The sequence below is a fragment of the Eschrichtius robustus genome, chromosome 16 (genome assembly GCF_028021215.1).
Source record: "Eschrichtius robustus isolate mEscRob2 chromosome 16, mEscRob2.pri, whole genome shotgun sequence".
NCBI lineage: Eukaryota > Metazoa > Chordata > Mammalia > Artiodactyla > Eschrichtiidae > Eschrichtius > Eschrichtius robustus.
In genome coordinates, this window is record NC_090839.1 from 30,137,891 (window position 1) to 30,252,466 (window position 114,576).

Genomic DNA, 114,576 nt, shown 5'->3' on the forward strand with positions numbered 1-114,576 from the left:
TAGATGCCTATAGATAAATCAGGTCCCCTGGAAGCAGAGCCTGAGATGGGGATTCTTGTGCATGTGATTTATTGAAGGCAGCTCTCAGGAGACAAGGAGTAAGGGAAGCAGGACAGATCAAGGGAAGGAGCTGAGCAAAGCTGTGTGTTCAGCTGGGGTCTAGCCTCTGCCTGATCCCATGGGGAGCTCTGGAGAGTGAATGAACCACAGACTTGCTCTGCCTGTAGGCCAGAGGACTGGACTTTTTGTACCCCATATCAGCTAGCTATTGGCTGTCAGCTGACTTGAGGAGAGGGGAGGGATGTAAACTCCCAGACATTTCCCAAGATGGTTTCCATCAACCATGGGCTCCCTTGGGAAAGGAGAAGCTGTGAACTGTAAGAGCCAACATGCATAGCAGCTAAGGGACAATGCCACAGCCAGATAATGGAGATCTGGGTAGACCACCAACAGCATACTCACGAGAAAACTGACTCAGAGAGAACAAGAAACCCGCCCAGTGTTACCGAGGTAATAACCAGCAGAACAAGGTTTCAGGCCCAAATATCCAGACTCTGAATCCCCAGCTTACTCTGCCCAAATCCACCAGTGACCAGTTTTGGTTGCTGTTTCACGGGGTGGCTTGCTTCTCAGAATGTAAAGCTCAAGGGTCAAGGAGCAGCGAGGAAAACCCTCTGTGGCTGCTACATTGCATGCACAACCTTGAGAGGCTGGAAAAGGAGTGGACAGAGGCAAGAATTTGAGAACCTGGGACTCCTTGTCCTGGACTCCATCACTGATGGGACTGCTGCTGGGAATGCTGGGTGACGAAACTCCACTCTGCCCTGCCCTGCCCAAAGTTGGGGCTCTCACAGCTCTGTTGGGAAAATCTCCCTAGTCATGGCAGAAAAGCCTGGATGGGGAGCCACTGTGAAAAGTGAGAACCTGTGCTCTGCAGCCAGATCAGGTTCCAGGTGATGCCCACATAGAGCACAAAAATGGCAAGGCAGGCTGGAGGCGGGAGGGAAGGAGGAGGGCCTTTGTTGAGTACCTCTCATGAGTCAGACCCTTTATTCCTGTTTTAAATTAACCTAACTATGTAGGGAAATAGTGGCTACTAGAGCCATTTTACAGGTGAGGAAACTGAGGTGCAGAAAAGTTAAGTAATTTATCTGTGATCACAGAGATAAGTAAATGATAGAACTGATATTTTCAGGCAGACTGGCCTAGCTCCAAACCTGTGTTCTTTATACAAGTAAAAAGATCTTATTTCTGGATAAGAATATCAGAGTAATGACGTCCGTTCTCAGAAGTCAGTCACTGTGTCATGTTCATTAACAAGCTGATGGAGTAGTAACATCCCCATGTTAGAGATGAGCTGAGACTCAGAGAGGTTAAGTGACTGGCTCAAAGACACCCTGCTAGTAAGTGGTGGAGAGGTTGCTTATGAATACCAGAACCTCATTACAATTTTTCCTGCATTTAATGTGTAACTGCCCAGATGGGATAGTTGTGCTTATTACACTAGGTGTTGGGCAAGCTGTTGGGGAAAGTTCACACTGTAGAGTAGATTCTGCTCAGCCGGGCCATTTGCCAGTGCTATAAAGTCATCTTTTAAAATAACAGCAACAACGTGGGAGCAGCGCTGAGGCACAGGATGGGAACCGACTCTGCTGCTCTCACCACCGCCCCCACCCCGCCCCATCCCTTCCCTCATGCCAGGTGGGGCACATGAGGGGACAGCCCTTGGAGAATGGAGCCAGCAGGCCCTCCGCGTCTCAGTCTTCCAGCCTTACCAAACAGAGGCTCACGCTTGGCCTCGGCCCTGGGCGTCAGGAGAGGACTGAGCTCTGACCCAAGGGACTGCACCCCCAAGCAGAGGAAGGCATGTGTCTGGGTCTCTAGCTGAGGTTTAGGTGAGAGTGTGGGAGTGCCAGCCGGTCAGAGGAGGGAGACATTAGCTCTCAGCCGAGACCAGAGGCTCTGTCTGAAAGAGGTGGCTTTTGGAACCAATAAGCTCCAGGAAGCATCTTGAACATCTGATTTCTCACAGCTGGGGGCACTTTCCTGGGGTCGAGGCCCGTGAGGCCAGAACTGTTCATTCCCTGCCCCTGCAGGTGACAGGTCCGGGAGGAGACCCTCGAGGAAGCGGACTTACAAAGCCAAGAACGTGCCGGGCAGGCGCCAAGCCCCACCTGGCCAGAAGGAGCAGGCCGGGGGCAGCCCGGGGTCGGGGTCTCCCCGGAGGAAGCAGGCAGAGCGCAGGGGACGACACAGAGAGCAGCTGGGGGAACGGGAGCGAGGCTCGGCAGAGAAGACCTGCGGAGGGAGGAGGAAGAGGGACGGGAGAGCTTCCCTCAGGGAGCACCAAGCACCTCCAAAGAAGGAAAAGGAGGTGCCGAGGAAGGAGGAGATGTGGAAGCAGCTGAAGAAACACAGGTATGTTGTGACCAGGCTTCAGGCGCGTTTCAATCCTCGCTCTCCCTCTCCTTCCAGCCCTGCTTCCTCCCTTGATACGGGCCAGGTGTCGTCTTCCCCCCTCATTCTCTCCCATAAACGGGCGGCCCCTGCTCTCTTTTCTTTGTCCCTGCCTTTGCCCCTGCCAAGCTCTTCGCGGCTGGGGGCGGAACCGGGATGAGGATCACAGACATCTCAGGTTGAGTGGCCACTGCACACTCTCCGACTCAAACCCCTCCTGGAGCGCAAGTACAAGTGGAGCTCTGAGTGGGGAGGTGACATGGCAGCAGGGTGAGAAAAGATCCCAATTCTCCTCAATTTCAGCTGGTGACTCACCACAGCTCTTGATGAGGAGCTGAGAGAAATGAACAAAATTGGATTTAGGAGTCATTCCAGGGCTTAAGCACACCATTTCCTAAGCTGACCTGTGTCCTCTTCTGTGAAATGTGGCTTTGATCTAGAAGAACTTCAAAAGTTCTACCAGCTCTGAAATTCTAGGATTTGGGGGTTTGATTTACTTGCTGTGTTTCCTTTGTTCCGTTAGCATCTGCATACAGGGGTTAGTAGATAGAGCCAGTTTATGGAATCAGCAAGTTGGGATTTTAGTTTCATTTTTTGCTACCAATTTTGATGGGACATCTCCCTCTCTTTGCCTCCCTCTTCCACTTTACTTTGCATCACTTCTCAGGATGTTTTAAGAATCCCCATTGGTAATGGGCTGGGAGGCTTTGGAAACAGAGATACCAGGACTATGGCAAAGAGCTGATGCTCCTTCCCATGGTTTCTAATAAACCTTCCTTGTCCACACCCTCACTCAGGTGTTCCACTGTACATCTCCAACTTTACAGAGAGGAAATTAAGGCCCACAAAAGGGGCCACTGATTTCTTCTGTCACCCCTGCCAGCCATCCCTGGCTCAGTTAGGGCTTTTGTCTACTGTCTTGTTGTCCCTAGACCTGAGCTAACAGGGTAAAGGGTGCATGGTGTCCTTAGCAACTTAGAGAGGACTTGAATGCATTATTGACAGGCCCCAGAGTGTCCGGAACTTTAGAAGGAGGTGGTCCCAATCCTGTCTGGATGGCAGATGCAAAGTAAGGGATGCAGACAAGGACTCATTTGTACCATTTTCAGCTGAGTGCCATGGCAGGGCATAGAGAGATGAAAAATATCCAGTCCTGTTCCTCAGAAACTGACAGTCTAGCAGGGGAGGTAGGACATGGGCATCAGCTATCACAACACAAAGCAGAAGGCAATATGTATGCAAGAAAGGATTTGATGAAGAGCATGTTGCTGGGAGGCTGGGGTTCCTCCACGAAGAAGGTAAATATTTCAATAAGACTTTGAAGCCCAGGTGGAATTTGAACAAGCAATGACTGAATGTCCCACCCCCCTACCACCACCCAAACTGAGGGAACAACTTATGCAAAGACTCAAAGGCAGATATCCTGGGGTGTTGGGGATGGTGAGATATGGCAAAAAATCCCCGTGCTCTAGGCTTTCGAGCATTTAAGAGCTAGGGTTCCCCCCCCTTCTCCACCTCACTCCTGTGACCTCTCCTTGCTCCTCAGGAGTTGATCAGAAGCTAAACTCACAGAGGCAAACTGGTCTCTAAAACCTGTGGTAACCCAAGCCCACATCCTGATATTTCCATTTATCAAACGTGCTAAAAAAGCTGCCCAGGCCCTTCTCCAGCCCCTCCCTCACCCCCTGTCAGCTGCTGCCATCTCAGCTGAGAGTCAAGCCTTTTTATGAGCGAAGGAGGCTGTGAGTAGCACAGACAAGAACTTGGATGTTGTGGCAGGCGAGCACACAGTCTTGTCTGGGAGATGGTGAGGGTCATCATACCCTGCAGCTGGAAGGTCTCTGCAGCTGTGCTGTTCCATACAATAGCCACTAGCCACATGCTAGGCATTTGAAATGTGGCTGGTGTGACTGAGGAACTGAATTTTTAATTCAATTTAATTTTAATCTGATGTTAATACCACTGAGTTAAAAATTTTACTTAACTTGGACAGACAGATGTAGTTTTGAAGTTGATTTAACTTTGAAGCCAAAGCATTTCTTCTGGGGAAAAAAAAAAAAAAGACAAACTAGTTTTGTCAGTGCAGATGTGAACATGAAAGGAAAATTATATTCTGTTACTTTATTCATTTACAAGGAAACTTTTAAGTATGTCTAAAACAATTTGGATATGTAAATCTACTTTTTCAACTAAATTTTATGAAATCCAAGTACAGATTAAATATGTTCAATGAAAATTTTGTGCCTGAATTGACATCCACGGTGAGTACAAGATGAACACTGGGTTTTGAAGACAGTACAAAAAGACTGTAAAATGTCTCATTAATAATTTTTACACCGATTACATTACTGTAATTATAAATTATAAATTTTTCATATACTGGGTTAAATGAAATGTATTATTAAAATTAATATGTCCATGTCCTTTTACCCTATTAATATAGCGACTAGAAAATTTAAAATTACGATACATGGCTCACATTATATTTCCACTGGTCAGCCCTGCACGAGCGAGGGTGTGCAGCGCGGGGAGGACTCAGAGGCGTGGAGTTTGAGGAGGCAGCCCTAGAGGGGCCCTGGGTTCCAGCAAGAGGAGTGGCCTCCTCTGCCAGGTGGGGGGAGTCGCGGAGGGCTCTGAGCGGCACAGGCCTGTGTGGGCGGGAGGTGGGAGCGTCTTGCGGTGGGCTCCTCACATCCCACAGTGCCCCCGAGGACCCCCGCCGCCTCCTCACTCCCCTCTGCTCCACCCCGCCTCTGCTCCAGGTCATCCTCCTCGGCCTCCAGCACCTCCGGTGGGGAGCCTCTGTCTGAGGAGGAACTGGCCCGGATTCTGGAGCAGGTGGAAGACAAGAAGAAGCTCATCGCCACCATGCGGACCAAGCCCTGGCCCATGGCGACGAAGCTGGCGGAGCTCAGGTGAGCAGTGGTGGTCGGCCAGGGCCCTCCCCGTCCAGAAGGCTCAGCTCCTCTGATGGGCGCGGGAGTCCCTTCCTCCTCTCCACTCCAAGGGGGCTCAACAAGAAGGGGGGTTCACCCTCCCACCCTGCTTTGGTCACCTCATCCCCAGCACGCAACTGGCCATCGGGCCCTGCCGTTGGCCAGCACCGAGCAGGGCCTGGCGGAAGACAAGGAGGATCGTGGCCCTCCGGCTACGCACCCCCCTCCACTGCCAGGCCACCTCTCTGTCCCGCGCCCCATCTGGTGGCTTCCGCACCTCCCTCACAACCAAAAAGACATGCCTTCCTTGGGGGCGGTGGGGGGGGACTTTCCATGACCCCCATCTCAACAAGTTCAGACCTCTTTTGTGTTCTCTAAGCACTAGAATCTCTCCCCGTGTCATACACTCACCCTTGCAGTGTGGAGAGCAGGCGGAGGGGCTGTCTTAGCTACACTTGTGTCCCAAATGCCTAACACAGGGCCAGGCTTGCAGTGAGGTTCCATGAATATTGCCTGGCCTGGTGCCCACGCCCCTGACTCCTATTTGCAACTCAGCTATATCCCTGGTTTCCATATCATGTGCCAGCCCACCATGCATTTTATGGCTCTTGACTCTCTGCTGCAGTTTTGAGAGAAGAGCAGGACGTTTTTCCTAAAAAAGTCCCATTCAGTGTTACCATCTTCCCCCAAGTCCCACCTCAGTCTTTCTGCCACAGGATTGGAATGGCTCCCTTCCTCCTTCCCTCTGTATAAGAAGCCATTTTCCCTGGTTCCTCTCACACCTGATTTTCCTCATTGCTCAAGTCAAATGCCTCGCCCTTTATCACATAGAACAATTTGGCAGACATATATATATATATTTTTTTTATAAATTTATTTATTCATTTATATTTATTTTTGGTTGTGTTGGGTCTTCGTTTCTGTGCGAGGGCTTTCTCCAGTTGCGGAGAGCGGGGGCCACTCTTCATCGCGGTGCGCAGGCCTCTCACCGTCGCGGCCTCTCCCGCTGCGGAGCACAGGCTCCAGACGCACAGGCTCAGTAGCCGTGGCTCACCGGCTTAGTCGCTCCGCGGCATGTGGGATCTTCCCAGACCAGGGCTCGAAGCCGTGTCCCCTGCACTGGCAGGCAGACTCCCAACCACTGCGCCACCAGGGAAGCCCTTGGCAGACATATTTTGACGTTCAGCCTCACTGTGTCTCGGAGGCACAGCAAAGATGCTGGCTGTGCAAACCCTGACTAGGAAGGAGCCTGGTAAACAGAGCTTACTCCACTGTCTTGCAAATTATTACTTTGTCTCCAACTCAGCTGCAGGAAGAAATGCCTCCCTTCGGTGCCTCCAGGCCAGTGCTGACCAACAGAACTTTCTGGGATGATGGAAATGTTCTAAATCTGCGCTAATAGAGTAGCCTCCAGTCACATGAAACTAGTGAGCACTTGAAAAGTAGTCAGTGCAATTGAGAAACTGAATTTCTGTTTTATTTCATTTATTTAAATTTAAGTCATCACAGGTGAATGGTGGCGACAGTTTGGGCAGTAGGTACAGCTTCAGGCAGCAGGCTGTCTGCCTTCCCAGCTCCCTTTTTCTGAGTCTCTTCTCCCTGCTCCCCCAGAGCCGAGTTCTTCCTCCTTCCATCTGTCGGTCTAACAGAACCTCACCCCCACTCAGGTGTCACCGGAACACATCTTTTATTAACAGTGGAAAAAGAGCAACCTTGATGCTTATGGAAATGAGATCTCCAGCTGGCTGGAAGTCTCTGGGACCATGAAAATCCCTGAGGGCCATTCAGCTGCCCTGAGGAGAAGTCTGCATCTCCTCCAGACCTGGGGGCAGGGTTCCTGCTCTTGGTGGGGGTGGGAAGTGGCTAAGGCCCTAGAAGCTGAAAAGACTCTTGTCTCTCCCAGTGGAGCAGGTCTCCCCTCCTTTTCCCTCTTGCAAGACTCCTTATCCCAGACTCAGGCTCTCCAGCCTCTGGGTCTCAGCTCCACTGGTGCCTCTGCCCTCCCACCTGGCTAGTTCCTACCCTCTGAGACTCAGGCCAGGTGTCCCCTCTGCAGGGAAGTCCCCATTGCCCCTCCCTGCATTCAGGCTGAGTTAGTTACTGCCTCTTTGACCCCTAAGGCCCTCACTTGACTGGATGCTCTTGTTTGCAGAGCTGTTTCTTATTCATCTTTTAATATTCTTTCTTTTTTTATATATTGCCAACATTTGCTGAGTGCTCCCTATGTGCCAGGCACTGTTCTGAGTGCTGGGTGTGTAACAATTCATTTAATCCTCATAATCGCCCTTTGATGTAAGTACCATTATTATTGCCCCCATTTTACTGATGAGCAAACTGAGACACAGAGCAATCTAGTAATTTGTCCAAGGCTAAACAGTGAGTTTAGTGGTCTGGCCAGAATTTGAACTCAGGAATTCTGGCTCCAGAACTTGCACTCTTAAATTGTAACTGCTTCTCTAGGATTACTAGACATTCTAGAATACACCCCTTTGCCTCCTGTATGATTTCCTCTTCTGGCAGTAAAGTCTTCAGTTGCAGATCTGCAGATAGCATCCCCAGACTACATCTTTTTTTAGAAGCAGTGGTGTGGGGACCCCAGTCTCTGACCCACTCAGGCAGCTGGCACAGTTGTTGTAGACAATCAAAGAAGGATGGCAAGGCATAAAGAGCAACAGCAGGGAATTGGGGCAAGCCTGTCTTCACACCTCTACCATACCTGGTGGTTTGACTAGCTCTATTCAATCCCCTTCAGGCTGGTTTCCTTCCCTTAACCTCTCTGAGCCTCACAGCTGTCTTTTGTAAAGTAGGAATAATAATATCTACCTGCAGAGTTGTTCTGACAAATAAAAAATATTTAAGTACCCAGCATATAATATGCAATTAATAGATAGTAGTTATTGCTATTAAACCTTGAACATCTTGTTCCAGACACTGTGCTGAACCCTGAGAGATGAGGATGGGGAACAAAGATGAATCAGAGAAGACATTATTAATGTACATCATTAATAATGACACGAGGCAGGCTGTGATGTTGGCAAAAGAGTTTCTAGTGCCCGTGAGTCAGGGATGTTTGCTCTAATCATAGAATTAATCAGGTATGTCACTCAGCTTTGTCAGAAACCTAATGTGTTAGAAAATTACCCAAAGTGAGATCTGAAGAATTCCACTTCTAGGAAGATGGAGTAGATATACTTCTCCATAGTCTTCCCACTAAGTACAACTGAAACCCTGGATATTATGTGTAAAGCAAACATAAGAGACTCAGAAAGGTGGAGAGAAGAAAGGCAGACTGGCTAAGGACCTCGGGGTCAAATGAATGACAGAGTATTGAGTTCCAATTTTCCTGTTTGCCTGTATATCCAGACTGGATATTGGAGAAGCTGGCTGCCCCCAAACACTAACAGACACACACAAAAGCACCTCAAGAAAAGTCTGCTGTCTCTAGCCAAAGGACCAGAAAAGGGACAGCCTGGGAAGACAGAAGACCTGCAAACAATAACAACCCTACTCCGGCCAAACACCATAAACAAATGAGCAGCTGTAGCCCCAGCCTGGCAGCAAAAGCCAAGTGGAGAAGCCTACATTTCCTCCCTTGCCAGGCTGTAGCATGGTGCCCCTAACACCCCCATCAAATGTCAGAGAAGGCCGAGTGAGGAGCAGGGACTCTCATCCCCACTGGGCAGTAATGAGCCCTCCCTCTCCCTGTGGTGTCAGTGGAGACTACATGGGGAGTCTGAACTTTCATCACCACCTGACAGTAACAAGGTATCTCTTCAAGCCAGGAGGATATGAGTGGAAGGCTTGTGGGAGCCTGAACTCCCATCCCTGCTCAGCAGTAACAAGGAGCTCCAGCCCAGCCCCAGGTACCAAAGGAGGCCAAGTGAATAATCTGGACTTCCACCTAGAAGTAAGCAGGCAGCATCCCCCTTCACCTACTGGAGCAGTGTCAGAGGAGGCCTGCTCAAACACAATATTTAAATAAGATCCAGATTCTCATAACATAATATCTCAAATTCCAGGCTTCAGTTGAAAACTCACTCATCATACCAAGAACGAGGAAGATCTCAAGCTTGAATGATAAAAGATAATCAACAGATGCTAACATCAAGAGGACATATATGTTAGAATTATCTGACAAAGATTTTAAAGAAACCATCATAAAAATGTTTCAGTGAGCAGTTATGAACACATGAAACAAATGAAGAAATAGAAAGTCTCAGAAAATGAATAGAGGGTATAAAGAAGAACAACTGGAAATTTTAGAAGTAGAAAATATAGCAACTAAAACTTTTTAAAGCTCAATGAATGGGCTCAACAGCAGAATGGAGAGAACTGAGTAGACAATCAATGAAAGTGAAGGCAGAACAAGACAAATCAATCTGAACAACAGAGAGAAAATAGTCTGGGGAAAATAGTGAACAGAGCCTCAGGGACACGTAGGATTATTATAAATGATCTAACTTTAGTGTCTCCTCCAAATCCCTAGATGATGAAAGAAAAAAATGGAGTCTCAAAATAAGAGAAAGAGGGTGGGACTGAAAAAGCCTTCAAAGATATAATGACTGAAAATTTCTCAAATTTGGCAAAACTTACAGATTCAAAAAGCTAAACAAAACCCCAACAGGATAAATCCAAAGTAATCCATGCCAATACACATCATGGTCAAACTTCTGAATACTTATAAGAGTCAGAGAGAAACAATGCATTACTATAAAGGAAAAACAATTAGAATGACAGCAAATTTCTCATCAGAAACCATGGAGGACAGAGGAGGTGACATAAAGATTCTTCAAGTGCTAAATGAAAAGAATTGTCAGTCCAGAATTCTATATCCAGCAGAAACATCCTTCAGGAATAAAGGAGAAATCAAGACATTCTGAGATGAAGGAAAACTAAAAGAATATGTCACCAGCAGACCTACCATAAAGTATAACTAAAGGAAGTTCTCTAAACATAAAGGAAATGGTAAAAGAAGGAATCTTGGAACATCAGGAAGGAAGAACATGGTGAGAGCAAAAATCTTGGAAAATACCATGGATTTACCTTCTCCTCTTGATTTTTAAAATTATGTTTGACAGTTGAAGCAAAAATTAAAACACCACCTAATGTGGTTCTCAATAATGCAGATGAAATAGTTAAGACAATTATAAATGGGGAGAATAAAGGGACATAAAGAGAAATAAGATTCTACACTTCATTCTAAATAGTAAAATGCACCAGTGGATTTTGATAATACATAGAGATAGCTGGCTAGCTAGCTAGCTAGGTAGACAGATAACAGATAGATGGATGGCAGATAGAGATAGACATATAGTAATACCTAGAGCAACTATTGAAAAGGCTATACAAATCGATATACTCGAAAACACTGTAGGTAAAACAACATGGAATCCTAAAAAATATTCAGGAAGACAGGGAAAAAGGAAAGCAGAAATGAAAAACAGAACAAACAGAAAACAAGAAATAAAATGACGTGTTTAAACTGTAACATATAAATAATTACATTACATGTTAGTGGTCTAAATACATCACTTAAAAGACAGAGATTGGCAGACTGGATTTAAAAGATGACCCAGGGCTTCCCTGGTGGCACAGTGTTAAGAATCCTCCTGCCAATGCAGGGGACAAGGGTTCGAGCCCTGATCTGGGAAGATCCCAGATGCCGCAGAGCAACTAGGCCCATGTGCCACAACTACTGAGCCTGTGCTCTAGAGCCTGTGAGCCATAACTGCTGAGCCTGCGTGCCACAACTACCGAAGCCCGCATGCCTAGAGCCCCTGCTCCACAACAAGAGAAGCCGCTGCAATGAGAAGCCCACGCACCGCAACAAACAGTAGCCCCCACTCGCCACAACTAGAGAAAGCCCACGCACAGCAACGAAGACCCAACACAGCCAAAAACAAAAATAAATAAAATAAATAAATTTATTTAAATTAATTAATTAATTAAAAAAAATAAAAGATGACCCAACTAAATGCAGTCTATAAGAAACTCACTTTAAATATATCATATGTTGGGAGTAAAGGGTGGAAGAAAATATACCATGCAAACGTTAACCAAAAGATAGCAGGAGAAGCTATGTAAATATCAGACAAAGTCAATTTCAGAGTAAAGAAAATTACCAAGGACATAGAGAGACACTACATAATGATAAAAGGGTCAATCCACCAAGCAAACAGGACAATCCTAAATGTACATGCACCAAAGAGATCAGTGGTTTGGATTCTACAGAGTATTAATTTTCCAGTGCTACGTAACAAATTACCCCAAAACTTAGTAGTTTAAAACAATAATAAACACTTATTATCTTCTGTTGGTCAGAAATTCCAAAGCAGCTTAGCTGGGCAGTTCTGACTTGGAGTCTCTCATAAGGTTGAGTCAAGGTGTTGGTCAGGGCTTCAGGCTTCAGATGACTGGGGCTGGTGAATCCACTTCCAAGGTTGCTCACACAAATGGATGACAAGTTGGTTCTGTTTGTTAGTAAGGGCCTCAGTTTCTCTCCATACAGGCCTCTCCACAGGCTGCTTGAGTGTCCTCATAACATGGCAGCTGGCTTCCCCCAGAAGAGGGGGATTTCAAGGGGGAAGTCACAATACCTTTTATGTCCTAGTCTCAGAAGTCATAAACTGTCACTTCTACCACTTTCTATTCATTGGAAGCACATCGCTAAGTCTGCCCTGCATTCAAGTGGAGGAGAATTCAATTCTTTTTTTTTTTGGCTGCGCCACTTGGCTTGTGGGATCTTAGTTCCCCGACCAGGTATTGAACCCAGGCCCTCAGCAGTGAACACGCAGAGTCCTAACCACTGAACAGCCAGGGAATTCCCCAGTTCTACATTTTAAAGGGAGCAATGTCAAATAAGTTGCTGACATAGTTTAAAACCACCACATATGGGAAGCCAGGCATGCTTGGTTAAACTCAACTGCCCTTAAATTGATTCAGTGACTCCTCTAGAACAGATGCCATCACCTGGCTCTTCTGAATTTCCACTTAGAGTGAGCTCAGCCTCTGTTTGATCTTTGTCTCCACAACTGAAAAATAAAAACTGCTTCGGGACAGAGGGATACACCAAACCAACACAGCCCAGATCACCTTCAACCTCTGACCACCTCCAACCTCTAGCCACCTCGCTTTGGCCACCTGTATTCCCTACCTTTGTCTGGTTGTCTTCTGGATTTCAGGCTGGCTGATACATTCTCCCAACGTTCTGCATGGGACAGCAAAGCTCTGTGAGGATGCCATCAAATGCAGGCTGCCCTGTGTCTATTTATACCTCTGCATCTCAAAATTAAGTGTAATTTTGAATCTGATCTCCTTCACCAGGGGGTAGTTTTTGGAGGTATGTAGTCTCTCTGAGAGATGCTTTGGATCAACTTCAGAGTATTCTCATTGTGGAAGGCTGCATTGCTGAGCCCCTTGTCCAGACCCCTGGGGAGCAGAAGTCTCCTCACAGCAGCCCCCTGGGCTAGGAAAGAATCCTATCAGCTGCCCACTCCAGGAGCTGCTGTTTCCCCAGAAGGAGAAGGGTGACTGCCTGATAAATGAAATTGCTGTGCTGACATGGCATGCATCCACACGTTTAAGTCTCGTAACATTGTCCCCATTTCTAGATGAGAACTGACACCCTGAGAGGCACAGAATCCTGCCTGGCTCTCTCTGGCACTAAAGCCACACAATACTCCCCTTCTCTCCCAGCAGTAATTGCTGGCCACCCTGACTGTGTCTTCCAAACTGTTATTTGGGCCCCTTTATCAACAAGGAGGGTCTTTCTAGGGCAATGTGAGGGGCTGCTGAAGTGCTGTCTGTGGATGGCTGCCCAGGAAAGCCTTGCCTCAATGGCTTCCTCCTCTCCTGAGTGTTGGAGGGACCTGAGGGGTTGCTAATCACCTGCCAAAAGTGACCTTGAGATCCAGGCCCCTAGAAGTTTCCACAAAGCAAAGGATCTCTCTTCTTTTGCCTTTTTACTTCATTTACCACACACCATCTGGTTTGAGGAAGAGGAGAGATGAGCTTGAAGGAAGTTCCCCATTTGGAAGGAGGGGACAAGGAGGGGACAGAAGCACCCTACAGAAGTAAGATTTGCAGAACTGTTTGCGGAAAAAAAAGAAGAAGTAAGATTTGCAGGGAATTAATTCCCTGGCGGTCCAGTGGTTAGGCCTCCACACTTTCACTGCCGAGGGTGCGGGTTCAATCCCTGGTTGGGGAACTAAGATCCCGCAAGCCATGTGGCACAGCCAAAAAAAAAAGTAAGATGTGCAAAACTGTTGGAGGGGAGGGAAAGAAGTAAGATTTGCAACAGTTGGGACGTGCAGTGCAAGAGCCAGTATTTCCATAAACCAACTACTATCTCTAGTAAGAAGAACACTGATCACGTATGACATGTTTAAAGGGGTTTGCTGTAAAAATGTTAGTTGTGATTATTTATATACTTTCAGTGGACCCAAAAAAGCTTGCTGTGTCCATCATAACTGTTAGATCAGTTGTTCTCTTTGCAGTGAATGGTCCTCAGAATTTGCACCCAGCGTTGGGCAGGGCCCTCTGTTCTCCTAAGGGCTCTCTGGGCATCTGGACACAGTCTGGACATTGAGAAGAGAAGCATTTGGTGCCAGGCTCAATGGCTCAGGCATAAGAGCTGGCCCTTACTTTTTTTTTTTTTTTTTTTTTAAATTTATTTTTGGCTGTGTTGGGTCTTCGTTTCTGTGCGAGGGCTTTCTCCAGTTGCGGCAAGCGGGGGCCACCCTTCATCGCAGTGCGCGGGCCTCTCACCATCGCGGCCTCTCCCGTTGCGGAGCACAGGCTCCAGACGCGCAGGCTCAGTAGTTGTGGCTCACGGGCCTAGCCGCTCCGCGGCATGTGGGATCTTCCCGGACTGGGGCACGAACCCGTGTCCCCTGCATTGGCAGACAGATTCCTAACCACTGCGCCGCCAGGGAAGCCCTACTTTTGAGAAGTTTTATCAGAAGTCTTCAAATATTAAAAGTTGTCACATTTAAATTCACAAACCTCAAATGCTTAGCAGTCTCTACCCACTCATAAGATATAGGAAGAGGACAAAAATATGAATTTCATGAAAGCATTCTTTGGTGTCTTGGAGTCGTTGGTAGTCACAGATAACTCACTGCCAGAATGAGTGCTGCCTAGGGGGAAAACAGGGGCTGACCCCACAAAGGAGTCTTAATCCCATACAATCCAGCTTTTGACCCTGGACTCAGAAGCTAGACAGTTGGCCTTATTAACATTAGGACATCATTGAGACATCCTAATAAAACCAACCTTGGGGTTAACCCCAGGTTAGAATGTAACTTTGACAGTTGTCAACTACCTGCGTTTGCACTTTGGAGGTGGTGTAGGTTGTTTTGCCAGCAGGGGGCGCTGTAACAACAGCAGCCAGACACACAGGACCCAATGTCTTCTTCCACCCACCCTGAGGACTTCATTCTTCATCTACTTGTGTGGGTTTATCCAGTGGTTCCTGATAAACTGTTTCTGTGGGGGGATGGATGGGGGAACCCTGATTTGGAGCACTTGCTGAATCCCATAGTCTAAATACTCCCACCATGGCCGATTTCAAGCTACCAAAAGTTTAATAATTTGTTGGCCAAGTTCCAGAATATTTAACAATCGGTTCTCAGAAGCCAGCCCTCACCAGCTCCAGCACACCACCCAGAATATTTAACAGACAAACCCATCCATGTGTTTCTCGTGCAGTCTTCTTCCTTGGATGTTCACTCACTCATCCAGCGTTCATGCACTCCACAAATACCTACTGACTGCTGTACTGGTTTTTTTATTGCTGCTCTAACAAATTACTACAAGCTTAATAGTTTAAGACAATACTCATTTATTAGCTCACAATTCTGTTGGTCAGAAGTCCAGCATGGTGTGGCTGGATTCTCTGCTCAGGGTTTCACCAGGTTAAAATCAAGGTATCAGCAGGGCTGTGGTTCCCTCCCACCTGGGACTTGAGGTCCTCTTCCAGGTTCCCTGACTTTTGATAGAAATTCATTTTCTTCTCTTGCTTTCCAATGTGGCATCCTCCAGAGGGGCCCCAGCAACAGAGGGTGGAGAATTCTCTTCTAATTTCTCTGATTTCCGCTTTTGCTGCATCTCTCTCTGACTCTTCTGCCTTCCTCTTCTTTTTCTAAGGGCTCACATGATTACACTGGGCCCTTCCAGATATCCAAGGTAATCTCCCTGGTTTCAAGTCAGTAATCTTAATTACATCTGCAGAATCCTTTGTGCCATTCACCAAGGGGCAAAGGTCATGGGAGCCAAAATTCTGCCTACTGGTGCCTACCATGTTCCAATCACTATTCTTGGCATTTGGGAAACTTCAGTGGACAAAACAGACAAAATGCCCTGCCTTCGTGGAACTTACATTCTAACCAGGGATATAAAACACTTAAGGCTTTCAGCCACATATACACCCTCATAGTTCAGATTTCTTTTGCTTGGGTGTTAATTGAATTTCTGCCTTTTTCCCCCCCGCTAACCAGGGAGGCCCAAGAATTTGTGGAGAAGTATGAAGGAGCCTTGGGAAAGGGGAAAGGCAAGCGACTCTACGCCTATAGGATGCTGATGGCTAAGGTGTGTGGTGCAGAGGCCGCAAACCTGTGGGAGGACTTGCTCAACTCCTGAATCTGGGTGACCATCACAATGCCTGCCCAGCTGCACCATTTGTGTCCACCTCCCCCAGAATCCTGAGCGTGAGGTCCAGTCAACCATTCCAATTTATCCAGGAATGGAAACCAACGGTATCCTGTCCATTTCTCTCTACTTATCTGTGAGGGCTTCAGTATACTTGAGACTTGTTTCCTCTCCAGTGAAGAACTAAACTCACAGAATTAATGATGTTGAATCCACTGGGATCTTATTTTCCAAACCCCCAAATCAAGACTTTGATTTGATGGAGACCCAGAGGGCCATGGTGTAATCAGGGTCATACAGAAGGATAACAGTAGTGTTGACGGGGCATTGGGGGCAGCTCTGGTTTATTGAGTTATGCCATAACCTGAGCTTCTGATTCAGGCCAGGGTAATGATCTCTAATTGGATATTTAATGTGGAACTTATGGAAGTATCCTTCCTTTACCTACTGATCTGAAAAACTATCATTTTCATTCACTTAATTCTTATATAAGGCCTTTTGTTTTGTTTGTATATAATGCATTTTGTTTTGTTTTGTTTGCATTCTTTTTTTCCACATGCATTTTTAAAATCACTTTGCCAAGTTCCAGTATAGCCCATTGAGATTTTGATTGGAAATTTTTTAAAATCCTTGATTTAATTTGGGAAGACTTATTCTGTACAATATTTAGTCTTTACATCTAAGAATACCATATACTTCTCGAACCTTATTTTTATATCCTTCAGCAAAGTTTGTCATTTTCTTCATATAGATCTTTTCCATGTCATATGTTATTTCTACAAAATTTATGTTTTGGTTGCTTTTGTGAATGGAATCATTTTTCCATTTATTTAATAACTAGAGATTCCTGTCTGGTTCCCCTATTGTACTCCCTTATTAGTTCTAATCATTTTCATCTGATTGTGTATGTAAAGGTGTTCTTCTTGGGTTCTTCTAAATCATTCCTGTTCTAAAGTGTGGGTTAGCAATCCTAGAATAGTTTCAATTGATGTTGATGATAATAGGTCTCTTTGCTTTTCCATTACTTTAATGAAAATGGCTCTACTGTTTCACACTAAGTTGATGGGAGTTGTTGCCTTGAAATAGATTTTCTTTCTCACAATAAGAAATTATCCTTCTATTTCTAGTTTAATGACTTCCATTTTATTGGAAATAGATGTTAGATTTTATTAAATACCTTTCCCTTCTGTTCATAAACTTACTTTTATCAGGCACATCTGATTTTTCAAGTATTTTATTTACAATTTTTACATAAATTTTCATAAGATTGATTTGAATTTATGTGTGTACATACATGCACACACACTATCTTGGCATATTTTAATATTAGGGGTGCACTTGCTTTATAATATTAAACGAATAGCATCACCTCCTTTTTATGCTGTAAATCAGTTTGTAGAGCATGATTTTCATTTTTTTGGAAATTTGAAAGATGACACCCTTAAAACTATACAGATCAGGAAGCATTTTATAGAATATCTTGATAATTTTTTTTTTTTTTTTTTAGAAATTCACGTTCTTTTATTTATTTAATTTATTTATTTATGACTGTATTGAGTCTTCGTTTCTGTGCGAGGGCTTTCTCTAGTTGCGGCAAGTGGGGACCACTCTTCATCGCGGTGCGCAGGCCTCTCACCATCGCGGCCTCTCTTGTTGCGGAGCACAGGCTCCAGACGCGCAGGCTCAGTAATTGTGGCTCACGGGCCCAGTTGCTCCGTGGCATGTGGGATCTTCCCAGACCAGGGCTCGAACCTGTGTCCCCTGCATTGGCAGGCAGATTCTCAACCACTGCGCCACCAGGGAAGCCCTTGATAATTTTTTAATGTTTTTCCAATTGGTGTAGTCAAGTTTTAACTTTTTCTTGGGGCCATTTTGATATTTTATATTCTTCCCCAAACTTGATCATTTCATTAAGATTTTCATATGTATTAACAGAAAGCTTCATATAGGTAGTCCCATAATTACATTTTACATATGTTGAGTTTTAATCTTTTTTATTTTTTCTTCCTTTTCAGTTATAGTTGCCTGACAACTATCTATGGGTTATTTATTAATTTTATCTAAAAACCATTTACCACTTAACAACTGCACACTCAGAACTTTTTTCCCAACTAAGGAATGTGTTCTTCAAATATACCTGATAAATGGTCTATTCAATCGTGTTTCTATTCTAACAGTTCTAGCTTCTTTGTTAGCAGAAGGATGGCTGCCAACTATCCATTCTTTGTATTTACTTTCCTTCATGGTTTTTAATTCTTTGCTTTCTCTGTCTTTGCATTCTCAAAACTTTCTCAGGTTTATTCTCAATATCATTGGATCAATTTTCTTCCGTCTCAAAGTGTAATGTTCATTTTCATTTTATTACTGAACTTTTAGCAACCTTGTAATCAATCCTTCCATACTTCACCTGTAACTTTTTTTTTTTCCTCCCCCGGCCACGCCATGCAGCTTGCAGGATCTTAGTTCCCCGACCAAATGCGGAGTCCTAACCACTGGACCGCCAGGGATTTCCCCTTCCGTATTCTTTTTTAACTCTCTAAGTGCTAACCTGTACTCTAGAAGCCATATTTTTTGTATCCTACTAAGAATATTGAGCCATCTCTCAAAATTTAATTATGTATCCTGGAGGAAATGCTTTCCAAAAATGTCAAAGAATGACATCACTTCTTCCTTGTTTTGCCGTACTATTTCTCAGGCATCACTGGGTGTTTTTATTTATTCAGATCCAGATTTCATCCATGGACAGGATGTGCCTGTGTCTTGTTCAACCACTGTTTGAAATCTTTTTTCCTATATACAGCTGACTAGCAAGATGACACGCACAGCTAGTAACCCAGTCTGAGGACGGCAGCTACCATCTCACACAGCTCTGAGGAGCTGTTGGGGTCTTCTCCCGCACACGCCCAAGCTCAGTTTTCTGATTCTCTAAACCAATGAAGGAAAGAGCTTCAATGCAGAGCTTCTCCCAGGCCCCTCTCTGCCTCTGCCCCCTGCCCCCAGGCATCACCTTTTCAGGCCAAGATGCCCACAGCCTTGAGGGGCTGTCAGGTGGTTGCCAAGTGACCAACTGGCAGGCTATGTCTCCAGGGGCCTCACTTGACAACATTCATTACTCCATTGGTCCTCAGCCTTGCAAGGCTATATTTTATACTGATTTTATCAGCACCCTGACAGGGGATCTGTCTCTCGGGGGAGGACTCACATTAATAAAGCTTATGAGACTGATATATAAAACCAGATACCGGATTACTAATCTACAAGGAGGAATAACTGGTGCAAGAACTGAAAAATTTGAAGTCCACATTAACAGTGCCTTTTATTTTTGGTAGTACAGTTAGTTATATGGGAAACTAAGCCATAATCCCAATTCCAATCTATTAATTTGCAATGAAAAAAATTACTGCCATAGAAATCAAAATATTCACAGCCCAGGTGATGGGCAAATGCTTTCCTTATAGACAGACCTAGATAAGAAGCCAAATAAGTCAAGGATGGTTTTTGAGCACAGAATCAGAACTAGGGAAGGGAGAGGAAGCAATGGGGTTGGGGTGTCCATGCCCACCATCTGCCATTCCCCACATCCCTTCCTGTCTTTGGGAGATCTTTGCTGTTATTATCAACCTGTCTTTTGCTTATGAACCCCTCTTCTCCTTGGCATCTGTGACCATTTCCCTCTTCTGACAGGTGGTTTCCTTCCTTATACAGTAATTATCCAATCATGATATAGTCAAGGGCTTCAGGTTTGGAAGCTCGTCTGATTCCTTCAGACAAAATTTCCCTTTTATCCTTTAGCGAATTTACAAAGGAAAATCTCATTTCCTTCATGAATAAGTTCTTTTGAGACCGTTGTAATAATAGAAACTGATCTTAGGATTTTCTCCTTACTTCCTCTTTGCCTGCTGTTTTCTATGAGGTGTTTTTTTTTTTTTTTTTCATTCCAAATGGATTTATTTCCAGGGGGTGGGGATGTTGGAGAGAAGCCCCTTGAAGAGTTGACAAATTTTCACGCAGCCAGAAGACAGACAGCTATTCAAGTTTCTGATTGGTACAAAGTGTCGGAGCTGGAATAGACCATGGAAAGGGGCATAATGCCTTCCTAACTACTTTTAGGAAAAAAAAAAAAAGACAGGCTGCTGTTTCACTAGGAGAAGAATGGGAAACCATGGGCTGAGATCTCTTTACCACTTCCACCAGCCTTGTAGTTTAGCAACAGTTCCTATCAGATTAAGGCACTTGGCTGTCTGCCAAATGTAGGTATGAGAGTTGTGAGATTTCTTTTTTCCATTGAATTTTTGGTTTAAGATGAAGGAAGTTGTATCAGAGTTTGCTAAGCCAATTTGATTCCCCAAATCAGAAATTATACACAGACTTTCTAAGTTCATATGTAAAGTGTCCAAACCTGAAATTTTATCAGCACTATAGACAAATGCAAAGTATTGTGTTGCCCTTGCTTCTCTCTGACTCACACCTGACTTTGGAAAGTGAAGATGTGCGCATCCACCTCTGACAGCCTAGGCTCAACAGCTCCAACATGGCAGCCTCACCCACGTGTCAACATGTCAACATCCACATGCACCTCCATCCTCCCCTCCAGGCCCCAAGGCAACGTGTTAATGAACTGAGGGTGTTGCCTGTTTAATTTCAGAAATGGGTCAAGTTTAAAAGAGACTTTGATAATTTCAAGACTCAATGTATTCCCTGGGAAATGAAGATCAAGGACATTGAAAGTGAGTATTTTGGTGTCACTGTTTTTAGTTCGTTTGCTGAAGGGCGTTCTTGACTAACTGATTAGGTTATGTTATAGGTTCTGTTGTACTAGAAAAAAGATGAAAGCAGAAACTAACACACCATTGTAAAGCAATTATACTCCAATAAAGATGTTAAAAAAAAAAAAGAAAAGAAAAAAGATGAACTTTGGACTAGTCAGACCAAAATTTAAAATGTGCTTCTTCACTTCCTGATTGTAGGAACTTAGGCACATCGGTTAAGCCCTTTTATTTATCTAGAAAAAAAAAAGGGATGTATATTCCACAGACTGACATGAAAATTGAATCTATCACACATATAAAGTCCTCCTTTATGATAATGTCCTTCTGCAACACTTACATCCACCATCTTTCTCTCCTCAGGTCACTTTGGTTCTTCAGTGGCATCATATTTCATCTTTCTCCGATGGATGTATGGAGTTAACCTCGTCCTTTTTGGCTTAATATTTGGTCTAGTCATAATCCCAGAGGTAAGAAAAGAACTGCTTACAACTTCAGATAGTGTTGAGGCTTATCATGACAGCCATCTTCATTTATATAAATCAAATACTCTGTTTTACAAAGAATCCGTCATTCATTTTAAATTCTGTGCTCACATCATTTGCCCAGATAGCCGAGTACAAAGAATGGAACCAAAATATTTCCATTTCTGAATTAACAGGTGGACCCTACATTCTTCTACCTTTCCTTTTACTTTAAAATTAGTGGAGAATTAATATCTCAGTGAGGTTTTTTCTCTTTCACCTTGAAAAAAAAAGAGATAGAATGCATTATATAATTTATTACCCCAAAGAAACCCTGCATTTGAATAGCACTCCTCACTGTTCTCCCAGATACAGTCTTATTATGGGTGTAGGCAGATCCTTACCTATAGCTTAGTAATTGAGAGACAAAAAAGGAACAAGTGACCTGTACAAATTTACGCAGTAAATTTGTAGTGAATGAGATTCCAGGTTTGTGGAGTGTTGGCCTGGGGCCTTTTCCAGGGCTGCCTGTGGTCCATTAGCGCTTAGCACAGTAATTGCTACAGTCCTGCCTGAGCCATTTGGTGCTTGTGCTGGGTACACAAGTGAATTTACCTTTACAGCTTACAGGGTAATGGTATTTATGCATTTAGTATTTTTTCCTTTCAGGTTTATTAATTGGCTCTATGATAGGTTACTGATTCCTACTTTATTACAAATGATTCCATGAGAATATTAGAGTCAACTCTATCTGTAGTCACATCTTTGGGAAACTTTCCTGAACATCTATTTTTCACAAAATTAAAAGACTTCCATGGAATGTGAATTAAATCAGATTAGTTAGAAGAAGTTGAGGGCTTATTATAATAGTACTTGGTAGCAAAGGAGTGTTATATTATTGATAAAACCATTGAATTCTTTTCTACATTACCCAAAGAGTGTACTTACAATTTTGTTTATGTCATTAACTAACCTTTATACTCTTATGTGCACACCTGGAAATCAAGGATTATGAGTCAGTCCACTTTGTCCTATATATATATTCTTAAGCCATTGTCACTCTCCAATACAGAGATAAGGATTTTATTTTATTTTATTAAATGATTCCATATTAACATTTTTTTTAATTTTTATTTATTTTTGGCTGTGTTGGGTCTTCGCTGCTGGGCGCGGGCTTTCTCTAGTTGCAGCGAGCAGGGGCTACTCTTCGTTGCGGTGCGCGGGCTTCTCATTGTGGTGGCTTCTCTTGTTGTGGAGCACGCGGGCTTCAGTAGTTGCAGCACACAGGCCCTAGAGTGCACGGGCTTCAGTAGTTGCAGGCTGTGGGCTCAGTAGTTGTGGTGCACAGGGTCTAGGGTGCGCAATCTTCAGTAGTTGTGGCTTGCGGGCTCTAGAGTGCAGGCTCAGTAGTTGTGGCGCGTGGGCTTAGTTGCTCCACTGCATGTAGGATCTTCCCGGATCAGGGATTGAACCTGTGTCCCCTGCACCAGCAGGCGGATTCTTAACCACTGCACCACCAGGGAAGTCCCCAGAGATAAGGATTTTAAACCTTCTGGCAAATGTGTACAAATGCTCTTGAAACAAATCTGGTTCTCCCCAGTATTGTCAGAAGTTAAATAGAAGTTTTACTTCTCCCCTCCATAACCAAGGAGGAGAGAGTTTTCCCCAGTAGTCACTGGGGAAATTTACTCTCACAGACTCTTTACTTTCTTCCTGGGAGTTTTTGATTCCAAATGGATTTATTTCCATGAGAAGAGATTACATTTAAATGCTGTAAGCATATAAGACATCACTAGAATTTTGCTATACAGTGGTCCAGAAAGGCAGTGTTTTGGGGAAGGTGAATAATTTTAAAAACACTGAGGGTTTTTTTTTCTCAAAGAAAACATTACATTTTATATAATTTATATATATTGATATAATTTGTAAATATTTCCTATCAAGGGGACATTTGTTTGAAACAATGAAAATTTAGTGATTGGTGCATTCCAATGAAGCAGCCAAGACCTGAACTGTCCAGGAAAGGACACCTTGATTTGATTGGCAGGTGTTTGGGAAGCTGTCTTGGAGTAGGATGGGAGAAAGAAGAGAAAGAGAGAGACAGGGAAAGAGTAGAACAGACAAGACTTGATGATAGGTTGGATAACAGCAGTTGAGAATGTGGGGTATCCCAAGATGCCCTCTTAATTAGGATAGTGGGAAATTGGCTTCGTGGGAATCTGACACATCCAAATTCACTGCAGGTAGAGTAGAGGAGATGACCTGTTGTTCAAGGACACGGCTAACTTCAGGGCCCAAAGGTTTTAAGCCTAAACCTAACGATCAGATATTCCTATGGCTCATGGCTGTTTTAAGGCTAACCATGGTGACTCAGAGGGTCTAGGAATAAGAATGTTAGAAGTGCTCAAATGTTAGACAACTCTAACAGAATTTTTCCTCATACTCATCTTCTTTTGCCACAAATCCTTGATACATTTCAATGGAATCAAACTGCTCTGAATGCTTGAGTGAATCTTGTTCAGCTTTAATGACAACTGCCTGCAGATCCCAGAATGCCTTCATGGTCCCAGGAGAGCCCTCAGTTATGCTGCAGGAGCTCGCTATCAAGGCCTTGCTACATGATGAGCTCATGTATTTCTTGTCTTAACACGGGCTGCATATGAAAATCACTTGGGGAGTTTTTTTTAAATACGAAGTCCAATCAATTGAATCTGAATCTCTGAGAATGTGGCTCTGGCATCCCTATATTAAAAGCTCCTATGGTAGGCAGGCATCTGAGATTGCCCTCAGTGATCCTCCTCTCCTGGTAGCATGCCCTTGTATAATCAATCCCCTCCACCTGAGTAAAGCCTAGACCTTGTGGCTTGCTTTTAACAAATAGAATATAACCAAAGTGACAGGCTGTCACTTACATGATTAGGTTATAAACGACTGTGACTTCCATCTGGCATTTTCTCTTGGTTCCCTTCTTGGCTCACATGCTTTGATGAAGCAACCTGCCAGACTGGAGAGGCCCGCTGGCATGGAACTGATTGTGGCTTTGGACAAGAGCCAGCAAGGAACTGAGGCCCTCAGTCCAACAGCCCATGAGGAACTAAATCTTGCCAACAACCAAGGGAGTGCATCTGGAATCAGATCCTGCCCCACCAGGCCTTCAGATGAGACCAAAGCCCTGGCAGACACCTTGACTAAAGCCTGTGAAAGACCCTGAAGCAAAGGACCCAGCTAAGCCCAACCCAGGTTCCTGACCTGCAGAAACGAGGAGATAGTTTTAGGATAATTTGATATACAAAAATAGATGACAAATACAGCTCCCCAGGTTATCCTAATATGCAGCCAAGGTGTACACTGCTAGTGTACATTAATTAATTTAATTAAATAATTCTTTAAAATATCTTGTAAGTTCTGCTCTAGGGTTCACATAGGCAGCACTCAGTAAGCCTCATATTGGTACTTCCTCTAAAAATAACTATTAAAACTTTCAGATATATGGAAAGGTATAAAGAATGAGCCCATTTGCCTGCCACTAAGTTTAAAAATAAAAAATTACACACACACTAGAGTCCTCCATCTACTTCTCCCCAATTATGTTACCCACGTAACTCTCACAAGTGATCACTCTCCTGAACTTTCCATTTCAACTTAACATTTTAAAATGTATTGGCTTAAAGTTAAATAACATAGTTTCTTGTTTTTTAAAATCACTCATGTATCTGAAGTTATATTCCCTTTTGCTTGATAGTGTAATTTTTTCCTCATTTACATTGAAGGTTTGTCTCTTTTAGTTATTTTATTAAAGAAACAACTTTGGCTTTGTTTATTCTCTGACATGTCGCATCCCGCAGCTAGGGATCCCGCATGCTGCAACTATAAGATCCCACACGTGGCAATGAAGATCCCGCATGCCACAGCTAACACCCAGAGCAGCCAAATAAATAAATATTTTAAAAAATATATATGACTGAATAAACAGGAGGGCACATTCGTGGAAGGGAAAACTTACTATCATAAAAAAGATCAATCCTTCCTAAATCAATATGTAAATTTAATACAATCCTTATTTTTTAAATAATTAAGGATGTGAATCAAGTCATATATATAAAAGGGTATTAATAACAGAATTATGTACACATGAAGAACTAGTAATACTCTAATTAGTCCAACAGTAGGGGATGTTGTAAGTAAGTTTATGGTACATACATGTGATTAGATATTTTAAAGTCATTTTATTTTGAAAAATACCATACACCATAGGGAATTGGTCATAAAATAATATTAAGCTAGATAATCAAGCTAAAACATATACAAAACTCAGAAACTTTGAAAGGAAATACATGAATATCTAACAGTCATTATCTTTAGGATGTAAAGGTGACAGGTAATTTTTTAAACACTCTTCTATACTTTTACACATTTTCTACAATGAGTATGTAATACTTTTAAAATCAGGAAAGTGATTAATGTTATTTAAAGGAAAAAAAATGGATGTTCCTGCTCTGAGAAGAGATTTAACCCACTATGTGCACATCTCCATGTGTTTGTATCTTCTCCACGTGTAATTGTGTCGTTCTGTCCCAACACAAGGTGCTGATGGGCATGCCCTATGGAAGTATACCCAGAAAGACGGTGCCTCGGGCTGAGGAAGAAAAAGCCATGGATTTTTCCGTCCTTTGGGATTTTGAGGTACCATTGCCAACATGCCAATGCACTTCCATTTTGTGATTGTGGATAAGTGTGAAGTGTTTAATTATTGGAAAGCCAGTGCTTTAACCAAATGGGATCCTAGCACTGTGCAAAATGAGCTAGCCAACCATGTCTTCCTAGGCCCCCTTCGTGGGTCCTTTTATCACACACTCTGATAAACGTGACCTCCCCATGAGGCCACAGCTCCCCGCATTCTGCCAGATCTATGTAAGGCGATATTACAGGATGGTTTTATCTCAGCATAACCACAGTAAGACCCCAGGGCTATTGCCAGTCCAGCCTTTCCCCAAGCTTCACATGACATCTTCAACTGAATATCCTACCTGCTTCTCAAATCCAACAACTATGCACCCAAACCTACATCACTTTTTCCCATCTCCTTTATTGGAACCACCGTTCACCCAGTCATTCAAGTCTGAAACCTGAAAGTCATCCCACATTTCCTCTCCTCACCACCACCCCTCACATCCAATCAATCACTAAATCTGAGCCTATCTACTAAACGTTTCTTAAACCAGTCTCCTTTTCTCCATCCCTCACAACTCTCCTCGAACCTCACTGTACCAGGACCACCGTCAGAATCTTCTACCTCTCCTCCCTGCCTTGGCTTGTCTCCTCAAATCTCCATTCCCTCTGCTGCCAGGTGACCTTTCTAAAATGTAAACCTGACCCTGTCACTCCCCACCTCCGATATTCCTTTATTCCCACTCCCAGATGGAATAAAGCCCAGTGTTCTGAACTGGGTTTACAAAAGAATTGTTCATGACCTGGCTGCCTTCTACCTCTCCAGTCCCAGTCCCATGTCTGTCTAAGACCTCACACTTTATGCCCCAACATTATCAACTTTCAGGGAAGTCCAGTGCCTCCCTGCCTTTGCTCATGATCCTCTGCCTGGAACATCCCTCCCTCTTTTTGGAATCCTCATACCCCCGTGCCTCTGGGGGCCTTGGTCTGCAGCTCCAAGGAGATCCAGAGGCAGGAGGCCTGGCTGTGGTGGTTCAAGCAACACATCTTGCTGCTGCCATCCTTCACTCTCATAGTCAGATTCAAGACCCCTCAGAAATGTGTGAAAATGAGCTGGAGTATTTTTCTAAGTCATTTGGAACAGGAGTGTTCCAAATAACTACTATACCACTAAGAATTACATACTACTACCACTACATGCTACTACTAAGAATTTCCTTTATTCTTTATTTCACCCAAGGACCCCTGTTGAAATGTCCTATCCACTCAAAACCAACAATTTATTCAGCAATAATCCCATGTTGTACTTGTTATTGTTGCCAAGGATAAATTTTTATTTTTCAAGTAAAAATTAAAATTTTGGAAAACTTATATCCATCACCATGACAGTGGCAGTTTCTCAGTAGTTAAATACTTTTCTGATGAGATCAATGGAGATATTAACAGTGTGATTGTTTTAATATTGTATAAGAAATGTGTCAACATTTGGCATACGTTCGTAACTCAGTGAACCATTACTTTCCAGATGACCAATACATGATGTTACAAAATCATGTGTGAGTAAAAGATCCCACATCTTGATAGTAAAAGATAGAGCAATAGAGTTTTAAAAACTATATTTTGAGATAATTTTAGACTTACAGAACAGTTGCATAAATAGTACAGAGAGTTCCCATATACCCTTCACCCATTCACCTTATGATAACATCTCATATACCCATAGAACAATTATCAAAACTAAGAAATTAATCTTGATACAATATTATTAACTAAAATATAGTATTTATTTGGATTTCACCAGTTTTTCCACTAATGCTCTTTTTCTATCCCAGGACCCAACTCACAATCTCACATTGATTTAATTGTCACATCTCCTTACTCTCCTCCAATCTGTGACTGTTCTCTGTCTTTCAGTGACCTTGACACTTTTGAATAGTGCTGGTCAGTTGTTTGCCCCTGAATTTGGGTTTGTCTGATGTTCTCTCGTGATTGTATTAAGGTTATGAATTGTTGGGGAGGTAATGTGCCTTTCTCAGAGTGTCAAATCAGGGTTACATTATGTTGACCACTTGGTTAAAGTGATATCTGCCAGAATTCTCTGCTGTAAAGTTAGTATTTTTCCCTTTTTAATTACTTAGTATTTGGGGGAGAGCAATGGATCTTAAGGTATGAAAAAGTTCATTATGTGATTCATATTCCACATTGCAACTAACCTTTAAGAAATAACTATTTAGTTATTGGGTTGAGGTATGATATCAAAGAAGAAATAGCCACAAGTATATGAAAAAGAACTATTAAAATTTGGCTCCCCTGTCCAACTACATATCTTTGTGAGGTCAGAATAATCCCCTGTTTTATATTCAGCAAAGACATAAAAGAAGTGCTAAAATTATCAGTTAATTTTACACCTAAATTATTATACCTAAAAAGTGCGCTAATTACACCTAAAGCCAATTATACCAAAAAACAAAGCCAAAATGAAACTCGAAGCTCAGGTTAGATTGTGAGCCTTATCACATAGTTTTCTTTAGAAGTTGTGAAATACTGAGAAAGTTCACGGACTCCCTTCTAGTTCCAGAGTGTTAAATTAAGACCCTGGGCACGGGGTGGGGAGTGGAGGGGGAATTTGGAGCCGTGTGTGCATGTGCACACAGACGCACACACAGACACAGACACACACACACACACCTTATCCCTAATTTGTCCCAAATGTTAACAACACTCTCCTCCCCGTGCTGTGTCTCCGTGCACTCTGTATAATGGAGAAATAGACAGGAGAAAGAAGAGGGCAGATGTGGAGACGGGCATAGACTCTGGAGCAACTGGGGGAGTGAAGGGAAGAACAGGAACATCGAGAGCCCTTCCTTCCTCCCCTCCGGCTCCCATCACACTCCTGAGAAAGATACCCCAGGTCGATGGAATCGTCCGATGACTGTCACGTTGAGCTTACAAACCCAGAGCATTTGGCTTTGCTGCCCCACAGGGCTACATCAAGTATTCCGCTCTCTTCTACGGCTACTACAACAACCAGAGGACCATCGGGTGGCTGAGGTACAGGTTACCCATGGCTTACTTCATGGTGGGGGTCAGCGTGTTCAGCTACAGCCTGATGATCATCATTAGATCGTAAGTATGACCGTCTCATTTACAGGCTTTTAATTTTCTTCCCACAGACACCCCACTCCTGTGGCCACACTGTGCCTACTTACCTTCTTGTTGGGGATTTAGAGAGAAAACAAGGAAACAAATAAAGCAAATGCAGATTGTCATATGGGGTATAAAAGACACAGACAGGGTAATGTGGGAAGTTCTGGGAAATGGGATAGACAGTCCTTTAGAGGAGGCTGGGCACAGCACTTTAGACAAAGCAAGAGCATGTGCAAAGGCCCTGAGGCAGCAAATATCCTACTGAGTCCCCAAAACTGTCAAAAAAAACAGTGTGGCTTGAAAGGGAACATGGTACCCATTAAGGAAAGGCTGAAGAAGTTTGCAAGGTCTGTTTCTGTTTTCCCCAGAGCCCAGCTTCCTCAGAAAAACCCTCTGCTTCTCTGTCTAGCTGGCATGTGAGAACTGAGCTGGTGCCTACAAAGACACAATGAGGCTAAATCAGTGTGCATGGCAGTGAGTAACCTTGGTGTCCTCTCCAGCCCCAACTCTACTTGTTTCTGTGGTCAGAAATGGCTTTTTAATATGTCTGTGCCTCTTAATTCATGTTCTCTGAAGAAAAACTTTGGCCCAGCCCACAAACTGCCTTCTTCTAAGTCAGAGGACCCCAGTCAGCACAGGCTGTGCAGGGTGGGGACACAGTCTGTGCACAGACCTGACCACCAGGCCCACTCACCCTTCAGCAGAGCCACAAGAGAAGAACAGGGCCGCTGTGTGTGCACAAGAAACAGAGCGCCCTTGAAGCCCGGCTAGAACCCCCGGAAAGCGATGGGCGGGCCCAGCTGGGTTTTCTATCTCATCATCTCAGGGGAAAATGCTGCTGTTTACAAGAGCCTGCCTGGCACTAGACAGTGACCACTAGGTGACATGTGGCTGCCCAGCTCTATCAAACAAAAGGAAAAAAAACAAGGAGATGGGAGAGACAGGCTTGGTTTTATTCTTAGCCTTCACATTGCTATGTTTTTCCCTGCCAAATTTAAGGATATGGAATGTTTCTCTGTTGAACCAAAAAATTAACTAAGGCAACCAGGCCCCTGGAACAGCAAATCCCAAAAGCCAACAGGTCAGATAGTGTCAGAGAGGGGCAACCCCACCCCCGTTGTATCTGATGGAGCCCCTGCCTGGGATTCCATGGTTCCCATGGGACTGATCTCCAGGAAGCACAAAGAGAGTGATACCAACCAGGGTTCTTGGCTTCCTTAATCAATAGAAATTGACTAGAGGCCAGATGAGAAATTCAGGCAAGGCTTTACTGGGGCCGCTGCTGCAGCAGCGGGGGAGCAAGAACAAACAGCACATTCCCTTGCTTGCTCACCGACGGGGGGGTGGGGGGGGGAAGCTTGTTTCTTATATGGGGTGAAGGTAGGGGCATGTCCAGGGGTCAGGCCAGAGGTGTGGTTTAGGTGTTTTGCCCATCCCTTAGGTGGTGTGTGCAGGCATGCTCAGTACCCTGCTTTTGCTCCCAATACCCTGCTTTTGCTCCTGGCTCTTTAGAAATGGCAGTTGGGATTTTTTTTTTTTTTTTGTCTTTTTGTATCTTTTGCGTACAGAATTTGCCCCAACTGCGCATGCACACAGTTATTTTTAGTCCCATATAGTTTCTTTGTATTTTGTAGCTCAAGGAGAGGTGTGTCCAGCACTGCAGCAAAGGGTCCCAGGTCCCAGGCCTGTCTCAAGAGGATGAGGACAGGTAGGATGAAATAGGGGGCTATCAAGGCAGGTCCAAGGTACTTTCCTCTGAGCTTGCTTAAGAAAAAGATGTGCGTATTATCTGGTTGTAGTACTAACTGCCTCAGGGCTTATTGAATTTTACATCAGAAATATATGATTTTTATCCAAAAAAACAGATGAATTAGAAGGGGATATTCTCTGTGAGAATGAAGAGTTCTAAAACATTTGCAGGTGAGTCAAGCCACAAGAAATCAGACGTCAGGGTAGAAAACATGGTTAGTGTTTTCTGTACCCTGCAGACTCCTTGTTACACAGTTGACACCATGTGTGCACGCAGGGGACTCTGAATTTGGGGGGAAGGTGCTCTGGCTATCGGTAGCCAGATTCAAATCCATCTTGGCTCTTTCCCTTCACTGGATGTCTGCCACCTGTTTCCCTTGGGCTGACACAGTAGACACAGGGGCAGACATAACAACAGCAGTGTGCACCCTACAGGATGGCCGGCAACACCCAGGGCAGCACGAACGACGGGGAGAGCGATAACTTCACATTCAGCTTCAAGATGTTCACCAGCTGGGACTACCTGATCGGGAATTCAGAGACAGCCGACAACAAATACGCCTCCATCACCATCAGCTTCAAGGTAGTCACTTCAGGGCCATTCCCACTTCCCGGGGGAACTTTGGGTCCCTCCTGTCATTGGGAGACTTCTCCCAGCTGGGGCATGGGAAATAAGATCCCCGATTAATTTGTGGTAAGACCTTTACCAGAAGTGGGAGCCTAGCTCTCAAGCCTTCAAGAAAGAATGCTCATGGCTGGTACCCACCATCTGTTTCTTAACATGGCAGAGAATCATGGAGTTGGCCCCTGGTTCTGCCTCTTTCCTCGTAGAACTGCTTTCTGCTGGAGGAAGTGAAAGGACACACTTGGGGCAGCCGTTCTCAACGTTTACACATATTTGTATGATCTAAGGAGCATTAAAAATCTTCTGGGCCCCACCCCCAGAGATTCTGGTGTAATTGGTCTGGGGTGGGGTCCTGGCATTGGTTTTTTGAAAACTCCCCCAAGAACACCCACAAAGAGTTGAGAACCCTGGTTTGGGGGTGTGGGAATAAAGGAATCAATTAAGTGTACAACTCCACACTTAATTATCTTATTAATTTGTTCACAAGAGAGATATGAGGTGGCCTACAGAATATAGAACGAAAGCAAGCCTGAGGGTGAGCAGATGAATGAAGGCAGTAGCACTGCACATCTCACTTTTCCCTCCATGACTGTAAAAACCATTCAAAGTTCTTTTTTATTTATTTATTTAGTTAGTTAGTTAGTTTTAACATCTTTATTGGAGTATAATTGCTTTACAGTGGTGTGTTAGTTTCTGCTCTATAACAAGGTGAATCAGCTATATATATACATATATCCCCATATCTCCTTCCTCTTGCCTCTCCCTCCCACCCTCCCTATCCCACCCCTCTAGGTGGTCACAAAGCACCGAGCTGATCTTGTGCTATGTGGCTGCTTCCCACTAGCTATCTATTTTACATTTGGTAGTGTATATATGTCCATGCCACTCTCTCACTTCGTCTCAGCGTACCCTTCCCACTCTCCGTGTCCTCAAGTCCATTCTCTACGTCTGCATCTTTATTCCTGTCCTACCCCTAGGTTCATTAGAACCTTTTTTTTTTTTTAGATTCCATGTATATGTGTTAACATACGGTATTTGTTTTTCTCCTTGTGACTTACTTCACTCTGTATGACAGACTCTAGGTCCATCCACCTCACTACAAATAGAGCTCTTTTTTTTTTTACTTGAAGTATATTTGATTTACAATGTTGTGTTAGTTTCTGTTGTATAGCAAAGTGATTCAGTTATACATATATATTCATTTTCATATCCTTTTCCTCTATAGGTTACTACAAGATATTGAATATAGTTCCCTGTGCTATATACAGTAGGACCTTGTTGTTTGTCTATTTTGTATATAGTAGTTTGTATCTGCTAATCCCAAACTCCTAATTTATCCCCGCCTTTCTCCTTTAGTAACCATAAGTTTGTTTCCTATGTCTATGAGTCTGTTTTGTTTTGTAAATAAGTTCATTTGTAGCATATTTTAGATACCACATATAAGTGATATCATATGGTATTTGTCTTTCTCTTTCTGACTTACCTCACTTAGTATGATGAGCTCTAGGTCCATCCATTATTTCATTCTTTTTTATGGCTGGGTAATATTCCATTGTGTGTGTGTGTGTGTGTGTGTGTGTGTGTGTGTGTGTGTGTACGCCACATCTTCTTTATCCATTCGTCTGTCAATGGACCCTTAGGTTGCTTCCATGTCTTGGTGCTTATAAATAGTGTTGCAATGAACATTGGGGGTGCATATATCTTTTCAAATTAGAATTTTTGTCTTTTCCAGATATATGCCCAGGAGTGGGATTGCTGGATCATGTGGTAACTCTATTTTTAGTTTTACTATTCTCCACAGTGGCTGCAGTTCCCACCAACAGCATAGGAGGGTTCCCTTTTCTCCACAGCCTCTCCAGCATTTATTATTTGTAGACCTTTTAATGATGGCCATTCTGACAGGTGTGAGGTGACACCTCATTGTAGTTTTGATTTGCATTTCTCTGATAATTAGCATGTTGAGCATCTTTTCATGTGCCTGGTGGCCATCTGTATGTCTTCTTAAAAACCATTCAAAGTTCTTGATAGTCCAGTGCTTCTCCTGTCTGATCAGTCAGACTTTCTTACCCCAGGACCTTGCAGAGGTCAGATCTACACCACCACGGTGCTTGGTTGTCTTGCCTTCTTCTCTCTCTTCTCTCCTGGCCCTTCTGGGAGGAGAAGTGGGCTGCTGCCCACTGATACCAATCGTTGCCTACAGAAGGCAGGTACACCCACCAGGGACAGGGCTTGGGCTCAGCAACTCACTACATGGGTTTCATGAGCCCCAGAGTCAGCTTGGCAGTGGGTAGAGCAGGGAGCGGGCTCAGTTCTCCTTCTCCTTCTCCTTCTTCTCCTTCTCAGCAATGGGAAGCCTGTGGTGCAGCATCCAAGGGCAGGGTAGAGGTCAACAAAGGCTTTGACCCTTCCTTCAGGACTACTAGAGAGAGACAAAGAAGGTCAATGCCTGTGAAGCACTTTGAACATATGGGAAGGAGAAGCCTTCTCCTCTGAGTCTGTTAAAAACCACTTATATAACAGGGCACATGTTGCGAGAACTGTGTGCATTAATGTATACTAACTGCCTGATGAGTTAGTTGAAACTGAACCCGAACACAATAACTGTTAATTGATTGAAAAATCTCCTTCCTTCTCCCAAGGCAATGGAAGTGAAAACAAAAATAAACAAATGGGACCTAATCAAACTTACAAGCTTTTGCAAAGCAATGAAAACCATAAACAAAACAAAAAGGCAACCTACAAAATGGGAGAAAATATTTGCAAATGATGCAACCGACAAGGGCTAAATTTCCAAAATATACAAACAGCGCATACAACTCAACAGCAAAAAAACAAACAACCCTATCCAAAAATGGGCAGAAGACCTAAATAGACATTTCTCCAAAGAAGACATACAGGCGGCCACGAAGCACATGAAAAGATGCTCAACATCACTAATTATTAGAGAAATGCAAATCAAAACAACAATGAAGTACCACCTCACATGAGTCAGAATGGCCATCATTAAAAAGTCTACAAATAACAAATGCGGGAGAGGGTGCGGAGAAAAGGGAACCTTCCTACACTGTTACTGGGAGTGTAAGTTGGTGCAGCCACTATGAAAACAGTATGGAGGTTCCTCAGAAAACTAAAAATAGAATTACCATATGATCCAGCAATCCCACTCCTGGGCATATATCCAGACAAAACTAGAATTCAAAAAAGATACATGCACCCCTATGTTCATAGCAGCACTATTCACAGTAGCCAAGACATGGAAACAACCTAAATGTCCATCGATAGATGAATGGATAAAGAAGATGTGGTACAGTGGAATACTACTCATTCATTAAAAAGAACAAAATAATGCCATTTGCAGCAACATGAATGCAACTAGAGATTATCATACTAAGTGAAATAAGTCAGAAAGAGAAAGACAAACACCATATGATATCACTTGTATGTGGAAGCTAAAAAATGACACAAATGAACCTATCTAGGAAACAGAATGAGACTCATGGACATAGAGAACAGACTTGTGGTTGCCAAGCGGGAGGGAGGTGGGGGAGGAATGGAGTGGGAGGTCGGGATTAGCAGATGGACGCTTTTATATATAGAATGGATAAACAACAAGGTCTTACCATATAGCTCAGAGAACTATATTCAATATCCTATGATAAACCATAATGCAAAAGAATATTTTTTAAAAAGAATGTATATATATATATATATATATATGTATGTATGTATAACTGAATCACTTTGCTGTACAGTAGTAATTAACACAACATTATAAATGAACTATACTTCAATTTAAAAAAAAAATCTCCCAGGTACTTTGGTGTCCGGGAGACCTCATTTTCCATCCTGGCTCTGCCATATACTAATTGTGTCTTTCTATGAAAAACTTACTAATGCAGGATACAAGGTTAATAGTAAAAAATCTATTGTATTTTTATACACTAGCAGCAAATAATTAGAAAATAATTTATTTCCAGTTTCAATAAAATGACATAAAGTACAAAAAATTCCAAGGAATAGATTTAACCAAAAAAAAAAAAAAAAAAAAATGTGTGAGACTGCCTACACCAAAAAGTACAAAACATTGCTGAAAGGAATTAAGAAACTCTAAATAAATGGAAAAATATACCATGCCCATGGATTAGAACAGGGGTCAGCAAACTATGGCCCAGGGTCCAAATCCAGCCTGCTGCCTATTTTTGTAAATAAGATTTTATTGAGACAAAGTCATGCTCATTTATTTATATATTATCTATAGTTGCTTTCATGCTACAGTGACAAAGTTGAGTAGCTATGAGAGAGACCACACGGCTTGCAAAACCAAAAATATTTGCTATCTGGTTTTTTAATAGAAAAAAACTTGGCCAGAACTTTTTTATTAAAAAAGCCAGCCGCGGGCTTCCCTGGTGGCGCAGTGGTTGAGAATCTGCCTGCCAATGCAGGGCACACGGGTTCGAGCCCTGGTCTGGGAAGATCCCACGTGCCGCGGAGCGACTGGGCCCGTGAGCCACAATTGCTGAGCCTGCGCGTCTGGAGCCTGTGCTCCGCAACGGGAGAGGCCGCGATGGTGAGAGGCCCGCGCGCTGCGATGAAGGGTGGCCCCCGCTTGCCGCAACTGGAGAAAGCCCTCGCACAGAAACGAAGACCCAACACAGCCATAAATTAATTAATTAATTTAAAAAAAAAAAAAAAAAAGCCAGCCCCTGTCTTAGAAGACTTGATATTGGCCGAGTCGGGTGGCATATGGGATCTTAGTTCCCCGACCAGGGATCAAACCTGCAGTGCCTGCCGTGAAAGTGCGGGGAAGTCCCAGAAGACTCAGTATTTTTCAGATTCAATTCTAAATTACTTGATCTATAGATTTAAAACAGTCCCCATTGGATACTGAGATCTCTCTGGGCATTAGTAGCTGTAACTGGTTTTTTGTTGGGATTAAGGATAATGGATGGTGAGTGTTCAGCACCACATCTAACACACAGTAAGTATCCAGTAAATCGAAGCTTTGTCACTACATGTACCAAAGTAGAAGTAACAAGAAAAAATGTAATTTTTTAAGATTCCTTTTTTTCTTCCAGTTTTATTGAGATATAATTGACATACAGCACTGTATAAGTTTAAGGTGCACAGCATAATGCTTTGACTTACATACATCATGAAATTATTACCACAATAAGTTTCACGAACATCCATCATCTCGTATAGATACAAAATTAAAGAAATAGAAAAAAATATATTTTTCCTTGTGATGAGAACGCGGGACTTACTCTAACAACTTTCATATATAACATACAGCAGTGTTAATTATATTTAACATGTACCTTACATCCCTAGTACTTATTTATCTTATAACTAGAAGTTTGTATCTTTTGACTGCCTTCCTCCAGTTCCCCCTCCATCCACCCCATCCCCCACCTCTGGTAACCACAAATCTGATCTCTTTTTCTATAAGTTTGTTTGTTTGTCTGTTTGTTGAGTATAATTGACTTTCAACACTATGTTAGTTCCTGTTATACGGCAGAGTGATATTTCTCTACAATTAAAAATGACCACCATCGTAAGTCTAGTTATGTCACCATACAAAGATATTACATAGTCATTAATTATATTCCCCACTTTGTACATTTTGTACTCGTGACATTTATTTTTCACCTGGAAGTTTGTACCTCTTAATCTCCCTCACCTATTCAAAATGTATTTTCTTAAAGAAAAGCATTATCCATATACCACCCCCTCTGAATTCTTTCATTTCTGGAAATATAGAAAGTAGTAATCTCAAGGAACCCAACAACAATGGTTTCTTGTTATTATTCACATCTCATTTTCACACATCAAGGAATCAATAGTGGATGAACAAGAGAGTAACAAAGAAGAAAATGTCCATCTGACAAGATTTCTCCGTGTCCTGGCCAACTTTCTCATCATCTGCTGTTTGTGTGGAAGTGGGTACCTCATTTACTTTGTGGTGAAACGATCCCAAGAATTCTCCAAAATGCAGAACGTCAGCTGGTATGAAAGAAATGAGGTGAGGAGGGCATCTCTGCTGAAGTGAATATTTCAGGAAAATACTGACATTACCCTGGTTCCCACGCCATTAAGCTGAATTATTGAATTCTGGACTATAGGACTAATTTTAAAAAGTGAAATTACATCGCTTATAAATCAATTGTCTAGTAATGCATGCGTGTGATTCTGGGCTTCCTTTTCTATTCCATTGGTGTATTTGTTTATTCTTACACTAATAACACACTGATAAACTATGGCTTTATTGTATGTCTTGATATCTGATAGAGTGAGTTCTCTCATCAAGATCCACAATAACACACATTAAGTTTTTATTGCGCTTGCATTGAATCCATAAATCTCTCTTGGGAATTTGACATCTGTGGTAGTTGGCAAATTCTTCCCATCCTTGTATCCACATTTTTTTGCAATGTGATTTTCTAGCTCCTCCCATGAAGAGGTGGAATCTGTTTCCCATCCCTTGCCTTAGTCAGTGAAACAGTAGCAACGACGATACAAGCAGACTTGAAAAGTGCTTGTATTTTGGAACTTGTTCTTTTGGGAACCTGAGACCTCCACCATGTGAATGATGCCCAGCTAGGCTCCTAAATGATGAGCGGCACATGGCCCAATTATCTCATCACCTTAGGTGACAGCAAATCCACCACCAGATGTGTGAATGAAGCTGACCCCAAAGGCCACACCCTGCACCACATCCCTCTACTGTTGTTTCTGTTCTGTGATCTGAGTTTCTGGTCTTCCATGCTCCTGAGAGGAGGTGATTCTTACCTAGCTCACAACTTTTACAGAACACAAAGCACTGTCCCATATGTTAATTCATTTACTTCTCAAAGATAGTTTGCTATTTTTATCAATGCTAATAGCAGCAATCGTGATGACAACCAGTCACAGAGCAATTAGGACCTGTGGAACACACACTGACTGCTCAGGGCTTATTAGTGCCTTCGCCAGGGTCATACAGCAAGTTGTGGAGACCCCGGGGCATTTCCAGAGGCAGGGGAGGGGGCAAAAAGGAGATGGAGATGCATGGCCCTGGGGGTGCAGAGATGGTGGAGAAGCAAGTGATATTGATGACAAAACTAACCCAGCTCTCCCAATTTCCCAGGTAGAAATTGTGATGTCCCTGCTTGGGATGTTTTGTCCCCCTCTGTTTGAAACCATTGCTGCCCTGGAGAATTACCACCCACGCATTGGACTGAAGTGGCAGCTGGGGCGCATCTTTGCACTCTTCCTGGGAAACCTCTACACATTTCTTTTGGCCCTGATGGATGACGTCCACCTGAAGGTAAAGACCACAAACATTCCCCCAATTCCTAGTGCCCACCAAATTTCTTTTTTAAATATAATAATTTCCTTGTGCATAATTTATATTAATTTAAAATTTTTTGGAAAGGTCAGAAAAGTAAAATGAAGAAAAATATCACCAGATTCCTATGACCCAATTGTTAACATTTTGCTTCAGTTCTTTACTGTCTTTTTCTTAGGCTTTTTCACATCATCTGCATCTCATTTGGTACCCTTAATATTTTATCTGCAGGCTTTCCCGTATTGTTTCTTAGCTGCCATAAATGTTTACCGGCCCAGTATGCGTCCACTGAGATGATAAGTCATGGTTGAGTTAACCTTTCATCACTGCTCACCAGATGGTTATGGCGTACCCACCAAGCCAGGCCCTGGGGGTACAGCAGAGAGCAAGACACGCTCCTGTTCCAGGGGAGACAGATTCATTCATCGAAGCATGCTGGGGCAGGTGCTTCAGTGGGAGCAAGCCCAGGGCAGCGTGGCAGTGCACAGGAGGGGCTGCAAACCCCGCCGTGGGGGATCTTAGCGGACCTTGGAGAAAGCAGAGGGAACAGCTCATGCACACAGGGAACTATGAGTTAGCTGAACGATAGAGTGCAGGGGAAGAAGTGGAAAATGAAATTGGGGGACGGGCCAGATTATGATGCTCCTCTTCCCCACACCTCCCTCCTCATGAACTTTTTCCAGGAAAAAGGAAAACAGGAACAGGAAGCTAACTGCAAGTTAGCCAACAGGAACTTAACAGGAAGCTACTGGAAGTTTCTCAGCATGGAAGTGACTGGATCTGACCCTTACCTACTCTCCACCTTCATTTCTTGCTTCCCTCCTACCCTAGTAAACTCCTTCACCCTCCTGAGCTTCACATTTCCTCCACGGGGCAAAATTCTCTCTTGCCTCTCTCTCCACCCTTCTCCCCTTGTTTGACTAGTTGACTAATCCTCCTGGGGTTTGGCTCAGATGTCACTGCCTCCAGGAAGGCCCTGTTGTCTGATGTGGATTTCCTCAGTCCCCAAAGAAAATTTCCCACAGCTCTTATCACTCTGTTCTGTAATTGTCTGTTCGTCTCTGTCACTTACTAGACAGTGAACTTTCTGAGGAAAGCTCCGTTCACTCCTGTGTCGCTCCTGTTCACTCTTGTGTCACCATTGCCTTATATGCCCAGAATAGACCCTGAATAAATTAATCTCTGCCTTATATGCCCAGAATAGACCCTGAATAAATTAATCTCTGCCTTATATGCCCAGAATAGACCCTGAATAAATTAATCTCTGCCTTATATGCCCAGAATAGACCCTGAATAAATTAATCTCTGCCTTATATGCCCAGAATAGACCCTGAATAAATTAATCTCTGCCTTATATGCCCAGAATAGACCCTGAATAAATTAATCTCAAAAGAAGAATGAATAACTGAATGGATGGATGGATGGACAAATGGATAAATGGACAGATGAATAATAACAGAGAAGAAAACTTCCTGGAAAAGACCCAAGGACTTTAGCCAGTTGCCCCCCTCTCCTCTATAGATTGAAAGGCTGGGGAGGGCATTTCGGGAGAGACCTGTTGAGGGGTAGGGCAGGGGCTAGATGGTAGGGTTGTGGCATATGCTGGCTCTATTTGTTGTTCCTGTGGAAACATTGGACCTTCCCTGGCTCCTTCCAACCCCACATCTCCATCTTCCATTCTAGCTTTCTAACGAAGAGACAATAAAGAACATCACCCACTGGACTCTGTTTCACTACTACAACTCCTCGGGTTGGAACGAGAGCGTCCCCCGGCCACCCCTGCGCCCTGCAGATGTGCCCCGGGGTTCTTGCTGGGAGACAGCTGTGGGCATTGTGAGTAGTTACGCTCTCCTGAAAAGGTGACCCCTGTTCTCAGTTCTTCGTTATCCCTTCTTGATGTTTCCATTTTTAAGCCACCAAAATGTCAAGCTAGCATTTCTTAGGAAAGTTCCACATTTTCACGTTACCTTTTTTTCAGTGTCCCACATATTTCTCTCTGTGCTTCATCTAGTAGTCTAATACCGCTTGGATTTATTTAGAGTTTTCTGCAGATTTCACTGAAAGCCTGAGGTTCTCCACCTGGAAATCATGAATACAACTCCTAAAAGTTGTATACAAGATTTTGTGTGTATATGCATCTGTGCATTTTTCTGTAAAGAGAATTAAAGCTTTTCATTAGAATGTCAAAAATTAACAACTACCATTTCCCCTTATCCACTTTCGCCACTGTTCCTGTAGCTTACACAGTGTGGACTTCAAAGGCTAGTGTTCTTTGCCTTCCTAGGCAGAAACTTGAAGTATTCACAGGTAACACAGGAATCAGCTGCCTTCTCTTCCTCAACTCCGTCTTTTTGCATGGGGTTTCTATTCATCTGCCACCCCTGAAGAATCCATGCCCACAGAGCATTGGACAACAGTGTTTTTAACTGAGGTTAATGAAGTCCCATAGAGGAGAGGATTATATCACACACTTCATCAAACACTGCCTACAAGTCCACCAGCAGATATTTTCCTGAGGCAGGGTTTCCTTTCCACGGGGTCCTGGGGGCTTTTTCTCCCTGCTTCCTTCACAGAAGGCTCAGACTCATGACTTCTCATCTCCTCTAGTCTAAATTCCCCCATTCTCTTCAAATCGTCCTCATCTTTAATGTGTAGAGCAACTCACATTTCTAAACCCATCACAGTGTGTAACAGAGAAAGCCTTCAAGTCAGTAAAACCTACCCTCTTTAGAAGACAAAAGAGAGTTCATTACCTACATGATTCCTTTGGAATATTCTGCTATAGAATTTCTCTTTTCCTTCCTCACATCCTTGGAAGGCATCTCTCTTGCCCTCCTCCCTGAATGCCTATCACTGATTAAAACTTGTTTCCTTCTGAGTTTGTTGGTAATGATGGGTTTGAGGCGTTATGTCCTGCTCACCTATGTCCACCACCACCTTCACCCCAGGCCCCAGAGCATCACCTTGCATAGACGTGGAGACCTGATACAAGTCAGTTTGTGTTTTACTTAAGAGTAATAGTCTGAATTCTTGTTAAGGAAAAACCCTGAAAACTCATCAGCCGTTCATCCAGCAAGCATTTATTAATCATCTTGGAAGATACAAAAATGAATAGAGCAGACCCTGTGTCCCCTGGGAACTCCAAGTCTATTAGATGTCTTAAAGATTGTGACGAAGTCAGGTAGATCTTTCCAACTTTTCAAAAAAAATTAATAAATTATATGTACTCTACACATCAAAGAAAACTTTGTTCCTTTGCTTTTGGCTCTTCTTCTGTGTGCCTCTGTGAAAAACCTACATTATTTTCTCTACATACCCCCCCCCCAAAAAAAATCCAATTAGCAAGGGGTGAAGAAAACCAGCTGCTGTCCCCAGGGACAATGGTCAGATTCAGTCTTAGCTGGGGCAGCTGGCACTTCAGAGCAGGTGGGGGAAGCAAGGAGTGAGCCTTCAGATCCCACATCTATGCAATAGTGCTGATAACTACCAAATACTGGGTATTGCCAACTGCCAGGCAATTTGCATACATAATCACTAATTTTCCCAGTAACCCTGCAAGGTTAATGTTATCAACTTCAAAAGGTTCAGAGACTATCCCAAAGCAATAAATTAGTAACTTGTAGAGCTGGAACCTATAGTAAGCATTTTTCAAAGCATGGGGTCTTTTATCTGCACCACCATTCTGCCACCATTAATCAGAGGGTCACAGAGAAGAATACGAGTGGGTGGGGGAGCATTGGCATGGCTGCAGTCAGTTGGGAGAAGCAGGCATGGTCAAACCCTGACCATCCCCTTTCTCTATGTTCCTCCTTGCAGGAATTCATGAGGCTGATAGTGTCGGACATGCTGGTAACGTGTATCACCATCCTGCTGGGGGACTTCCTGCGGGCTTGTTTTGTCCGGTTCATGAACTACTGCTGGTGCTGGGACCTAGAGGCTGGATTTGTAGGTCACCACTTCATGGGCGTTGTGCAGAAAGGCGTTCCAATCATCCTCTCTGATATAGTCAGATGCATTCTGTGCATTTCTTTAGACGCTTAATGACAGTCTCTAGTCTGTGAAGTAATATTTAATTTTTTCTAAGCAGGACACAAAATCCAATAGATAAAAAGTTTTTTTAATATTTTCAAATGTTAAATTTTAAATTCCCAAGATTTAACCCTCCTATACTTGGATTCTGCATGTTTCTTCCTTTAATCCACGCTCACCTGACTTTCCTTCTCTCTCTCCTCACTTTGTTTTCCTCCTTCTCTCATTCTTGTCACTTTTTATCTCCATTTCCGTAAGACAAATTGGGAAGCAGGTTTAAGCTGGCCTCACAAAGACCCCGACTCCCTAATGCTCACAACACTTTATGTTCTTTCAAACAGTTGACAAATTTCCAAAACTCTGAAAATCAGAGTCAGGTTGAAAATCTGCATCTGGCTGAGGTGGTTCCTTTCCATGAAGAAGAAGATGAGAGCGGGGCTTCCCTGCTGGCGCAGTGGTTAAGAATCCACCTACCAATGCAGGGGATACGGGTTCGATCCTGGTCCGGGAAGATCCCACATGCCACGGAGCAACTAAGCCCGTGCACCACAACTACTGAGCCTGCGCTCTAGAGCCCGCGAGCCACAACTACTGAAGCTTGTGCGCCTAGAGCCCGTGCTCCGTAACAAGAGAAGCCACCACAGTGAGAAGCCCGCGCACTGCAACGAAGAGTAGCCCCTGCTTGCCACAACTAGTGAGAAAGCCCACGTGCAGCAACAAAGACCCAACGCAGCCAAAAATTAATTAATTAATTAATTTTTAAAAATGATGAGAAGGAGAAAGATTGGAGGAGAGATGTATTTATTTTGTTTTTAAAGCTTTCTTTACATTTGACTCATTTAATTATTTGCATTTTGTTATTTATTTCATTTACTCCTTGCTTATAATTTCAAGTTACATTTCTGATTAGAACATTGATAAAACGTTCTCTTGGGGCCTCCCAAGGACACACTGTCAGCCTGCAGGCCATAAAAAGTAAAAATCTCTCTCTGTTTTTTTTTTTTTTAGTTTGGCTATGCTGCACAGCTTGCGGGATCTTTATTTCCCGACCAGGGATTGAACCCAGACCCCTGCGGTGGAAGTGTGGAGTCCTAACCACTGCACTGCCATGGAATTCCCAAAAAATTCTCATTATTTTAATTGGAGAAGACATTGAAGAAAGTTTCAAGTTTGAGAACTTCAAAACTCTTTTTTTAAAAGTTGAAAACATGTTAAAGAAATAGAACTCCGAATCTAAGTTTCCTCTCTGGTCACCAGAGCAGGCTCTTTGGGGTGGAGTGGCTTGGTCAGTTGACTGGCAGTGGGGTCTGGCGGACACGACCTAATAGACTTTCTCTCCTCTCCCTCTCTCTCCCTCCAGCCCTCATATGCTGAGTTTGATATTAGTGGAAATGTGCTTGGTTTGATCTTCAACCAAGGAATGATCTGGTGAGTTATCCATTTCCTCTGGTGATCACCTCATCTGGGGAGTCAAAAAAGCTGGAGTCCCAGACTTTGCCTCAACCAGCTAGAGAGAGGCTGGACAAATCATCTGGCCTCTCTGAGCTCCCTTCTTTCACTTGAGCAGGACTAGAGGAGAACCAGGACAGTGTCTGGCCTACCCACTTGCTACCATGTACGTAGAGAGGGGAGAGAAGAGCTAGGGAGAGAGAAGGAGAAAAGGAAGAGGGAGGAAAGAGGGAGGAGAGAGGGAAGAAGGAAAAAAGGAAAAAGTAGGGTGGGAAAGAAAGAAGAGAAGGAAAGGGAGGGAGGGAGAAGGAAGGGGAGGAAAGGAAAGAGAGCAGGAGCGAGGGAGATAAATGAACTGAGGAACTTCCCTCTGAGAAGGAGTTAGAGGAGGCTGCCTGACTTCAGCCAAAGGCTTTCAAAGGCTCATAGCAAGCCAATATCCAATTCTTTTAATTTAAGGACTTCAAATACTTTTCTGAGCAGCAATGCTGTTTAATGGAGACCATGGAGAAACAGACAAGAGACCATGTAATTTGCTCCGTGCCTGGCGGTGGGGCAGTGGTAAAATCCTGGCCAGAACCCAAGCCAGGAATGCTCAGGGAGTCCCTGTCCTGAGGAATGGATGGCTATGGCTTGGTGATAAATGTCCTGGTTAAATGGGAGGCCCCTTCCCTTGGGACCTACAGAGAAAGCAACAAGGCCTCCTGCCCCTAGCCCATCAGTCCCGTTTCCTTCTGCCGTCCTTCCCCGGCCTCTCCTGCTGTTGAGCCAACCAGGTGTGCGGTCTCTGCCCTTCCAGGATGGGCTCCTTCTATGCCCCAGGACTGGTGGGCATCAACGTGCTGCGCCTGCTGACCTCCATGTACTTCCAGTGCTGGGCAGTGATGAGCAGCAACGTCCCCCACGAACGTGTGTTCAAAGCCTCCCGATCCAACAACTTCTACATGGGCCTCTTGCTGCTGGTGCTCTTCCTCAGCCTCCTGCCGGTGGCCTACACCGTCATGTCCCTTCCACCCTCCTTTGACTGCGGGCCATTCAGGTGCACAGTCTCAGTTGCAGGGGAGCACCTCCTCTCCCAGGGCAGTCTGCTCAGAGATCTCAGGCTCAGAATTCCAGTTCTGGTGTCACTTCAGCCTGCAAAAGGCCATGGAGCTTTGGGAAAATCATTAATGCTGTTCTACAGAGTTTTCTGCAGGATGGAGATGTTCTATGTCTGTGCTATCCAATATGGTAGCCACCAGCCACATGTGGCTGTTGAGCACTTGAAATGAGGACCAAGAAATTGAATTTCTAATTTTATTTCATTTAAATTAATTTTAATTTAAATAACCACCAGTGGCTAATGGCTACCATATTGGACAGCACAGCTCTAACCTTTTAACATATGGATAATCTACTGCCCTGGATTACCTTGCCATGGGATGAGTAACAGGGCATTCTGAAAATGAAATGACCATACATTTACAAGTCCCATTCAAATGTGAAGCCGCTACTGAGACTCTGGACAGGGTCCTCATGCTCTACAGGGCACTGTAGGCTCAAGGTATAAGCCAGACTAGTTTCAGAGACTGGACATTGTATATAAAGAGCTAAATAATTATGTAAGGAGGTAGATGGAGACAGAATGTGCATCTACTGCTCAATTTCCAAATGTGACACCCTCTGAAAACAAAGCCCTTTCTTTTCTGCATAAAAAGGGATTCTGTGGTTCAAGAGTTTGGGACATGCTACCCCTTTCATCTACCACCTCCTCACTTAGAAATGCACAATGCACACTCCTTTATTCAAGGCTCTGAAGAAACGTGCAGTGAGAGACCGTGTGCAAGCCGGTGCTTCCATCCCTACTGACCACAGACCCTTGCTCCATGGAAGAGCATCTAGGGCAGGGAGGAGGGTGAGGCTAGTAAGGTGCCCACCCTGCACTTGCACAACCCCGAGGGCAGTACCTCCTTAAACTGTGCACCCCAGGGCCTCACCCACCTCACTCCAGTCCCGACCCTGCCTACTAATGTGGATCAACATGCTTTGGGAAATGCTGAACTGACACTTCTCAGTTTATAACGGACTGACCTTGATAAAGCCCTGTGCTTGGTGCCCCACAGCAAGGGCTGTGGGAGCTCAGAGGAGTCGTTAGCAGGAGAGCTCACAGCAGAGTGTGATGGGGCTGAACGGGGGTCCAGACAGAAGGAAAGGGGGGCTGGATCCAGAGTGGAGGACCATGCCGAGCGGCAGGAGGCCTGGGCACCAGGCTGAGGGACAACCACGTGGCAGAAGTGGCAGAAGCTTCTTTAGCCTTCTTCCTGAGCAAGGTTTGGAGGGCTGGGCTCTGGGTGCAAATGCCGGTGCCCCTTTGCCCAGACCACCCACCTGTTCCAGGCAGGAGGCCAGTGAGTAGGCCCGTGCCATGTCTGGCCCTCGCCACCTGCCCCGCTCTTGCTTCATCTGCTCCCTGAGGCCCTGACAGCTGACACCCAGATAGCAGAGGAAGGGACCCACGAGTGGAGCCCAGGAGGACACATGGCTGCCACCTCCTTCCTGTCACTCTTCTGATCAAAACCCACCAACAGCTAGAACATTCATCCCGCAAGCATTTTCACAGCTGTCCTCTCACTTGCTTCCGAGCTTTACTCAATGGTCACCTTTTCAGTGAGGCCTTCCCTGGAGACCCTAACTGAAATCACACACACACACACACACGTCATTACTTCTGTTTATCACATCTCTTTACCAACATCTAGCATGCCATTCTTTTTGCTTTTTTATCTTGTTTGTTGTCTGTCTCCCCCACCAGACCATAAGCTCCATGCAGGTGTGATTTTTTTTTTTCTTTCTTTCTCCCTGCTTTACACCCAGTGTCTAGGAGAAAATTTATGGTCAGTGCTTGAACCAGACCCTTCACCTGGCAGAAATTCACTTTTAGGGTTTGGACCAGATCCAGGCAGGCAAGATAAATGAGTGAGATGGGCAGCATTGCAGAGCCCCATGGACCAAATCCAGACCACCTGTTTTTGTAAATAAAGTTTTATTAGGACACAACCTCACTCATTTGCTTACATATAATCTATGGCTGCTTTCTAACTACAACAGCAGAATTTGAGTAGTTCCAACAGAGGCCATCTGGCTCACAAAGCCTAAAATCTTTTTTGGAGAAAAATTGCCACCACTCCTGATTTAGAGCATAGACTCTAGAGCTGGCTCTGTCGTTTGCCAGCTGGGTCATCTTGAGCAAGTTACACAGCAGATTCATTGCCTCTGAGATGGAAAATTTCACAAGCTTTGTTAAGTTGTTCAGCTATGCCACCTTCTCCTCTGTATATAGTTTGACCATTATCAGTTGTAGCACGTCACAGCAGATTCCACTTTATTTCAGTTGTTGCTATGAGGATTTAGTGTGCTGTTATCTGTAGAGTAGTTGAAGGAGTGTGCTAATCCATAGTAGGGCATATATACAAATTTGTTAAGCTTGAGCCCTGCCCGAATTCGGGGTAGCTGGTACTCATAACAATGCTATGAGGTGGGAAGCACTATCTACACCAGGGGTCAGCTAACTTTTCTTTTTTAGAACCTGATAGTACATATTTTAGGCTTTGGGGATCAAGAGACAAAATCAAGACTATTATGTAGGTACTTACATAACAGGAGAGAAACAAATGCCCACAAAGTTTTTACTGGCAAAATTCAAAATATGATAATAATAGAGTATAATTTTTTGTAATACAGGACTACCAATGAGAAGAATGGAATTCTTTTGAGGGGGGAGGAGGTGATATTTCACATAATAGAGGTTCAGAGTTACTATTCTCTATCATCAAAAATCAGTTGTCCAGATAGCCATCTTTGCTGCCAGATCCATTTTTGTACGAGACATGGCAACACATCTACCACCATAGGAAAAAAATTTGCCATAAAACTTTATTACAGCCAAGCCATCGGACTGCTGTGCAGTAGGGCAAGTCAGGATATTCAGTTTCTATTTTTGATAAAAATTCACAGATATGAAAATGATTAAGTCATGAGAGCAAATGAAGTTTACCATTGACACTATTGACTCAATTGTACATGATAGATTCAAATATTTTCTACAAATTACTTACTGATGAATAAGAAAATGAATAACCATAGTGTGCACACACTGAAAATTTCACAAGCTTTGTTAATTTGTTCAGCTCTGACTTCTGCTCTACATATAGTTTGACCATTATCAGTTGTAGCACATCATAGCAGATTCCACTTCATTTCAGTTGTACTGAATTCCATTCCATTCAGTTGTACTAAATTAGTGTTTTCTCAATTTCTTTGAGAAAATTTCACCCATATATGTCCTGCACAGAATATTCATAGGAGTTAATTCTTCAGTCACTTCAGACTTGGCATTAACTCCTCAAATAAACTAAGCAGTATCAGTAACATCTATTGACTCATTAAGAGCCAAGGAAAACCACCTGAGATCACTTGCCTTGTGTTTGAATGTCCTCAGCTCTTCAAGCAACTGCTCTTGCTGGAAAATCTAAAAGTCTTAAGTATATTTTCTCTGAATACATTCCTTCAGCTCCTACAATTTAATTACTTCATCACTGGTAAATGAGGACCGTGATTTTGGAAACTAGAGGAAAGGGTATCCTTGTTATATAGAGACAGAAAGCTTAGATAAACTATGTCCTTCAGTTGTATGGAAAGCTGAATTTGTAAATGATAAACTTGTATATTTAGCTGAGGATATTTTTTTTTTCTTTTTCTTTTTCTTTTTCTTTTTTTTTTTTTTTTTGGTTGCACCGCGTGGCATGTGGGATCTTAATTCCCTGACCAGGGATCGAACCCACGCCCCCTACAGTGGAAGCACAGAGTCTTAACCACTAGACCGCCACAGCTGAGGATATTTCTTTTTTTTTTTTTTGAAGATCAATCTTAGTAAAAACTTTTTTCTCTGTTTTTTTTATTGAAGTATAGTTGATTTACAATATTGTGCTAATTTCTGCTGTACAGCAAAGTGATTTAGTTATACACATATATACATTTTTTTATATTCTTTTCCATTATGGTTTTTTTCCAGGAGATTGGATATAGTTCCCTGTGCTATACAGTAGGACCTTGTTGTTTATCCATCCCATATATAATAGTTTGCATCTACTAATCCCAAACTCCCAGTCCATCCCTCCCCCTCCCTCCCTCCCCCTTGGCAACCACAAGTCTGTTCTCTATATCTGTGAGTCTGTTTCTGTTTTGTAGATAAATTCATTTGTGCCATATTTTAGATTCCACATATAAGTGATATCATATGATATTTGTCTTTCGCTTTCTGACTTACTTCACTTAATATGATAATCTCTGGTTGTATCCATGTTGCTGCAAATGTCATTGTTTTGTTCTTTTTAATGGATGAGGAATATTCCATTGTATATATGTACCACATCTTCTTTATCCATTCATCTGTCGATGGACCTTTAGGTTGTTTCCACGTCTTGGCTATTGTGAATAGTGCTTCTATGAACATAGGGGTGCATGTATCTTTTTGAATTATAGTTTTGTCCAGGTATATGCCCAGGAGTGGGATTGCTGGATCATATGGTAATTCTATTTTTAGTTTTCTGAGGAACCTCCATACTGTTCTCCATAGTGGCTGCACCAACTTACATTCCCACCAACAGTGTAAGAGAGTTCCCTTTTCTCCACACTCTCTCCAGCATTTGTTATTTGTAGACTTTTTAATGATGGCCATTGTGACCAGTGTTAGGTGGTACCTCATTGTAGTTTTGATTTGCATTTCTCTAATAATTGGTGATATTGAGCATCTTTTCATGTGCCTACTGGCCATTTTTATGTCTTCTTTGGAGAAGTGTCTGTTAAGGTTTTCTGCCCATTTTTCAATTGGGTTGTTTGTTTTTTTGTTGTAGAGTTATATGATCTGTTTGTATATTTTGGAGATTATAGCTGAGGATATTTCTAAGTAAAGTGTTGAAGGTGCAGCCTAGATTCTTCTTGCTGTTTATACTAAAACTGTGAGAAGAAAGAGATAAATTGAGGAAAGAACTGATAAGCAAAAAGGAACCAGGACTTGATGATTTGGGAAATTCTCAGACTGTCCAGTTTGCAGAAGACTCTAAAAACAGATCCACTGTTAGGAAAGCATGCTCTAAGGAGAAAGCCAAGGAGGAGGCTGGACAACCTTTTGCTAGTGCTTCTGAAGGATCTGAATATTCATTCACACAGATGATTCTTTAAGCATGTAGCTCGGATCCTCTCAACCATCTCAGCAGAGGCCAGAAATAGAAGTGGAATTATCTGGGAAAGATCTGTGTAGGACGCTCTTGTGTAATGGACTGAATTCCCACAACATACTTGGAAGACCCACCAGGTATTTGAGATTGTTGTATGAGCAGTATCACAGCTTGGACTGAAAGGGGCAGAGAAGAGACAAAATGAAGGAAAGCTGTTGGACTCCAAATATTCTATAGTCAGTAAACAGGCTGATCAAATCTACTCAGCTGAAACCTGTGCTACTCTTCAAGAAAAAGGAAGGGTGACTCCGAGGCCAGAGTCTTGGGCCTGGAGGGCAGAGCTGCAGGCAGGCACAGAGGGTTGAGCCAAGAGAAAATTATTCTCAGACCTTTGAAATCTAATGGAATTTGGCTGATTGGACTTCAAAATTGCTGGGAACTGGTGATTCCTTTCTTCCTTCCATTTTCTTCCTTTTGGAATTGGAATATCTATAACTGTTATCCTATGGCTGACCCACCATTGTATTTTGGGAGTAAATAACTTGCTTTCTAGTTTCACAGCTCCACAGATAGAGAGGAATTTTGCCCCAAAATGGATCATACCCAAAGTCTCACCTACACCTGATTTAGATGAGATTTGGGACTTTTGAGTCCATGATATTTAGATGAGATTTTTGGACTCTGAGTTGATGCTGTAATAGGTTGAGACTTTGGGACATGTAGGGATGGTGGTGAATATATTTTGCAGGTGGAATGAGTATGAATGTTTGGAGGCCAGAGAGCAGACTAGTGGGCTGAATAATGGCTCCCAAAGATATCCAGGTCCTAATCCCTGGAACATGTGGATGTTACCTTATATATCAAAATGGTCTTTGCTTATCTGATTAAGGATGTTGAGATGGGGAGATTGTCTGAATTACCCAGATGGGCCCTAAATCACGTGTCCTTATTAGAGGGGGGCAAAGAGATATATGACTGTAGAAGAGCAGTTAAGTGATGTGACCGTGAAAGCAGAAAGAGATTTGAAGATTCTATGCTGCTAGCTTTGAAGATAGAGGAAGGGGCCATGAGCCAAGGAATGCAGGGAATGAAGCTCTAAAAGTTGAGAAAAAGAAACAGATTCTTCCCTAGGGCCTCCCTCTGAAAGGAGAGCAGCCCTGCTGACACCTTGGTTTCAGTCCAGTGAAACCATTTCAGACTTTTTGACCTCCAGAACTGTAAGAAAATAATTTGTATTGTTTTAAGCCTCCAGTGTGGTAATTGGTTACACAGTAGTCACTGAAAACTAATGCATCATCTAATACGTCATAATTCAATGACAAAATAATCCACATTCTATTGTGACTTAAGCGTCACATTTGAAGTCCACTTTTCTTGTTTTTACAAAATGGGTATGCAGTAGTAATTAAAAAAATAATAGGGATTTCCTGGGTCCAGTGGTTAGGACTCTGCGCTTTCACTGGCGAGGGTGCGGGTTCAATTCCTGGTCGAGGAACTAAGATCCCGCAAGCTGCAGGGCACAGCCAAATAATACTACTAATAATAAATTAAATGTTATAATATGGTGATATGCATGGCACTTGAAATGCTGTCATGTTATAACTACATCATTGCAATTTGTAGTGCGCTGTGCAACAGTACTAAGCATCGAGATGGCCACAGATGTTTGCTAACACTCATCTCTGCTATTATAGCACAAAAACAACCAGAGACTATACATAAACAAATGAGCATGGCTGTGTTCCAATAAAACATTTACAGACACTGAAGTTTGAATTTCATACTTCAATTTTTATGTGTCACAAAATATTATTCTTCTTTTGATATTTTTCCAATTATTTAAAAATGTAAAAGCCATTCTTAGCCCACAGGCCTTATAAAAACAGGTAACAAGCCAAATTTGGTCCATGGGCCATTGTTTGCTAACCCCTGATTGACACATAAGAGAAAAATGAAGCTTCTAGATGCAACATTTTGGAGGGCACTTATAATTTGACAGCCCCATACTCAATGTTTTATATGAATTCATGTCTATGTCCTCTAAACAATCTGAGACAAATGCTGTTATTATATTTATAATACCATATTGTATATACTATTTTATTATTGTACTATATTATACGGATGAGGAAACCAGGGCAGAGAAATTTTCAGTATCTTGCCCAAAGATATCAAACCTCTGCAGCACTAACCAACAGAGTTTTCTATATGAGGGAAAAAAATCCACATCTGCTCCTCAAATACAGTAGCTATTAGTCACATGACTCCTTGAAATGTGTGACTAAGAAACTGAATTTTTAATTTAATTTAATTTAATTTTAATAACCACATTGAAAAGTACAGCTCTAGTGGGGAGAGTGAGAGTATGAATACAGGCAGAAAGTGAGTAAGTAAATTGTCCATGGTGTCCCACAGCTAATAAATGGAAGAGAGAGGATTTAAATCGGGAATTTCAAACCATAAATTACAGTTCTTGGCACCAAAGCTACCAACCAAAAGCCAGGAGCAGACAGTAGTCTGTGGGCAGGTATTTGTGGAAGGCAGTCTGCATAATGGTTCTTAGGTATTCGAAGAAAATCAAAATTACTGTTGTGAACTGTCCAAGAGCCTGCCCTAGGCAATACTGGAATTCTCATCTGAAGACTAATTGTAGGTACTTTTGAGTCACCATGAGGCTGTCCATCACATCAGTATCTGGAGAGCTGCCTCCAGGCCCAGGGACCCAGAGGAAGCTCCATGTTGGTCTCGTAGCTACATCACAGGCCATTTTCTCCCATGAGAGTATAGGAGAAAACCCATTTTCATCTTGCCGAGGAAGGTGCCGGGCACAGGAGACCAAGGTAGTCTGAGAGGTTGTGAGCCGCCGATGACTTGAAGCTGGGGAGCCAGGGTGCTGAGGCAGCTCTAAGCCCTCGCCTACAGGGCAGCCCCGCGTGGGGGCTTTTTCCACTGCAGTCCCTGTGGAGAAGAGCTCTGTTCTTCCAGGAGAGTAGTTGTGAGTGGTGGCCTGGACCCTCCAGGGTATGTACACAGTTGTTTATGCCATATGAGCTTCACAGCACGCTATAATGTATTCTCTCCTCTTTCCAGTGGGAAAAACAGAATGTATGACGTCATCCAAGAGACAGTCGAAAACGATTTCCCAACCTTCCTGGGCAAGATTTTTGCTTTCCTCGCCAATCCAGGCCTGATCATTCCAGCCATCCTGCTGATGTTGTAAGTTAGCCAGGGGCCATGGCTCTGCCCCGTGGAAACCTCCCCGAGACTTCCTTGGCAGGTCCTTCTTTCTTGCCCTCTCAATCTGGATTTCCCAGAAGCAGATCCTCAGACAAAGACTTAAACGCAATCTAAATTGCAACTGGAGGGGGCAGTGTGTGTAGGGAAGTAAGACAGAGAAGGGACAGGAAGGTGCGTTCTAACTACTGGGGTGACTTTAATCCTGCTGGGAGTTCTGGGAAAGTGTGCCTCTGAGTTATCCTGCTCAAGGGTGAGGGATCCGGGGCATCTGTAGACCAGTTCCCATCCATCACTGGTTGAGTGCTGCTGGGAGATGTGGAAGGGAAGAGGCGTTGGTTAATTGCCTGGCAGTTTGGGCCAGCTGCCTTCATGGACAGAATGGTTTCCGAGTGTGGGGCGGGGCTTCAGGCACTGGCAGCTGTATGTCTTTCAGTGAGCACACTGAAGATAGAGCCCAAAGCATAAGGTGAGTACTGGCATTGTCTGCAGCACCCTCCAAAACATCCACTGGAAATATCAAAGACCCCTTCCCCAAGAAAGCTGTCCCTGGCTGGGCCCGCAGGACCTCTCTACAGAGCACCCCATGCACTAGAGTGTTCGGTGCATTTGTCACCATCCCTCTCACAGACTGAAGATGTGGGTGGGCTTGGCGATCTCTGTATCCCCAACACCAGCCCCATGCCTGGGGCGTAGGAGGCAAACAATGAACGCTCAAGGAAGGAACAGGGCAGGAAATTGTGAAATATTCCTAACGTACAGAAACATACAGACAAGCATGTACAGGATCACAAGATTAAACAGATGTTAACATTTAGCAATATTTGCTTCAGATCAGTCTCTCTTTTTAAAAGAAATAAATGTTACACTTCAAGCCCCACCCAGTCTTTCTCTCTCCCTCCTTCTCCAAAGGTGAACCACTATTTGGATTAGTTTTCATCATTTCCAATCTGGACCATTTAATCACGTGTATGTACTATTGTTTTCTGAGTTCAAAAATTTTTCATGACTCGTTCAGACTACACAGCTTTCCTCACTCACATTATGTTTGGGGGACTTTTTCATGTGGATCCATGAGCACACATTTTCATGGCTCCACTGTATTCCATTGTGTCACAAACATAATCAATAAACAATCTATAATAGGAATAGAAAAGAGTTTTATCTGAGCCAAACTGAGGACTACAGCCCAGAAGACAGCTTCTTAGATAACTCTGAGAAGTTGCGCCAGAGAAGCATGGTTTTCAGCACAATTTTATATCTTGACAGAACAAAGAACATTAAACAAATCAGGGATACATTCCTTCAAGGTTTCAAAAAAAAAACAACAGATCAGCACATACACAGTGAGTCAGTACGGCCTTGGCATCTGGGAAGGGAATCTTATCATCAAAGGAGGACCAGCATTGGAATCCTAGGAAAGGAGACATTTAATCTTTATTTTTCACATGGACATTCTTTACTTCTGGTCAATGTGCCCTTTTCTTTCATAATTAAAACAGATATAGGAGGTCCCTGATGGCCTAGTGGTTAGGAATCTGGACTTTTACTGCCGTGGCTCGGGTTCAATCCCTGGTCAGAGAACTGAGATCCCGCAAGTTGCAAGGTCACCAAAAAAAAAAAAAAAGCATATGTACAATGTATGCTTGATAGGTCACAAGCAGGCTACTTTAGTTAGCATAAAATTCAAGTTAGCTCATGTATAAACCAGAATGACTTCCCCATACCTCAATATGTGAAAATTTCTTTTATCAGTTGTGTGATCAAACCACAATTTGACCATTTCTCTGCATAGAGATAGGTTGTTTCCACTTTTTTGCTATTGCAAATGTGCTCCTTATATGTCTCCTCGTGCGCATATGACAGTTTTCTCTAAGATAGACTTCTAGACGTGGTATTGCTGGGTCATAGGTATGTGTTTCTTCAATCTTTGAAGACAGTGCTGAATTGTCTCCCAAATAGGTGTATTTCCTTACATCCTTGACTTCAGACATCCTCTGCTTCTAGTCCCGGCATGAAGGAGGGCTGACATGGTAGTGACAACCACCTGAGGAAATTCTGGAACCCAGACACCAAACCTGACCTTACGGGGCGGCACAGGGAAATACTAAGCTTGGAAACAGCCTCAGGAGGAACACAGCCACCCAGGAGCATTTTATCTTCTCTGATCTCTGGCTCCTCCCTAACAAATGGGCTGTGAATTAGGAGAGAGGGCGAGGCCTCGTGGGCGCCTTCCCAACAGATGGTGGTCCCTTGCCTGTCCTCCTTCTGGCCTCTTGTCGCCCACGGTCCTCTGAGTCTTTGCTTCAGGAAGCTCACGGGACAGCCTCTGACCCACACTCTGCCAAAGGCAGCGTGGTTCCTCCCTTCTGCCTGTAAGAGAGCTCGAGGATTCAGCTGAAGTGGCTCAGGGCAGCCCCACCCTGAGGGCAAGGATCAGAAGACCCCAGCTGGAGCAGCCAGGGCTTGAAATGCAGGAAGAAAAGTGACAGATAAGGACAGGCTGTCGGAGCACCCAGTCCAGGAGGCATCCGGGGCTTTTGCGGCCCCTCCTTCTCAGGTGGTACATCCAGGACAAGCCCCAAATCCTAGATCCTGTGAAAGGGAAGCCCAGGCTATAGCCTCAAAGAACACCCAGCCACCCAGTCAGCCAGTGGGGGCTGGACTCTGAAAACCACAAGCCCAGGACAGACATTCCCATTAGTGCACCCTGGGTAGAGGGCCTTTGGGGTCTATGCAGTTGTGTTTCTACGCAAGTTTGGAGCAGGTCACTTAGCACCTCTCTCTCCTCTCTCAGCACTTGAAGACTTTGGCGTCAAATGTGGTCTCCGACAAGTGCAAATAGATAGGGTGGCCTTGGGCAAGTGACTTAACCTCTCTGCATTCCAGGATGCTGACCTGTAAAGACGGGAGTCATCCTTTCTTCTTCACAGGGTTTCATCAAAACCAGTGAGACGTGGAGTGGGATGCACATGGCTCAGAGCCTGGCACAGGGCAGGTATCCAGGAAACACAAGCAGCTGCTTCTGCAGACAAGAAACCCTGCCTCTCCCCTGCCTCTTCAGGTTTCCCAGAAGAGGACTGATTCCTTTAGCTAAGCTTTATTAAACACTCTGAGAACTAGAAATGTGTTCAATAAAATAAAGAGAGAACAGGGATGTCCAAGACCTTGTCAATGTTAAGTGGAGAACTTAGGATGGTAAGACCTCCCTCCACCCTGCCCAGAGGCAAAGCCTGGTCACCTATTCCAGAAAGCCTGCTGTGATTCCTCAGGAAGGGTGTCCAGCTCTTGCCATTTTCCAAGATCACAGTACCCCCGGAGCATGCTTTTCTCTTGCAGCCTGGCCATTTACTACCTGAACTCAGTTTCCAAAAGCCTTTCCCGAGCTAATGCCCAGCTGAGAAAGAAAATCCAAGCGGTGAGTCTGTTGGGAGTTTTCATTCAAAAAGATGTTATGTTTTTGGTTTTTGCTAATTTGCTCTTTGAGCCCAGTTGTATTCTTTAAATGGCTTTCTTCTAAACCAAACCCCAAATTATCTGCATGGTAGGAAGCAGCCTTGAGAAACTCAATGACATGCATTTATATTCTGAGGGTATTTGGGAATACATAACAGTAATGACTTAAATTTTGAGCAGTTACTAAAGAACAGGAGACACTCAATAGATTAAACCAATGTTCATACACAATAAAACCAGTACCCACAGTAATTCCTACCTATTAAAACTAAAACTAGAAATACTAAAGAAAACAGCATTGTCAGAACAACATAGTGTTTGTGCCCCATGACCTAAGGAGTCTCTTAAGTCCCCTCCACACTGGGGCAGCCTCTCTCAACATCCGCTGACACACTGACTGCCTCTTCTGCTCTCCTAGCCCCCAACCCCACCTTCTTCACGTGGTAAAGGCTCTACACCAATCCTCCCTAAGCCCTGTCTTCCTTGCTTCCTCACCCCCTCTTCTGGAACTAATCTCATCAGCCTCACTGCCAGTTCCCCACCCACACTTCCTTCTGTTGCTCTCACTGTCCTCCTGCCCAGGTATAGAAAACCACTGAAATACAGGATTGGCAGAGGTTCTGTCCTCCCCTGGCCAGATGTTCCTTCAAATGCCATGCAAACCTGAGTCCCAGGTGCCCTCTCCAACCAGCGGTGAGGACAAGAACCGGCTACTTAAGGTGGCTGCCCTCTAGATCTCGCCATCCTGGGCTCCGAAACTCAAACACTCATTTCCCTGGCCAGGATCAACCTTTCATTTTTTTCCTGCAGCTACGTGAAGTTGAAAAGAGCCACAAATCTTTCAAAGGCAGAGCCACAGCCAGAGATTCAGAGGACACAGCTAAAGGCAACTCCAAAAATGCCACCCAGCTCACCAAAGAAGGTAAATTCTATTTCATGATGATTACTTTTACAAGGTCACGTGGGAAAGTGTAAAGAGCAAATGCTGTGAAATCAGATACATCTGGGATTGAAATCAGATTTCTGGCAATTATTAGCTATATGAAGTTGGGCAAAATAAAACAAGAGTGAATCACAGGCAACCTCGCGGGTGGTACAAATGAGGTGGGATTATGCGTGTGAAGTGCTACACAGACTTCCTGGCACAGAGAACCAATGAACGTGAGCTGGTAGGAGGAGGAGGAATGTCTGTAAAATGGGGAAATACCAGGGTTGTTTCCCTCATTTCTATCCCGAGTCTCTCACCACATTTTCTGTGGTGATGGTTCTTCGTCATTTCGTCTTCGTTTCTGAAATGACTTTGTCTTCTTCACTCTCACTCCTGAGTCTGTCATTTCCCGTGTCACATTCTCTTAACATCTGGCTATTTAACCCAACGAAGGAGCACGATTTGTGTCCCATCCAGATCCCTTTAAGATGCTCTGAGGTTGGCTGACAGGAATCACTGCTGCCAGGGTTGGAGGAAGTATTTGTTTTGTGTGCTGTTTTAAGCATTTTCTTTAGGAGGAGAAATAGGGAGATTTGCATCTAGCAGCTGCTACTCCCACCAGAACCAGTTTGTATTCTCTTAGAAAAAAGAGCAGCACTGGAATAGCTAGAATAACAGGGTGAGAAAAAGCCACACATATTCCAAAAAAGGTGCCACGGAGCTTCAAAGGGAAATAATCACAGACCATCTCTACCTTGGGAGTGAGGAAAGGTCAAATTGAAAGAGACCATCTCTGAGCTGATCTCATTTTCCAAGGATTGTCCCTGTGTCAAAATTAAAGTATCAATATGCGGTAATTTTGACCTTCGATGTGGAAATTGAATGAGATGCACAAGAAATGGCTGAGAGTTTAGGAGTTAGAATTTTTAGTGCAGAAATTACTTATCATTTATTTGATGCCTTTGTAACATATAGGCAAGACTCTAGGAGAAGAATTTAAGCACATAGCAGTATTTCCCTGAAGATGAAAATCCTCAGTTCTTGAGCTCCAGTAGTGCAGAGAGTGACTGTAGAAGCGGATCAGGAGCAAAAACGGGCACCTGTGTGTATCCCTAGCAAACACTTGTTGATATTGGAATAGCAACAAGTATTGAAATAAGCCATAAACAAGTGGATGTTACAAAAAGAGGACAAGAGGTCTGTGTCAATGTAGAACCTATTCCTGGTGAGTCTCCAAAATATATGGAAGGCATTTCAAACCTACAGACATTCTTGTCAGCAAGATCAGCTGCAGTCCATCGATAGCTTGGAAGCCTCGTTCAGAGATGGAATGCAGAAGAACGAATAGCTGGCACTTATTGTGGAGCTGAAGAAAGTGTTTTTTGTGGGGTTTTTTGTCTGTCTTTTTATTATTTATTTATTTTTTTTTTTTATTTTTTTAAAACTCCCCATTTAATTTATTTTTATTTATTTATTTTTGGCTGTGTTGGGTCTTCGTTTCTATGCGAGGGCTTTCTCTAGCTGTGGCAAGTGGGAGCCACTCTTCACCGCTGTGCGTGGGCCTCTCAGTATCGCGGCCTCTCTTGTTGCAGAGCACAGGCTCCAGACACGCAAGCTCAGTAGTTGTGGCTCACGGGCCAGTTGCTCCGCGGCACGTGGGATCCTCCCAGACCAGGGCTCGAACCCGTGTCCCGTGCATTAGCAGGCAGACTCCCAACCACTGCACCACCAGGGAAGCCCTATTTATTTATTATTTTGGCTGCGCTGGGTCTTCATTGTGGCATGCAGGATCTTTAGTTGCAGCATGCAGACTCTTAGTTGTGGCATGTGAACTCTTACTTGCAGCATGCATGCAGGATCTAGTTCCCAGACCAGGGATTGAACACTGGCCCCCTGCATTTGGAGCGTGGAGTCTTACCCACAGGACCACCAGGGAAGTCCCTGAAGAAAGTGTTTGAATTCACCTAATTTTTCCACACAGGGCAGGAAATGGAGTAAATGTGATACTATGTTGTCATATCACCAACAAAAACAAGACAAAAAAATGGAATGGACGTATTTGGACACCGATGGAAGGAAAAAATAGGTTTATAAAACATTTCACATGAGAAAGCAAGAAACTTACATTGGTTTGACAGTGTCCATTCATGTCCCCATGATCGTGGGAGGCCTCGGCCTGCAGCAGCTTTAAGCAAGGTTTTGGTTCCTGGCCAGAGATTAAGGTCGGGTTGCAGCAGTGAAAGCGCAGAATCCTAGCCACTAGACAAATGGTCAGTGATAAGGCCCTGGCCCTTCAGCTTTGCAGAAAAGAATTCCCACAAAGAAGGAAAGTAGTGAAACAAGTAAAGTGTTTATTAGGAGGAAAAAGAGTACAGTACTTGTGGATAGACACACGGGCAGGCTCAGAGAGAGTCACGCCCTTGTGGTAATTTAAATCACTTATATGGGGCATTTCTTCTGGGTTTCCTTTGGCCTATCATTTTGATTTGCCTGGTTCTGAGTCTGTATTTGGTATATCTCTGGGTCCTCCCCTGTGTGTGCATGAGCATCTTTCAGCCAAGATGGATTCCGGCAAAGAGGCCTATGGGTGGCCTCGACATCACTCCCCTTTTGACCTCCAAAGAGCTTTCTAGTCAGGAAGGTCTCCTCGACTTCAAGAATGAGAAATATGTGGTCTTTTATCTCTTATCTGGGCAGGGCCCAGCCTCCTCTCTTGATCATCCTGCTATTGATATTTTGGAGTTTCTGTCCTTGGGGAATGAACTCTAGCTGCTTACCCCTGGGGGGGCCCCATCTATCTCCTACCTCACCTACAGTCCCAATGTTCCTGTCCACCTTACCCACTCCCTTCCCCTCTTTTCTCTACTGGCTGCTGATCTAAAGTTTGCCCCTCTCCAAATTTGAATTTTTTATTACAGATCTAAAGCTCTTTCTTTCCATTTTATGCTGATTAAGTCAATATTACAGTATATGAAAGGGTTATCTGAACACATCAGTGGGACTAGGGTGTGGGGGAGAGCTGAGGAAGATGGTTATTCTTTCCCTGGAAAACTCCAGTAGCCTCTGTTGCTGCCCTCATTTAGCTTCTCTTTCTTGAAGTAAGCACTAGAATGACACTGATGTAACAAACAGGCCAAAAACAGCTAATGGCTCAAACACAATAAAACTTTATTTCTCACTCCATAAAGTCCAAATTGGGTGTTTCCACTTGATGGCCACTTTCTTCCCAAGTGGTAATGTTAGCGCAAGTTCGTGTGCCTGATGCCAAAATATTGGCTCTCTGTGCACTGATGCCAAAAGGAAATACAAAGACAGAGTTTTGGAGGAACGAGAAAGAGTACCTTTATTCTTTGCCAGGCAAAGAGGGAACACAGGGGGCTAGGGCCTCAAGAACTGTGCTCCCCTCCCTGGGGAATAGAGAGAGAGAGAGAGAGAGAGAGAGAGAGAGAGAGAGAGAGAGGTTTATATCCCAGGGCTTGTGGCCTGGGGTAGGTGATAAGGCTCAAAGTAATGAAGGTCTTGCATGTTTTTCTTTTCTTCTGCAAATATACAGCCAATGCTGGCCTCAGGTGGCTCAGCAACCAGATCTAGTGTCCCTGAATTTATCGTGACCTTCTTTTTGAAATGCAGAATGCTACAAGGGAGTATAGGGGGAGAAGAATGCCAGGTGCAGAGAACAATTCCTATGGAGTCAGAGAGTAATTAGCTTTGTTTAACTTTGTGATGGACAAGTCTAGCTACAAGTGTTTGTTAGTAGTAACTGCCAAAGAATAACCAGGATTGCTTAACTCTTTCAGGCCTGTTCATGCTGTTTCCCCAGCCTGTTCATTGTTTCCTTATTTTCCTCGTTTATCAGAAAAGAAAAGTCTCATTTCTATTTAAGAAAAGTCTCATTTCTATTTTTGCTGCAACAAATTCCCCACTGCTAGTTCATTCCCTCCATATCAATGGAGGAAGGGAAATGGGCATCGTTCTTACCTGGCTGAGGACAAAACTTCAGTTTTGCTCCATTTGACAAACATCAGCTGTCCAGCCCAGGGGCCCATCTATCTCCTACTTAAATCCCCCCTGAGATACATGAACCCCAAGAAATCTTTATTGATAGGATGAGAGATGACGGTCTGTCTTCTGTAGCTTCTTCAGACTGGCAAGGGGCTCATATCATAGACCTTACCTAGTTGGGGTCATGGAGCTCTCGCCTTGTCTCATTAAGGGGCCCCAGGGTGACTTCTGTTGTTATTTTGGCAGGATCTGTTCCGAGGAGTGGCTGGAATCTCTGTATCATGATTATCTTGATGTGAACCTGTTGTACTCTGGAAGAGACAAAACTTAACAAGCAGTTTTAAAAAAGGCAGAGGCCAAAGATCAGGAAAAGAATGACTGTAACCAGGGGCCAAAGCAGGAATAAGAACCAAGTTACATTTGATAACAATTTTAATTGTGATCCAGATAGAGTCAGTGTTTGGGTTATCCTGTCCGAAGGAATGGAGCCATTTGGCATGGTCATATATAGTTTTGATGTCTTTTCTATCAGCCCAGTGTGACTGATGTAGGTTTAACAGACTCAGAAGTAGTTGGAGGAGTGACCACCTGAATATTAATAGACAGAATAGATCTTAATTCTTTTTAGGAGAATGAGGCTGAATCCTAATCTAGACTTGGCACTTTGAGGAGACTTGTAGCCAGGTAGCCAGTTGTCTAATTTTAGCCAAGTAGGTTTTAACCTTTTATGTGGTATTAACATATAATAAACTTATAAACCAAAGCAGTTGCCACTGTTAGTAATTTTAGTGTTTTTCTAGGTATGAGAAAACTCAAGAACTTGGGTTTATGAAAATCCTTACCTGAAAATATCTTAACTATCTGAAGGCCTGTTCTGTCAGTTTTTCCCAGAGCACAGAATGCCTCATTTCTGATCTCCCCCCTGAACAGAGTTCAGGGGGTGTTGAAGCAGGGGGTGTTGAAGGTCAGCAGCTGTAGCAGCTCATGATTTAATCCTTGTAGAGGTAGACTGCAAGTGTCAGTTTCCAGTCATCAGGGCCCCTTCATGGTCATAAGTTTGACCACAGTTTGGGGGGGCATTTTATGACCATTTCATCCCATGGTGCTAGGAATGCTCATTCCTAAGTCTGGCAAAGATTTTGTTGATAGGCTACTCAATGTGCTATTACTGAATTAGGCTTTACTAGTAGCAAAAAGTCTCTGGACCACCTGGCTTACTAGTCTCTTATGGTCCAGGAAAATATTCGCTCTTGTTGTTTCTTTCCATATATAGAGTTACACTATTACAATCATTGATCTCATATGGAACTATATATCATCATTTTATCAGAGGCTCAGTCACACATTTGGTAATGCAGGAAACAACAATCTTGTAAATAGACAAAATACAAATAACATAGCTAGCAGTATTAGTAAAGTCATAAGTACGAATTAAGCCAAGAACTTCCATGAGGTGTGGCCCAGTATATCCCAGGTCATCTGACTTAGTCTGTTCTGTACCAATCCTTATCTTTCAGGGAAATTGTATATTGGCATTGTCAATATACAATTAGGTGTATATACACCTAATATTGTATACACCTATCTTGTATATATACAATATACAATAAGGCACCCAGCCCAATTTTCTAGTGTTACTAGACTGATTATCCTCAGTATAGTCTGACTGTTTCTTTAAATTTAAATGACCATAGGCTGGTGTTAATCTCCTGGTTGTAGATCATGGAGCATCTGATCTTCATCTAAAGACTGATTTTTGAAGTTAGGCTTCAGAGACACACTTAGAATGTCCTTCTGACAGTTTAATTAACTTTTGTAACAATACAACATAACAGCAGGGAACTATCTGAGAAATGAGTCTTAGTAAACACAGACCTTAATTAACAAAGCTAGAATCTAATATTTAGGGAAACATAATTTTTTCTAAAATTATCCCAATTTCTATTCAACATAGCCAAGACTAATTTGTTTTTAAAATTAGTGTGGTCCATTGACCACATAGGTTTCTTTACATTGACTCTGGCATAATTCCTCAGAAGGAGTCTCAGACTAAATTCCCAAAGTCCTCTCAAGGCCAAGAAAGCCATGCCAAAGGCCCGCCGTCCTAGCTGGATTTTTCTCTTCTAGAGGTTTTTAAAATACTTTGAGATTTTTGTATCTGTCAGGAGACTGTCTTCTTTATTTACCTGATAAGGCTGTTCATTACCCAACGGTCTCCAATTTTTTTCTGCGGGACCAGGCAGAGAGAAAAGAAAATTGTTTTAATTTTACCCACAGGTATAAATTACCAAATTGTTGTAAACCATAAGTAGCTTGAGGAGAAGAGCTTCTTTATATCTGAAAAACAAAGATTAAAAGCCAGTAATATGTCAGACAAAAAGTCATAAAAATTATCATCATATTTAGCAGTTCATTTGATCCCATGTAATTAATTTTTGTTCTGTTTGAGTCCGGTTTTTCCATTAGTTCTGTTGTCCTTACCTGATGATTGAGGATGATAGTGACCGTGATAATTCTTAAGAAGTTTGTGAAGTTTTTGTTAAGGCTTGTGTGATTTGTCCACTGAAGTGGGTGCCTTGATCACTGGCGATTGTAGAAAGTATACCCCAAGTGGAAAACACATTTTAACCTTTTTTTTTTTTTTCATTTTGAGGGCATTAACCCTGTAGCCAGGGGAAGGCTTTAACCCATTAAATAAAAATGAGGTTTGTCAGGGAGCCGGGTAAAGCCAAGCAGCTGTCTTGGATTTTCCATAGCCCTGACTGTTTAATTTACAGCTATTGTTGACCCATTTTGAATTCTCTGACTTAGGAGTAGACTGTTGCCATGCTACAAGGACATCAGGATAGCAAAAGTCTGACAACAAGGGGTTAATTTTTGTAGTAGCAGAATGAACTTTATCTACGTGGGTCATAATCTTCATAGGTCATTGTGAAATAATACTTATTTACTTTATCAAAGTAACAAAATATTTTAAAAACAAATATAAATCACTTAAAGGCAAAGAAATGTACACAGTCTGTTATCAAAAGCAGCATTCCAAGAAAACTTTGTTCTCTTAACAGAGAACCAAATTCCAGTCTGGTACCAGCTTACTGTTAATCACAAAATTTATTTGCCTAATTAATCTTTAATTTAATCTTAGAAAGTCCTTTCTATAAATCTTGAAGAGGTAGCACTTTTGCAAATGCATTCGAGTGAAAGCGAAAGTGTCTATAATGACAAAAGATTTAAGAAGGCATGTTTAAAATCTGATTACAATGCAATTGACAAAGTAACTTGGTTACTGCTGTGACGTACAACACTTTAAGATGATAACTAGAATTATGACTGATAACATTTTACCCGGACATATCAGAAATTTAGGAATCCCATATAATTTCTAGAGTATCTATATTAGTAACATTTACCATGCAATATAACCTAAGAAGATTTGTTGCTCATTTGACAATATTTCGCATGTAATTTAACATACCAAATCAACCTAATTAGTTTAATATCTCTCCTTGGGATGTTTTAGTATCTTATTTTATTTGGCAGTGGCCTAGTTATTCAATAAACTTCCATCATTTAACTTAATTTAGCACAACTCTGAATTTTCAAGTCGTCAAATATCTGGAGAGATTATTCTTAAGTAGACTTTCCTAAACATAATTATTCCTAAAAAGTTTACCCAAAGCTCTTATCTCATTTGTTTTTTCTTTTTAATTTAGTAGATAGAGATTTATTAGACAGAGATCTAACTTGTTCTTTTTAAGAACTAGGGAAAATGTCATGGTATGGATTATACTACTATTTATTCAACCATTCCTCTGTTAGACAGTCATGCTGTCTCTGAGTAAGAGTGATGCTAGCAAGGCAGTCTCCTTTAGCAAAGCAAACATTTGGACAAGGCATGGGGATAAATTGAAAGACTTTGGGGAGGCATGGATTTCAGAGTTTGGAAGACTTTCAGGAGTAGAAGTGGGTTGAAGTCAGCTGTAGAAGCATGGTTTCTTGGGTCAGACTGCTTGGCTGACTCTCAGAAATTTATTCACAGAGGGAAGTTATCTTTTTTTTTAAATGTCTTCAACATTTTATTCCAATAAGTATAGCTTGTATTAAAAACTGCTTTGAAAGATGTTACTATTTAAAGAAACTGGGTAAAGGGTTCACAGGATCCCTTTGTATTATTTCTTTTTTTTTTTAATTGGGGTATAGTTGCTTTACAATGCTGTGTTAATTTCTGCTCTACAGTCTTATTTGTATTTTCTTTTTTTAAAAGTTTCTTCACATCGAGTTACTTTCCTTGTTGACAAATTTGCAACAGATATAATAAGATCTTATTTAGCTTATATTAAACCTAGGCACAATAAAAGTATACTTAATGTTGATGACTCTAAAGACATGTCTATATTAATTAGATCAACAAACTTAAACATTAATACCAGTATTAATTTAATATTGAATATTTCCCAGTTCACGTGAACCTGAAATTCATTTAGCTTAATTTCTCTTGTATTTAGAATTGTTTGATTTGTAAGCACTTACTTTTCTTTTAAGCCAATTAAATAGAGCTCATTTACAAATTAACCTCAGCAATATAATCCAAAGACAAGAACACATACTGAGACATACACAAGTATCCAGACAGACAGAGATCTCATAGCTTCTGCTTGAGATTTAAAATGTCTCTTTGCCCCCACCCCTTTTTTTCTTGGCTTGAAGTTCTACTAATTAACCCAAGGCTGAAGTCTCAGGCAAAGTGGGCCGTGTTTGTATCTCAAGGACATGATAAGTGTTAACTTCAAGCTTTCTCCTAGGCATATTTTTATTCTCTCAGGGTCAGAATTCTGAAAAAAAGTACTTCAGCAAGCTAGCTTTTTCTAATTGCACATGTAAAAAAGAATTAGTTTGGCAATTTCAAAAAAAGTTTTATTTTAACCAATTTTCTCCAGAGTCTGAAGAATATTATGGCCATACTGTCAAAAGAAAATCATCTTTCCTTTCTGTAGTCATAGTTTCATAGCTAAAATATAGACCAAATCGTGCTTGAATTGGCCCTAATAACAGGGGGAGACGCTGATAAAATGTTGTCCTAGCAGGGATTGTTTCTCTGGGGAGGTGGGGTCTTAGTTTGATCAGAAGAATCTGGAACAGTAAGGGAACTTGCAGGAGTGGGGAAAGCTTGGTTCCCCCCTGAGAGTTGGGAGGAGTTAAGAGGGGATCATTTATAATGTTAGGAGAGATTTTCTGATTCCTCAGGCTTTTGATTACGGAGTCACATAGAGCAGGATTATGATAAAAGGGGCATAAAGTCCTGAACATAAGGGAACCTCAGTCCATTCTCCCATCCTGTGGCATTAAAGATCTAATTGTAAGAGATCCATTTTCAGGCCATTTTTTTTTGTCACTGGATGATAGCTATAGGTCGACCAGTCATTTAAAATTTTCCCCAAGGGGTTCCCAGGTGAGGGTGGAACCTTAGAGGAAGCGCTTCCCATTTTAGCTCAAGCAGTTAGTACCAGATGTCTGCATGCTCAAACCAAACCTCGTTAGTGGAAAGTCACACTCAAAGTAAAACAAGCGGCAAAGAGATGCACAGATATCAAAAAGCCAAACATCAGAAATGCCCAAACGTGACTTCCAAGTCCCGCTAAGCCTGTGATGTTTGTCCAAAACGGCACCTTACAAACAGAATTCCCCTTTACAGGGAGAATTCCCCAAATTGGAACTGAAGTTCCCCAAACAGACAAAGTCAAAAGACCTCAGTTGTGCACCCCAGAGGACTTACCAAAATGCTGGCGGGTGTGTCATGACGTACCAAACACCCTCTTTCTGATATTCCAAGAGTTAATGTCTTCTCAGAGTAGAAGTCCGAGCTGGCACAGGGAAGGGAAAAAGAAGGTGTCCTCAAGGCAAAAAAAAGCTTCAGCAGCTTCTAGGTCAACCTCTCCCCCATTCTCCACCGCAGCCTCAGAGTTCTGCAGCCGAGAAGGTGGGTCAGGTGTGATCGGGGCACGGCCCTGCGGCAGGGAGTCCCTGGTGATCTGGCCTCAGAGAAATCCCCCAACCCTCATCTCTCCTGAAGGAGGCTGGTGTGGAGAGAGATTCCCAAGCCTCCGATCAAGCCAAGGGGCCCTGCAGGGCCACCTGCCCATGAGAAGATCCTGGACGAGCCCCTAAAATTTGATTCCAAAATATTGACTCTCTGTGCACTGATGCCAAAAAAGAAATATGGAAACGAGAAAGAGTAGCTTTATTCTTTGCCAGGCAAAGAGGAAACACAGGGGGCTAGGGCCTCAAGAACTGTGCCCCACTCCCTGGGGAATAGAGAGAGAGGTTTATATCCCAGGGCTTGTGGCCTGGGAAGGTGATAAGGCTCAAAGTAATGAAGGTCTTACATGTTTTTCTTTTCTTCTGCAAATATACAGCCAAAGCTGGCCTCAGGCAGCTCAGCAACCAGATCTGATGTCCCTGAAGTTATTGTGACCTTCTTTTTGAAATGCAGGATGCTACAAGGGAGTATAAGGGGAGAAGAATGCCAGGTGCAGAGAACAATTCCTATGGAGTCAGAGAGTAATTAGCTTTGTTTAGCTTTGTGAAGGACAAGTCTAGCTACAAGTGTTTGTTAGTAGTAACTGCTAAAGAATAACCAAGATTGCTTAACTCTTTCAGGCCTGTTTATGCTGTTTCCCCAGCCTGTTCATTGTTTCCTTATTTTCCTTGTTTATCAGAAAAGAAAAGTCTCATTTCTATTTAAGTCTCATTTCTATTTTTGCTGCAACATGCCCAACGCACAGTGAGGCCAAACAAACTGAAACGTCAGAGTTTGGAGCAGAGAAAGGTTTATTGCAGTGTCATGCAAGGAGACAGGTGGCTCATGCCCTAAAAGTCCCAAGCTCCCCAGAGGGTTTCGACAAAGCATTTTTAAAAGCCAGGTGAGGGAAGGGGGTCATAGGGTGTGTGATCAGCTCATGCACAATTCTCTGATTGGCTGATGGTGAGGGAACAGGGTGGTGTCACTGGGGTTAACATTATCAGTCCTTAGGCTCCAGGAGGCCTGGGGCTATGTTCTCATGGTCATCAAGTAGTTAACCTCTTCCATTTGGTGGGGTGTTTTCACATCTGTAAAACAACTCAGGAAATGTGCATCAAATACTGTTATCTAGGTACTTCAGAGAAGAGCTAAAGCAGAGGATATGGGGGAAAGCCTGTCCCAGGAAGGCCCCATAGGGTCCTGCTCGGTTACAGTGATGCGGGGAACCCTGGCTCTGTCCGTCCTGTGATTCTACGTGCATCAAGCTGGGACGGGGAGGAGCCTGGAGGTCACACATGGACATGGTGCCCATCAAAGCCTGGACTTCAGCCACAGGCCATACCATCCACGATGGAAACCTAGTCTATTTCTATGTCCCTGGAACTGGATTTGGTGAAGAACAAGCCAGTAATTGCCCCCAACAAAGAGCTGAAGGAGAGAAACAAGTAAGCGAAAGAGCTGGAAATGGATCTGATTAGCAGGAGCACCATTCTGGGGCTGATCCAAACAGTTTCCACAACCCTATCATCATATTTGACCCTGGTAGCCACCTGTGAGGCTGTTATTATGCTCCAGTTTTATTCTCAAGAAAACCAGGCTCACAGAGTCTAGCCTAAGGCCAGCCTTCAAAATCTAGTTCTCCAGACAGCTCCTCTTACATGGCTGTTTATGCCAAGACTAGGCCAAGGTGCACCTAGATGCCTGAGGGTGATCCGACCATTCTCACATCACTAAATAGGACTGAAAGCTAATGACAGCACAGGGCAGCTCCAGAAAGCTCCAGTTCCACACCAGGAAACTGTAGGGAAATCTCCCACATCCTCATTCTTGTCTTGTTCATTTTGCAGGGACCGCACATCACCCTGCTAGCCCAAGCCAGACCCTGGACCAGAAGGCGCAGGGCTCTAGGGCCTCCAGTTCTGCTGGCAGGACTGTGTCACCTGCCTCCCAGCACCCCCTGGCGTCAGACCAGACTCTGGCCAAGCGCAGCCTCAGGCTCGTCCTTGGAGGTCAGCCTCTGGAAGGAGTGCTCAGAAACCTCCCCACTGACAGCTGGGACTAACGGAGCATGGTCCTGGGGCTGATCCTTGGGCCCCCACCGGCTCACCTCACCCCCAAAATCGTTCTCTCTTCCTCTCTCTTCTCACACACATGCACATTCTCCCTCTTCTCAGTGAACATGGAAACCTTGATTACTCAGTCTCAAGCCCTTGTTAGCTACCAAAACAGGAGGACAATGGCTTTATCCACCTTTTAGAAGAGTTGAGCCTTCCCCTCACTAACTGCCCTTCCCTGTATCTTGGCTCAGGCAGCTCTAGACCTTGCACTCACAGCGGTTTCCCTCGGCTCCAGACTTGGGAAGAGGGGGCAGGACCATGACCACCATCATAGACTTTTTGCAAGGAGCCCATGTTGGGACAGGTTTCTGCCAGCCCCATCAACTGGGAGGAGGTTGCAGAGGGACCCACATTCCTGATCACCACCTCTATCCAAAGGAGGTGAGTCAGTGTAAACAAAAGGTTGAAGAAGCCGATGAAAATAAAAGTAAATGAACTGAAGTCCAGCCTTGGTGAGTGGGAAGATGGTGATTCCCCAGAAACTAGCCGGAGGGGAGCTGATGCCATCAAGCACCAAAAATGCACTGGAGCCTCCAGGGCAGCAAGGCAAGGAGAGAGAGCAGTGTGGTTCTCCTTATCTAATTGAAGTAAACAAAATATTTCTCAGGGCATAAAAATCTTTCTCATGGACAAAATTCTAAAAGCAATTTGATTGTTTATTGTAAAGGGACACGGAAGATGGTTTTGGGGGGAGTTTCGCAAAGGGTGCAGTGCAGAGCCTTGTCTCCGGCAATGCTGTGTGTCACATACTGGTTCTGTGCCGAAGTCTCGTGGGGGCATTAGCCCTGGAGGCCAGACCGCTGAAGGGGCCTTGCCAGCAAGGGCAAGTATCAGCAGGGTGCCAGTAACAACCCAGGACTTCCAGTGGTTACCCTCAGGCTTCCAAGGTTAACCAATATCCCTACACACCCACCACAAACACAGACAAATTATCCTGTTCTGATGACGCACAATTTTATGTGAAGGAATGTATTTGTTATCCGTTGTTGCATAACAAATTATCCCCCAAACTTAACAGCTTAAAACAATAAACATTTATTATCTTGCACAGTTTCTGTGGGTCAAGAACTTGGGATTGGCTTCACTGGGCAGTTCTGGTTCCGCATATTGCAGTCAAGACCTGAGGCAGGGCTATAGTCATCAGAAGATTTGACAGGGCTAGAAGATATGTTTGCAAATGGCTCACTCACAGCTGCTGGCAGGAGCCTTCGGTTCTTTGCTGGCTATCCACAGACTTGATTACTCCCCACGTGGACCTCTTCATAGGGCTGCTTGGGTGTCCTCACAACACAGCAGCTGATTTCCCCCCAGAGCCAGTGATCCAAGACAAAGCAAGGAGGAAGCCACAATGCCTCTTATAACCTGTTCTAAGAAGTTACACTATCAATTCCACCAGTTTCTATTCATTAGAATGGAGTCACTAAGTCTAGCTTACACTCAAAGAGAAGGAAATTTGGCTTCATCTCTCGAATAATTTTTGGACATATTTTAACAGGAGATTTCCTAATTCGAATAGTTACCAGATCTCTATCAAGAAAACGCTAAAGCTTTTTTGAAAGACATCCATCAGAGGATTTGTTAATGGCGGCTCCTGTGACTGTCAAGCACAACAGGAAACTAGGTAAGCTAGGGAGTTGGGTAGAGAAAGAAGGCAAGCGTAAGAGAGGAGGGATGTTCATGTGGTGTGGCTTTACAGCTGGGACATGTCGTTAGAAAACTGTCTAAAGTGTGCTTTCATCTCTGCGTTCTCAGGTTTGATCTTCCAGCTAATTCCATCTTAAAGCTTCGCTACTCAGCCTATCCAGGGGTCATCAAGCATGAAGACCGCTCTTCCCTCCTTCCCTCTTTCCTTCCCTTCCTTCCTTCTTTCCTCTCTTTCTTTCTTTCCTCAGCTCACCTAAGAATGATTTGAACTAGAAAGTCTATTTAATAACTCATCCGTAGGAATATAACTGGTATCTTACTGATATTACCTTAGTTTGTCTGTGAATTTGTCTTACTGGAGGGAAATGAAAGAGACACTGAATTTTTCTGTCAGACACTATTTCTACAGTGATCCTTTCATTTCTAATAATATACATGCTCAATGTCCATAAAGAGCTCCATTATACACAGAACCACATAAGTAGGAACACACTTTTGCTGAAGATCAAGGGGGACACCTGATCACCCTGTGACTCACACACTCACAGAAACTGGGAGTGATGCACCAGCCAGTAGGCATCTGGGCAGGGTACCAACAGCATCCAGTACACTGGTGATCCTCAATTCAGATATGCTTTGTAGAGCCCTACCCAAAGCTGGGGCACCAAAGTTCCACATGCCGTATAAGAGACAATAAGGAATAAACCTGCCAGGCAAAAGGGACATTTGACTCTTTACCTCAGCAGAAAGTGGTGGACAAAAAGTCTCCTTTGAGAATTTATATCCACAAGGCAACCCTCACACAGAGAATCAAAATCCCCATACCAGCTGCGTGTTCAAAAAAAAAAAAAACACACAAATGGAAAATTTAATTTAAAGTGATCTTAGATTATTTACCATCACATCAAAAAGAATAAAATACTTAGGAATAAACCTACCTAAAGAGGCAAAAAACCTGTACTCCAAAAACTATAAGACGCTGATGAAAGAAATTAAAGACTATGCAAACAAATGAAAAGATATACAGTGTTCTTGGATTGGAAGAATCAATATTGTTAAAAAAGACCATACTACCCAAGGCAGTCTACACATTCAGTGCAGTCCCTATCAAATTACCAGTGGCATTTTTCACAGAACTAGAACAAAACATTTTTTAATTTGTATGGAAAAAACAAAAGACCCTGAATAGCCAAAACAATCTTGAGAAAGAAGAACAGGGGCTTCCCTGGTGGCGCAGCGGTTGAGAATCTGCCTGCCAATGCAGGGGACATGGGTTCAAGCCCTGGTCTGGGAAGATCCCACATGCCGCAGAGCAACTAGGCCCGTGAGCCACAATTACTGAGCCTGCGCGTCTGGAGCCTGTGCTCCGCAACAAGAGAGGCCGCGATAGTGAGAGGCCCGTGCACCACGATGAAGAGTGGCCCCCGCTTGCCGCAACTGGAGAAAGCCCTCGCACAGAAACGAAGACCCAACACAGCCATAAATAAATAAATAAATAATAAAAATTAAAAAAAAAAAAAAGAAGAACAGAGCTAGAAAAACCATGCTCCCTGAATTCAGACTATACTACAAAGCTACAATAATCAAAATAGTACAGTACTGGCACAAAAACAGACACATAGATCAATGGAACAGGATAGAAAGCCCAGAAATAAACCAACGCTCTTATGGTCAATTAGTCTATGATAAAGATGACAAGAATATACAATGGAGAGAATACAGTCTCTTCAATAAGTGCTGCTGGGAAAACTGGACAGCTACATGTAAAAGAATGAAATTAGAACACTTCCTAACACCATACACAAAAATAAACTCAAAATGGATTAAAGACCTAAATATAAGACCAGATACTATAAAACTCCTAGAGAAAAACATAGGCAGAACGCTCTTCGACATAAATCACAGCAATAGTTTTTTGGATTCATCTCCTAGAGTAATGTAAACAAAAGCAGAAATAAACAAATGGGACCAAATTAAACTTAAAAGCTTTTGCACAGCAGAGGAAGTCATAAACAAAATGAAAAGACAACCTATGGAATGGGAGAAAATATTTGCAAACAATGCAGCCAACAAGGGATTAATTTCCAAAATACACAAATGGTTCATACAGCTCAATATCAAAAAAACAACCCAATCATAAAAATGGGCAGAAGACCTAAATAGACAATTCTCCAAAGAAGACATACAGATGACCAACAGCACATGAAAAGATGCTAAACTTCACTAATTACTAGAGAAATGCAAATCAAAATTATGAGGTATCACCTCACACCTGTCAGAATGGCCATCATCAAAAAGTCTAAAAATAATAAATGCTGGAGAGGGTATGGAGAAAAGGGAACCCTCCTAAACTATTTGTGGGAATGTAAATTGGTGCAGCCACTATGGAAAATAGTATGGAATTTCCTTAAAAAACTGAAAATAGAGTTACCATATGATCCAGTAATCCCACTCCTGGGCATATATTTGGAAAAGACAAAAACTCTAATTCTAAAAGGTACATGCACCCCAATGTTCATAGCAGTACTATTTTCAGTCACCAAGACATGGAAGCAACCTAAGTGTCCATCAACAGATAAATGGATAAAGAGGACGTGGAATATATATATATATATATATATATATATATATACACACACACATATATACACACACAATGGAATATTACTCAACCATAAAAAAATGAAATAATGCCATTTGCAGCAACATGGATGGACCTAGAGATTATCACACTAAGACAGACAGAGAAAGACAAGTATATGATATCACTTATGTGTGAAATCTTAAAAAAATGATACAAATCAACTTATTTACAAAACAAAAATAGATTCACAGACATAGAAAACAAACTTATGGTTACCAAAGGGGAAGGGAGGATGAATTAGGAGTTTGCAATTAACAGATACACATTACTATATATAAAATAGATAAACAACAAGGATCTACTGTATAGCACAGGGAACTGTATTCAATATCTTCCTAGATATTTATTTACAAAACAGAAACAGACTCACAGACTTAGAGAACAAACTTATGGTTACCAGGGGAAAAGGGTGGGTGGGAGGGTTAGTTAGGGAGTTTGGGACTGACATGTACACAGTGCTATATTTAAAATGGATAACCAACAAGACCTACTGTATAGCACAAGGAACTCTGCTCAGTATTATGTAGCAACCTAAATGTGAAAAGAATTTGAAAAAGAATAGATACATGTATATACATAACTGAATCACTTTGCTGTACACCTGAAACTAACACAACATTGTAAATCAACTACACTTCAATAAAAATTTTAATTAAAAAAATAGAAAAATAATAAAGAACATTAGCTACTAAAAAAATAAAAAATAAAAAAATAAAGTGATCTTAGGTTACTAGTGCCTCCAAGAAAAAGGGGGGGAGGGAGGAGCAAAGAAACAAAAACAGCACAAAAAATACAAAGTATATACGATGCTAGAAATAAATCAAAATATATCAGGAATCAAAATAAATGCAAACGGACTAAACCCTCCAGACAGCAGACAAAGATCATCAGATGGATATTTTAAAATCTCATGTGCTGTTTCCAAGGGACACCTTTAAAACCTAAGGACAGGTGCATATGGATTTTATCCTTTTTGGTTCCTAGGGAACAAAAACTGAAATTCAATCTTCAAGGGCAAAATCACCGGGTGTGTGAGTGCCATCCAATTCTGTAAATTGGGATTGGTTTTGAGTGCTGAAGATTTCTATTAAAGACAGCTGTCTGTAGTATTGTGCCACATAATTTATTCTTCAATGCAGTATTAGTTTGGAAAATGTAAAGAAAGGCCCAGGATCATAGTCAGGCAGATGAGGTATGTAGATCATACAGATCTCTCTATCACTGACTGTGTCTGGAGAATGAACCATATAAACCCAACTTCCAAACTCTGTTGTGAAGATTCAACAAGCAGACACATGTAAGACTAAGTGCCAAGCATTAGGCTAAGCGCTCAATAAATAACAGATATAATCACAGGCCTGGATAAGATCAAACATCCTCAGGCTCAGGTTATGAACACAAGCAGCATTGACTGATCAAAACTTTTACCCTGTACTCCTAAATGATTGTCCTAGAAGCCTTCCCATTCTTCTGTGTCTCTGTGAAGAAATGTTGCATATATGTGTAACTCATTACCAAAGAATGTTGCAGGGTTTCTTTGGCCTAGGAATTGCTAGAAGCCTTTGAAATTTGACGTGAAAAATTCACGAAATGAGTGTGAAGTGCCGCCATCCTGTGGTTGTTTCATGCAATGTCCTTTCCTGAAACTCTCCCTGGTCCCTGGAACTTAAATAGCACATTCAGTTCCATAGGTCCCCATTAGTGTTGCCCAGAGTAAAAACTTTGGGTTACTTTACACCAAAATGACACAGTGAGCCAAAGCCTGGGCAAAATAAAAGAGGAAGAGATGCTATAGTGTATTATCCTTCCCAGTGGGTGAACACAGAGAAAAGAAAGACCCACATGGCTTTTTAAAGCTGAGCCTGGAGCACCCTTCAGACCTGCTGCCCATGCAGGACATTTTCTCAGCTGGAACTTGGTGAGAAATCTGTCTTGTACATCACCTCCAAACTAATCTCCAATCAAACACTGCTTTATGGAGAGTAAGAGTCTCATCAGACCCAAGCCACTCATCCTGGCCTTCATTCAAGGCTTCTTACATCCTGGATCTTACATGCTAGATCCTTTAGTCTTTTGTCCAACTACTGACCAGGATGGATCTTACACCTCTTGCCTCCACTCTCTTTCCACCCTCCATCTCTAAATGACCTACACATTCTTCTGTGAATACCTAAATTCCCTCCTGACCCTGAAATCTTCCTCAGGAACCCTGGTCAGCCTCCCACGGTGCTACATCTTAGCACTTGAAGATGAAGTCTTCAGTGAAGTCTCTGAAGGAGGAGGTCATGGGTTAGTACTACTACCGCTTTTGTTATCCTCCCAGATCTCTGCATGGTTTATCCCCTTAAGATCTCTACTCAAAATGTCGCCTCTTCACCGATGGCCTCTATAAAATAATGCAACATTCCTTAACATGTACCAAAATCTCATGTACTACGTATTTACTTGATTTTCTGTCTCCCTTAGGGTGTAAACTCCATGGTGGCAGGGACTTGGTTTTGTTTAGTACTGTACCCCCAGCACCTAGAAATATAGTTGGTGTGCAATTGGCACACAAAACCTCTTTTTTCTTTAAGTACACTTACAGTACCTTCACACTCACTTTTTTTCTAATATTTATTTGTCTGCGTAGCGTTTTAGTTGTGGCACGCAGGACCTCTGTTGCTGTGTGCAGGATCTTCCTTGTGGCATGTGGGATCTTTTAGTTGCAGTATGCGGGATCCTCAGCTGTGGTATGCGGGATCCTCAGCTGCGGCATGCAAACTCCTAGTCGCATCATGTGGGATCTAGTTCCCTGACCAGTGATCAAACCAGGGCCCCCTGCATTGGGAGTGTGGAGTCTTAGCCACTGGACCACCAGGGAAGTCCACCCCCCCTTTTTTTTAGTGAATGGAAAAATTGATTCTGTAGCTTCTTTTTTTTCTTTTTTTTTTTTTAAACATGTTAATATCTTTCTTTATTTATTTATTTTTGGCTGTGTTGGGTCTTCGTTTCTGTGCGAGAGCTTTCTCTAGTTGCAGCAAGTGGGGGCCACTCTTCATCGCGGTGCGCGGGCCTCTCACTATCGCGGCCTCTCTCGTTGCAGAGCACAGGCTCCAGACGCGCAGGCTCAGTAGTTGTGGCTCACGGGCCTAGTCGCTCCGCGGCATATGGGATCTTCCCAGACCAGGGCTCGAACCCGTGTCCCCTGCATTGGCAGGGGGATTCTCAACCACTGCGCCACCAGGGAAGCCCGATTCTGTAGCTTCTTGAACATCAACAGTTATAGCTGATTCCTCATCCACAAAAGAAGATGTTAGATCATATGGTCTCCAAGGTGCCCGCTAGCTCAAAACTTACCTATGTTCTCAGGGGCCCAAAAAAGACCAGCTGAATTACATTGCTTAGTTTGGGTACTGAGAAGATGAATAGATGCAGCTTTGGGCTCATTTCTCTGCTCACCCTCCCACCACCCCCACCAGTTCAATCTTCCTGTCTGTGAGGTGCCGGCAGACTAAAATCAGTCCCCTGGGCCTCACACACATAGAATGATGCCAGCTGTCAGGGCGCCACACTGGCACTTAAAGAACTAGGCTGACATTGACAGAAGCTGGAACAATGCAATCAGGATAGTAAATCTGAGGTGAAGAAATGCAACAGCTTGTGGCACCCCAAAACTGTTTTGATCAATAGCATCTTGCCTCCTCATCCAAAGAGTAAGTAAGTAATGTCCTTTCCTGTGCAAAATTGGATGCTACCAGGCAGTGATGGGTGGCTGGGGTTTTTCTAAGAGAAAGAGGAGGAAAAAATGCTTAGAAAGCAGCAATGGAAAGCAAGGCAGACTTCAACCTTTAACACCCATCTGAACAATGTGTGGGTCATAAAAGCTATCATAATGGAAACTAGAATAAATTTGGAATTGAATTATAATGAAAGTATTGCATGCCAAAATTTGCAGAATACAGCTAAAGAAGTACTTAGAGGGAAATGCATATTGAAGGAGAAAAGTTTAAACCAATGAACCAACATTCATATTAAGAAATGAAATAGAGAACAGCAAAATAAAGCCAAACAAGTAGAAGAAAGGAAATAATAAATATAAGAGCAAAAACTAATTTAAAAGAAAATAAACAGACAATAGAGAGAATCAACAAAATCAAAAGTTCATTGTTTGAAATGGTATATAAGATTAAAAACTTTCTGACAAGACTGATGAAAAGAAAGTAAAAATAAATATTAAGGATAAAAAAAGATCACAACTACAGATGATGCAGAAAACATAAAAAATTCTCCAATTCAAATCTATACTACAAAATGTGAAAGCACAGATGAAATGAACAAATTCCCAGAAAACTATAACAAAAATGGTCCAAGAAAGTAGAAATCCTGAATAATCTGTGGCCATTATAAATTTGAATTAATAATTTAAAATATGCTTTCAAGATCTCTTTGTTCTTGGTGTTTTGCTGGTTTATTACAATGGGTGAAAGCCTGGATTTCTTTTTATTTATCCTGCTTGAGATGCATTCCTGCACCTTTGGATCCATGCTTTTCATCAGTTCTGGGGAAACTGCATCCACCAGCTCTTCAAATATTGTTCTTCCTGGTGATGGTTAATTTTATGTTGTATACTTGAGTGGGCTGAGGGATGCCCAGATAGCTGGTAAAACACTATATCTGGGTGTGTTTATGAGGGTGGTCCTGGAAGAGATTAGCATCTGAATTGAACTGAGTAAAGCAGATGGCCCTCCCAAACGTGGGTGGTCATCCTCCAATCCACTGAGCACCAGAACAGAACCAAAAGGTGAAGGAAGGGCAAATTAGTTCCTTCTCTGCTTGAGCTGAGACATCCATTTCCTCCTCCCCTTAAACATTGGCACTCTGGGTTCTCAGGCTTTCAATATCAGACCTGGGCCTATAACATCAGCGGCCTCCACCCCCATTCTCAGGCCTTCTGGCTCAAACTGAATTACATCATCCAGCTCGCAGCCTGCAGACCAAGGAACTTCTTGGCCTCCATAACCGTGTGAGCCAATTCCTATAATAAATCTCTTATCTATATTTATATCTATATCTGTATCTATAGCTATATCCTATTGCTTCTGTTTCTCTGGAGAACCCTCACTAATACACTCCTATTTATCCTTTCTGCTTTCTGGGCAGAACAGAAGCTAGATTCTCTCATTCCACATTCTGTATCTCCTAATTGCTCTTTCACCTCTTTATCTCTCTTTGTTGCATTCTGGATAAGTTATTTGGTTAGATCTTCCAGTTCACTAATACTTTCTTAAGCCATGCCTAATTTGCTAATGAATCGATACATTTCTTTAAAGTTTCAACAAGTTTCTCATTTCTACAAATATCATATCTGTTCACTTCTGCCACGCTCCCCGAACATGGCACAGATGAAGCTGCATACCTCAAGAACAGGAACTGGTAATCCTTTTGCATAAATGGTCAGATAATAAATAATAAATATTTTAGACTTTGTGGGCCACATATAGTCTCTGTCGCAAATTTTTTTTTATAACCCTTTAAAAATGTGAAAATCATTCTTAGCTCTTAGGCCCTACAAAAACAAGCCACAGGCCAGATTTGGTCCCAGGGTCATGGTTTACTGACCCCTGCTCTAGAGCTCCCACACTCAACCCAATGCAATGGTCAGTGCAGCACAGGAAAGCTTATAGAGCATTCATGAGGGAATGGTTAGGATAAAAGTTCCTCTGGTAATGAGCCTGGTCTTCTCAGCCTATGTGTGGCAGGCAGATGATCCCAAAGACCACGCATGCCTCAGTGAGGAAATATGCTGGTGCCACACGGCATGGAACCAGTAGAGGCCTGACATAAGGAGACCCAGAGCTCAGAGATTTCAAGCACCTGTCTGAGATCAGTGTGTCTCAGAGGATAAAGCACACAGGTCCAGGGGCCAGTCCAAAGCAGCCATTTTATAGCAGGGATTGATGGGGTCCCAAGACACAGCACCAGATCCTGAGCACAGAGAACTGAGACATACCCCCTTTTCCCCTGCAACTAGGGTATGAGAATGCTCCCATAAACCCTACTGCAATTTTGAAAAGACCTGAAGAAGAGAGGAAATCTGAAGGATTCTTAGCAACCCTGTTTAAACCAGAAACAACTGAGATACCAGTAACTGGAAAGTTTACACACTGAACATATTTTACAGGTTCCAACAACATTTAATCAGTAAATTGTCCATCTACTGCCACTGGAAGTTGAAAAATGAAATGCATAACTGTTTCCTGTGTGAAACTAAAATGTTTAGAGGTGTTCTGTCTACATGTGCAAGTTAATGGCTAACATGATAGAAATGAATCAGAGCAGCTAGGTGTATAAAAAATGGGGTTTTAGTAGATTTTATGGGAAGTGATGGGAGAACTGAGACTCAACTGAGAATAGGTAAAATGAAATAGTGTGATAAAAAAAATGTATCACTATTTATTGATAAGGGGGACAAAAGAACAAGATGAAAGTCCACTAACATTCGCTGAGTTCCTACTACATGCCAGGTACCACATCTGTGTCACATACTAGCTACCACACCTCTGTCACACCTGGCCTATGTTCGGTAAAATGTTTGTTGTCAGGATGAATGAATCCTCCATCTTCATTCTGCAAAAGAAATGAAAACTCAGGAAGGTTGGGCAATTACCTTAAGGTCACATTGTAAGTAGCAGAGCTGGGATCTTAACCCAGGTTTGCTGACTCATTCATATTCACTGCTGCTTAAAAATCATCCCCAAATTTGGTGAACCTAACAAACAGCCCAAAGGCAAGGGAGATAATGGTCTTTGACATCACATGCTACAGAGATGCCCATGGAGGTCAGGATTATGAAGTACCAGGGGAGATAGTTTAGTAAAGAGAGGGAGGTAAAGAAGCCAAAGAAATATTCTTACTGTTTATACCATGTCCCCATCTAATCATAAGCTTTTCTGCCTCACTAGTGGAAGTGCACTTTTCTGCCTCACTAGTGGAAGTGCACTTTTCTTCAGCCACCTAAGTTAGCAAACTGCTTTAGCACAGTTCCTTTATAACCAGAGGACTCAAATCTATCCAAAGTATGACTCTGGTTAACTTTCAGCTCAGTGACTCTCAGGCTTTCTGTATTTAATCCACAGAAGTGTGCATTTATATAACTTATATATATGGTATATATATTTGTATATACATGTATATGTGTATATTTACATGTATGTATACATATGTATGAGACAAAAGTTTTATAAATCAATACTCCTTACTCTATGTAATGTATTATTATTTCATATATTCTTTCATCCTACTTTTTTAATGCTGGCCAAGAATGTCTAAATTAATTCTGCAATCCCATTCCAACTTCTCCTTTGAAACCCCCTACCTTAGTAGATAAGCACCTGTAACCCCAGGAATATTTAGGATTAAGTATAGAAGTAACGAAGTAGATCAGTCATAGCATTAACATTTTCCGTTACATTTTTTTAAAATTTATTTATTTTATTTATTTTTGGCTGCATTGGGTCTTCATTGCTGCAAACTGCTTTCTCTAGTTGCAGCGAGCGGGGGCCACTATTCGTTGCGGTGCGCGGGCTTCTCACTGTGGTGGCTTCTCTTGTTGTGGAGCACGGGCTCTAAGTGCACGGGCTTCAGTAGTTGTGGCATGTGGGCTCAGTAGTTGTGGCTCGCGGGCTCTAGAGCGCAGGCTCAGTAGTTCTGGCGCACGGGGGCTTAGCTGCTCCATGGCATGTGGGATCTTCCCCGACCAGGGCTCGAACCTGTGTCCCCTGCGTCGGCAGGCAGATTCTTAACCACTGCGCCACCAGGGAAGTCCTTCCATTACATTTTGGAAACTTCTATTTAATTTGGTAGTTATAATGTTTAAGAGAATTTAATATTCTGATGTAATAGATTAATTTTGCAATTCCATTTTAAAATGTGAGATGGAGTGACTGATTCAGACTCATGACTGTAAGTGGATACATGTAACAAAATTCAAGCACATTTGCAAGCAATATTCAGACTATGAGATTTTAAGATTTAAGATTAATTAAAGTTTATTAGATTTTAACAGGGAGCTCAGGGACTTCCCTGGTGGCGCAGTGGTTAAGAATCTTCCTGCCAATGCAGGGCACAGAGGTTCGATCCCTGGCCCGGGAAGATCCCACATGCCGCAGAGCAACTAAGCCCGTGCGCCACAACTACTGAGCCTGCGCTCTAGAGCCCGTGAGCCACAACTACTGAGCCCTTGTGCCACAACTAGTGAAGCCAGCACGCCTAGAGCCCATGCTCCACAACAAGAGAAGCCACCGCAATGAGAAGCCCACGCACCGCGAAGAGTAGCCCCCGCTCGCTGCAACTAGAGAAAGCCCAGGCGCAGCAACAAAGACCCAACGCAGCCAAAAATAAATAGATAAAATAAATAGTAATTAAAAAAAAAAAGTGAGCTCAGTACTTGGATCTTGTCAAATAACTGAATTGCTTAAGAAGAAAATACCTTAAAATTGTAAATGCACGTTAGCTGTGGGAATTTAAGTTATAAAAAAATCCCCTTAAGATGACTTTTTAAATTTACCAGCATATATACCACTTTGGGGTAACCAGGTTTTGGGTTTATAATTCTAATATTAATTATTAAAGCAAAAGTAATTTCAAAATAGTCGCCCGAGTGCCCAAAAGCTGCCCCGAGAACACGGAAGCAGCTCCAGTTCACTCGGAGCTAACCGAGTGTTAAGAATTTAGGGCCGTGCACTAGGGCGAGCGACACGTGGCCCCGCAAAAGGAGCAGGGTTCTGCAGAAGCAGGGAACGAGAAACCGACCTAGGAAGAGGTGGGACCATCGTTCTTTCCTACTTCAGCGCCTGCCGCCCTTATTTTTAAGAATAAATAAAAAACAATTTAAAAGCACGAAGCCAGCCACTAGGAATCACGATGCCTCAGGGTCTGCGCCAGCGCACCCCAGGCCCCGCTTCCATCCCGGTAAGGAGGGGAGGGCGCGCGGACCCGGGGCTCCAGTCAGGGTCGTCCCCAGTGCCCGGCGGGGACGAAGGGGGTCATGAGGTCGCCTGGGTCCAGAGATCCCCGGCGCTGAGGACAGTGGGCTCCGCAATAGTTTCTGCCCGGAAGGATCGCCGCGGCCCGCGCGGGGGCCTCCAGCCCGGATTCCACAGAGCTCTGCTGCCCGTAATTTACAGGATGAAAACATGAGGGATTGGACAGTTATCCGGAAAAGCGCCTTTCCAAACCGTTTTGCGGCCTGCAGGGCCCCCTCGGCCCCGCGCGTGCCCGGCAACCAAGCCTCAGCGGAGGCCGGAAAAGGCCGGCTAGTCCGCACTCGCGCCCCCGCCCTGCGGGCCGTACCACCCCGGCGGACCCCCTCCGAAGTTGCGGAAAGGTACAGTCCCCGGCCTCTGATTGGCCGAAGACGCAGGGGCGTGGCCTCCGGAGCCTGGTTCTGCCCGCCAGAACCCACTCGCCGCAGTGCGAGCCGGGCCAAGAGCGAGCGCCATGGTGAGGAGTGGTTGCGGGTTGCCGGCGAGGCGGAGGCCATGGTTTGGGCCTGGGTTCGGGCCGGGGCCCGGGCCTGCCCGGGGAGCGAAGCCAGGCGAACGCGGGGGCCGCGCTGACGCTCGCGCCCCGGCTCCTTTTCCAGGTGCTGCTGCACGTGCTCTTCGAGCATGCGGTCGGCTACGCGCTGCTGGCGCTGAAGGAGGTGGAGGAGATCAGCCTGCTGCTGCCGCAGGTGAGTGGACGCGGTGGGCTCGCCCGGCCGCGCCGCAGCCCCTCGGGCAGCGCGGGCCCCAGCATGCACCGCGCGCTCCCACGTGGCCGGCCGCGCGTTGGGGGGGTGCGCTGTGCGCAGCAGCTCAAGAGCAGGGGATCTTTACTTGCATTCGTGATTAGAATCGTGTTAGAAGCATTTAAAAGTAAGTCTCCCGCATTCGAATTTGTGTGCACTCTATACAAAATGCAGATTTTCATTTTTGCATAAAGAGCAAATAAAACTATATGAAGGATGCAAAAAAAAAAAGTCTCCCGGACTCCACCCCGTACCGATGAAGCGGAACCGGGATTTAGGCCCCGTGATCCGTTCATTTTTAAAGCGTTCGGTTGGTCCAGACCTGCAGCTGCTTTACTGCGCCCTAGAGGCAAGGGCGAGGGAAGGAAACCACTCATCGTGTTTCTCCCCCCCAGGTGGAGGAGTGCGTGCTGAACCTGGGCAAGTTCCACAACATCGTTCGTCTCGTGGCTTTTTGTCCCTTTTCCTCGTCCCAGGTTGCCTTGGAAAATGCCAACGCTGTGTCTGAAGGTGAGTTTGCCACTAAATATTTTAGGGAGATAAGCCTGCTACTGTTAACCTTTTAAATTGCACAATCTAGGATGTAGGCTTTATTTCTTGTGGGCACTGTAGTGATAAATGATTCCTAAATGAAATCTGGCTGGGGTGGGGGGACTGGTATAATACTAGACCCAATCAAATGTGGTTTTCTGCTACTTTGTTCAATTGATTTTGATACCAAAAGCCAAGAGAAAGAGGTTTGGTCCCAGAAGGTAAATCCAGTACTAAATGCTCCTATTGTGCTCCAGGGTGTTTTTTAAGCTTTCAGTAATGTATTTCATACTTATGTTATTGAGCCCGAGTTGTGTTCCTCCCATGGTTGATGCAGGCTTTGCAGTGATGACCTGAGTCTGTCAATCCCCTGAGTATAATCACTGATGTCTCCATGTCTCTGAGCAAAGCCTGAAGGGGAGGGCTCTAGGCACACCATCCTAGCATGCTCTGCAAGACCAATGTAAGATCAGTCTGTCAGTGATCAGTTGAGGGGACAGGATTCCTTTTTATGATTTAAGCATCCTTCAGCATGTTAGTGGGAGCTCTGTTCTTTGCCCTGAGGTGTTGTTCATGAGGACCTCCGCCTGCTCTTGGAGACTCACCTACCAACCAAAAAGAAGAAAGTGCTCCTGGGGGTTGGGGACCCCAAGATAGGTGCTGCTATACAAGAGGAGTTAGGGTACAACTGCCAGACTGGAGGTGTCATAGCCGAGATCCTTCGAGGTGAGACCGTCTATTGACATTTTTGAATTCTGGGTGGGGGTGTCTAGAAACTCATTAGGCTTAAGGTTGATTTTTGGAAGCCCTCCTGCTTGGCTGGTGCCCATGGGTGCAGGAGCTGGCTCAGCCCTTCCTTGCTCACAGTCTTGCCCTCCTCCAGGAGTCCGTCTGCACTTCCACAACCTGGTGAAGGGTCTGACTGATCTGTCTGCTTGTAAAGCCCAACTGGGGCTGGGACACAGCTATTCTCGTGCCAAAGTTAAGTTTAATGTGAACCGAGTGGACAATATGATTATCCAGTCCATTAGCCTCCTGGACCAGCTGGATAAGGACATCAATACCTTCTCCATGCGTGTCAGGTAAAGTGCAGGGATGACCCCTTAGAAACAAGGTCTTGGGTCTGTGGTTTAGCTAATTTTGAATCTTGAGATCAGGACTGGCTCCTGTGGGTAGAACCATGTGGGGTGGAGCTGGGCCTCCTGGTGCTTACCACAGGCTGTGTTCTTACACTGACTGTATAGAAAGAGGAGGCAGAGTAAACGCACCCCATATACACCTCAGCCCAGGCCCTTTGCCTGGTCTGTATTGTGAATGGGGCGACATGGAGTTGAGGTTTTGGATCTGATTTGTTCCCGTTTTCCTCCAGGCAAAGAGTAGATCTGGAGAGGGCTGAGGCTATAGCTTTGAGACATGGCAGCTGGGCCATGGAGTGATTGTGGCTCTTTGCAGGGAGTGGTATGGGTATCACTTTCCTGAACTGGTAAAGATCATCAATGACAATGCTACATACTGCCGCCTTGCTCAGTTCATTGGAAACCGAAGGGAGCTGAATGAAGAAAAGTTGGAGAAGCTGGAGGAGCTGACAATGGATGCAGCCAAGGCTAAGGCTATTCTGGATGCCTCGCGGTCCTCCATGGGTCAGTATAGAGCCTGGCAGCCAAAATAAGGTACAGGGCTCTGAATACTGGGCTCCTGCATTCATACTTGATGTCCCTTAGGCATGGACATATCAGCCATTGACTTGATAAACATCGAGAGCTTCTCCAGTCGTGTGGTGTCTTTGTCAGAGTACCGCCAAAGCCTACACACTTACCTGCGATCCAAGATGAGCCAAGTAGCCCCCAGCCTGTCCGCCCTAATTGGGGAAGCGGTGCGTCATGGGAAACCAAAAAATGGGGGATTAAGAAATTACCATGTATATTTGTATTGTTGTATTTCCTGACCCATCATATCTTCCCCAGTGGTACTTGATGGGGAGGAGGTGAAGCAGGATTATGCAGTTGGTAGGTTGGCAATCCCAGCTTCTCTAATTCCTTGAATCCTTCTCCAGGTAGGTGCACGTCTCATTGCTCACGCTGGCAGTCTCACCAATCTGGCCAAGTATCCAGCATCCACAGTGCAGATCCTTGGGGCTGAAAAGGCCCTGTTCAGGTACCAGTGAGGGCACCTGCCCACACTCAGGTGCCACTTCTGGTGCCCACTGCTTGTTTGGGGATCACGGTGATGGTTGACCAGGGCTCCCTGACCTGTACAGGCCTCTGCTATGGGGGTGATGGCCAGTCCTGGTGTCTGAGTGATTCCCTGGGCCCAGCACAGGGACCAACTTTCCAGGTCAGCGACATTGGATGCCTTCCCTCTGCCTCTGGGAGTGGTGGCTTGGCATGAGGTGGGGTAGAGACCCATCCTGGCCTGAGGCTTACCTGGAAACAGGGGGAAGAGGGGAAGGGAGGCGCTGCCTTAGCTAACGAGGTTGAAATTTCTGATCTTAAAACTCTCCGCTGAATATTCTTCTCCCAGAGCCCTGAAGACAAGGGGTAACACCCCAAAATATGGACTCATTTTCCACTCTACCTTCATTGGCCGAGCAGCTGCCAAGAACAAAGGCCGCATCTCCCGATACCTGGCAAACAAATGCAGTATTGCCTCACGAATTGATTGCTTCTCTGGTATGGGTGGGGAAGTTGGCAGTTGGGAGGGAGGGAGGCTGACTACCCTAGCAGCTTCTACAATGATGGCAGTATTTTTCGTCAACAGCAGTTCACCTAGTGAGTGTTGATACTTTGAGTCTGAGTGAAGCTCAGGGTAGAAGGAATACTGGGGGTGGTGAGTAGTTTGTCCCTTTAGAGACTGACGTGCTATGTTTACTTACATACATGCATATCCAGAGGTACCTACCAGTGTATTTGGGGAGAAGCTTCGAGAACAAGTTGAGGAGCGGCTGTCCTTCTATGAGACTGGAGAGATTCCACGAAAGAATCTGGATGTTATGAAGGAGGCAATGGTTCAGGTCAGTTTGGGGTCAGGTCAGGTGGGGAGAACCAGAGCTGGCTGTTGGAGTTGATGAACTGTCTTAGCCTGACCATGTAGAGTGGAGGCATTAAAACTGATTTAATGAGCCTGATCCAATAAAGCCAAGAGAGAGACCTGGGGAACCAGAGGTCTTCAAACCTTTTCAGCACTTTTCTTTGGCCAGGCAGAGGAAGCGGCTGCTGAGATTACTAGGAAGCTGGAGAAACAGGAGAAGAAACGCTTGAAGAAGGAAAAGAAAAGGCTGGCTGCGATTGCCCTGGCGTCTTCAGAAAACAGCAGTAGTACCCCAGAGGAATGTGAGGTCAGTAGTAGACAGCCCTTAGCCCTGGGTGAAGATCTTAAGCCGTAGGGCAGAAAACAGCAGAACAGAGGATATGCCACCTCAAGTCAAGGTCTGGAATACAGGCTTTTGGACTGAAATAAGGATCTGAAACCTCTAAAACTACCTCTTGATTCTATAGGAAGGAGATAGGTGCTGAGAGAACTCGCTCAAGAGCCCAGAGCGCTGGTTTGTAGCAGCACCTGTTCACTGGGCGAGTGTGTTCTGTCCTTGGCTGCTTCCCAGGAGTCCTCAACCGGGGGTAGTGTAAATTCCTGCTCTGCTTGTTCCCAGACATGTCTAGAAATGGTAGCATTTCATACTGGGGGTTGAGGGCAGGGAGAGCTCCAGTGTGCTATGTTAGAATCATTCTCCCTGGGATTGTTGTAGTGCCCAGTCCGCCAGTGTTTCAGGGTCCCCTCTGGAACTTGGTGTCATGATTTCTTTTGCAACCAGCATGGTAGGGTTTTCTGTAAATTACTTACTGGGCTTAGATAATTGTGTATTCTCCCTACCTTCTAAGTGATTGGCGGTGGGCGGTGGGGGGGGTCACCTTTGACATGCATTTCCAGAGTTAGAGCCATACAATTTAAAAATCATCCCAGAAACACTGGACAGTCTTAACACCATTTCCATCCACCAGTCTTTCTGCCCTGGGTACTTAACAGCTGGAATTCTAACGGGGTGTGTATGCATGTTCATACAATGGATGACACTCTTTTCATGCCCATTTTTCCCTTTCTGCCATCAGGAGACAAGTGAAAGACCCAAAAAGAAGAAAAAGCAAAAGCCCCAGGAGGCTCCTCAGGAGAATGGAATGGAAGACCCATCTGTCTCCTCCAAACCCAAAAAAAAGAAATCTTTTTCCAAGGAGGAGCTGGTTAGTAGTGATCTTGAAGAGACAGCTGGCAGTGGAAGTCTTCCCAAGAGGAAGAAATCTTTCCCCAAAGAGGAACCAGATAGTGACCCTGAAGAGTCAGGAAACAAGAGGGTCCCCAAGAAAAAGAGGAAATTCTCTTCCAAGGAGGAGCCTCTCAGCAGTGGACCTGAAGAGGCTGCTGCCAGCAAGAGCGGCAGCTCCAAGAAAAAGAAAAAGCTCCGAAAGCTATCCCAGGAAAATTAGAATGGACATTTCCCTAGTAGGGCATAACTTACAGAGATATTTCCCAACCCATCCCCTATAGCCCAATAAAAATAAAAACAAAATTCACGAGTCATGTCATATCATGTTTTATTGGACACCTTACATGGTGGGACCTATGGGTTGGACAGGGCACCAATGACCGCCTCAGTGAAGTCTTGGCAGGCGGCATAACCACCCATGTGAGAAGTTCGAACCTGTGGTGGAGAACTCTGTGGCCTGGGCCCCATCCCTAACCCCCCACCACCTAAGTAAGTTCCCTAAGGAAGCCAGCCCCAGACAACCTAGGCTCTGCCCAGACGGTGATAATGGTCTACAGGTTTAGGGCTCTTCTCTGGTCCACTGCACTGAAGGGAGGTGTATGGTCCTTGTGAGGCTGGAGGGAATAACGGGCTCTAGCCCCCATAGGGGTGCAGGTGGCCGATGACAGACTTGATGAAGTCGGTTGTGGTGCTGTAGCCGCCCATGTCTCGAGTCCGCACCTACAGCCACCACCGGCAACAGCCGTGGGGAAGAAAAGAGAGTGCATGAAGGCAGGGCAGTGTGATGGAAATGGAATCCAAAGAGGGTGACAAGGCCAGAAAAAGAAGACAATGCAGCAGAGATGCAAGGAGGCGGCCAGGTTTGGAAGAGCATGGACCCGTCCGTTCCTGTCTTTTGAGGGCCAGAGCCACTGTTCGAGCTCTGCTGTGGCCTGGGCGAGGGTGGGAAGCTGAGCATGAGTGAGAAGGGAAATGCAGATTGTGGAGACAGGAGAAGGATGCCTTGGAGGAAATAGAGAAGACCAGGTGGAAGCACAGATGACGGCAGGGGAATGGCAGATGAGGATGGGCTTCCAGGTGTGGAGAAAGTGACACTGGTGCCTCATCCTGCCAGCTATCTCCCTCTGCTCCTCCATCTCCCCTTAGACAGGAAGCTGCAAGTTCTCCATTAAGATGGCCAATTAAAGAGCCAATGGATGGAGCAGGAAAGAGGGAATAGCAGATGGGAACTAGGAGGCAAAGGAGATCAAGAGGATGAAACAGCCAAGAGAAGGGAAATGAACAGCCCTGACGGGATTGGGGGAAAAGCAGAGCAGAGGCTCTTGGGACCTGGAGGGAAAGGACGCCCCAACTCAGGTTCCCCAGAAAGTCCTGCCGAGACCCTAAACCCCACAGCCTTTCTAAACTCACCTTGCCGACTTTGATCACCTTCTTCACCGCATCTGCAATCGTGTTGGAGTGATGCTCGAGACTGTCAATGTGGACAGAAAGAAACTGAGATAGCCCCCATATCATCCCCCTGATTTCCCCACCTGTGCTCCCCGAACAACAGCCAGCTGCCTCCCCGGGCTGGCAGTGACCTACTTGAGATGCCGCAGCATGTTGGAAGCTGACAACAGCATGGCTGTGGGGTTGGCTATATTCCTGCCCACTGCCTGGGCAAATGGATGCCGGGCACCCTGTGGAAAGAGGAGCAGGCCAGAGTCACTGGGAGCAGACATTCTGCGGAAGCTGAGGTCAGGGAAGGGCATTAGGATGAAAGGTCAGGCCAGGAACACTGAGATGTAAGGTGGGGACAGGAGCAGGCCAGGGTCACTTAGGAGGGGGATGCACTGGGGGAGAGCTATCAAGGGGACCTGAGGTCAGAAGAAGGGCACAGAGAGGGCTGAGGGAGGCGGTGACTTCACTCACCGTCTCAAAGACTGCATACTCTGCACTGTAGCTCTCACCAGGGACCACACCAGCTCCCCCAACCAGGCCAGCAGCCAGATTGTCAATAATGTTCCCATAGAGGTTGGGCATCACCAGCACATCAAACTGGTAAGGATTCTGCACCAGCTGGGGGCAAAATGTGGGCATGGAGGAAAGACGTAAATCCTATTCCCTGCCTTTCTCAGCACTGAGAATGGAGACACCGGGAGGGCCTCACCTGCATGCAGCAGTTGTCTATGATCATTGTCTCAAACTTGATCTTGGGGTACAGTTCAGCAACTTCCTCACAGCACTGCAGGAACAACCCATCCCCCAGTTTCCTGTCCATGGGCCAAAGGGAACATTCAGCCGATAGAGTGCAGGGAGCTACCTTCCCAGGAACCTACCCCATGCAAAGCCATGTCCCTCACATGATATTGGCCTTGTGGACAGCTGTGACCTTGCCCCGCCCCTTCTTAGTGGCATAGTCAAAGGCGAACTTTGCGATCCGCTGAGATTTGGTTCGAGTGACAATCTTCAGGCACTCAATCACGCCCCTCGCACTCTGCATAAGACAGAAGCAGCTGGGTGACACTAGAAAAAAGGGAAGGAGCTGTGCCTCTCTCCCCACTTCACCCCTGCCCTCCGCGATTTCTAGGGCCTCACCTCGTGTTCCAGAGAGCTGTACTCCCCTTCTGTCTGCTCTCGAATAATCACCAAATCTAGATTGTTGTGTCGAGTCTTGTACCCAGGAAGTGACTTCACATGGACTACGTTGGCAAACAAGTCCAACTTACGCCTGGGGATGGGGCAGAGCCATGAGCACTGTGCCTGGTGCCCCAGTACCCCACTCACCCATGTCCTCCCACCACCTACCTCAGCCGCATATCGTAGGAGGCTAGTTCCCCCTTATACTCCATCGGGGTGTGGATCTTTCCTGCATAAACAAAGTTGAGGTGGTGGGGGGGGGGGTTAGGCACAGGCCAAGCTCAAGGGAACCCAGATTGGTGTCCAATCCCCTCAATGATCCCCCCCAGACTCCCATCTCCCACTCCCAAATAAGTGATACTTAAATGCCTCTGGAGGCAAGGGGCAAAGGAAAATAATGTAGTTAAAACCAGAAACATTTTACCCACTGTTTCATTTCTAGTCACCAAATTTAATTTATGTTGAAACTTCAAAATGACCTAAAAGGACAGAAAAGAATTTTCTCATGTCATCAAAGAGCCTGGGTTTCGGGACTTCCCTGGTGGTCCAGTGGGTAAGACTCTGCACTCCCAATGCAGGGGGCCCGGGTTCGATCCCTGGTCGGGGAACTAGATCCCACATGCATGCCGCAACTAAAGATCCTGTGTGCCTCAACTAAGACCCAGTGCGGCATAAATAAATGAATGAATGAATTAATTAATTAATTAATTAATTTTAATTTAAAAAAAAAAGGAGCCTGGGTTTAATAGGTTGAGAAACAACCTAGGGGATCTGTGACCTTTCTTGATGTTTCTATGACTACATATTTGACATCTTCTCAACCAGCACTTATTGAATATCATGTGTCAGGCACTAGGGATATCAACCAAAAAACACAACACAAATTCCTGTCCTCAAGGGGCAAACAATGCATTGGGGGAAGACAGTTAATATGAAAGACATGATAAATACCATGGGAGAGGTATTACCAACACGCACAGGAGCACAGAGAAGAAATTCCCTCTGGTAACATCAGGAAGTATCATAGAACAGCTGGCACTTCAGCCAGACCTTAGGTTGAGTGAGTGTACTAGGTTGAACAGTGAACCACCCAAATGATATGTCCATGTCCTAACCCCCAGAACCTGTAAATGTGACCTTATTTGGGAAAACAGTGTCTGCAGATATAATAAGTTAAGGATCTTGAGACGGAATCACACTGGATCCAGGTAGGTCCTAAACCCAATGACAAGTCCTTATACAAGAAAAGAAGGAGAAACAGATACACAGACACAGAGTAGAGAAAACCATATAAAGACAGAGGCAGAGACTGAACTGATGCATCTACAAGCCAAGAAACACCGAGGAATGCCAGCAGCTGCCAGGAGCCACCAGCAGCTGGAAGAGGCAAGGAAGGATTCTACCCAAGTCTTCAGAAGGAGCTCTGCCAACACCTTAATTTCAGGATTCTGGCCTCCAGAACTGGGAGAGAATACATTTCTGTTATTTTAAGCCACCAGGTTTGTGGTAATTTGTTATGGCAGCCCTAGGAAACTAATACAGTGAGTGAGGAAGATTCTGACAGGTGGCACCAAAAGGAGAACACTGTGGCAGAAGGAACAGCAGAAGTCAAGACAGTACATGTATTTGGAAACTAATATAGTCTGGTGTGACCAAAGCACACAACAAGTGTTGTAGAAACAAAGGCAGAAAAGCTGAGGGTCAGCTCATAAACAGCTTACTCTCCTACACTAAGGCTGGGCCTGAAAGTCATGCTGGTTTTTCCAAGAGAAGAGCTGTAGAGGATGGACTGTAGGGGCAGAACTGAAAGCCAAAAAATCTAATGAGGCGATTACAGGAGGGAAGCAAAAGGGAAGACAAAAGAAAAGAGGCAGCTAGAAATGGCATTCTAGAAACACAGTTAACAAGACTTGATGACCCATAATGTAGCACCATGACAGACTACAAACTCATGGAGCCTTCCTGCATAGACAGCATGAGAGGCACACGATCTCTCAACTCCTGGGTTTCCAACTGGATTCCCACTGATGGCCACCAATCAGTGGCGGGAGCTCGGTAGAGTTAATGTATTATGTGTGTGCTGAGGGAAGGTTAATGAACACTTATTCGTTTGATTTTAACTAACATGGGTGGGGTAGCAAGGAGGCACACATACCAATGATGGCCACCTTGTTCTCCTTCATGGAACTCAGCACCTGCTCCAGCTTCTCCTCAGATGCCATATTCTGCACCTCGCTCAGGTGATGCTCCTGGAACTCCACTGGGACAGAGGCAGCCTTCAGGAGCAGGTGTCAAAAATCGCAGGGTCAGAATCGAGTAAGTCCTTTCCAACCCAGGCCATCGCCCCTGCTGGCTGACTCCCCCAGGCCACTCACCTTGAACACCTCCTTGACAGCGTGCATCAGTTCAGGCCCCACGCCGTCTCCCGGTAGCATAGTCACGGGAAAGGCGCCCTCCACCCTCACGTCCTCGCCCTGCGAGCAGGGTCAGCAGAGCTAGAGCTGGGGCTGGGGCAGGAGTCCTGGGGTAGGCCAGGAGAGGACGGGTCAGGGGCGTGGGCGAGACCGGAGCCGGACTTGCACTTACCTGGCTCCGCGAGGAGGCTTGCGCTACAGCCGAGGTACACAGGCTCCTCCATGCCCTGGGATTCGGGGCGGCGACCAGCGCCTACGACAGTCACATAAGCCTTTGAGGTCGGATCTGGGAGCCTCAGGTCCCGAATACTTCACTGAGCCCGGTACAAACCCGCCGCCCTCCCGCCTGCCGCAGCATGCCCCGTGCCTCACTCGGGTCACCCAGCGGACACCGCCGAGGGCCGCCATGTTCTCCACAGGAAGTCGCGGCGAAATGACGCCGGAAGCCGGCGAGGCTCACCGCCCCTATTTCCGGTCCGTCACGAATGCTGGGAGGTACGCTCATTTTCTCCAACCGAAACCGCCGACCCGTTCCTCTTCCTCCGCGTTCATCCACTTCTACTCACCACTTCCTTTGGACCCTGATGCTACACAGCGCCGCTTTGTCTATTGCTTTATTTTCAGACGCCGTATTTATGTTGAAACTTCAAAATAACATTAAAGGCGAATATGAGGTTTCATTTTATCAAACGAGTTTAATAACAAGTTGAAAAACAATACTGGAGAATCTGTCTTAATGTTTGTGTGTCCACGTATTTGTTATTCTTTTAATCAATTCTCACTGAACAATCGTATGTTCGACACTAAAGGCATTAATGAACGCCACCCCATCCATGGGAGGAGGTGTGTGTGTCTGGCTTCTTCAGTCTCCTAGCCTGCCCGGTTACTCTGTATTAATCAAGTTTCCTTGTTGTTTTTTCCTAGGTGGGCTTGTTCTTTGCTCTGACAGTTGTTTCCCTAATAGTGTATCCTAGGCCTGAACTCCTCTGAGCAGGATCGTAATTGGAGACAGAAATTACTTCAAGCTTGTAAGTGTGACCAAAAGGGAATTTCAGACCTATTTTTAAATTTCCAGTCACATGCTGTTTACAAACGACATGCCTAAAACAGATGACAAAAGTGGACCAGGGGCACTTGTTAAAAGTGCAGACTTATGAGTGTCACCCCAGACTTGCTGAATCCAAATCTCAGGATTGAGGCCCCAGAAAATGCATGTCTAACAGGCTCCCCCAGGTGATACACACAAATTTACGAACCACTAACTAGGTGATTTGTATACCTAATCCATCCAAAAAGGTGCAGAGCATTCTCCCAGCCCAAGGGAAAGAATGCAGTGGTTCTAATCTTGGGGATCAAGCACAAGCTCTGTGTCTCTTTTCTGCATTCCTTTAGGCAAGGGCATTCTCTACTGTTGGGTGAAAAGATTTAAATTAGATAATAAATGCATAAGAAACCTGAACACATGAAAAGTGCTTGAACACATGAAAAAGCTGTTAATATTGTAGCTAATTGAATAATTTATCAATGTATAATGTTAATATGACATACTCCTCCATCTCCAGAATCAAAACCAGAGAACATTCACACCATCTTGCCTCCTTAGACTCCCTAGTTCCCAGTTCCACACTGCTATTGCCATCCACCACCATTTTTCTCTTCCAAATGTTACTCTTTCTAATGGAGAAAAAGTGGGAGATTTACACTTTTTAAAAACTATGTTTTCTGTTACTTTAGGAAATTTAGGGTGGGAAAGAAGAGAGTGCCGTCTTGGTCTAATTTCTGATAATCTAATTTTCATCCCAGAAAATGTTAATTTTCCTGAGGGCAACTACAACATTATTTCCATTTCTAAATTCTGCACAGATCTGAGCCCAGCCTGACAAACAACATCTGCTAATTGGTATAACGCCATGTGGCTGTCAAAAGGGTGAAAGGAATTGATGAAGGATGCCAGTTGATTCAGGCCAAGGAAATGTGACCATCACTATCTAAGGCCATTGTGTTCTTCTGGTGAGTTTGGTGAATTTGGTGAGCTCTCCTGGACTTCGTGTCCCTATTAAGGCATCTCTCGCTGATACTACCTGAGAATAGGGAAGTTCAGTCAGGACCCTTGTAAAGTTCCTTAACCAGACTCTTGGGCACATGAGGGAGGTTAAACCATCTTCTCCCTTCTAATTGTTATGAAGCATATATGAGTGTTCAGTATGAGGCTGGATGAATTGAATGTCAGTTTCCTAGGCCTATAAATTCTCCAGAATGGGGTCCTAACCAGAGCTCCAGGTGTCCATGAATAGAAATCAGTACCATGAACTTGGAAGGGGAAAATCAAAAAAAATCACATCTTTATTCTCACTAAACTCTAACTGAAATTTAGTATTTCCTATCATTATGAATGTAGAGTGAAATTGTAGTGCTACCTTTAGTACCCTTGACTTTGTCACTAATAGAAATTATAATTCATACCGCATTTCAGTTGTGGCAGATATCCTGAAATATCGTTTACTCTGATCTCTACTTTGACATTATTTGACCTAATGCTAGATTTTGTTATTTAATGCACTAATAAAGCAGCACACATAGCACTGTATTACAAGGTTGCATTATTATTATTATTATTATTATTATTATCAGTGTAATGAGTTTTATTTGTAATCCTATTTGTTTTGGTTTATGCATTTAGAATCCTTTCCTAAGAAGAGGGCAGGGGATGGAGCTCAGCAAGATGTAGCCTCAGCTGGAGTCTACCTCAGCTTGTTCTGGGGAGCCCTGGAGCAGGAATGATGTCTCAGGGTTGTCCCAATTTGAGGCAAGGCTTAATAACTCTGCTTCAGCCCTGTGTGGGCTAATCTTCCAGGCATCTCTGGCTCTTGGAGGCTCCACTGACCATGGACAACCCTCCCAGAGAAGGGGTTAGCTGTGAGCAGTTAATGACCAAGATCAGAAGCAGTTGGGGGACTGGATGCACCAGCTGGCAAAAAAGAACTGGGGAAGGCAGCTACTATTCTGTGGAGGTGAGAATGGCCATGGTGCACTGGGACCCAGTGAGGAGAGCAGGCATGTTTGAGGAGATGAGGTACAGTAAGGAGTAGTGAGTAAGATTGGTTTAAGTTCTAGAGCTGAGAGAAATGGAGAGGGATTAATGAGCAATACTAAGGACGCTGTTGGAATGGTGACCATGAATTTACCATGATATGATTATGTCTGATTTCATGGAGAAAGCCAATACTTGGGTTCATCTAAAGATGTATTTTGCCAGAGAGAGGTACAAGAGAGTTGAGGGTGTTGGCAAAATGGGATCGGGAGGGAAGTGAAGACAGTCAGAAGAGATCTAATGGATAGACAGGTGGGAAAAGTATCAAAGATCCCAAAATAGTCAGAGTAGTGCTCGTGGGAGTCACTGAGCAAGTAAGATGGAAGGAAAGGAGGATGTCTCCACCAGCCGTTTTGGAAATGGAGCAGATGCCAGTGATAGAGGAGTCCCAGATGGGACTATGGGAGTGGATCCCGAAGAGAGCTCGAGGAGACCTCTGCAGAGAGGACTCAGACCTACATTGGGTCATCTGTGTCCCCGTGCGAGTCACCTAAGATAGTGGCATGGCAGAGGCAGGAGAAAGGCTAGGATCCAGGAGCTGGGGTCTGCTCTTGATGAACAGAAGAGACCAAGAGGTCAGAGATGGCAGAGAATGAGAAAGGTGATTTCAGTGGGAAGAGTCCCCCAAAAGTAGAACTTCTTTTTTCTTGTTAATTTTAATATAAAATTTTGCTTGGGTATTTTTAATTGGACAGTAGGTAAATGATTACATTCCTTTTTTAAAAATTTATAAATTACAAATAAGGCCAAAGTTTCTTACCACCCCAGCCACAGCCCCAATCCTTTTGCCCTGTCCCCATAGGCAGCTAGCTGTCTCCCCCGAAACGTTTTCCATATGCAAGCACGCCTCCTTACACGCACGGAATAATATATAGTATTACTTTTAGTGTATGGGTGTGTGCTTCAGAATAAATGGTTTCATACTCTATATACTTACTGTCTTATAATTTACGTTTCTCCCTCAGCACCATGTCTTAGAGATCTAAGATACCATGTTTTAGAAAATGAGCAGACTTATTGTTTTATTTTGCTACATAGTATTCTATAATGTGAATTTACTAAATTTATTGAGCTTTTCTCACGTCAATGGATTCTTAGGTGATCTCTAGTCTGGGCTATTACCAGCGATGTTGCTGTGTACATTCCTGTACAATTTTTTTTGTACACATGATAAATGTTACAAAGTGCATCCAAAACACCTGTATATGTTTCTGTTATGAATGTGATCTGCTGCAATAAACAGAAAACTCATTAAACAAATAAGGGTTGTTGGGTTTTTTTCCCTTCTTTTCTGAAGGTAAGGAGTTACTGGGATTGGTTTAGTTGTGTGGTGATGCACCCTGAGATCCAGGCTCTCTAACTTTTCACTCTGCCAGCCTTAGTATATTGTCTAGTATCCTCATCCTTGGTGCCTCATACTCACCATATATGGTTGCTGTGGCTCTGGACATCACTTCTGGATTCAAAGCTAGAAAGGGGGAGAAAGAACAGTCACAGCCACATATGCTCCTTTTTATCAGAAATGTAAACACTGTCCCAGAAACAATCTCAGCGGATTTCCACTTAGGTATCACAGGCCAGAACTAGGTCCATGAGCTCTCCTACTACAAGGGAGACTGGGAAGGAGGGGAAGAAGTTTGTCCTTATTGGCTTAAACCAATTCTTCATAGTCTGACTGCGTATTAGACTCATAGGGGAGCTTTTTAAGAATACCCATATCTGGACCCTACCACGAGAGGTGTTGATGTAATTGGTCTGGGGTGAGATACTGGTGTTCTTTAAAAGCTCCCTGGATGACTGTAAAAGTCACCCAGAGTTGAGAACCAGTGGCTTACACAAACAATCATGATCTTTCACCTAGGGCTGAGAAGGTGTATCAGTTAGGATTAGATTCAGGTGCAAAGTGATAGTGCACAACATAACCACAACCCAAACAAGAAAGGGGTTTATTTCTTGCACGCATAAGAGTTCATTGATAGTTGGTTCAGGGCTGGATTGGCCTCCATCCTGTCAGAGGCTCAGACTTCATTATTCTGTTGGTCCACCTTGCAAGGTCTTCATTCCCAAGTTGATTCAAGACAGTTATTCCAGCTCCAGCCACCATTTATGTATTCCACCCAGCAAGAAGGAGGACAGGGAAGAAGGAGAGCAGAGGCCCCCAGCCCTTTAATGACACTTCCTGCAAGTTGCACACACCGCTTCTGCTCTCCTTCCACATGATACAGAAAGAAATGTGTCAGTCTTTGTCTTCAATGCTCTAGCTTTCATTTCAGAAGGCCTCCTGTACCTTAAGGTGATAAGCATATTCTCCAATATTTTTTCTAATGCTATTATGGTCTTGTGTGTTTCTCTGGTTTAGGTCATTAATTTATCTGAAATGTAGTTTTATAAAAGGTGAAATATAAATACCTACGTTTATTTTTTCTGAAAGTTTAGCTAATTGCCCCAGTATCATTTATCTGTTTCTCCAGATAAGAATTTCTACTTTTGTCAAATATTAAATTCCCACATATATATTAGGTGAAACCATGTGAAACTGCTGATATCTATCACTTCACTGGAGCTTTATTTTCTCAGTTTTACCAGTCACTACTAGATGTCATATTATGTATTTGTTTCTTTGTTTTTTGTCTGTGTCTCTCACTCGAATGTAAGTTCATTGAGGGCTGGAATTTTGTCATTTTTGTCAACCCTGGGCCAATATGTATCTGCTAAATGAACGAATGAAATTTATCCTTGAGTCTGTTAATACATATTGATAAACTTTAATGCTGAGCCATCCTTATATGTTAGAAAAGCTTGGTTATGGTATATTATTCTTTAAGTATACTGCTGTATTTGATCTGCTAAGATCTATTTAAGTCTTTTGCATCTGTGATCTTAAAAGAGCTTGGGGGGACTTCCCTGGAGGTCCAGTGGTTAAGACTCCGTGCTTCCAATGCAGAGGGTGTGGGTATGATCCCTGGTAGGGGAACTAAGATCCCACGTGCCACGGTGTGGGGGGGAAAAAAAAAAAAGCTTGAGTTTCTCTTTTCTTTGTTTCTGCTGCCGTGATCCAGTCTGGGCAGACTAGAGAAGGGCAGCAGAAACTGCTGATCAGGACTGAGAAGTGGAGCTTTTAAAAAAGAGACAAGCATGGCCTGGAAACGGACATGGAGTAGGAACTACTAGGAGAGGCAACCGGCCATGAGCCCTGGTGTCCCTGCACAGTCTTCCTGGGTATACCAAGGATACAGGGTCCTAACTGCTCTTTGCCATTTCTCAGGCTTGTGTTTGTAGTGAGCAACCTTGAGGGATGAAGTAATACCTCCCTCTCGGACAAAAAGCAGGCTTGCTTGTTTCCTGCTATAAAACACGTGGGTTCCCCAAACTCAGTGTTCCTCAGATGCAACACAAACCCATTGTATGCATGGCATCTACTGGGGCCCTCCATGCTGCCCCTGTGGAACTTGGGGGGCAAGGGAGCCAATGTAAACATTGTGCTTATGCTGCTTAATGTGCCGTGCATAATAAAGTCCTTTGTCTCTGTCACTAGAGTCTCATCTTGGTCAGCATCTATGAAACAGTAAGAGGCTAATTATTCACTTATCAGCAGGGTAAATTCAAATGCCAGACACTGACAGTTTTGGCAATGAGGATAGGGTGCTGACAGAGATATGGCTATCTGGAATAGGAAGGACAAAGGACCCTGTGGACCAGATCAGGGGATATGAAAAGACTCCCTGGCACATGTTAGTGAATCCTCTCACCCAAATGGTGGGCGGCAGGGTAAGGGTGGCTAGAGTGAGGGTCTCACATTGTCCTACCTGTTAACGAGGCTAAGCAGTGAGAGGCAGGATTGAAACAAGCCACCTGAATGGTGCTTTGGTTCCTACTCACTCTCCCCCATGCAGGAGGAGGAAGGATGTTATGACAATGGGGCAGCAAGCTGCACAGCCCCACCCAAAAGTCAATGTGGATGAGGCTGCTGAATCAAAGGGTCCCCAAAGCTGAAATAAATGGCATCAGCCAGGATGTTTGGAATAGAGCTTTAGATAAGCCAAAAACATTACAAGTTTATTTGATTGGGCCCCACAGATGGCATTCAAACCCGAAGTGAACAAACACAAAGCCTTGCTTACTGGCACAGACCCGCTCTTTGTCTCTGTGCTCCCTATCCCTCTCTGCCATCCACACTCCACCCTCAGCCGCTTTGATGAAAAAGCAGAGTATGCTGGGAACTTCATGGAGCTGAGGATCTCAAACGCTTACAGCTCTGTAGGACCCAATGTCCATGTCAGCATCTTACCCAGTCCTGTGGATGGATGCAGGCAGGGGTGGCTGAAGGCACCCAGGGATGCAGTGTGGACTGGGGGCAAAATGTTCCTGGGCTTAGGTTCTCTCTGGACTGATGCTGGAGGTTCATGAGGGAGGAGGCAGTGGCACTCCAATCCTGAAGGCAGAGGCCAAGAGAAAATGAAAGTCTTCCAGCTGCCTGCCCCCCTGCCATGAGCTAGCCTCCCCTGCCACCCAGCACTCCCTGCTCTCCCTTCTGGAATACCATGATCTCCTGAAGCTGTTGCAGTAGCTCCTGATCCACACACATTAAACGCCTTGGTCTGTTTTCCTGTAAGGTAAAAATATCACCCAATTTCAGAAATCTGTTACGTTTCTATACACTAAAAATGAACTGTCAGCAAGAGAGAAATTAATAAAACAAGCCCATTTACAATTACACCAAAAAGAATAAAATACCTAGGAATACTTCTGACTAAGGAGGTAAAAGACCTGTACTCAGAAAACTATAAATCACTGATGAAAGAAATTGAAGACTACACAAACAGATGGAAAGATACACCGTGTCCATGGATTGGAAGAATTAATATTGTTAAAATGACCATATTACCCAATGCAATCTACAGATTCAATGCAATTCCTGACAAAATACCAATGACATTTCTCATAGAACTAGAAAAAATAATTCTAAAATTTGTATGGAAACACAAAAGACCCCAGATAGACAAAACAATCTTGAGAAAGAAAAGCTACAGTCATCAAAACAGTATGGTAGGGACTTCCCCGATGGAGCAGTGGTTAAGAATCTGCCTGCCAATGCAGGAGATGCGGGTTCGAGCCCTGGACCGGGAAGATCCAACATGCCGCGGAGCAACTAAGCCCATGCGCCACAACTACTTAACCTGTGCTCTGGAGCCTGTGAGCCACAACTACTGAGACTGTGGCTGCAACTACTGAAGCTCACGTGCCTAGAGCCCATGCTCCACAACAGGAGAAGCCACTGCAGTGAGAAGCCTGTGCACTCCCCACTCGCCGGAACTAGAGAAAGCCCAAGCCCAGCAATGAAGACGCAATGCAGCCAAAAATAAAATATAAAATAAATAAATTTATGAAAAAAAATTAAAACCACAATGAGATATCACATCACACTCATCAGAATGGCTGTTATCAAAAAGACAATAAATAACAAGTGTTGGTGAGGATGCAGAGAAAAGGGAACACTTGTACGCTGTTGGTGGTGGTGCAGCCACTATGGAAACACTATGGAGAGTCCTCAAAAAATTAAAAATAGAACTACCATAGAAACCAGCAATTCCATTCCTGGATATTTATCTCAAAGAAATAAAAACACTAGTTCAAAAAGATATATGTCCCCCTATGTTCGTTGCAGCATTATTTACAATAGCCAAGATATAGAAGCAACCTAAGTGTCCACTTAGATGAGTGGATAAAGAAGATGTGGTATATATAATAAATGGAATATTACTCAGCCATAAAAAAGAATGAAATCTTGCCATTTGCAACAACGTGTATGGACCTAGAGGGTATTATGCTAAGTGAAATTGTCAGACAGAGAAAGACAAATACTGTATGAATTCACTTATATGTGGAATCCAGAAACAGAGTTATAGATACAGAGGACAAACGGTTGCCAGAAGGGAGAGGGGTGGAGGCAGGAAAGAAATAGGTGAGGGAGATTAAGAGGTACAAACTTCCAGTTGCAAAATAAATGAGTCAGTGGTATGAAATGTACAGTATGGGGAATATTGTCAATAACTCTGGCCTCCCAGCAATCGGCCTGGCGTCGGTATAGCCTTAAACCAAGGAGGTGGAGCTGGGTTTAAATTTTTGAAATTAAAGTAGGTCTACATGTTAGGAACTCATGTCTTTTCTTGTAAGTAAATAGAGTGAATTAGCCATTTGGTCTCGGAAAAGTTCATTGTTGAGGGCTTAAGAGATTTGGAACCATTTGGAAACCAATGAGGCAAGCTCAGAGTCAATAGCATCCTTCTCTAAACAGGAGATCATGAGTAGCTTTCTGCCGGAGGAAGGGTGTTATGAGCTACTCACCGTTACAGGCAAAGGATTCGAGGACCTGATGACAGTGAATCTAGCAAGGTACAAACCAATGGGAGAGTATGTGACTGTACGAAGGATTAACCTAGAAGCTTGTTCCAATGAGCCGGTGACATACTTGCAAGGGGAGCTCCATGTCTCTAAGATCTTCAGCCATCCCAATATCCTGCCATATCAAGCCACCTTTATTATAGACAATGAGCTGTGGGTTATCACATCATTCATGGCATATGGCTCTGCAAAGGACCTCATCTGTACACACTTCATGGACAGCATGAATGAGCTGGGAATTGCTTACATCCTGCAGGGGGTGCTCAAGGCCCTGGACTACATCCACCACGTGGGATATATGCACAGGAGTGTCAAAGACAGGCACCTACGTTCTGATCTCCACAGATGGGAAGGTCTACCTGTCCAGTTTAAGCAGCAACCTCAACATGATCAGCCATGGGCAGCAGCAGCGTGTGGTCCACGACTTCACCAAGTACAATATCAAGGTTCTGCCCTGGCTCAGCCCAGAGGTCCTCCAGCAGAATCTTCAGGGTTATGATACCAAGTTTGACATCTACAGTGTGGGAATCACAGACTGTGAACTGGCCAATAGCCATGTCCCCTTTAAGGATATGCCTGCCACCCAGATGTTACTGGAGAAGCTGAACGGCATTGTGCCCTGCCTGCTGTACACCAGCACCATCCCTGCCCAGGAGCTGACCATGAGCATCTCGCGCTCAGTGGCCAACTCTGGCCTGAGTGATAGCCTGACCACCAGCACCCCCAGGACCTCCAATAGCAACTCACCGTCCCACCCCTATCAATCACCGCACCTTCTCACTCCACTTCCCCCACTTTGTGGGGCAGTGCCTTCAGCACAGCCCAGATGTAAGACCAAGTGCCAGCACCCTCCTGAACCATTCTTTCTTCAAGCAGATCAAGCGACGTGCCTCAGAGGCTTTGCCTGAGTTGCTTTGTCCTGTCACCCCCATCACCAATTTTGAAGGCAGCCAGTCTCAGGATCGCAGTGGAATCTTTGGCCTGGTAACAAACCTGGAAGAGCTGGAGGTGGACAAGTGGAAGTTCTGAGCCTCTGAAGAAGGTGCACATTCTCCATCCTGGGCCGTATGAGCCTCTGGGACACTTCCTGAGGGCTAGCCACATTCCCACCCTCCTGTGGGCAGATTGGGCAGAAAGGACATTTCTGCCAGGAGAGTTGGCTGCTTACTGACTGGGAAAGAAATTCCTGGAGAGAAACTTTTCTTTACTGCTCCAAGGCTTTTCAGACACAAGGGAATCCCAACAACCATGGATCGGGAGGGGCTGGAAATCTGACATTCCTAGTTCTGTGAGCTCAGGCGACTTGACCTCTTCAGAAGAAAGAGATGCTGTTCTGGCCCTCGGGGCTGAAGTCCAAGCCCAGGGTTTGACTCATCCACCCAGGGAACTGTGTGACTTCTCACTCTGGTTCTCCTACCAGCCTGCTTGCATTCTTCTCCCCTGCTCTCAGATCCTATAGGTCCATGGAGGGGCAAGCAATAAGAACCGCCTCCCTCATACCTCTCCCTAATAATTGAAGGGAAGGGTATTTTTTCTTTTTAAGCACTAGGTTAAGGCTAGGGCAGTCCATCCTCATCCCCCTTTTCACTTGGGCCCTGACCCCTAAAACTTTCCCTTGGTTCATCTGTGTAGCTCATTCCTTTCCCACCAAGAGTCCATCTTACCATCTCCTGCAGGCAGCCTTGGTGCTTCTTCCAAGGGCCATGATGTCTTGCCTAGCCTGAGGGCCTAAGTCCTTATGCTGTGTGAGTTTCATTGACAGAACAAATGAAAACTTCCAGAGAATCAAAAGAAAAAAAAAAAAAAACCTCTGTAAGGTTTTTATGTCTGTAAGCTAACATATTGTAACTAGACTTTATTGTAACTAGACTTTATATTGGTGATCATTTTGAAATGTTATAGAAATATCAAATCACTATGTTGTGTAACAGGAACTCACATAGTGTTGTAGGTCACTTATACTTCAAAAACAAACAAACAAATCCATAGAAATAGAGATCAGATTTGTGGTTACGGGACGGGGTGGTATAGAAGGGGAATTGGATGAAGGTAGTCAAAAGGTACAAACTTCCAGCCATAAGATAAATACTAGGGACGTAATGTACAACACAATAAATATAATTAACACTGCTGTATGTTATATATGAAAGAGAATAAATTCTAAGAATTATCACAAGGAAAAAAATATTTTCTATTTCTTTAATTTTGCATCTCTATGAAATGAAGGATACTCACTAAACTTACTGTGATAATCATTTCACGATGTATGTGAGCATTGTGCTATACACCTTAAACAGTGCTGAATGTCAATTATATCTCAATAAAACTGGAAGAAAAAAAAGTGTTTCAATTGATGGGCTATGAGCAAAGTTTGAAGTGGGGACAGGAAATTAAATTGGCCCTATGGTGGGTCCTTTGGGTCAATTCAGTGTACTGTTGTTGGAGCTGCCACTGCTGGAAGTATAATTGGTATTGATGTTGGTACAGGTTTGTACTGTGAATGCCCATAAGTGTCAGAGGGGATTCGCTCACTCAGGGACTGCTGTATGTAGAGAGGTGATTCCTGAATCCTCCAAGATGGTCCAGGAGAAACCCTATAGGCTTCCAAGAAGAGAAAGGGAAATGGGAAGAAATAGACTCAATGGTTGCGATTACTCAGAGGAGGCCAGTTTCCCGCACAACAGCATCACCTTTTGGACACAGTCACCAAGTACATTCCTTTTGGAACCTGCTAATTTCTTACTTACTGACCCATAGAAGTCCCGTGACTCTTCAACCTGACATTCCCATTTGGGGATGGGTAAACTTGGATTTGGTGGCTATCCAGGGAAGAACACAAAAGACCTTGCTAGTCAAATGGAAGTACTATACAGTAAGTCACCTACATATGAATGAGTTCCATTCCGAGAGCGTGTTCATAAGTCCAATGTGTTCATAAGTCCAACAAAGTTAGCCTAGGTACCCAACTAACACAATTGGCTATATAGTACTGTACTGCAATAGGTTTATAATACTTTTCACACAAATAATACATAAAAAACAAACACAAAAAGTAGAGAAAACATTTTTAATCTTACAGTACAGTACCTTGAAAAGTACAGTAGAATAGTACAACAGCTGGCACACAGGGGCTGGCATCGAGTGAACAGGCAAGAAGAGTTACTGACTGGAGGAGGGAGAGGAGGTGGGAGACGGTAGAGCTGAAGGATCGTCAGCAATAGGAGACAGAGGGCAAGCTGCAATTTCACTCATGCCTGACGTTGATGGCACAGGTTCTGGTTCCTTGCTGGATTCAATTCTATCTACCCTCTTGAAAAAACGATCCAATGATGTCTGGGTAGCAGGTCTTTTTTTTTTTCTCATTATAGATGACACAGTAACACTGGATTGCATTCTGAATGGCCCCTGCAAACTTCGTGTACCATTCTACATTTGAGTTCTGTGCCTCGAAAACTACCAGTGTCTCCTCAAATAAAGAAAATCCCCTTGCCATTTCCCGCATCGTGAATCTCTTCAGTCCTTCGGTTACTTCTTCTTCCTCTTGTCTCTCTTCATGCTTTCTCTGGGCCTCCAATTCCAACAGGTCTTCATTAGTAAGCTCCTCATGTTGCACAGCAAGGAGTTCAATGAAGTCGTCCTCTTGCAGGACTAGCTCCAGCTTCTCGCTGAGGGTCACTAAGTTGCTGAAGACTTCTTTGGACTCTTCATCCAACTTCTCAAATCCATGAAAATCATGAACAAACTGTGGGCAAAGTTTCTTCCAAACCCCATTCACGGTGACAGCCGTAACCTCACGCCAAGCAAAGTCAATGTTTTTTATGGCCTTGTAGATGTTATAGTCCTTCCAAAATTGTCACAAAGTTGTTCCTGATTCATCACTCACCTTTACTGCCTGACAAAAAGTGTGACGTAAATAATATTTCTTGAAAGTCGCTATAACTCCCTGGTCCATAGGTTGGATAAGCGACATGGTATTCGGTGGCAGATGCACTACTTTGACATTGGGATGAAAGTCGTCCATGAATGGGAGGTGGCCTGGAGCACTGTCGAGCAGCAAAAGAATGTTGAATGGATGTCCTTCTCCAAGCAATATTTCTCTACCTCTGGGATAAAGTGCCGGAAAAACCAGTCCTGGAAAATGGCCTGTGTAACACAGGCTTTGGGGTTACTCTTCCGTACAACAGGAAGTGTAACCCTTGGCTATGTTTTTAAGGGCTCTTGGGTTCTCTGAATGATAAACTAAGAGAGGCTTCAGTTTAACATCACCAGAAGCATTGCCACCAAACAACAGAGTTAGCCTATCCTTTGCTGCTTTATAACCTGGCATCAACTTTTCCTCCTTACTGATGTAACTTCGGTCTGACATCCTTTTCCAGTACAGTCCTGTCTCATCCACATTAAAAACCTACTCGGGTAAATATGTGCCTTCATCAATAATTTCTGGAAGTGTTTCAGGAAATTCCCAGGCAGCTACCGTATCTGCACTCACTGCCTTGCCACTTACTTTTATGTTCTGAAGGTTGGCTCTAGCCTTGAACCAATGAAACCAACCGTGGCTGGCATTAAAAGTTGCACCCTCTGATTCTTCGCTGTGTTTCTTCTTCAAGTCTTCATAAAGCCTTTTAGCTTTCTCTTAAATCAGCATTAAGCTGAGTGGGGCTTGACACCGATGCTGATCCTGTGTCCACACACTGAGAAGTTTCTCCGCCTCTTCCATCACTTTTCCATGCTTCCTCGATATTATTGTTGACATAATTGGCACGGCAGACTTCACATGCCCCATGATCTTGTCCTTGTTCTTTAGAATCGTGCCAATGGTTGAATGATTCATGTTATAAGAATAAGAGATGTCTACCATCTTTTTGCCTCGCTCCACTCTCTCAATTATTTTCACTTCTGTTTCCATCTTTATCACTTGGCACTTCTTAGCAGTACCAGCTACATCACCACTGCTTTTACTCTTGCTTCTGGACACCCTGGGCTTGAAATAAAAATACTATACTACCGTACTCTATACAATACTGTACAGTAAAGTACACAAAGCACAACCACTTGTGTAGAGGATGCACGCATGTGACAATGTACACCAGATGCGTGAACTAACTTACATGATTGGACATGGGAACACACGTTCGCATCTTTGGAAGTTTGCAACTTGAAGGTTCGTATGTAGTGGACTTACTGTATTCAAGAGCACACCTGACCTAGCTCTAACATTACCTGGGTTTTACATGAAAGGGTGGCAGCAATCCCTATGGGGAAAACTTTATTCCTCACTTCATCACCTGAAGCATAACTGCTAGCTCAATGGGGCCCTCAGTTCACAGAGGGTCCCCTAAGTTCCTGCCTGGTTTTCAAGCACACCAGCAATGTCCATATTCAACCTCAGTATCAGCTATGCAGAATCAAAAGCAGGCATGGCCATTCTGCTCAATGGGCAGAACTCAAGGCATAGTCCTGGCCAATACCTCCCCTGAAGAAACTTAGGACATTTTTACTGACTTTTGTGCTGTTGCCAACGGCCTAGCTGTCTTGTCTGCAAGACTGGCAAATTAAAGGCATTCTTCTTTGGAGCTGCAAACTGTGGAAACAAATTCAGCTACCAATCAGACAACCTGGGTCTCCCATGGAGATGCCCGTGGTAAGGGCCCTTCTTTAATAAGACCAACTTAAATCAAGCTGTTGATCCAGCCTGTACTACCCATACAACAACCATCACTGCCTGGATCCATCGTTGCACCAGACGCAGCAACACATCCACCATCATGGATGGGGCACAAAGTAAAGAACTGTATGTTTCTGATGCAGAAGCCACCACTACCTACCAGACTTGTGACACCTCCCAAAAGTGGAGCTGTTTGTCTTATAGTAAAGAGGCTACATTGCACAGTGCATTGCTGCCACCTACTCCTGGATGATTGACTACCCCAGACCTTTGACCCTTTCTTTGGACTGTCGTTGGTGCCTCACTGCTCTGGGGCACATTTTCAAGTTACAGTGTTGCTGTTCTAGTCTGATCAGGAGACTCTGGCCACCACCATTGTGGCCCTTGTAACTAAGCCATGTCAAGTTTTTGGCTTTTCAGATCATCTACAGCCTGACAATGATGCACCCTTCGTTGCAAAAGCCACCCAACCAGGGACCAATAGTCAAGGTATCTGATGGCCGTGCCATACTCCCTACCACCTGCTGGCACCCTGAATTACTGAGCACTGGAATGGCCTCCTCAAAAATAAACTCAAAAACTTCTGACTACTTCCCTCGTCTCCTTTTGTCCACACACCTCAGTGAGGCAGTGTGGTCACTGAATGCAGCCATCCCCAGACAAGGATCATCTCCTCTCAGCCACTTCCTCGTTAATGATCAGGACAAAAAGGGTGGAGGAAGATTTGGGACTCTGACTATTCCTGGGCATGGTGCTTCTTTTTTCTCCCTAACAACAATCCCAGGCTAACCAAGGTGGTATACCCTCCAGGTGTCAGACTAGCAAAAGGGGGCCTAGGGGGTTCAAACTTAATTCTGGTTTAGCCACCTAGATTCTCTTGGTGGATTACGTGATCCTGAATCATAAATGTAATGACCACTTGGTTGAATATACTGCTTGCCAAGTCCCCCTACACTGGCCTACACAGGCCAAGGTGGGATATATCAATATAAGGGGTCTCTGTAAATTTTGCTCCCCTCACACCTGGCCCCTCCAGATAAAAGGTCAGGGTATGAGTAGGGAAATACTGGGGAAAAGGTGAAGATATGGGTACTGGCGTGGGATACACTGCTTCCGTGGCTATGGAAGACTGGTGAGAAGACATCTTAGGTGCCAGCAGGTACAGGGAGGGGGGACGATTAGTGTTCTCTTTGTCCCCTAGATCCAGCAGTGCAGCCTAGCAACACCATCACCTAGTTCACATGAGCCAAGTTTCAGCTGGCAACCTGATCCCTTCCCTCTAGGTTTGTCATCCTGTCCACATGCTATGGAAACAGGAAACTCATGTGGGCATGGCTGGTCTGAAACAATTTGGCTGTGCCCTTTGCCATCAGTGGCAGCTCTTGAATATGGAACCTCCCCCTTCCCTGTGCTGGTAGTACAAACACACCATCCAGCCATCCAGCACAACCTTGTTTCAATCTGACTGGTACAAATGCACACAATTTTCCTGTCACCTGAGTGGCCTTGCTTCCTACATGGCAACTAAGCTTGCAACTATTTGGTGACACTGCCCATGTGGCTTAACCACATGGTGATGCAAATCAGATTTAACAACAAATCTTAAACTGGAATGACACATAACCTATTGGGGTGTGTGTTTGTATGTGGGCCATGGAATGTCTCTCCATCAGGGATGGGGAGTACTTTTTGGCCCATCTAATGCCTCCTATAATTATTGGCAATGACACCAAAGATCAGCAGATTAGTATAAAATTCACTTGTGAGAATTTTAGTGGATAATAACCTGGGTTTAGACTATATCCTGGCTGTCTGAAATAAGACCTACTGATCCCCTTGGGATTTACAGATGACTGAATCTGGGACCCTGGGTGGCATGGTTGAAGCCAACACTTCAGGTTAGCCTCATCTTGCTTCTTGAAGTTCTATTGATAGTAGCCTTAATTAAATTCTGTATGAGACAGATTGAGCAGATTTGGTCTCAGCCTCTATTTGATCAGATTAAACAGAGTGGCGAATGGAGTGGCATATTCATGTGAATTATTAAGTTCAGCCAAGAATGTGTAGGGCCAATTGTTGAAAGAATTTGGACACCATAGGCCCTGTGCATCACTGCACATTTTTACGTGGCATGCCAAGAATATAAGGTCCTGACCACTCTGCCTGCACTATTTCTCAGGGTTGTGTGTGCAGACAGCAACCTTAAGGAATAAAGTAATTTCTTTCTCCAGGACAAAGAGCTTGTTTATTGCCTTCTATAAAAGAGGTGGGTCCCCCATTCTCCTGTTGCTCAGATGCAACACAAACCCACTTGTATGCAGAGCACCCACAGGGCTCCTTCACACTGCCCCTATGGGACTTGGGAGTGGGGGCAAGAGGAACTGATGCAAGCATGATGCTTTTGCTACTTGCTTTGCTTTGAGTAATAAAGTTCTCTGTCTCTGATCCAGGAATCTCATGTCTTCTGCCAGCATCTATGAAACAGTAACAGGTAAACCTATTAGCTTGAAAGTAGGGCAAAATCAAATTCCAAATACTTACATGCCATGCGGTGAAAGAAAATAAACAATAACTTCTGGAAAGAGCCTTAGGAGAAAGGGTGCCCTAGGGTGTTGCTTTAGTCTGCTCAGGCTGCCATAAGAAAATACCAAAGACTGGGTGGCTTAAACAAAGAGATTTATTTTCTTACAGTGCTGGAGGCTGGGAAGTCCAAGATCAAGGCGCTAGCCAATTCCGGTTCTGCTGAGTGAAACCGAGCAGAAGCCTGCAGAGCCTTCCCAGTGGCAGACCCCTCCGGGTCCCCCATTTCTTGTTTGTAAAAAAAAAAAAAAAGGCTTTAGTCTCCTAGGCCTTCCCCGCATTCCAAAGAGCAGACTCAAGCAGTTACTAATTAGAGAAGTGAGGGAATACAGAGAATAAAGGAAAATCAGTCAAGCAAGAAAAGTAATAATAGCTTAAACAATAGTTCAGCCATAAAATAGAGTCACAGGACCCCTAGTTCCTCCTCAAGGGGTAAAAATACAATCTGACACATATCCTTGAGTTGTTTTACAGAAATCAGGACCCCACTGGATAGAAACTGCTGACCACAAACACAAAGACCTTAGACTCTTTGGAGCCAGAAGATTAATGATTAGATTCCCAAAACACCACCCTGTTACCTCACCACCAACCACAGAAGACTTTCCATGAGCTGATCATGCACCCCACAACCCTTAACCCTAATGTTGCCTTTAAAAACACTTCCCTAAAAAACATCGAGGAGTTTGGGTCTTTTGAGCATTAACTACCCATTCTCCTTGCTTGGCGCCCTGCAAATAAAGGCTGTACTTTCCATCACCACAATCCAATGTCAGTAGATTTGCTTTGCTGCACATCAGGAGAGCAAACCCAAGTTCAATGTGGTAACATGAGGACTCTCTTCCTGGCTTGCAGATGGCTGCCTTCTTGCTGTGTCCTCACATGGTGGAGAGAGCTCTGGTATCTCTTTCTCTTCTAATGGCACAGCTCTATCAAATCAGGGCACCATCCTTATGACCTCATTTAACCTTTATCACCTCCTCACAGGCCCTGTCTCCAAACAGAGTCACATTGGAAGTTAGGGCTCCAACATATGAATTTCAAAGGGACATAAACAGTCAGTCCATAACAGGTGTCATCCAGGTTTCAGTTAAGGCTGGAGATGAGAGAAACCTTTAAAAGAAATGTTGAGAATACGAGGAAGTTGGCTAATTAGGGAGAAGGGTTCTGAAGTCTGTGGCAGATGTTTTTTGGGGTGAAGAAATGGTGGAGGATGAGTCAGGCAGGGCCAATGAGAAACAGAGTATTATGGGACTGAGTATGTGGCCTACCTAACTGTTCCTACCCAACTCCAGATCCTAAGGGAAGATTTAGGTTTGGGGGCGGGGGGGGGCGGTCTTAAGCTTATACAATTGAAGGGTGGCCCTTTAAGAAGAAACATACAACATTACAAATGCACAATTATATGTAAGCATGGGAACACGTTGCAAGGAGCTTGTGAAGGGCCTTGGAAAGGGCCTGTGTGGATGAGCTTAAGCCTCCTGGAGAATCAGCCTCTGCCAGGTCCTCTCCCCACTTCACCCAGGACAAGGTGAACAATGGCCCCCTCCAACCTACCCATTCCATTCCCCTGACCCCTACCCACCCTGCTCCACTTCAGGGGTGGTGGCTTCCTTTCTTGTTGACCCCACAGCAATCAGAAAAGGAATTTGACCTTCCCCCAGCCAAGTTATATATATAAAATTAAATCATGCACTAAATATAGCTGTTCACATAGTTCCATGAGGAAACAAAATGGCTAGGGCCATCCCAGAAGGCTTCCTGGTGGGTATGCCCCAGCTCTTAGCCTTCCTCCCTGCTGACTGAAGCTTACACAATTGGGGGTGGGGGCTGATGCTGTCATTTCAGACTTTCTGCCACTGCCTGTGGGTAGCTAAGGGGCAGCCCTCCAGGGATACTGCTGGTGCTGTTACAGATTTAGATTAGAAACCTGCAGGTCCTGGACCCTCTCTGAAACCTGGAGGATGAACAAAGGGTCAGCCCTGTGCAGCTCTTGCTCCACAAGGGAAATGGTTCCTTTCCTCTTCCTCAGCAGGGACTGAGATTGAGATTGGTTGTCTTTGAGATGGTTTGTGATCGGAAGGGGTGTGAACAACTTGGAATATTGAGGAGACGCACAGCCTGTGCTCCAGCCCAGAGACTGAAGATGGGAGTACAACTCTCCTGACAAAAGCGTCCACCATTGTGGCTCCCATTGAGTTATTATATAAGATTGAGTAACTCAGCCTCGATGCGGGGAATGGGATGGATCCTAAGGTCAAATAACACCTGTAGTGCAAGTTTTCCTGAAGCAGTTGAAGAGACCTCAGGAGGCAAAAGGGAGGAAGGCTAAGAGCTGGGGCATGTCCACCAGGAAGCCTTCTGGGATGGCCCTAGCCATTTTTGTTTCTTCACAGAACTATGCGAACAGCCATATTTAGTGCATGCTTTAATTTTTAAATTCTTCCTATATTTTAATTCCCATCAGGGAAGTTGACATGAAGTGGATCCGAGTGCTGACTTAACACTTTGGGGCCTCCAGGGGGCTCTATGGCCCAACACACAGTCTGGTCAAGGGCACTTCTGCCTAATGTGCCACTTTGGATTTGTTTTCTACGGTGCTGCACCCCCTTTTGGGGAGAGAGAGAGAGAGAGAGAGAGAGAGTTCTGTTGATTTTTAAAATATTGTTTTAAGGCCCAGGCCTACAGGAAAAATTCCAAGCTCCTCAGCATGGCATCCTAGGC

The 114,576-nt window shown here is 44.1% G+C and overlaps 3 protein-coding genes, 1 long non-coding RNA gene, 5 other non-coding genes and 1 pseudogene across 9 annotated transcripts; 9 read left to right on the forward strand and 1 right to left on the reverse strand.

Annotated features, from left to right (window-relative positions):
• The first annotated feature begins 343 nt into the window (after positions 1 to 343).
• On the forward strand, positions 344 to 70,167 carry TMC2 (transmembrane channel like 2). Its single transcript, XM_068524751.1, is given in 20 exon segments — positions 344 to 377; positions 2,097 to 2,418; positions 5,220 to 5,372; positions 15,890 to 15,980; positions 20,686 to 20,767; positions 21,170 to 21,276; positions 25,855 to 25,953; positions 28,922 to 29,064; positions 31,270 to 31,417; positions 37,293 to 37,481; positions 38,586 to 38,765; positions 40,470 to 40,619; positions 42,603 to 42,731; positions 44,176 to 44,243; positions 45,064 to 45,303; positions 53,570 to 53,695; positions 57,053 to 57,131; positions 57,980 to 58,091; positions 69,966 to 70,070; positions 70,073 to 70,167. Coding segments are annotated over 20 exon segments (2,652 nt in total).
• A 13,757-nt stretch (positions 70,168 to 83,924) lies between these two features.
• NOP56 (NOP56 ribonucleoprotein) lies at positions 83,925 to 89,388 on the forward strand. Its single transcript, XM_068565219.1, has 12 exons — positions 83,925 to 84,006; positions 84,149 to 84,238; positions 84,691 to 84,805; positions 85,391 to 85,552; positions 85,710 to 85,908; positions 86,279 to 86,466; positions 86,548 to 86,699; positions 86,880 to 86,980; positions 87,347 to 87,495; positions 87,715 to 87,836; positions 88,023 to 88,160; positions 88,930 to 89,388. Exons 1-12 carry the CDS (start codon positions 84,004 to 84,006, stop codon positions 89,299 to 89,301), a joined length of 1,791 nt encoding a protein of 596 aa, XP_068421320.1. The 5' UTR covers positions 83,925 to 84,003; the 3' UTR covers positions 89,302 to 89,388.
• LOC137750794 (small nucleolar RNA SNORD110) lies at positions 85,167 to 85,234 on the forward strand. Its single transcript, XR_011070579.1, has one exon. It is a non-coding gene; the product is annotated as a small nucleolar RNA SNORD110 (small nucleolar RNA).
• LOC137750784 (small nucleolar RNA SNORA51) lies at positions 86,023 to 86,154 on the forward strand. The gene has a single exon (XR_011070569.1). It is a non-coding gene; the product is annotated as a small nucleolar RNA SNORA51 (small nucleolar RNA).
• LOC137750792 (small nucleolar RNA SNORD86) lies at positions 87,043 to 87,128 on the forward strand. The gene has a single exon (XR_011070577.1). It is a non-coding gene; the product is annotated as a small nucleolar RNA SNORD86 (small nucleolar RNA).
• LOC137750774 (small nucleolar RNA SNORD56) lies at positions 87,553 to 87,623 on the forward strand. The gene has a single exon (XR_011070559.1). It is a non-coding gene; the product is annotated as a small nucleolar RNA SNORD56 (small nucleolar RNA).
• On the forward strand, positions 87,882 to 87,953 carry LOC137750773 (small nucleolar RNA SNORD57). The gene has a single exon (XR_011070558.1). It is a non-coding gene; the product is annotated as a small nucleolar RNA SNORD57 (small nucleolar RNA).
• A 4-nt stretch (positions 89,389 to 89,392) lies between the features above and the next one.
• IDH3B (isocitrate dehydrogenase (NAD(+)) 3 non-catalytic subunit beta) lies at positions 89,393 to 94,539 on the reverse strand. Its single transcript, XM_068565220.1, has 12 exons — positions 94,487 to 94,539; positions 94,287 to 94,367; positions 94,076 to 94,174; positions 93,856 to 93,976; positions 91,869 to 91,929; positions 91,659 to 91,791; positions 91,424 to 91,557; positions 91,231 to 91,333; positions 90,993 to 91,139; positions 90,666 to 90,760; positions 90,492 to 90,552; positions 89,393 to 89,801 (listed from the first exon to the last, which is right to left on the reverse strand). Exons 1-12 carry the CDS (start codon positions 94,520 to 94,522, stop codon positions 89,715 to 89,717), a joined length of 1,158 nt encoding a protein of 385 aa, XP_068421321.1. The 5' UTR covers positions 94,523 to 94,539; the 3' UTR covers positions 89,393 to 89,714.
• A 503-nt stretch (positions 94,540 to 95,042) lies between these two features.
• On the forward strand, positions 95,043 to 97,499 carry LOC137778289 (uncharacterized). Its single transcript, XR_011076828.1, has 3 exons — positions 95,043 to 95,142; positions 95,978 to 96,124; positions 96,795 to 97,499. It is a non-coding gene; the product is annotated as an uncharacterized lncRNA (long non-coding RNA).
• Positions 97,500 to 103,362: 5,863 nt separating this feature from the next.
• On the forward strand, positions 103,363 to 104,636 carry LOC137749854 (STE20-related kinase adapter protein alpha pseudogene; annotated as a pseudogene).
• The last annotated feature ends 9,940 nt before the right edge of the window (positions 104,637 to 114,576 follow it).

Excerpts from the sequence above, each read along its gene's own strand:
- NOP56 (XM_068565219.1), top strand. Across the intron at positions 84,239-84,690 it reads TCAGCCTGCTGCTGCCGCAG|GTGGAGGAGTGCGTGCTGAA; the intron begins GTGAGTGGACGC and ends TCTCCCCCCCAG. Across the intron at positions 86,981-87,346 it reads GCTGAAAAGGCCCTGTTCAG|AGCCCTGAAGACAAGGGGTA; the intron begins GTACCAGTGAGG and ends TTCTTCTCCCAG.
- IDH3B (XM_068565220.1), bottom strand. The coding sequence starts at position 94,522 with ATGGCGGCCCTCGGCGGTGTCCGCTGGGTGACCCGA. Across the intron at positions 91,334-91,423 it reads GTCCACAAGGCCAATATCAT|GAAACTGGGGGATGGGTTGT; the intron begins GTGAGGGACATG and ends GCCCATGGACAG. Across the intron at positions 89,802-90,491 it reads AGGTGATCAAAGTCGGCAAG|GTGCGGACTCGAGACATGGG; the intron begins GTGAGTTTAGAA and ends TGGTGGCTGTAG.